Genomic DNA, 144,179 nt, shown 5'->3' on the forward strand with positions numbered 1-144,179 from the left:
CTCCAAAAAGGGTGGGTACTCTGAGCTGATATTTGACCCATAAGCACAAACAACAGTCAGGACCCGTTCCCCGACCCGAAGGCGTAGGGAAGCTACCCGGGGTAAACCCCAACACACAGGCAAAGAGTCTTGGGGCTAACAAAAAGCCAACACCAGCCCTCCGCCTCTCACCCAGAGTAACTCCAGCAAAGGAGAGTGTCCAACCCCTCTCAAGGACTTGGGTTCCAGAGCCAATGCTATGTGTCAAGGTGAGTCCGACTATATCTAGCCGGTACCGCTCAACCTCTGCCACAAGCTCCTGCTCCTTCCCCACCAGCGAAGTGATGTTCCATGTCCCAAAAACCAGTTTCGTTGTCCGAGGATCGGACCGCCAAGGATCCCGCCTCGGTCTGCCACCCGATCCACACTACACCGGACCCTTCATGTTCCTCCTGCGGGTGGTGGGTCCATAGTTGGATGAGCCCATGTATGCGGTTCGGGCTGGGCCCGGCCGGGCCCCATGGGCGAAAGCCTGGCCACCAGGTGCTCGCTCACGGGCCCCAACCCCAGGCCTGGCTCCAGGGTGGGACCCCGGTATCCTTCCGGGCCGGGTACCCCGACTCTTTGATTGTATATCCACGAAAGATCCTCTGAACTGTTCTTTGTCTCACCCTTCACCTAAGACCAATTTGTCATGGGAGACCCTACCAGGGGCACAAAGTGCCCCAGACAACATAGCTCCTAGGACCATTAGGGCACTTAAACTCCTCCACCACGATAAGGTGACGGTTCAATACGTGCATACAGAAACCTATTTTTGTTTAATTCGGTTGCACAATGGGAATAAAGCTTCTATGGTGGATTACATCAATTAATAATACACCTTTGCCTTTAGTACTGTTAAAGCAATGTGTGTGTTTGTGTGGGGGTGTGGGGGTGAGAGAGAGAGAGAGAGAGAGAGAGAGAGAGAGAGAGAGAGAGAGAGAGAGAGAGAGAGAGAGAGAGAGAGAGAGAGAGAGAGAGAGAGAGAGAGAATATAACAACTATGAACAACCTGTGACAGTGTTGCCAACTCAGCGACTGTGTCTCTGTTCCTAACGACTTTTTGACCCCCCTCAACGACTTTTTTTTCCCAAAAAGTGCCTAGCAACAAACCTAGAGACATTTCTCAGGACCCTTTTCTACTTTCTGTAGAACTTTCTTGTAGATATTCCCCACAGATTAGCAACAAAGTGCAGAGGTCACCACTGGCCACTAGGGTGTGCTGCAATCAAGCCTCGAGGAAAAAAGGTGTATTCACAGACGTGCCTGAAGTCACGTACATGTGAGGACCCCTCACTGTACATACTGCTGCTTCTCATTTGGATTACTGCTGCTCAACCATCACACTGCTGTCTATCCATGCTACTGTTCGACTTATATCTGGCTCCTTCATGAAGAAATACACTCCTCGATGTCAAATGGTTTTATTGACAAGGATGAAGGAGCCCTGCGGCGACATACAAAGCTCAGTGAGCGGAAGCTAACGGCAGCGTGAAGCAGCAGCATGGGCTGAAGACCAAAGCTAAGCAATGCGATAAAATGGGTAAATAAATGCAGCGCGGCTTAGCGTGCATACAGACAATGTAACCATTACATTAGCTTAACAAACAGGTGAAGACTTACAGATACAAGTCGAACAGTAGCATGGATAGACAGCAGTAGCATGGATAGCGTTAATTTTCCCCATAGCATCTAAAAGATGTATATATATGTATATATATATGTATATATATTGGATAGACAGCAGTAGCATGGATAGCGTTAATTTTCCCCATAGCATCTACAAGATGTATATATATGTATATATATATATGTATATATATACATATATATACACATATATATATATATATATATATATATATATATATATATACATATATATATAAACATATATACATATATATACACATATATATATATATACATATATATACATCTTTTAGATGCTATGGGGAAAATGAACGCCAATGTGGCGTGATGACGCCATCAATATGTAAATAAACACGTGACGTCATCTGGCGACATCTAGCGGTTGGGGGGGACTTCAGCTGCTTTCAGTCAAAAACAGTTGGCAACTGACCTGTGAGCTGTTTCCCTCTGAGCCTCTCCAGAGTAGAAGGGGGGTCTGTGGTCTCAGAGGGCTGTGGTTGAGACAAAAGATACACTTTATATGAATAACTAGCTATTACACACCAACAGCTCTTCCCCCTTTCTCACAGACCTGTTACACTGAGAGCTTCCCTTGGAGCTGTTCCTGCCTGACTCACGTTGAGCTTCCAGCAGCATTTTCTCCACGTCGCCCTCCTGGACGGACCCGGGGATTTGTTCTTGGCTTCCCCGATGACCAGAACCTTGAGAGCCAGTCCCGTTAAAGTGCAGCTCAACCCACGAACCTTTAAATAAACACACGCCATGCCTGTCAGCCATTAGGGTGTTGAGATAAACAGCTTTGAAGGACAACAATAATCAGACGTCATCACTCACTGTCTTTATCTGAACATTTCATCCCCTAAAGCTCCTATGAAGTGTTTTTTCACATATATCTTGTACAACACTCATTTTTCATAAGCTATTAAACCTTTTAGCATTCACTTTTCTCCACCTTTAGCCAGGGTTACGTTAGCTAGTTTATGCTAGTTTTTTCTCGTGGTTTTTCAGAAACTTTACCTTGTAAACTCTCGTCCAAAGCAATGTCCTTCCGATGCGACATTTCGCTGATTAATATGTTATACGTTTACACTATTATTAGGTCTAACGGAAGCGAAATGCCCGAAAGCAGCAGCTGGAGCTTGGACACAATAACAATGACGTAATATTGTGTTTATCTAAATTTGGATTGGCTCAGAAAGCAATGCACCCAGGCCGAGAGAGTGCGCATGCGCACACCACCGAGCGGTCCATCTGAAACCCTTTAATTATAATATATTTAAGATGAAATATCACATTAATTGAATAGTTAATACTGAAATAATAATTAATATGTGGCGTCTGCTAATTTTATACTGAAGTTAGACTTTGAACTGGTTTTTACTCACTTGTCTGCAGGTGGCAGCAAAAGTTCACCAGTGTCCGATAATTTCTGTACCGGTGGGACCAGACCATCAAAAGAAAAGTCTGAGATAAGAATTAAAAACTTCTATGAACTCATGTTTGTCCATGGAATCTGATGTATAAAAGAAAAAGAAGACAAACTCAAAAAGCACAAAATGCAGTTATAGTATTTTTAGATTTTGTATTTTAAAAGTATTTGAGCTTTTTTTTTTGCAACGCTCTGTGATATTTTCCATTTCATCGTCTCATTACATGTAGTCTCATTTTTCTTCATCTCTGCTCATTTTGTACTTCGTTTCTATTTTTATTTTATTTTTTTTTTACTTTTTTGGATTTATTGTTGAACAAAAGTATGTTCTTATATGGTTCATATTGTTGACAGAACTAATAAATACAGTATACGGCTGCATTCCAATAATAATTATTGATAATATGCCTTTTAAATTTGGACTTGTTACACAATTACAATACTTACAACTAGTCCAACCCATGAAACGTGCATTGCATAGAAATGGATGAATTTTCAAAGGGCTGAAACAGATAGCCTAGTAGTGTATCCCAAAATTGTCAACATTAACATTTTTCTAAAGCAATATAGTCATCATGGCCTTTAATATAACAATATTATTGGGGTGCAGGTGTGGAATGGCACAGCTTAAGCTTTTGTCAATATTGGGCTTTTTTTTTGTCATTTACATTACTTGTATTTTTATGCATTTAATTTGTTTTGAAACCAGTACTTTTGAATTGATACTACAACTTCAACAGAGACCTTTTTAACCCCAAGCAGTTTTGGCTTGTGTCCCCTTGTGTCCGTTGGTAAAAAACCAAAAGTGAAACTTATCTCGTCATGTTGGCTTTTTAACACTTTAACAGCTGAAATGTCTCCTCAGCCTTCATTAATCTACAAGTGTGGTTCATCACTAAATCAAACAAACCTGCTGTGTTCACGATTTAAAACATGCAGGAAACTTGCTGGAAGCAGACTGCAGGGCTAGCATGTCAGCTCTACTTTATTAAGCCCAACAGGGACCAGACCAGCAACTCTGAAGTTGCAAGTGCAATATTCTGGCCAGAAGGGGCGGTGGGGGTGTGAGTGACATTCCATTACCATGTAAAGGGTAATTTTAGCACATACTGGCTCAATAAAATGATTTAAAAACATGAAAAATGTTGATGTGAATACGTTTGCACATGTCTGTCATCATTTCTTTCGTGCATTTGAAAGGTTCTGTTTTGACAGACTGAGCAGACCCTGACTCATGGTGCCCTGATCAGTGTACACATCACTTTTTTCAATACCTAAGGTCCGTGTATCATGTTTTAATCTGATTCCTATGAAACACAAAAGTGGCAAACAGTAGCTGTAATTGGATGCAGTAAAACACTTCATCTTTGCTCATTACTTCTTGCATAGGCGAGTCCAAATTTGAAACTGGCAAATTTAATTATTTTCCTCCCATGGAGATTATTGTGACTGATTATTCTTTCAAAATTTTATTATTTCGACAATACAGGCAAGCTTATTATTGTGGGATGTCTTCTCCTCCCAGGCAGGAAACAACTTATGTGGAAGACGCAGAGCTTTCAAAATTATTCCAAAAAACAAGGACGCAAACAAACAGCAGCACAAAAAAGTGTGACACAGAAAGTTGGCAAAACCATGTAATTCAGCCATGAGAAGCACAAGTCGTTTTCAAAGTTCATATAACTATATAACACAAGACCACTGGTGTGATTTAAAAGTTAGTTTTAATTGAAGATCCATCCATTTTCAGCCACTAATCTGGTGTCGGGTCGCGGGGCAGCAGCCTAAGCACAGAAATCCAGACTTCCCTCTCCCCAGCCACTTGGGATAGCTCCTCCGGGGGAATCCTTAGGCGTTCCCTGGCCAGCCGTGAGACGTAGACCCTCCGGCATGTTCTTTGGCTTCCCTGGGGTCTCCTCCTGGTTGGACATGCCCAGAAAACCTCACCAGGGAGGAGTCCAGGAGGCATCCTGACTAGATGCCTTAGCCACTTCAACTGGCTCCTTTCAATGTGGAGGAGCAGCGAATGTACTCCAAGTCCCTCTCATATGACCAAGCTTCTCACCCTATCTCCAAGGGAGAGCCCATTTCAGAATACACAAAAGAATGTTGTCGCTTGTACCCGCGATCTCATTCTTTCGGTCACTACCCAAAGCTTGTGACCATAAGTGAGGGTAGGAATGTAGATCAAGCAGTAAATTGAGAGATTTGCCTTCTGACTCAGCTCTCTCTTCACCACAACAAATTGGTACAAGGCCCACAGCAGACGCAGCACCAATCCATATTTCCCTCACTCGTAAAAAAGATCCCAAGATACTTAAACTCTTCCACATGAAGCAGGACCTCATCCCTGACCCGGAGAAGGCATTCTACCCTTTTCCGACTCAAGACCACGGTCTCTGATTTAGAGGATCTGATTCTAATCTCAGCTGCTTCAAACTCGGCTGCAAATATTAGGTTTAAGCCATTCTGATGAAGCCAACAGGACCACATCATCTGCAAAAAGCAGAGATCTGATCCTTAGGCCACCAAAACAGATCCCCTAGAAATCCCTAGAAATCCTGTCAAGTTATGAACAGAACTGTTGACAAAGGACAGCCTTGGCAGAGTCCAACTCTCACTGAGAATGAGCACAAGTTGTTGCCAGCAATGCGGACCAAGCTCTGACACCATTCATACAGGGACCTAAAAGCCCATATCAGAAGGGACACAGTTGAACGCTGTCTCTAAATCGGTTGGGTGAACTTCCAAGCACCCTCCAGAACTTTTAAAGACCAAAAGCAAAGAATGATCATAAAATGTTGTGAATCAAATGTTGACATGATTGTTAAAAAGAAATTTTATTTTTACCTGAGAAATTGTACAGATGGGCCTTTGTAACACTGCACCTTGAAATGAACTGGATAAAAGATACAATAAACTAAACAGAATGGGGCCTCATTTATCAAGCTTGCTTACGCACAAAACAGGGTCGGAAAACTGCATAAGCAACTTTCCATGCAAACTTTGGGATTTATGAAAGAAAACTTAGCGGAAATATGTGCACAACTTTAAGTTGACTAAGGACCTTGCTTACCCACATGTTGGACATGGAGAGCACCTGCAGTGCTCCTGCTGAGAAGGATACAATCATGAAATCCTGCAGCATTATCACTTGTACTGCTTCGTTTTCACACAGAACAAGACCCCCCACACGCACACACGCACATACTCAAACACACACACACACACACACACACACACACACACACACACACACACACACACACACACACACACACACACACACACACACACACACACACACAGCCTGAAGCGCAGAATACGGAATGCAGAATATCAGCAGGGGGACAGATTGAGACAGAATGTCATGCGTCTGTGACAGTGTGTGTCCTGTCACTGTGACCCGATTGATGATGCGCCCTGGCTACTTGGACAAGGGAGATCTCTGTTTGGGTGACTGGTTAGCGTGCATGACTTTCACCTGTGAGTCTGGAGATCAAATTCTAATTGGACCATTTTCTTATATTCGCCACAGATCTCTCTGAAGAATTCACAACATTGACGGCTTCAGCAACACTGTGCCACTCCGTGGATTTTCTCTTATTTGTTTTGCAAAAGTACTTCCTTTCATTTCTCCACCTCACCCACAGATTTCAATTTCTGCTTCTGTGAAATTGCACTTCCTTGATCTGCCTTGATTTATGGTCACCATCGTCATTGGCGGAGCGCTGCAACAGTCGGCTTATGTATATGCATGAGGTCCACAAGGCACTTTGCACTATTTATGGCAGTAAGTGGGCGTGGTGAGGGCGGGATGTGACTAAAAAGCAGCTGAGAACCTTTCTAGATAGTTTCTGATTTATGAAGCGGAGATTGCGTGCAGCTGTGCGCACTCCATGTTTGATAGCTCACAAACCTACTTGGCGTATGTATATATTTTTTTAGCTTAAGTATGGTTTTAGTAAGGATTCTACGCAATGTTTGATAAATGAGACCCCTGAACATTAAACACACTCATGATCTTGAAGATAATGGTGTCCATCATTTACTTTAAATTTGACTACTTAGGTTAAAGAAAGTTTACTTTTGGTATTCTAAGTACTGGAAGAAATGAAACTAGATGACAGCTTGGACATTTTATCAGAAAAAGCAGCAGATATGTGTTGGCATCACCCAAAGGACTCGTGTGTAGAGGAAGCTGAGAGCATCAGATATGATCAGTAGTGCAGACAACATAATAAACCTAATGTGGAATTATGATGTCTGAACCAGAGGACGTACCTGAGTTCATCTTTAATGAGAGTCTAATCACAGATGTAGACATCATCAATTTTACTTTTGATAACAGTGGACATAATTAAGGGAAAAAAAGGAAAGTATAGCATTTGAACGCCAAGAGCAATCTAGATCAGGTACATCAAAAGTGTTGCCCTCCAGCAATTTTGTGTGACAAATGTATTTCTAGAATAACAAATTTGTCTCTCCATCAGGATTTTGATGTAGATCAACATTTTTATATTACAGTTTTTACCAATATGTCTATTTTGGACCTTAAATTAAATTAAATTAAATTTAGTTTATTTACATAGCACACACACACAACATGTATACCAAGTAGTGTTTCTATGGCTACTTTGTGATTTCTTAGTAGATATTTTATTTTGTAAGAGAAAAACTTTATCATATTTATCTTAGTGAATCTATTATTAATTCAGCAGGTAAACTAGTAGTAGCACATTCCATGTCAAAATGTTATTTTCAGGAGATGGAGAATGTTAAGTGTGCAGCAGTGTGATGGCCCCCTTCAGGAGGCCATCACAGCTCAGCAGGACACCATTGTAGCTTATTCAAGAGGAGAAAAACACTTAAAGCTGGGCGTACACTGTGCGACTTTTTCACTCGCAGCGTTCAGCTTCAGCTCAAACTGTACGACTTCCTCGCAGGGCAGATCTCACGAGTCATGCCCTCACACTGCACGACCCACTTCTCGCATGCGACCTGACTGCTCACACTGTACGTCTGGTAGCAACACGTCGGCCCTAAAAATATGCTAAAAATAACAGTTTTTACTCAACACGTCAGACTTTTTTTGTCTTGTCTTGCCTGTTGTCTTCGGGAGTACTGCAGGAGGACACACAGGGGTTTATGGGGGTTGGATGAGGAAAACTAAATAAAGAAAGTAAATCTGTGTTTTGTGATCAGTTTAATTTGACAGGAACATGACAAACACGCTTTCTTGACAATCTTTGTGAGTAAAAAAACGTGTAGAAACAAAAACGAACAGCGTGTGTTATTAGGGAAGTAGCGAGCGGCGTTGATGCAGGATTGCGCGCGCATGCGCCGTGAGCGGTTCTGATACTTTTTGGGTTGCAGCTGCTCGCAGCGCCGCTTCAACAGTGCGATACCCTCACGAGGGACGAGCGAAATTTTAAACACGCCAGAAGTCCGTGCGAGCTCACGACTGCTGATCGGCAGCTGGTCACGTGGTGTTAATCGCCTCTCGTAACCCCCTGTACACTACACGACCGCTCGGCGCAAAACTCGCCCCGATGTCATGGATTCTCGCACGACTGGAAAATCGGCTCAAAATAGTGAAAAAGTCGCACAGTGTACGCCCGGCTTAAGCCTAACAAACTTCTCCGTCTGCATCAGGACAGAAGCACGCAACGCCATTATTCGTCCTTGCGAGCCTGCTGGAGAGCCCTCGGCTGGATGGATGGAGTCGAGCACTCTTATCTAAACATTTGTTCGTCGAGACAGAGAACGCAAGCTTGTGATTGGTCAGGACACCTCTGCCATCTACAGCTCTGCTATTGCACCCTCAAAAACATAAATAGAGCTGAAGATATCCAGTGGCAGGCAGACTTGGAGCAGTGAGAAAAATACCTCATGGAAAAACACTAAAATATGAACGTTTTATTCCCCCGTGACTGGAGGAGTAAAAAGATGAGCAAGCATTTTATTCGTGGACGGAATTGTCACATTGCGGTGTTGGAGGACCCAAAATGCAGAAACCCAAGATGACATGAGGCAGAGATGAAGAATAAGAAAAATCCTTTATTTTAAGGAGAACAAAAATAAGTCCAAAGGCTGGAAGCCAAAACCCAAAGTCCAGATAATGATCTGGAGATCCAAAACTACTTGAGACACGAGAAGACCAAGAACATGAGTAATCCAAGACGAGACTTGCCGAATTACAAACAATGGACCGACAAGACACTGAGACAAGACAGGGCTTAAATACACAAGGAGGATGAGAGGGAGATGAGCTGCAGGTGTGTGGGGTGTGGGAGGAGGACCAGGTGAAGGTAATGACTAATCAGGGGAGAAACTAACTTGACCTAAGAATAAAACCTAATACAAAAGAGCAGGAAACATAATTACAATTCAAAGGGAGGGGGGAGGAAAATAATAAACACTGATCGGAAAAAACATACTAAATCATGAAAGGCTGTAACTAAAGGACATGACTTGAGAAACCTAGAGGGCTGGAGATCTAGGGGCAAATGAGGAAAACCAGAAGACACATGAGGAAGACGCAGACATGACACATGAGGGCGCTAGGACACAGAAGGGAATCTAGAGAGGATGGAGAAACACCAGGAGGCACATGAAGGAAGGGGCAGACGCAGACCATGACAGGAATTGACGGGAAACGCGGGTTTCCCATGAAGAGGCGGAGGAGAATGAGGGACAAATTTGTCCATGTTAAAAAAATCTCTTAAATACAAAAAACACAATATCACACTTATCTTGGACTGGATCCATGACAGGATACCACAGAACAGCGCTTTGCCCTCTGTTCTGCATGCAGGGAATTGCTTTGCAAAACTCCCCAGGGGACGGAGAAGTATGAGGGCAAATTATCTCCATCCGTGCGTGCACGTTTTTCCCTCGTGGAGCTGATGATAAATTAGGCTTTAGAGAGAAAATGAAGTTAACAGCTGAAAGAGCAGGAAGAAAGTAGAAGGAAGTAGTAGAGTGCGGAAAGTGGTCAGTGTGTTCTCCAGCTATCTAAGCCTATAGCAGCATAACTAAAGAGATAACTCTGGATAACCCTTTGGATAGAAGCATGTTGAAGGCAGGGCAAAGGAGAGCCGTCTTTGCCGACTGTATTCCTCACTGTACACTCCACCTCCTTCTACTCCCCCGCTTGTCCAGATCTGGGCTAACATCAAATTTTAACCATAGGCCCTATCAAATAAAAATGTTTTAAGCCTATCTTAAAAGTAGACAAGGTGAACTGGGGTTGAACTAGTTAAAGCTGTGCTAAACATAGCAAATAATAATGACGACAACATCAAAAAACAATCTCAGGGGCAACTATACACTTTGTAGAGAAGATGTTCCTTCATTTAATTAGAAACCATAAAATGTGAAATATCATGAAGTATGAAACATCACCTTAATGGATCTTTAAGTAAATTTAATCAGAAGATTGGATCTTTTAATTGCAGGGATTGAGCAACACTTTTCGTCAACTTCAAGAAAAGAGAGTGAGTCAGTTTAAAAAGTTTAAAGATTTATTACTAAACAAATTAAAATTAGACTAACTTTAAACACTAGATGTACGGTGTAACTAAGGTGAAGTAAGACTGAGAATGGTGTATGTGTGAATACGTTCAGAACCAGCAGATCCGGTGAAACGATTAGTTCTAATGGGAGTGAAGATGATGTTTCGCGCTAAGCTTGGTTTGGGAGATTTATAACACACACTGAGACGCCATTCTTTCGGTCTACGTACCCTTGGTGGAAGTCCCCGTGTAGATCAGGAGGTGTAGAGGTTCAGCTTGGACCTTTCTGGAGCCGAAGCCTGTAGCACAGCCGCGGCTGCCGACCAGTCCTGTCTTGAGATACTCCCAGGCCACGACAGTTTTATTGGCATCTAGCAAGACCAAAAAAGGGTCGATGGTTCTGCTTTTATACTGAAAGGAACCATTGCAGCAGGTGGAACAGCAACAGATTTTATCCAGCTTTTCATTAGGTTCTTTTGGCTGAAGAGGAAAGTTACGAATAGACCCCTTTACTGTTTGTAAACAATATGACGTCAGCGAGAATGCGCGCGCAGCTTGGCAACAGAGAATGGCGTTGTTTCAGGCTTTATCAAGCTACGCTGCGGGGTTATCACCGGCAAATCTTGAATGTTATATTATTAAACTCACTTTAACGAATGGCAACAGACTCCCGCATCCCCGTGGCATTACAGAATGGGTGGAAGATGTAGGTGCGTGGCCAGATATCCAGTGGCCCGATATATACGTTTTTAGTGGAGAGGCCCAGTAAGTACACACGTGAGAAGCTACGGGCATACAAATCGTTAGATGCATACAACTATGTTGTCTGTGGCCACGTACAGAAAGTAAAATATCACGACATAGACTCTGAGTTTTGCGTCTTGAAGGCAGAAGTCCTTCCTAGCAAAGACAAGGACACAAGACTGCTATGTACGAGGCTTGGGTCATAGTAAACAAACCAGAGAACTACGTCTTCACAGCCAACTGTACCTGCATGGCAGGGTGAGTATAGCATAGGTTTCTTTTTTTAGCGTGCTCAGAGTACAATCGTGTTAATTTTAGAGAAATACAGTTTACACTAATATGCAGTGGGAAAATACAGATGAATTAGAATGAAATGTTAATTTGAAGCATGAAATAAAGCGTATTAATTTGTTTAATTCTGTCATTTGATGTTCCAGACTTGGGTCATGCTGCAGCCACGCAGCAGCAATTTTATTCAAAGTTGAGCTTTGTGTTAGGATGGGAAAAACAGAAAAGGCTGCAGTTACCCTTTTGATGGCCTGCAGCCACAGACGCCTCCGATTTTGTTGAAATGGATGTGCTCCCTTCGGATTTCTGTAAAGTTTCAGTCCACTGCTTGAAGAGAAGCGATTCTGGCATCCATACACGCAACAACCCGACATTTTTATGTGCTCAGAACTTCAAAACAAAGGGTTTAAAACGCTGTTTTAGTATCGAGTGTGAATGAGGAAGCCTTCACTCTCGTTGCCAGGCTGTGCGCGCAACTTTTGATGACGTAGGTAGTAAAAGGGTCTATTGGCCACTCCGACAACTTCTCCAGAAAGCTTTGAACTGAAGTTTAAGATGACGTGGGCATAGTTTTATAATTTGGATGTTTTGATTTACAGTCGAATCAAAAAAGGACAGATTTACCAAGCACCAACAAAACCACGCCTCCGTCATATCTGGAAGATTCTGATTGGATCAGAAAAAGGAAATGTGTCATGTGACTTAACATTACGTGTGATCAGTCTCTAGTGGACACATTTAAATTTCCATCCATCCATCCATTTTCTGAACCCACTTTGTATATATTATATATATACAATATATATATCTATTTTTTGAATAATATTATATATATATGTAACCGGATTACAGGATACAATAAGATAATTAAAAGAAAAAATAAACAAATGGGCCAATAATTAGGTTCGGGGAGAATTGGAGGTTGTTTAAGAATGACTGGAGTCACGGGTATAGCATGAAACGGTTTATATACTAAATTTTAATAATAATGGGAGATATAACACATAAAGATAACACATAAAAACAGATGAAAACAATCGACAATAGTAAAATGGTCGGTATGAGATTTGATCATATGAGTCACAAGTCAGCCGGCGTCAAGTCAAATCCCCACGCTTGGGGTGAAAGTCAGAGTCCGGTGGTGCGATTTTTTCCTACCGCACCGTTGAGATTGTTCACAGAAGAGAGCAGTCTGCTCTTCAGTTACTTGAGATGTCCTGGTTCGTTCAGTGGTTAAGGCTCGCCATCTCCCTCGTCAGGAAGAAATCCAGTTCTCGTTCCAAGTGAGTGATCATAGGAGTCGGGATCAAACCCAAGGAAAAAAAAAACCCAGCCTGTAAACAACAGGACTGTTAGCGAGTTGGCATCGACCCTTCTCGTCACATCACAGCATAAAGTCTTACAGACTTAAACAAATGCTTCACTCTATTGGCATAGCCAATCATGTTTGGGTTCACAGTTCAACTAACATAACATCAATTTGATTGTCTATTAAAATAATTCTCAGTAGCTCTGGAAATATAATTACATATGACAACAATTGTTCAGCTCAATAGGCTCAGTTAGATTCTATTACTCTACACTATTCAACAAGAAATACATTCATGACAACAAGGATACATTTAGTTGTGTTTCTATACAGCATTGTGACACCTTGTATATCTGTAACACAATAAATAAATAAATAAATAAATAAATAAATAAATAAATAAATAAATAAATAAATAAATAAATAAAATGTTCTATAACAAAATTCAACAAAATATAAATTCTGGTCCTTTGGTCCACCTTTGTAAAATAATTCCTCCCTAATCAGTTAGCTTTTATTTATTTTTATTTATCTATTTTTTTATTATTAAATGTTTGGTTAAGGGACGCATTGCTAATTCTATGGCGTTAGCTATAACGCCCCTGAGGACCTTGTACATCTAGGCCGTACCACCATTAACTGGCGGTTTGAGCCGTTAACTCCTGGGAATCCCATATGCCCTACCGCCGTTAACTGGCGGTTTGAGCCGTTAACTCCTATATGCCCTACCACCGTTAACTGGTAGTTTGAGATGTTAACTCCTGGGATCTAACGTCTAGCAGCCCACTGCTGTCACCTCGGTTGCTGTAATTAGCTTTTTGAATTTAATAATTTACTGAATTTAATCTCATTCACTCACCAACGCGCTCCAACGGTTCCCTCCTACAGAGGATTGGTTCACTCTGTCGTCTCCACACAAATCTATAAGAATGGAATTAATTTGATAAGCTATTTAAGTTTCCTTTTTTTTTTTAAGTTGCATCGTTAGCTTTTTCTCTTCTTTTTTCTTTACTCACCGCGTTGGTTCCAAGTTCCTAGCTCTTATTAGAAGGAGTCAAGTCCGCCTCTCCCTCTATCTATGCGGCACCCAAATCAGGGTTCTTCACGGCCTCGACCGTTGTTTTTTTTCTCTCTCTCTCTCTCTCTAACCGCTCAGTCTTTGCTTTCTGTATCTGCGTGCTGCACAGCCGTTTGTCTCTCCTCTCGCTCAGCTGCGTCGCACGGTTTTATTTCGCGGAGGCGGGACTTATTTCTCTCAGCCAATGAAATTTCAGATTCCCACCTGGACCAATAGTATACAGCTTTCCTCTTCTGTTTCTGTTAGTGATGTTCAAGATTCTTGTTTTAACCGATGTTTAATATTAAACTCGTTATTTTAGTTATTCACCCTTCCAATAATTCATTATGAAATTATCTATTAGTTAATTAGATATCTATTAATTAGTATTGTTAATTTCCTTAATTTATATTTTATATTTTATCTAAATTGAGGATGGATCATATTAGTAAGCCAATTAGTTAATACCTCATTAAGGTTCTAGCTTCTGGGTTACATCCTCCCCCATTAAATATCATGCACGTCCCTGTGCATTGTTTCTACGGGGTACACAACTTCTTGAGTAAGAGAGTCAATAAAAGCTTTATTAAGTCCTTGGAAAAGGGACCTAACTACGGTCACTAGTGGATTGCCCAATTGAGAGTAAGTTAGTCTTTGAGGAGGCTGACTACTTCGTTCAGATCTCCTGACATACATCTCTGGTTGCACAGTATCATGCTCATCCGTTTCGGTTTGATTCTCAACTGAGACAGGACGAAGTGAGCTCTCTGTTTCCGACAGAGCTGATGAGCTATTCTCTAAGACTTTGGTCTTTTCAGATGTATGTGTCTGATCGTGTATGATGGGTTCAAAACTTACATCACGTTGCTGCGACTTTAGGACACCATCCAATTGAGGTAGGTTTGTGTTAGTTTCATCCCCCGTTTCTACGTCAGGTAAGTATACTTCGTTTTTTTTCGTTTTTTCAGGTAAGTATGTTGCTGCTTCTTTCACTCTTTCAGGTAAGAATGTCGCAGTTTCACTCATTCTGTCAGGTAAGAATGTTTCGGTGTTGATGCCTTTGTCAAGTAAGGACAATTCAGCATTTTCATTACCAGCTAAGGTTGGTTCCTTGCGATCCCCTGTGTGTAAGGATAGTGTGTTTTGTTGTTGAATATTATTTACCGGTCCTGAATCTGCTATGAGTTCCCTATTTGGCAAGGTGACCGCTATTTGATAGGATGGTCGGTTTAGCACTTGTGGAAGATCAGAGTAATAAAACTCATCTACCTCTTCGTCAAGTGGCTCATCTGGGTCAGGTTCTAAGGCTGAACTCTGTCTTGTATGAGGTCTGCTAGGTTTCGTAACGCGTTCTGTTTCATTTTCTAATGAAGAGAGAAAACCACAAGGCAGTAAAAGATCTCTGTGGAGTGTTCTGTTGGGTCCTTCTCCGTTCTCTGGTTTTACAGTGTATACTGGCAAGTTTTCCATCTGTTTGAGAACTATATACACTGTTTGCTCCCATTTGTCTGCTAATTTATGCTTTTCTCTTAAGCGAAGATTTCGGACTAAAACACGATCTCCCACACCTAGTGTGGACTCACGAATGTTTCTGTCGAACCGTTCTTTGTTCTTCCTCGCTGTTTTTTGAGAGTTTTTTATGACAATGTCATAACTCTGTTCCAGATGACTCTTCAGTTCTTTAACATACTGAGAATGAGTTATAGAGGGCTTGTTCAAATGCGGTAACCCAAAGGCAATATCTATAGGCAACCGAGGCTGCCTACCGAACATTAGCTCGTAGGGAGAGTATCCCGTCACGTCATTTTTTGTACAATTGTACGAGTGAGTAAGTGGTTTTACAAAATCGCGCCAGTGATGTTTCTCAGTGGCTTGTAAAGTTCCCAACATGCTGAGTAATGTACGATTGTACCGTTCAACGGGGTTGCCACGAGGGTGATAAGGGCTCGTTCTGACTTTACGGATACCAAGTAAAGAACAAAGTTCCTTGATTGTACGTGATTCGAAATCCCGTCCCTGATCACTATGAAGACGCTCAGGAAACCCGTAGTGGACTAAAAAATGTTCCCACAGGTTCTTCGCGACGGTGGTGGCTTTCTGATCTTTGGTTGGGATGGACACTGCATACTTTGTAAAATGGTCTGTAATCACTAAGACATCTTTAGTGTTCTTACTGTCTGGTTCTATGGAGAGAAAATCCATGCAAACTAACTCCATAGGTCTGGTGGTGGTAATACTCACCATTGGAGCAGCTTTGTCAGGGAGGGCCTTCCGACGGATACATCTTTCGCAAGTTTTAACTTTGATTTCGATATCACTAGCCATTCTTGGCCAGTAAAAACGGGACCGAATGAGATCTGTCGTACGTTCAACCCCAAGATGCCCCATATCATCATGTAGGCTTTGCATGACTGTTGAACGTAATGAATCAGGCAAGACTAACTGCAATGATGTCTCTGGTCCTAATTGGCGTCTCCGGTACAGTAAATCATTTTGAAACTCAAACCGTTTCCACTCTCTCAAAAGGTTAAGAACCACCGGGGGTTCTGCAATAGTATCAGTTGGCGGTTTATTGTCAGTCATAAGCAGCTGAATGACTCGGCCAATGGTTGGATCTTTCCTCTGCAAGGAGACAAGGTCAGCATGGTTATACTTGGGCACAGCAAAGAAACTGTCACTATTGTCTTCCAACTGGAATAGGTCTGGAATGGCCGCTGCAGACATGGCAAGTGACTGAACTAAACCACAAGGAGAATCAGTCTCATCCAAGACCATGTGCTTTTGGCATGTTGCCTTCACTGCTTCGGCTTGAAGTTGAAGCTCGACTTCTTTGACAGAGGATAAAAGATGAGATCGGAACTCATCTAGTCGTTGGCATTCCTCAGTGAATTTTGAGTTGTCTTCAGGTTTATCATGCAGCCTCCTAGACAGGCCATCCGCGTCAACGTTCTGTGTACCTGCACGGTATCTGATGTCAAAATTATAGGTGGACAACGCAGCTAGCCAACGATAGCTCGTTGCATCGAGTTTTGCCGTTGTTAAGAGGTAAGTTAACGGATTATTATCAGTAATGACAGTGAATGTGTTCCCATACAAATAGTCATGAAACTTATCTGTTATGGCCCACTTTAAGGCTAGAAACTCCAACTTGTGCGCAGGGTACCTAGTTTCACTAGAGCTTAAACCGCGACTTGCATAAGCGATTACCTGTGTGACACCGTTTTGCACTTGGTATAGCGCTGCACCGAGTCCGGTCGTACTAGCATCTGTGTGTACTAGATATGGGAGTTTTGCGTCAGCGTAGCCAAGAACTGGCGAAGTGGTAAGTTTTTCAATAATAGTTTGAAAGGACTTCTCACAGTCTTGGCTCCAACGATTCCCAAAGGGTTCTTTGGGGTTCAAGTACTTTGATCTACATGGTGGTGTTTTAAAGTTTTTCCGTTTGGGTGGATAACCAGCCGTGAGAGATGTTAGTGGCTTGACAATATTTGAGTAATCTTTAACGAAGCGTCGGTAATAACCGGTAAATCCTAAGAAAGATTGGAGTTCCTTCAAAGTCTGAGGCTTCGGCCATGTTTTGAGTGCTTCCACCTTATCTGGATCGGTTTTTATGCCATCTCGAGATACTATATGTCCAAGATAACGCACAGATGTCTGGAAAAAACGACACTTATCTGGTGATAGCTTGAGTCCGTATTCTCTAAGCCGTTCAAGAACGTGAGAAAGTCTGGTTTCGTGTTCTTCCAAGGAGTTGGAAAAGACGATCAAGTCGTCTAGGAAAACTAACACTTCCTTCAGATTAATGTCCTTCATACACTTTTCCATAACCCGTTGGAAAGTGCTTGGAGCATTTGTTATTCCTTGTGGCATACGGTTAAATTCATAAAACCCAAACGGGCAAACAAAAGCAGTTTTAGGTTTATCCTTTTCACACATCTCTATTTGATAGTAACCTGACTTGAGGTCCATCACAGAAAACCACTGTGATCCAGCGAGAGCAGAAAAGGACTCCTCCAAGTTAGGCAGGGCATATGCGTCGCGAATGGTTTGCAGATTAAGCTTTCTATAGTCTATACATAGACGTACCTCACCATTCTTTTTCCGAACTACCACTATTGGTGAGGCAAATGGAGACTCCGACTCTCTTATTATACCGGTTTCCAAGAGGGCTTCCAAATGTTTTCTCACGGCTTCATAATCATGTGGATGGATCGGCCGAGATTTCTGTTTGAATGGGGTCTCGTCTTTTAAGTTGATGTGATGTCTTATCTGTTGTGTATGACCAAAATCAAGATCGTGGTGCGAAAACACATCGGAGTAAGTGTTAAGTTTGTTGGTGATCCTCCCTTTCCATTCTTCGGACAAGGGCGAAGTACCGAAGTCAAAACTGAGAGGAGGGTTTGAAGGTGAAGTCTGTTGCTGCGAACTACACGCCGCAAGTACATTCTGATCACTTTTGTCAGGTTCTGGATATGGCATAACACGATCGGCTTTAACTAACTCAGCGATCACACAGTTAGTGGGTAATGTGATGTCATGGTTAGTTTCGTTTCTTAGTACAACAGGTACTTTGTATGGACCATGTGAAGGTAAGGAAATGAGGCAACAGTCTACAATTATACCCCCTGGTAGAGAACCATTGGTGGGTTGTTCAATGAGTGCATAAGGCTCATGCTTGTTTTGGCTGGGTTGCATAAACCCTTCTAGTAACAGTTTTTTATTTGCAGGGAGAACTTCTTGGGTTCTCCCTCGAAGCTTCACCACACCAACTCGTCCATCTTTGCTTTGTTTTTTTCTGACTGCTAAGGCTTTTAGCACGTGTTGGTACCCATAAGAGAGTGCCTTGGAATCAGGTAAGTTATTGGCAGACAATTGCTCATACAAAGGATCGAGTGTGTTTGTGCCAATGAGTAGTGGTGTATCAGAGTTTGAGCTTATATCCGGAACCACTAACGCAAGGGTAGGTAACTCAAGTCCAGACTGATCGAGCTCTTTTGGAAATGTGACACTTATCTCTATGTATCCTAAATAAGGAACTGCTTGACCGTTTGCGCCCTCGACTTCTAACAGATTACTGATGGGTTTAATTGAGAGGTCAGGTAAGTGTTCTTGGTAAAAAGAATTGGCAATGGTGGTTACCTGGGACCCTGAATCCAGTAAACAATTACATTCAACACTGTTAACTGAGACTGTAGCTGTGCATCGCCCACCCACTAATCTTTTGGGAAGTTTTGGCACTGAATGAGCATGAACTGGCTTGCAAAAAAGTCTCTCTGTCCTTTCCTTAGAGGGACTTGGTTCTACTTTAGCACCTATCTGTCCCACGATAGGAGCTTCTACCGGTTTAAAGGAGGAGACTGAGCAATTGGCTTTGACATCTCCCACTCGCGCTGCTTCTGTCTAAGAGCAAGTCTTTTAGTTGCAACTAGTGCTGGATTTGGCTCGTTGCTACAGCTAGAAGCTATGTGCCCATCTTCTCCGCACTTAAAACAGTATCCAGGCTTTGGTCTGGGCACCACTGCTGTTATCTGCTGAATCTGTTTGGGCTCATCTGGAATTTTAGTCCCCACACGGGGTTTTGACTCTTTTTGAGTTTTCTTTGCCTTTTTATCTGTGTTGTTAAACTTAAGCTGTGCAATTTGGCTCCTGAGCTCAGCGATTTGTTTGCGTAAGTCATCACAGTTATCATCTATTTCCAGTTCACAAGTGTTTTTACTCTGAGAGCATGTTGTTTGCACATTTGAATACACTCTAGTTCGTTGTGCCCCTAAGTGTTGTTTCATGCGTGCTGCTTTAGTAGCCTGTTTGTCTTCTTCAGTGCGCAGTTTGAGGAGAAGTGCTGTAAAATGAGGCGGGTTGTCTTTCTTTTGTTCGAGTTGCTGGTTTGAAATCAGCGAGCTGTCCCAACAGCCTCTGCAAAACTGCTTGAGCAGCTGCTGGTCGGCGTCACTGGAGGAAATTCCATTCCTCTGAATAACTAGGTTTAACAAGGTGTATAACCTCTGAAAGTAATCGGAAGGTTTTTCACCACTGTCCTGGTTTGTGTTTAAGAAGCGAGCAAAGAGCTCGTCGCCGTCTTCGACAGCTGCGTAAGCTGAATCGAGATGTTCAAGGTACGTTTCCGGGTCGGATTTTGGACTAAGAGCTTTAACGATGCTCGCTGCTGGGGCTGACAGACTCTCCACGATTCTTCGTACAATTTGGGACTTGGTGAGTGAAGGATCATTTATGCATAACACTACACTACTACGCCAAGTATCATAGTCAGTTTCAAAAGAAGGGTGTGGAACTCGCCCTGAGAACGGTTTTAGTCTGTATTGTGAAGTAGGCGGAGGGATAACCTCACTGCTTTTAACAATGTGTTCCACAATAACTCGCTGAACCTCAGGTGTGTTTAAAAGATTTGGTGGAATGCAAGGGTTTTGTTTTCCAGTCTCTGTAGGTGGACAATTGTCCTTTGAGTTGTTCATATAGTTAACTTCTGGTGTTAAAGGCAGGGAATATGTAACTTGGTCACTATGGAGCATTGGCTCTGGTTCAGTGACTGGTTCAGATGCATGGGTATCCCGTCCTAAAGATTCCCCAATTTTTGCCAGTTCCTCCATTAGAAGGTCTTTAAATGATTGATTGCTACGCGCAGCTATGTCCCTGAGCTCTGACAGATAGGCATCAGTGGCAGATGTGCTAGTTTCTAGACTGTACGCGCTGGCTAGGTCTTGAATATGAAAGAAAACATCTGGGTTCCTAGTACAAGGTTTGTCATAGGGTAAACATTGTTTCTTTAATTCCTTAACAGTGGCTTCATGTTGAAACTCCACAATAATCTGATCACAGTTTGGTAACTTAATGCGCCTGTTAACTGGTCCGAATCCTTCCATAAACCCAAAGACTTCGTTATCAAGGTCTGTATCAGTTAACCCACTGATTAAAACAGCATTTGAAACTTTGACCTTTTCTGTTTTCACAACTTCCATTTTAAAACACTCAAAAGTACCAATAATGCCAAAATGGCAAACCACTGTGACCTCCAGGCACTCTTATGATGTCAGTCAATGGTTAGCTAAGGTAACAACTCTACAATTCTCCTGGCTGGCTCGCCAAGTTTTATGTAACCGGATTACAGGATACAATAAGATAATTAAAAGAAAAAATAAACAAATGGGCCAATAATTAGGTTCGGGGAGAATTGGAGGTTGTTTAAGAATGACTGGAGTCACGGGTATAGCATGAAACGGTTTATATACTAAATTTTAATAATAATGGGAGATATAACACATAAAGATAACACATAAAAACAGATGAAAACAATCGACAATAGTAAAATGGTCGGTATGAGATTTGATCATATGAGTCACAAGTCAGCCGGCGTCAAGTCAAATCCCCACGCTTGGGGTGAAAGTCAGAGTCCGGTGGTGCGATTTTTTCCTACCGCACCGTTGAGATTGTTCACAGAAGAGAGCAGTCTGCTCTTCAGTTACTTGAGATGTCCTGGTTCGTTCAGTGGTTAAGGCTCGCCATCTCCCTCGTCAGGAAGAAATCCAGTTCTCGTTCCAAGTGAGTGATCATAGGAGTCGGGATCAAACCCAAGGAAAAAAAAAACCCAGCCTGTAAACAACAGGACTGTTAGCGAGTTGGCATCGACCCTTCTCGTCACATCACAGCATAAAGTCTTACAGACTTAAACAAATGCTTCACTCTATTGGCATAGCCAATCATGTTTGGGTTCACAGTTCAACTAACATAACATCAATTTGATTGTCTATTAAAATAATTCTCAGTAGCTCTGGAAATATAATTACATATGACAACAATTGTTCAGCTCAATAGGCTCAGTTAGATTCTATTACTCTACACTATTCAACAAGAAATACATTCATGACAACAAGGATACATTTAGTTGTGTTTCTATACAGCATTGTGACACCTTGTATATCTGTAACACAATAAATAAATAAATAAATAAATAAATAAAATGTTCTATAACAAAATTCAACAAAATATAAATTCTGGTCCTTTGGTCCACCTTTGTAAAATAATTCCTCCCTAATCAGTTAGCTTTTATTTATTTTTATTTATCTATTTTTTTATTATTAAATGTTTGGTTAAGGGACGCATTGCTAATTCTATGGCGTTAGCTATAACGCCCCTGAGGACCTTGTACATCTAGGCCGTACCACCATTAACTGGCGGTTTGAGCCGTTAACTCCTGGGAATCCCATATGCCCTACCGCCGTTAACTGGCGGTTTGAGCCGTTAACTCCTATATGCCCTACCACCGTTAACTGGTAGTTTGAGATGTTAACTCCTGGGATCTAACGTCTAGCAGCCCACTGCTGTCACCTCGGTTGCTGTAATTAGCTTTTTGAATTTAATAATTTACTGAATTTAATCTCATTCACTCACCAACGCGCTCCAACGGTTCCCTCCTACAGAGGATTGGTTCACTCTGTCGTCTCCACACAAATCTATAAGAATGGAATTAATTTGATAAGCTATTTAAGTTTCCTTTTTTTTTTTAAGTTGCATCGTTAGCTTTTTCTCTTCTTTTTTCTTTACTCACCGCGTTGGTTCCAAGTTCCTAGCTCTTATTAGAAGGAGTCAAGTCCGCCTCTCCCTCTATCTATGCGGCACCCAAATCAGGGTTCTTCACGGCCTCGACCGTTGTTTTTTTTCTCTCTCTCTCTCTCTCTAACCGCTCAGTCTTTGCTTTCTGTATCTGCATGCTGCACAGCCGTTTGTCTCTCCTCTCGCTCAGCTGCGTCGCACGGTTTTATTTCGCGGAGGCGGGACTTATTTCTCTCAGCCAATGAAATTTCAGATTCCCACCTGGACCAATAGTATACAGCTTTCCTCTTCTGTTTCTGTTAGTGATGTTCAAGATTCTTGTTTTAACCGATGTTTAATATTAAACTCGTTATTTTAGTTATTCACCCTTCCAATAATTCATTATGAAATTATCTATTAGTTAATTAGATATCTATTAATTAGTATTGTTAATTTCCTTAATTTATATTTTATATTTTATCTAAATTGAGGATGGATCATATTAGTAAGCCAATTAGTTAATACCTCATTAAGGTTCTAGCTTCTGGGTTACATATATATATATATATATATATATATATATATATATATATATATATATATATATATATATATATATATATATATATATATATATATAATCTTTAAAGTCAATATATAGCACTGAATCACAACAGAAGAATACATCTCAAGGCACTTGAAAACTACAAGAGAAAATTCATTTTAATTCAATCATACATACATTCCTATCAGTTTAATGTTGTTGTTCCATTCTCTTCAGACAAAATAGAAATATTCCTTCCATTTTGTTGTGCCATCTTTCCTTGATGTTTTAAAGGCTGCTGTTTTGTATTCTATGGGGTTTTTATTTTAATAAAATATTAAAAAATAAATTAAAGAATTTTTTAATAAAATCACGTGTTTTTTTTATTTACTCTACAAGACCGGTGACGTCATGACGCAAACGTGGTGACGTCATCACGCAAACCAGACAACGTCATTGTGTCATATGCAAATTAGTACGTGACGGCATCTGGCGACATCTAGCAACTTTGGGGGGAACTTCAGCTACTTTCAGTCAAAAACAGTTGGCAACACTGCATGTGTCACACAGTGGAATGTGTGTTTTTCTGTTGCTTTAAATTCTTTTATTAATTGTTGGAATTTCTTAACAGTTTTGTGTTATTGCATGATTTTGTCGTGTGTTGTTGGTTTTATGGGCCTGTTTAGTTTATATTGTTTTTGCCACTGTTGACATGACAGTCACCTGAAGAGGTGGGCGTGACTGGGAGAGCGCACCAGGTGCGCATAGTTAGCGGGCTGATAAAGGGACGAAGCTGCAGAACTGCAGGAGGAGAGAGGAAAAAGAGACAAAAGAAACCCGAAGGCAGAGGGACTGGACTAATAGGTGGACGTAGCACGGAATCTGTTGGATCGCAGGAGGACCGGTTCATCCCTGACGTGCAGCGACAACGAGTGGGAGCAACGCCTTTGAATGACAGCAGGGCAGAGGTTGGACCTCTGCCTGCATCCGTGAGTAAACGGCTTCCTCTGTTGTATGCTGGGTGACGCGCCGTATGGGCCGATCCTACGAGAAAGAGATTGCACTGCGCCAGTACAGACAAAAGTTCTGCCCCAGTGTTCTGTCCTTGTCAGGGAGGAGCGGCGAGAGCCCCCGGGAGATCACGCCTGAGACGAGTGCTTGCTGAGAGCGGGACCAGAGACTGCTGGAGTCGGACGCTGAAACCGGGACGCCGCCTTTCCCATCCTGTTTGTGACGTTGTGGATCTGGGAGGAGCCCAACTATCTTTTGGGGTCTTTTTGAAGAACGTTTTAAACTGTTTTTATGGACTCAAACGTTTAGTTGTATATTTTAGACGGGCTTTTATTTAGTTAATAAAAGAGGTTGCAGGCAAACTTCTGCTCTCTGGTGTCTCTGTCCCTCTGGTTTTGCACCCTCGCTCCCCACCTGTGTCGTTGTGAACCCCTGTGTGACGCTGGAGCTCTGCCGCTCCGGCGTTGCCTAGGTTACACATGCAGATTAGTTTTGTGTCAGAAACTTCTGGTTTTGCTTTGAGCAGGGCCTTTTCGGTCAGAAGTGGACAATTCATCACGCTACAACTTTGTATAGCACTTGTGTTGCTTACTGTTTACTATGCTTTTGCCTTCCAAAGTGGTGGACCCACGTGATCAGCTGACATGAGTGCAAAGGGTCAATAGCATCCTGAGTGGGGAGCTGGTACCTATACCCAGCAGTCACCGAGCAAGCAGGCAGAGTTCTCCCCGGACTGGTTGCTAGTCCATCGCAGGGCAACACAGAGACACACAGGACAAACAAACATGCACACACACATCTAAGGACTATTTAAACTGACCAATCAACCTGACAGTCATATTTTTGACTATGGGAGCCCACGCATTGTAGGGTTAGCATGTGTATGTATTTTGGGTGCTTTTTAAGCTCAATATACTACACTACATTTGACCAATAAGATGTGAATTTCTATATAAATATGGAAATCCAGTCTGATTGGTCTTTGAATGTTTAACCAGAAGATTTAGAATTCTTAGTTTATTCTGGGATAGTAAGACGCTTTGTATTAATTCAGAGAGAGTCAAGTTTATAAAAAGTAAGAAATTTATTTTCTAAACAATTAAAAACATGACAACTAGGAAACACTTTATGTGATGAATGAATCTAAGTGGATGGAATGTGAGGTGTGATGGTGTGTTAATGTGATGTTGTCAGAACCTTTGTATCTGGAGAAACTGAGTTCTGAGTGGGAGTGAATTTGGTCTGCTATAAACTATAATTCAGGGGTGTCAAACTCAAACTCACAGGGGGCCGAAATGAAACTCTGGGACGGAGTCGAGGGCCAAACTTAATATTTTTTGAAAAAGTGACGGCAAATTTGTACATTTTCTTTATCAACATGTATGCAATTTTGAACCTTTAAATTTGGAAACAAACATTTCTGCATTAACACTGAATGTGGAATAACCAAATTACACACGAGCAAGTCCGTTTTAAATTAAAGGCATCAGTGGTATTCATTACTTGTGGTATATTCAGCATTTTTAAAATCTATTCAGGATTTATGTTTTCTTGTTTATTCATTAATCTTATTTTTTATTCTCCTTTTTTTCTCCTGTAATAAGTGTCATCGCTGCTGTGACATCTAGCTTTCCCCACTGAGGAACAATAAAGGGATTTTCTATTCTATTCATCTATCTGCAGCCTTTCCACTTCCTGTTTACTGCAGGTTAAATCTTTTCTCACGGGCCAACAACAAAATAAAGATATCATTTTATCTTAAATGAAAATGCAACATCTCACCTTTTAACTTTCATGTTTTGGAGCAGAAAAAGAGCATAAAACCAACATATTTAAAGCTCAGTTTGCTCCACTGGTTTACTGTGATGCTCACCTGTTCCAGCCAGATACCTGCATCATGGGGCTGATCTGAGCTGAGGAGGAGACTCCTGTTGTTTTGTTCATCTTCATCATAATAATGACAACATTAGATGACAACAGGTGCTCACATGGGTTTGTGCTGATGAACATGTCTGAGCAGCTTGACCACGTTGTTGTGTGTCAGGGGGGAAACACGACAGCAGCCACAGAGTCGTGCTGGTTTGAGCGTGTCGCTGCTCGCTGGAGTTATATCGGCTCTGTCTGGACGTTAGTTGAAAAACGTTCTCTTTCAGTCGTGAACACATTACTGAGCGGCTAGAATCTCCGTTTCTGGGCTTCAACGTCAGAAAATAGCTGAGCGAACTTGGCGCTGAGTGAGAGGAGCGTAGTTTGTCCGAGACAGCGGAGCTGCAGACACCCAACTACCTCTGACTGCCTCGGCGGCGGCGCTAACAAAACACAAAGGAGGGGGCGCGTCTGCTCCGCGCTGGCGCCGCAAAGCATCATGGGAGTTGTAGTCTTTGCGGTAAAATCGGCCAGCGGGCCAGTTTTAATATATTTTTGATATTTATCTCGCGGGCCACATAAAAATGCTCCGCGGGCCGCATCTGGCCCGCGGGCCTTGACTCTGACATATGTGCTATAATTGATGGTTTATAAAACCACATCAGACGTAATCTGTCAAGCCTACGTACCCTTATTGGAGACTCTCTTTTGGATCCGAGATGTCGAGGAATCCGTGGACCCCACAGTAACCGAAGTCCGTGGAGAAACCACAGTATGATCAGGTCAGTCCAGAGTCGTCTCCAGGTCACGACAAACAGGTGGACTTGTTTTGCATCAATGGATGGACTCTTGGGGAGTCGGAGCTGTGTCAGCTTTGTTCTGAAGGAACCATTTGCAGTATCAGCTGTTGCGTGAAACAGGTTTTGACAGCTTGTCAAAAGATGCGATGGGAGAGGACGCTTCCTCCGATGACCAGTCAGAGTTAGGCTCATCTGAATCACTCAGGAAGTGATTCTGTTTTAATAACGGCCTTATTTTGTTTTACTGACAAATCAGAACTTGCCCTGTAAAGGGGTTTTGCCAACAAACCTCAGATACACACCTCCCTAAGATATGAAGATGCTGATTTTGTGGATAAGAAAATATCTATGTGCAGTGACGTTAAATTTAACTTGCGTCATCAAGATATGGTGTGTCTTGTCCAGTCACGTACGCTGATTAAATATATGGGTCATATATTTCATTTCATCCTCATTAATCTTTCAATGTAATAATAATATTCATTTCAACTTCAGTAATTTAAGCACAGATTAATCAAAACATGTTATTTAACCATATTGTCAATTTCATTGCATGATTTAATTATGAAAGTTCATCCTTCTTGTTCTGTGAAGCAAAGCAGTCTTAAATAAGAGGAAGCTGGAGAGAGACTTTGGTCAAGCAACAGTATCTTTCTTGCAGATTAAAGGCACCGTTAAGACGTATGTCTCCAAATGACCAGATGCTGAAGAGGCCACACTGTAGATGAAAAACTGACCATTTCTGGAGGCTACAGGATGCATAGAGAGAGTGTGCAAACTCCATGCAGAAAGACCCCAGGCTGAGATTTGAGCTTAGGGCATTCTTTCTGCTAGCCTGACCAGCCAGCCCCAGAACTCCCTTCTTCAAATAACCCCACCCCTTATGAATTCTAACCGAGCCAATCAGCGCTGAGCAGAGAATGCCACACCGCGATGCTGAGTTTCTCATAAACATGGTGACTGAAGCGCAGTTTGCTGTGGCACTGTCTTCTGTTCTAAATGGCTTGGACACGTCTTTAAAACAAGTAGAAGCGCTAATAGCCTTTCTTCCAAAGAAAGTTGTTTGCGCCATCACCAGACGCCATTTTTGACTACAGCTAAACAACTACAGCGTTGCGGACGTCACACACAGTAACGCTCAGTTTCTCGTAAACAACAGTTTCGGACCGATGTTTTAGAGTGACCTTCAAGAGACATTGATTGGTCAAAAACAACACCCAAATTCCTTAAGATTGTCTTGACAGCAGAGGATAATGACCAAGTTTTTGACTAATCAGTGGAACCTTGCTTTCAGGGTTAATGATCAGACATTCAGTCTTTTCAGAGTTTAACTGAAAGAAGTTATCTTCCAGCCAGCTGGTGATAGCTGAAAGACACTCTAGTAAAACTCAGAATCCTGAAAGGAGCAGTACAGCTGAATATCATCTGCACATAGGTGATAAGAGACATTATGAAAATAATCAATTATCTGTCCAAGACGGTGTTTGTACAGTAGAAACAATACTCACAGGTGCTCATTTTGTGCTCTCACAAGTGTGGACTCAGACATTTTTGACACATTACCTTGGGCTATGGTTAGCACTAAATGCACAATGAATTGAATTATTACATTGTGATTTTAAGCAAAAATTGTTACTGTTGGTTGGCGCAGTGATAGCTAGGTTCTGTTGTATTTTTGTGTGTTCATTTTCTCTCTCCCTCTCTGCAGGTTTAGAAGTGGATTCTTGTACACCCTTTATTGTTTTGGGGGTTTTTTTTGGTGTGAAAAATTTCCATCCACCCTTTCCTTTCTTCTTCCTCCTTTCTTTTTCATGTCCATCTTCGTGTCCATTAGGATTAAAGACAACCAAAAGCTTTTCTAATAAAGTTTTAATATAAAAAAGAGATAACTTATACGACAACAAAAAAATACATCAATGATTAACTTACAAGTGATGTTTTACTGTTAAACTGTTTAAATGTATTTTGAAAGTGAGCAGAAAGTAGAATACAGATGAGCACAGGAGACAGTGGCATTAACAGAGATTATGTATGAATTAAAACATCCTTCTGCAGCTTCCATCTCTCAATCTCATTTTATTATCTTGTGTCTCTTCAAATCAGAAGAATCAGAATAAGCCCCAGTGTGCATGGTGCACAATAAATGACCCTTTGTTAAAATAAAACCGCAGTATTCATCACTTGCTTATATTTAACCTTGTTACTGATCCTGATGCTTCAGCCAGACTCGCATCTATTCATGTTGCTTGTTTATCTGGAATGTATTCTGATCTGAGTTTTAAAAATGTGGCAAATCGAGTTGTATGTGTGGAAACCTAGTGCACGACTGAGAAAACTGACTACATGAGGAACTGTGTGAAAGATCTGCGAACTCCTGCCAGTTGTGTAATGGTCACATGATCATAAATCGTGGCTCTCTGTGACTTTTATGGAGGCGAATCAATCACTGTCACACCAGACTGTGAAAGTGGACTTGTGTATGTGTACACATGCAGAGATTAGCCAGTTTAACCAAGTCTTTATGGTTTAACCAAACATAATTCACACTAATGTTGAGTGAAGCAAAGATACCAAACATACACGACCTGATTAAATCCATCTGTCACAGTTTTTCTTTTTTTGGTGTACATTAAACTAAAAGTTGCCACGTGCACTCTTTATGCATTTTTATCTCTTCCTCTGTCTCATTAATCTGAAAACTGACATTTTGTGATGAAACCTGCCTGTTGCGTGGTTTAAATTAACTGAAGTGTAATTAATGATGAAGTACTGCTACAGACTCCCACAGAGAACATGCCATTTGGGTTAATATTACAGATTTACAGATTTTTGTGTCAAAAATACTTTAAATTTCACATTGTTGTCATTATATTTCTTAAGAATCTAGAATTTATTCTAAATTTTGCATAAATTGTTAAATCAGACACCTGTCATTTATGCTTCACGATGCTGCAAACATGCAAAAAAAATTTTTTTATTTATCTTGTCAAATTCTTTGTGGGAATTCTTTCAGCCGGTCCTTTTAAACTAACTACAGATGTTAAATGTGTGGTCAGGATGGTTATATTTAAAGCCTGTGAGAAATAGAAAAGGCCACAGGAATTTTGGAATTTTAGAGCAATTCATGGGAACGACTTTACTATTTACATCATTTGAGTGAAGCAAATTTCAAATTAAATAATTTCAGCCTCAGACCCTGACACATTAGTGCATAAATAAACCAGGAAATGCTTTAACAGTGAGAAAAGTGTGCTAAAATGAAGAAGAGAGAAAATGCTGATAAGAGTTTAGAAGCACAAACTGCTGATAAGCTTATGGATGTTAAACTCATGGCGTTATTTGCAGAAGCCCCTCATATTTCCATCACTCTATGACTGTTGTTTGACTCCAGGGGAGGCATGCCCTGATACAAGGGGCTGTAATTCATGATAAACTGTGTTCAGTATTGCAGTGCTGCCCGTCCCTCCCAGGCATCATTCTCTTTTCCTATAATTGCCTTGTTCTTGTGCTTGTTATGAGAAAGTGGGATAGTTAGAGGGAAGTGGGCGACATCCTTTATGAGACTGATGGCTGCCCTGGGATCTTGTGATCATTTGTGTAACTGCACAAAAAATAAACACTTTTTTTTTACAGTTTGAGATTGGAACGGCTCATTTTTAAACTGATACAAAGGATTAGGCTGACAGTTTCTGGCATCAAAGCTTATTACAGCACATAAATTATTCTTCTGCTGCTCATTCTGAGCTAGAGTCATGCCTAATTGGTAAAAATGCACACATCATATCAAGAAGAAGAGACATTTATTTGCAATCAAGATCAAATATGAAAAATTAGGACCCAATATTGTCATTGTCCACTTCCAGTACAACAAAACAGCATCCTGTTACCAAAACACCTTGAGATAAAGTAGCTATTTATGTCACAAAACAAAAGCAGATCAAGGGCTCATCACTGAGTCAGAGAAACGTTAATCAGTGAGATGCGAGTTTTATGTTAGGTAGTTTTATTCAGCTGTTTTTACAGAGGTCAATAAGAAAACTGTTCCAGTGATCATGCAAAATCATTAGAGGTTAGCTCAAGCAATCATGATACAGTGATTATGTTGTAATTGTGACAGTTATTTGCTTCCACCGTGCATCATTTTGGAATCTAATTTCCTTCTCTGAATGACATCAGTACAGATTGTTCAGTTTTCAGTGAGAATGATGTCATGGTATTATTTACAAGCACTGACATTTCAGGAGATTAACGCTGTTGTAACACATTAAACCTTTGTGACAAGTAAATAAGTTCTTCAATTGTAACAGCAGAAATAATACTGACATTTATACAATTTGAAAACAAATACATAATGGTAAACCCATTTAACGTAACAATAGATACATTTTTTAAGTTAGAGCTTCAACATAGATTCCAGTAATTGTTGGGTTACAAACTTGACCAGTTTCATATGTGACACCACTCTGCAGCCCACTGACGAAAAACTGCACTTAATAGTTTTGTGCCATGGATAGGTGTCCTATAGGACCTATTAGCTGTAATGCTAATGGTTAGCATATTCATTTTGCCAATCGTCATTAAAAAGCACAAGATAAAGGAAAATAAGTTTGCTTTTTCTGTTGACGTCATGGCAGAGCTTGGAAGTAAAAGTAAGAGAGCATGGCTTTAGAGGCAAAGCAAAGCGTTAAAACCGGAGTAAACATCAGCACAGCCTACTAGTTTGAGGGAGCTAAAGGAGGCTACAAAATCACAGACTGTAGGTGACCTGGCTTTGTTGCTAGTAGACATGTAAGTAATAATTTTTTTTGTCCTGTGGATCTTTTTACTTCTTAGTTTATTATTTATTATATTTTAGTATTAGTTGGCTCATGTTAGTGTTAGCTTGTTGATAGCGCAATCTACAGCAGGCTGCAGCAGGGTTGTTTACGACAGTTGCAGTTCCATTTTCAACCAGGCGGAGGAGCAGAAACCTGCTCTGTTATTTTAAAGTGGGAGTCGAGGTATGGGTGGAGACTTATTTCATCCACACTTCCTGTTAGGAAAACGCTTCTGAAAGAGGCGCCACCTGGCGGACTGAGAGAGCAGCACTGAGGCAGTGATAGATGGCAACCCCCCCCCCTGCATGCGCTGTCGGAGTTTCTCAATCTAAAAACGAGTTGTTAAAGAGCAAGTCACTTCCAAATCAACTTTTTTTCTGATAAACTATATAAATGCGTGTCTAATCACACTGCAGACACGTGTAGTCAATAGTTTTGCATTTTAGTGCATTTTAGGTCAAATTTAAATGTTATGCTTAAAACTGTCCGTGTTTGAATTTAAATCTGCTATCGCTATTGGCTAAGAGTTACCCTAAAATGTTAGCTGGTACCATATGATGTCACAATGTCGTTGTGAGTCTGTGTGTTTTTTTGTTGGCGGCTCCACCCTCTCGGTCTGCAAGGCAACAGCATTTGTTACATTTTTCAAATAGGAAGTGGAAGTGGAGTAATAGTCTGGTAGGGTGTGACTTGCTCTTTAACGAGCGCGTGCCCACTCACGCATGCAGGCAAGCACACACTCACAGTAGGCTTACCGCTCAGGATAAAAGCAGACACAGATTCTGCAGCATTCTGGAGGATTTTCTGCTAACCGCGATCACGGTGAAAAGGGGAGGAGGGCATTTTTTCAAGGAGGCAATCGGCTCCGAGCACCAGCGTGTCATATCGGCAGGTGGAGTGGCTGAGCAAGGTGGAGGTGCGGCTGCCTCACCTGGAGACCAGTGTAGTGTAGCCTCATAGTAATTTGCTGACAACATCACGTTTTTCACCTTAGCCATCAACCACAGCTGATTCTACATAAATGTAGAGAAGAGTTTTTAACCTGAAGATGGAGACATATTTATTGTTTTGGGCTGAAATATTAAATTTTAAGTAAGTTGCACTAAACTGCCACACTAATGATTACACATGTGTACAGCATCATTAGACACTCATCTATACAGATTATCAGCAAATAAAGTGTTACTTGCACTTTATATGTATTCATATATATATATGCTATTGGCAAATATGATCGGTGCTCAATTCAAATTGGATGAGACTCTAAGGGACGGGAAAGATATTGATTACATTATTTCACAGTACATGATTATTTTATCAGTTGTCAGATTTCTAAGAATCATATATATTTCCTGAAAGTGGGAAAATTCCGGATTCCTGCTTTAAGGTGTGAATGTGTACTTGCTCATTTTCCCTACGACTTTATGCAAAGAACCTTTTTAAACGATTTCCTAAAGTCTCTGTTGAATATGGTGTATATGACGGGGTTCAGTGAGCTGTTGCAGTAGCCGAACCAGAAGAACATTTTGAACAGTGTCTCTGGGATGCAGCAGGCATCACACACAGCCGTGAGCGTGTACGTGAAGAAAAAGGGGAACCAGCAGAGAACAAACACTCCCATGACAACAGCCAGGACAAATGTGAAGCGTCTTTCTCTGTACTGTCTTCCTTTCCACTTGCTCACTGTCACAGATGGTGGCGTCTCCATCTTTGGAGAAGTTTCCACAGGCTTCACCTGAGATGCTTTGGGTGTTCTCGTGGTCTTCTTCTTTCTCAAGGGGCATAAGATGGTTTCGTTCCCTTCGGAGGAGGACGGTTCTTCCTCCACATCAAGCCCGTTGACCTCTTTTACCTCATCCTTTTCTCTTTCTTTATCTTCTTGAGGCTCCAAGCGAAACTCGTCTTCACCTTTGCCCTTCCTTCTTTGCCTTCTACTTGGTAAGGCTCTTGTTCTTTTCTTAGCAATCTGGTAGATTCGGACGTACACCATGATCATGATGACACAGGGTGCAAAGAAAGAGGCAGTGCTGGAGAAAATAATGTACCATTTCTCCTTGTTGATCTTACACACAGGGCTGTCCTTTTTACCTTCATCCTTTTTCATGGTTATAAGTGGAGGGAAAGAAATAATGGCCGCCAGCACCCAAACCAAACAGATCGTGCATCTAATCCTGCGAGGTGTCCGTCTCAGATTGTACTCAATCGCTTTTGTGACGGACCAGTATCTGTCCAGGCTGATGGCACACAGGTGAACGATGGATGAGGTGCAGAAAAGAACGTCCAAAGCCAGGTGGATCTCACACCACACTTTGCCAAAGTACCAGTAGCCCATAAGTTCATTCGCTAAAGAGAACGGCATCACTAAGGTGGAAACCAGGATGTCAGCACACGCCAGAGACACCAGAAACAAGTTCTGGGGTGCTTTCAGGGCTCGGCTCGTGATCACAGCAATTACTACCATGACATTGCCAAACACGGTCAGCATGATGAGCATAACCACCAGGATGGTGAGCATCACAGAGGTCTGCACAGTGAAAGGCTGCTTCCCAAGCAAAGTCTCATTTCTGCTGGTGAGATTGAGACAAACCATCAGGGTGAGATGCCGTGTTGACTATATACTGGCTGTTAAATGAATTCACTCAAGAGAATTAAATCCTTTCATTTTGCTCACAGGAGGATAACCTCAAAGAAATCAGTGACTTCTGTTCCTTCCTGCAGAAAATAGAGTAAATTCATAAAATTGGAAGAAACATGTTAGCAATAACATCCAGGGTTAAATTGTTTCTCACACCTATAGTAAAATGTATTATTTGGAGGGGAAAAAAGGGATAGAAAATCTTCATCCACCTACCTTTAAGTGAAAAAGTGTACATTTAAATGTTTAAGTCCCTGGGAAGACATATTGATTGTATCCAGTTTGCAAGAATAGGCCTGGTTCAGGCAGGTCTTCATCTGCTGTAGCTGGAGTGAAGTGATTCTGTGATGCTCCCTCCACTTCACTGGAAACAAGAATGGGAGGAGTTTATCTGCGGAAAATTTCAAAATAGTCTTTGTGCTTCTTCTAGACACCTGTGAGCAATTGGCTGATTTAGACGTTAATTTCAGTGTTGATTTATAGAAGTAATTCTGTTCACTGTTAGATAACAGAGCATTCTCTGTAAAGTTTTGTGGTTCTGTTTCATAATAAAGTGATCCATCTTCATTTAAAAAACAACTTGAAATAAGAGTTTTATTAGGAGAGGAGATGAAAGTCGCTTGCTGGGTTAGATACTGATCGTGTAAGAGCTCCATTGAGGACTTTATTGATCTAAAATTTAAGTTAGACAAATGTTCCTCTTCCATCATAACAAAGCAGGTCAACGCAAATGACTTGAAACGTTATTTATTCCTAAACAAAAGTGACCATTAATTTTTTTTACAAATACCATGCGTCCTTTTGACAAATTATAGTTGTGCATTGGACAAAAAAAACATGCTTTTAAATAAGATGTTTTTGCTTTTTCATCTTGTAAATGAGCCTGTTTATGCATAATTTATGCCAATTCAGTATCAAGTAGACTGTTTTGATGAATTTCCATCAAACTACTTATTACGCAATATTTAGTTTTGCTCAGTGGCATGAATTTTTAAACAATAAGTACATTTTTATGTGCAATATTTCTATACAATTAGTATGACATTTTATGTTACTGTTTTTTTTTCTTACAGTTGCTAACAAGTATTCATCCATCCAAGTTAAAGGGATACTTTGCAACTTTTCATATTTTAAAATCATTTTCTTGAGCCATTTAGTGCTAAAATGAGCCTTTACAGGGTTAATGAAAGAAGAAAAAATATTCCATTTTCAACTTCAGACTGGCGGGCGCTCTGTTGGGACTTAGAAAATGACTGAGCTGAAGTACCTGGCGCCTCAGTTTGGTTCCATTCCAGCACGTTTCCTGCAATTTTTAGATGTTGAACACAGCTGATTTGTTTGATTTAGTGATGACCCACTCCTGTAGACACTAATGAATGCTGGGGAGACATTTCAGCTGTTAGATTAAGGTGTTAAAAAGACAAACGCACAGCGAGGAGATGGGTTTTGCTTTTGGTTCTACAAACTGATACTAGGGGATGCTAAAAGCAAGCCAAAACTGCCTAGTCTCCCTTTAATACAATGTTCTTATCGCATTGGTGTATTTTGGCCACATCATGAACACATTTGATGTTGTTTTTACACAATATGTAGTCAGTCAACACGTTTCTATAATGATTACATTTTTTTTACATTTACATTGTTTTATTCAAGATTCAATTCAAAGATACTTTATTAATCCCAGAGGGAAATTAGAGTTTCAGTACACAATTCAGAGATCAGACATACATGGGCAAGACACATGACAAGAATTGGTGACTGTGGTCATTTGCAACCCTGAGTCACGCTACCTTAATAGAGATCAGAGGGTTACATGAGGATTGGTTCAGGTGGAGGGGGAAAAAAGGCACTTCAGAGTTACCCTCCATTGGGAGGGCAGCTTTGCTCTGCAAAAAAACACCTCAGACAGAGATATGCAACAGACTTCAGACAACACAACATAATTGTCCACTAGATGAGGTGGTGGGTTTGGGACTATCCACACTTCGGTTCCTGCAGCCACTACAAGCAGCACATGTCACCTCAGTCTGAACAGGGGGAGGAGCATTGAGGGTTGGAGGGTCGCAGTGACCCTGGAACGATTCAGCGGCCTTCCCGCAGTCCTGCCCAGGCTGGGATAGGAGACAGAGTTGAGTTGCCATAGCGACGGCACATTCCACATATCTTCTGAGGGGGGAGTTTTCGTTGGAGCCTTGCAGGCTCAAGGGCACCAGATTACGATTAGAAATTGTTTTGGGGCAAGACAGAGACAATTTCTTCTCTGTCTTACAGTTTGTTGGTAGCCTAGTGAACTAGACCAAATTCTTCCTTTGCAAAGTTTGGTCTAGGCATGCTCCATTGGAACCTCTGCAGCTCCTACCAGGACTCTGGCTGGCAAATCACAGCACTCTAGAGGGGTTTCAAACACATAAAGAGCTGTGATTGGTCCATAATGGTGGGCCAATCATAGTGCTCTATCTGCTTAGTGAACAAATCACAGAGCTTTATCCGCTTTGTGGGCCAATCAGGGCACTCTATATGCCTGGTGGGTGGGATGATGCAACAGAGTGAAACAAGAGTATGTCACATTCATTGTCCAGTGGAATGCGGAGATCATTTGAAAGACAACGGTAGAACCCACCCCACAACCGAGAGCCGTCAATGGAGCGTTGCCAGACTGGCTTGCCAGGCTAGTTTGTTGGTCCTCAACCTCTCAAAATCCCAATAATGGACATTAATCTATCCCAATCCGTGCTGATTGATCCACTCTATCGTTGATGGCATCCATCTTTTGTGCCAATGAATGAATCTCGGCAAAAGTTCCAAGCTTACGATTTATCTCGACAATTATGTGAGTCTGTGAATTCACAGCGTGGTGCAATCCATCTCTGAGGTCCGGGAGCAGGCCAATATTCCTCGGCAGCTCGTTAATTTTCCGGTAAACCAGGAAGCCAAAGCCAATGAGCCGGAAACCTGACACCAACACCACAAATATCCACACGTCTTCAGAGTCCTCCACAGACAGCTGAGATAAACAAATCAAGTTCCATTGTTTCCAGGAGTCCAAGATGTGTCCAACTGGGTCTGTCTCGGCGGGGCATCTGGGTGCCCCTTCTCCCGTTCTCATCTTTGAAAAAAAAATTTCATTTGCATTGAGAGACCAGCTGACGAGATCCATTTTAGTGAATTTCAATTTCCAGGAAAAATGCAGAAGCAGCCATGCACCCAGCCAGCACACAGAGACAGACAAAGGGCCTTGAGGATAAGACATGGAGGAGAGGAGGAAAAAAGCATCTGCACCCTCCGAGAGCCGGAGCCAAGTGCTTACATTAGGTTTTATGGTTTATCGATTTTACAAAGCTTTTTTTTTTTATTCTGATTGTCTGCATTATTATTTTGTGGTGTGAAGCCCTTTGCTGTTCTTTCTGTGAAAGGTGCAATACAAATGAACATACAGACAAGCACAGCCTAAATTATGGATCGTTATTTTCTTATTTACAAACGTTAACATACAATAAAAACAATATTCAAAACCATATACCTACTGTATAAAACCTTTACTTGTACAATAATATAAGCTCAGTAATAATTAACAAACAATTATACAAATAATTGACACGCAGCTGATTTATGTAGGGTAAATTGGGTCAACTAAGGTTGGTACCAAACTGATTTTCAGGTGCCAAGGGAGTACCACCTTACAACAGACAATGTGACCTAACTTCGAAGATCACTGAGATAAGATCATTTTTTGTTTTCTTATGTTTTATTTTTAGGTTTGTTCCCCTTTCATCTGAGCTTTATTGTGGCTTTTTTGTGTTTCCACTCATTTTGTTCACTGTAAGCAATACAGGAGATTTTTTATACAGCAAACATTAAAGATTATGTCTTAGTTTTTGTTCACATATTCTGTCTCTTACATTTTAGTATGTTGTATGACATTTATTTAATTTATTTTTACAATGTATATTTACTGTGAGATCGGACCATGAATCAGAAGCTGAATACAACTGAGAAATGTTCCGTAAGTACAAAAACCTTTGAAACTAATGGATAAATCCCTTGCAGTTAGGTTTTATACCTTCTAAGGACAGCCAGATTTTTCTTTTATTTTACCCTTTAATTATTATCGTAATTTGATTGCATAAGGCAGTGGTTAGAGCTGTTGCCTTGCAGCAAGAAGGTCCTGGGTTCGCTTCCCGGCCTGGGATCTTTCCCAAGTTCCTGGGTGTGCACATTACAGAGGATCTCTCCTGGACGAACAACACCATAGCATTGGCGAGAAAATCACAGCAGCGTCTCTTCTTCCTCAGCAAACTAAGAAGAGCAAGAGCACCAGCCCCCATCATGTACACTTTCTACAGAGGCACCATCGAGAGCATCCTGTCGTGCGGCATCACTGTGTGGTTCGGAGCCTGCAACGTTTCATGCATTAAAACCCTCCAACGTATAGTGAGAGCAGCAGAGAAGGTCATTGGGGTCTCTCTCCCTTCCCTATCAGATATTTACAGTGCCCGCCTCACAAAAAAGGCCCTTCGCATTGCGGCTGATCCCACTCACCCAATGTAAAGCCTCTTCGAGCTGTTGCCGTCAGGGAGGAGACTGCGGAGTCTCAAGGCCAGGACCAACAGACTGAGGGACAGCTTTATCCATCAGGCAGTTAGGAAGCTAAACTCCCTCCCAGCTCTCCCAACTCTCCTCTCTTTTCCCCCACAGTCTCTCTGAACTTGGTTACTGTTTTTATACTAAATGTTTATTTTCTATCTAGCGAGAGTTTGAGAGTAACGTAATTTCATTTCTCTGTATGTCCTGTACATGTGGCAGAAGTGACAATTAAACTGACTTTGACTTCTGCATGGAGTTTGCATGTTCTCCCTGTGCATGCATGGGTTCTCTCCGGGTACTCCCACAGTCCAAAAACATGACTGTTAGGCTGATTGGTCTGTCTAAATTGTCCCTAGTTGTGAGTGTGTGTGTGCATGATTGTTTGTCTTGTGTGTCTCTGTGTTGCCCTGTGATGGACTGGCAACCTGTCCAGGGTGTACCCCGCCTGATTGCCCGTTGACCGCTGGAGATAGGCACCCCCCCCCCCCCACCACCACCACCCCCGCGACCCTGCGTGGACAAGTGGGTTCAGAAGATGGATGGATGGATGGATGGATGATTGCATTCTGACACCATAAGGTTTTGTTCTGTTTTAATTTGAGAGGAGGTGGACATTTTATTGAAGCTTTGTACTTTTGTATTGTTAATAGAATTTTGTTATTGTTCCTATTTTGTTAATAAAGTTTAAAAATGTTCCCAAACCAGTAAATATGTCAGAGCCAGCCGCCAGGGGCGCTGGTGAGTTTTAAAGGACGATCTTGCCACTACCTCGTGCTCTCTCGCGAGAAAGTTTTTATTGGTTGGCTAGTGGCAAGGAAGACGAATACTTGCCTTTAAATAGGAAAAATCAGCGTTTCGGAATACTATCTATATTGAAATCTGAATTATTATTGCTCTATTAGTTCAACTTCGCAAAAAAACCGAGGTAAGATAACAGTCAAATCAAGATTTTGCCATATTCTCTTTGTTGCTCTTAGCACTTAGACGCTAAATTTACGTCGACGAACAGGCCGAGGATCCTGCTAGCTGGTTTAGCGTTCGCTAACACGAATGTTGTGGTTGACGCATTCCACTGTTATTTATTTAAAAGGAAATACTCCTTTTTACGCTTATTAAAAATGTTATGAGTGATTATTTATTGTATATATGCTTTAGATAACGAATATGTTTATGTTGTAGCGGAAAGATGTCGGAGGATCTGTCGAAACAGTTAAGTAGCTACAAAGCCCAGCTGCAGCAAGTAGAAGTTGCCCTGTCAACAGACCAAGGTAACGAGGACCTTCGCAAACTCCAGAAAGACCTGCAGGTTTGTGTCTACTTCAGTTGGATGAAAAATCGGGATATAAAAAGCCATAAACAAGTATCCGATTGTGCAGTAGCTTTACGCTAATTGGATAATAGCTAAGTTATGTAGCCAAAGTTTTTAAATTTAGCGCATAACGAGGATATTTTTCCCCAGAACTCTTTTTTTAAACAAGCTATTTAAGAAAAGAAAATAATACCAATTTGTTTTATGACCATTTTTAATCACAGGACAAGTGGAAAGAGTTTGACCTTTCCTGAAATATTGTCCAGTGACCTATTTTGTTGGTGTTCATAGAAAAAAAAAGACATACTATAATTGAACCTTTCCTAGCATTCTGGAGGAAACATTTGTTCTTTTATCGAAACTAACAATTTTTCATGTGTTCTGTGCAGGAAGTCATCGATCTGACAAAAGATCTCATAACATCTCAGCCCCCCGATGCGTCTTCAAGCACCAGTGGTTCAGACACAGTTCCTGTGAAGAAAACCTGGAAAGTGGGAGACAAGTGTTTAGCTTTGTGGAGTCAGGATGGACAGTGAGTGTCACCATCCTTTTAAAATTTGGTTTACTGGCATATTCTCACTAGTGCATTCAGTGTGCTAGCTTATAGATTTTTTCAGTCGGATGTCATACTTGACTTGCAAATAAAGCAAATTTGTTTTAGTTGCTATGTGTAAAGCATGTGTATTTACAGTCTATGGTGTAAAGATGTCATATTCAATTGTAATTTGTGGATTTCATTTTGATCATGCAATAGTATTTTTCTTTGCGTTTTAGAGCTTGAGTCTTTGGCTCATACTCACCAGCTTACAGACGTGATTTTTTGACAGGGTGTACGAAGCTGAGATTGAGGAGGTAGACCGAGAGAACGGCACTGCTGCTGTCACCTTCAGTGGATATGGAAATGCCGAAGTGATTCCTCTGCACAACCTCAAGGCGGTCGAGGAAAGGAAACTCACTGAAGAGGACATTTTGAAGTCAAAATCCAAGTATGAACAAACCCTCTAACCTTTATTGTTGGATTTTCATTCAAATTGAGATGGCACTGGGAACTACCAGTTACACTTTGCACCAGAATTACATCAACTGCATCTTCTGTGGCAAAACTAGATTCTTCTACATTTTAAAATACTGTTTTTTGTAATAAATATTCTGGCACACATTTGTGTGTTTAAGTATGTTAACTGTTATTTGCCATATTTAAAGGAGCAATGAGTAAGGATTCTACAGTGAAATAATCACGAAACAGTCTGATGTCTCAATTGTGTTGGAGGGAAGGTTACTTTGATACAGATTTCATTCTCAGCCCGCTGGGTTGGTTGTCAGTTGTTCTCCTTCAAAAAAAAGCAAAATGGGGATATAGTTACTGTTTACAATCTGTGAGTCCTTGATGTTGCAGAGTCTGTGCCAGTCTAACGCTGCAATGTCTGCATTGGTAATTTGACACCATTTGTCAAAAAGCTCCTGATTTGTTTAAATAACCGAAGCCAGTAAACAGGAGCGACATACAAGTTCTTTTTTTTTTATCCCAAAGAAGCTACGGCATCAATTTGTTTTACCCAATATCGGGTAGCGATGGGTACCGAATTCAGTACTTTTTAAGGTACCGACCGAATTCCACAGTACCGACTGAGCACCGATTCATGTCAATTTGAAACGGTGCCTCGTTTCGGTACCCGTCCTTCATAAGGAGAGCTTTCCTAGACAGCTGCGCATGCGCAAGAGCGTTATGTCGTCAGTCGCTGCGAGCGAGTTGTAAACAGAGCAGCATGGTAGAAAGAACACACGCTAAAGCTTGGGTCCACTTCACTAATTGTGATGGGTAACTGGGTGATGATGAAACCAGCGACAATAATCTAAGTGAGACATCCTCATCTTAATCTGCTCTGGAAGGTAAATAAAATGTTTAAGATAACGTTAGCTTGATTTGTTAGCTTCACTAATGGTGCGTTTGCTTTCTCCTTGGAACTCCGAATTTCCGACCAGAAGAACATAAACGCGCTCTAAAGTTTGGCTTCACTTTACTAAATGCGACGGGTGATTGGGTGAAGATGAAACCAGTGACAACGATCTTAAGTGTGAGGCATCATCGTTTTAATCTGCTCCAGCAGTTAAATAAACTGTTTAAGATAACGTTAGCTTGATATGTTAGCTTCCATTGCCACCATTGTTATCAGCTAATGGTGCGTTCGCCTTCTCCTTGGAAATTCTAACTTCCCAGTAGGAAAAATCAAATGAAAAAGGACGGCAAAAGGAATGAAGATACACAGTAAATTTTGTTCACAGTAAAGATGTTTGCTTCAGTTTAATTATCGGCTTATAAAACTACAAGGACAATGTTAAAATACAAACAGTTGTATGTTATTTATCAAATATGGTTATATATTGAGAAAAATATATATAATTATAAAAGAGAATTAAAATGTTAAACACTCAAAAGTATCGAAAATTGGTACCGTTAAGTACCGGTATCGATTCGTAGGTACCGGGAATTAGTACCGGATCGATTCAAATGTCAAAGGTACCCATCCCTAATATCGGGTGAAGCACTCTGAAGGCTAAAGCTGAGCTAACAATGCTAATGGTAAATTAGAAACTAACAACTCTAAAAATTCAAGCTGCTTTTTCTGTTACCAACAACTCAATATTACACTGAAATGTGTGTGAAGTCAGTGAGCCAATGGTGGCATTTTACTTCCTTTAATTAGTCATTCAAAACTAGAACAGCAAGCTAACGGCTAGAGCGCAAACAACCACACTTCCTCTAAAGTGGAGATATATTTCCGTAAAAAGTGTAGTAAGCGCTCACTACCATAAAACACCCAAGAGTACCAACATCGGATATAACAATCTACCTATCAAATTTACTGTGTATGAATCGTCTTTGCTTGTCATTAGAATCTTCTGATACTGATCGGGAACTGGTAACAGTCATGAAACTCGCGGAACGGCGGTGAGAAAGTAACTTTTTTAGGAAAATGGGTTGTATTTACCAAATTTGATCACATAGTCATTCTTACATATTGTACCTTCAAGGTAAGATTTTTCTTACCCCGGTTTTCCACTGGCCGTAAAAGCAATCGCGTAATGTAATAGCGGAGTTCCACCCGCGAGCGTCTTCCAACCGGGAGCAATTCTGACGCAAAGCGTTCCACACAGCTAATTCCGGGACGTTGCGTAATCACAGAATTGCAACACCATACGTGATTTCAGACGTCCACACACAATAATAAAGAAGATGATAGACAGCTGCATGCTTGAAAAACTGTATGTCGGTTATTTTCTGTTCTGTTTACGTCAGTTACAGAAGTTCACAGGGAATGACGTACTGCACGTGACATTTATTTAAAAAGATTCCGGATGTTCCACACTGTTTCTGTGTTTGACTTACTGTCTGACCCGATCTTACCTGTGGAGTTTGACGTGTTTGGGAAGCGCAGCGCGTCAAAATGAACTCAAAGTGTAATGATGGCGTGCCCTTACTTCTGGGGCGCGTGTATAACATCACACTTAGCTGTTGGTGGAAAGGAACGCATGGCGCATAGTATGTTTCGTGGCCATTTCACGGCGCTTTCACATGCAGTGGAAAGAAGTGGTTAGGAAGCAGTCACATGTAAGTGAGTGAGGTAGTTCCCAGTGCCATCTCACAGAGTCCTCTTAATTTGAAAGGGTTACGCCATACAAATGCAGGACATTTATCATTTTCATCCAAAGTGTAATCACAGTAAATTGAATTAATCAAATATATTTATTACAGGTAGATTTCTGAGTTAACTGTAGATTCAGACACCCAAATGTGAATGATAAAACACTGGAAAAATTATTTCCTTTGTCACAATATTCCAGACAGTAGTTTTCAGTAGTACTTGTTTACTACGCCCTTTATTCCCCCCCCCCCCCAAAAAAAAATTTCCAAATACATACTTTAAATATTTTAGGACAATTTTTAATAATCGCTAAATTGTAGCTGCTCACATGTTGCATTTTCTGTGATTCGTCTGTGCCGTTTTCTGCAGGAGTTTCACGTGCGACTCAGCTAGTGTAAATTATTAATTTACCTTTCTACTGCTCTCTTGTTTGGGTGATTTTCTAGGAAAGAGCAGATCGCAGAGCAACGAGAGTATAAGAAGAAGAAGGCTCAGAAAAAAGTCCAAAGGATGAAAGAGTTGGAGCAGGAGAGAGAGGAGCAAAAATCAAAGTGGCAACAGTTTAACAACAAAGCATACTCAAAGAACAAGAAAGGACAGGTACCTTGCCTTTCTTTGCCTTGAATGTCTAGCATTATTGTTTCATAACAAGTCATTCCATTTTTTTTAGGTAAAGAGGAGCATCTTTGCCTCTCCAGAGAGTGTAAACGGGAAGGTGGGAGTTGGAACTTGTGGTATTGCAGACAAACCTATGACCCAGTACAACGACACATCCAAATACAACGTCAGACATCTAATGCCCCAGTGACCGAATACACTCTGTACATAATAATCCACTGTATACTAGCTGTCTCAGTGCTCTCCATTGTATTTATACTCGAGTAAAGAAAGTTTAAATGCTCTCAAGTGTTTCAGATATTGTTGTAATTGTCTTGTGTAGTCAATTACAACATCCAAAACTCCTCATGAGGGATTTTTCAAGCACTGGAGTAAAGTCGTCTCCGTTGTAAGAACAAGAGATGGTGGTATAAAAAAGATGTTTGTTTTCTGTTTGCCTCGAGAGTTTACTGGGACAAAACCACCCCCCTTGTGAAGCGTCTAAACCTACATCTGTAGAGTTGGGATTCACATTTGTGACTGGATTTTAAACTCTCAGTAATAGAGAAACATTTAATATTAACGATAGGGCTCATTTGAAATGGATAACTTTGCATTTTAATTTATGTATATATATAAAAATGGTGAAATAAACCTTACCTTGTTTTTTGTTTTTAAAACGTTGCAGTGTTTTGTTTTTTGGAGGATTGTGTTCTGGTCGTTTTGTCCTGTAGGTGGTAGCAAAGACTGTCTGATTTTGAAGGCACCAGCATCACATAGAAAATGAATGTTAACTTGCATCTGTTTAGATCAGATAAACACCACAAACCCAGTTAAAGTTAACACCAACAGTTGTAGAGTAGAAACATACGTTAAAGAAAGAAAAGTGAACGTTTGCGTTTAGAGGTTTATTGAGATTCCAGGAATGGTTAACAGCAGTTGTAACAAAGTATTCACAGGGGACCAGCAGCGTCTTTTGCACTAAAGTCACCTCGTATTGCTGATTAAGCACAAGAACACATTCTGGGTTATGCCTCAGCATATTTCAACCTTTTTTTAAATTGTGCATTTTATGCTCATCCCAAATGCAGGGTGGGAGGGATCGTTAGCAAGGAACTTTGTGCAGGAATCAATCCCCGTGTTAAGACACAATTTGGTGGTGATGTACGTAGGACAGAAAAATGCAGATAAATGTCATATTTGGTTTCATATATTCAGGTCAGCAGTGCAATTTGGTTTGAAATGTATCTTGAATCATCGGAGAGAAGGGTCCAAATTGTATGAATTAAAGCCTTGATTATTTATTTTTTTGCTACATTACAAAAGATTATTAAACACTGATGTATAAACCAAAACCAGTACTTGGTAGAATATACTGTTCATGCTACTGACATCATTATTAGTCAATCCAAAGCACAATACAGTTTGATTTATATTTAAAAAAAAGCTACATTCAAGACACATGCATCATAGTGTTTGAAGTCAATTACAATCTGCTGACTTAGTAGCTGATGTTACTACCAAAGCACAGGTAAGTCCTGTTTCTTTTGGAGTTGACTGATGAAAAAAATTACTAAAGTCAATCACGGACACGATCAAACCAAACATTATTGCTTGAGCTTTGTGCTTGGACAAGTGCAAGATAGCTTATTACTGACTAAACTCATTGAATCTGCACACAGTGTGAAAGCATTCAACCAAAAACTTCTATTAAACTCATATACTGTAGCACAGCGTACTCTTCAGTGGGGATTTTATATCGAGTACGATTGGTAGACATTTAAAAACAAAGTAAATTATTTTTCCCATTCTGGCATTATGATTACCTAACTAAAGTACAATTAAATATATCAAAAATAAATAGAATCATGCAAAATATATTAGTCTAACAAAGGTGGATATTCCACCTTCCTTGATTGGGCAGTCCTGTTGAAGAACGGGGACACCACGTGAATTTGTGGTTGTGGGTCCTAAAGCAGAAGTCTGACATGTCTACTATTTGGAATGCAGGTATCATAGCCCTTGCTGGCTTGTACGTTGACAAGAAGTGCTGTCTGGAAAGATAATCCAATGAAATGGGGCTTTTTTTAACAAGGCATATGGCGCATATGTTCCCAATGGTGAGTTTCAAGCTGGTATTATGTGTGTGAGTGTGTTTTGCTGGTTTCTGAAGATCATCTTGATTAACGTGGAGCAACTGGTTCAGTGTTCAACACTGATGCAGGGATGGGTTCCCTACAGGAACATAATTTACAATTAGTGTGGCTGATTTGACCTGGTAACAGGTAAAGGGATAGTTGACTGGTAAAGTCACCCTTCCAAATGAAACAACTACATTATATTTTGCCAAAGTTCAACGGAAGAAGCCTGTTGGGTTTGGGGGGTATTTAACAGAACGTAAGGCTGGTTCTTGTTCTTGGACAGAAGAGATGTTTGAAAGTGGAGGCTGGTTCTTTTGAAGAAAACTGGTTGGGAGAATGGAGCTGTAGGCTGGTACTTGGAAAGGTGAAAGCCATAAAGGAGTGTAGCTTAAATGGAAATTATTGGCTGGTGTTTTAAGCAGAAAATGGCAGCTTTAGACTGCAAGTGGAGTAGCCCTCGTCACTGACTGAGCTCTGCCGGCTGCTCTGGTCATCCAGGTCGCTGGCACCACTAGTGCTAACACTGTCCATTTCTCCATGGGAGAACTCAGTGCTCTCCACATCAACTTCGATTTCTTCTGCTCAAAAAAAAAAAAGAATACAGACTTAACCTTTGAATGTATGAATAATCTTGAATTTGGAAAAAGGAATGCTAAGTGGGACTGACCTCTATCGGACTCTGAGCGATCGGAGTCCATGCGGGAGCCCAGGCTGTCTGTGCGGATCCGTTCCCATTCTCCATGAGATTGCAGCAAAGCTAACTGCCTCTGCAGGTGCCTCTGCTCTCTCTCTAGACTCTCCAGTTGATGCTGGCTTCTTCGGTCCATGTCTTCAAGTTTCTGAAAGGAAAATGCATTCACAGTAAATCCCAATTTCCCATAAGCACAAGGAAGACCTGGTAAATGTGTGCAGATCTGGCTTTTACCAGACATTTGCATTGGGTTAATACATATAGGCATGGGCAAAACTGTTAGGACGCTTTGGTCAATGAAAGAAAAACCCACAGTGGTCACAGAAATAACTTACCGTAACCAGTGAAAGAAAGGCATTGCTTTTCAACTATGGTACAATGGAATTTTTTTTTTTTTTTTTTTTTTTTTTTTTTTAACGTGTCCTGTCTGGCTGTGAAGCAAGCAGAATTGATGTCTGAATGCTGGTAACAAGCCTTACAGTTTTACTCTCAGGTGGAGCATCAGAGCATCTGCTTTTAATGTCTCAGGTGGAGCATCAAAGAGTCTGCTTTTAATGTCGCACCTGATATTTAAAACTTTATTGTTATTGTTTTTGAATGCTTTGTAATTTCGACCAGACACGGAGACAGAGGTGAAAGAGAAAGGAAAAGAGAAAAGGTGGGGAGAGAGGGGGTTAGGTGGGGGGGGGATTCAACAAAAATAAACAATAATGAACAAGAGTCTGCTTCTAGACCTGCAAAATGAGACGAGAAAAAAGCAAAACATAACAAAAAATGGGACACAACACCAATATAACAAAATCAAGCTATCACTGCGTCAACTTGATGAAGAAATATATAATCAATCATTGTTTAACTAAACAGTCACACGATAATATACCACAGTGCATTGAGTGCCCACCATAGTCTTAAGACATGTGTTGAACGTGCCCAAGCCCATACTTATGAGAGCACCATGTGAGCACCTGTGTGTGTACACGCGCTTGTTTATGTAAGGTTTATCTATAGGAGCGTCCAATAGAGAGTGTGAGGGACCACAGATCTGCCCCCCAAAGACGCGTAGGAGACGGGGGGGAGCTCCAAGTCCCAGAGATCCAGGCGCTGCCCCAGAACACAGGAACCCCAAGGAGCCCGCAACCAGAAAGGCCCCCGCCCCCCTCGAGAGGCACAGAGGATCGCCCCGGGGGGCCACAACCAGCAGCCGGCAGAGCCCCTGGAGATATCAGCGGCAAGTCCTCAGGCCTGCCCGCAGCCTCCCACCCCCTAGCCGGCCGAGTCCGGGACCCAGCGACCCGGGACCCAGGGGCGACCACCCCCGCCGGGGACCCAGCAGAGCCCAGGGACCCAGACCCCCCCAGGCCGCCACCGGGATTGATCAGGCAGATGCCAAAAATCTTAAACTCCCTGACCCGGGAGCCACGAACACTCAGGCAGACCAAGGCATCACACCCACACCAGGTGTGACAGGGGGGAGGGGAGACGAAGATCTATATCATCAAAGGAGGTCCCAGGAGAAGGGAGGAGTCAAAGACCCCACCTGACATATACAGTCATACACAAACACAGTCACACACTCCCTCCCTCATGCTCACACATGCACATACAACCAAAGACTTACAAAAATACACGCCGGACACCCATTCATGCTCCCCATACACACCCTATTCACTCTGGTCCCGGTAATGCTGCACATGGGGTACAACCACCACCGGTTACCAGAGTTTGACCCTTTCTGCTGGGGTGCTGATGAGCAGGCTCCCCCGCCCACCGCCGAGCACAGCAACCCACCACCCCAGACCCCAACCAGACGGCCAGATCTCCCTCCTAGTCTCCAGCCCCAGGCAGCCAAGCAACAACAGAGGTGTGCTAAGACCCCCTGGTCTCCCTCCACCTGCTCCAACATAGTGTTGTGTGTTAATGAGGTGTATTCTATTGCTGTGGTGAGCGGGCAGTGCGGGCATTTTCTGGCCTATGCCAGCTGATGCCACTGCACCACCCTACTTGCACCCACAGCCCTTGGTGTCTAAATGCAGTTTAAAATTCGAAGTGGGCACCGGCACTCGGGAGGAGGCTGAGAACTCCCCCTGCCAAGTGCCGTTGAATGTGCTCACTCCCAAGGCCCTAAGTGTATGTTTGCATGGAATGTCGTCGGTGGAAGTGCATAAGGTGCAAATAAAATTGGGGGGCAGGAAGCCACAGGAATGCGGAAATGGGGTCCATACCCGCACTCCTCGACTTGTCCACCCCCCAAGGTCCTATGTGCATGTTTGTGTGATGATGTGAGGGAGCAGGAGGAGAGAAATAAACGGGGATGGGGAGGAATGGCTGGTAGGGCTTAGCCCTCCAGGGAGCCAGCTCCCCCACTGACCCCAATAGGCACCTCCGTTGTCATACCGCCGCCCAGGGCATGGAGACCCCAGCCCATCCTGCCAGGGCCCAAAGCAGCAGCATCACAGAGCCCCACAGAGCCCGAGGGAGCCGACCCAGCCCCACCCCAGCAGAATATCTATGCCCATCCCTGCATTTGCACAACTTCCAGAATATATAAGACATAAGACATCCAGGTAAGGTTGGGTCCTCCCCCTCCTGGACCTCCCCCTCCCCTGTGATGGGACAACAGAGGAGCCAGGGCCTGCCCTACGCCCCCGAACCCGGGCCAGGTACTTCTGTACAATGGAATTATTAAAAAATAAACTCATGGAGCAGGCCTGGACAAAAATTATGGTACCCCTATAAAAAAACTGACCAAGAGAACATGTTAATGTGTGTCCACTAATTAGCATCGCAGGTGTCTACGATCTTGTAATCAGTCGGTGGGCCTATGAATTGGGATCCAGGTAGTCACTGATTTTGGTGGCATGGTGTGTACCACACTCAACTTGGACTAGAGGACGTGACGGAAAGAGTTGTCTCAGGAGATTAGAAAGAAAATTATAGACAACCATGTTAAAGGTAAAGGCCAAAGACCATTTCCAAGCAGCTAGATGTCCCCGTAACTACAGTTGCACATATTATTCAGAAATGTTAGATCCGTGGGACTGTAGCCAACCTCCCTGGATGTGGCTGCAGAAGGAAACTGATGACAAATCAAAGAGACGAATAATCCGAATGGTAACAAAGGAGCCCAGAACAACTTCTAAAGAGATCCTAGGTGAACTTCAAGCTTCAGGAACATCAGTGTCAGATCACACCATCCATCGTTGTTTGAGCCAAAGTGGACTAGATGGGAGAGGACCAAGTTGGACAATATTGCTTAAAACAAATCATAAAAAGTCAGACCGGAATAAGCCAAACTACATGTTGACAAGCCACAAAGCTTCTGGGAGAATGTCCTATGGTCAGATGAGACAACAAAGGAACTTTTTGCAAAGGCACATCAGCTCTATGTTCACAGATGGAAAATGAAACATATCAAGAAAAGAACAGTATCCCTACTGTGAAACATGGAGGAGGCTCTGTTATGTTCTGGGGCTGCTTTGCTGCATCTAGCACAGGGAGTCTGGAGTCTGTGCAGGGTACAATTAAATCTCAAGACTATCAAGGGATTCTAGAGAGAAATGTGCTGGCCAGTGCCAGAAAGCTTGGTCTCATTGGCAGGTCATGTGTCTTGCAACAGGACAATGACCCAACACACACAGCTAAAAACACCCAAGAAGGGCTGAGGGAAACATAGGACTACTCTAAAGTGACCTTCTATGAGCCCTCTCCTCAGTCCTAATGAGCATCTTTAGGAGGAGCTGAAACATGCCTTTTGGAAAAGGCACCCTTTAAACCTGAGACAACTAGTGCAGTTTGCTCATGAGAAGTGGGCCAAAATACCTGCCAAGAGAGGCAGAACACTCAGTGACAGTTAAAGGAATTGTTTGATTGCAGTGATTGCCTCAAAAGGTTGTGCAACAAACTATTAAGTTAGGGGTACCAACATTTTTGTCCAGGTCTGTTCCACGAGTTTATTAATATTATTTTTTAATAATTCCATTAAAGCATGGTTGAAAACCATGTCTGACTTTAATTAATTACATTTCATAGAATATTTATGGATTATTACTTTTGTCAGATTAAAGTTGTTTCTTTGACCATTGTGGCTTTTTTCATTGACCGAAGGGTACCAACAATTCTGTCCACGTCTGAATGTCAGACCAACACTCCTCAACCTACAGCCCTACCACCTCCACCACCACATCCATTATTTAAGATGATGAATAATATAGGATGTCTTAATATAGCCTAGACCTCATATAATAAAGTCAACCATCAGTGGTTGATAATGAATTCTTAAAGGTTACAACCAAGTGTTGATAGTTTTGAGTAACATCATTGAAGACTTGGTTGCTTTATTCTCCTTAGATCCATTACCCTTGTGTCAGCTGTAGCAACAGATTTAACACAAACAACTTCTGGTTCCAAAAATACAGTACAATAGCATTTCAAGGGCTCATTTCCTGAACTTCAAACACACAAGTCCAAAGTCAACATCTGACATTGTTCTTCACTCATTGCCCCACACAATTACTCCTACAGACTGCTGTCTGGATTGCTTTCACATTAGAGCCCAAACACCTCAGCTGTGTTTCCCAAAACTGATTTGACTTTAATTGCAGCCATCGGGGGAGCTAAGGCGTTGAATGTTGGAAGCTTTTATGTTTTCAGTCATTTGATCTTACTGTGAGGCTCGTGTAGCTCAGACACAGATTCAGACAAGTCTTTTTTTGCATTTGTGGCAAATGTGAGGCGCTTAAGAACAGCGGTCAGTGTTCACAGCAGACTACAAAAAGTCCTGCAGAGGGCAGCCTACAGCATGTAGGAAAGATGAAAGGAAAACTGTAATAACCAGGCATGAACAAAGTGTTCTGACAGGGAAGCCAGAATGCCTTAAGTTATAGCTTCTTTAGGGCTTTGAGACTCTAGAATACCTCCTTACTGTATACAATTGACTCATTGTCAAAGAACTGCTAATGCTAAGCATTCTAGGCTAGGACGTAACTCTAGGCTGGCGTATGTATCAACAAATACAGGAAAACAGGATAAGAGAACTGACCAGTGAAACTAACATCTTTTTTATGCTATGGCTCAGGATTTGTAACACTTTGCAATAAGAGTCCCTTTAATAATGGTACTTAGTGCATTATAAAGCAACTATTAAAATATTAACAACTGCTTAACCATATTATGTAATGCATTACTACACAGAAAACCCCCTGACCCTTTGTCCTAACTTTAAGGACACTTAATAGATAACAATAACTGAAATATTAATAAAGGGACCCTTTGTTTATTAATCCTTAATAATGCACTAAGTAACGTTACTAAAAGGACCCTTTGTTTATTAATCCTTAATAATGCTCTAAGTAATGTTTATAAAAGGACCCTTTGTTTAATAATTAATTAAGTACTGTTAATAAAGGGACCCTTTGTTTATTAATCCATAAAAATGCACTAAGTAACGTTAATAAAGGGACCCTTTGTTTGATAATTCTTAATACTGCACTAACATTAATAAAGGGACAGTCTGTTTATTAATCTTTAATAATTCACTACGTTACATTAATAAAGAGACTATTTGTTTATTAATGTTTAATAATGCAGTAAGTAATGTTAATAAAGAGACCCTTATTATAAAGTGCTAACCTGGGGTTCTATAGGTATTATCAGTGAAAGAAGAAAATATTACAATTTTTTGGTCTTTGATTTATAAAAGTTTAATTTAATCTGCAGGTTTTTCCAGTGAGGTAGTGTTTATCTAAAACAATAATGTCTGAACTCAGTTGGGGAGGTAGTGAACACATAGAGTGTGAATGAGGAGAGAGAGATAAAAATGAAACATATGCAGATGATTGTGATCAAAGTGAGTCTCCAGGGGTTAATTAAATTGTGCATTACTAAGTTTTCAACATGTGATTGAAAAAATGCAACACAACATCAAGGGCTGGTTGCATTAGCAATGCCAATAGAAATGGTGAACTGATGAATGGTTGGTGAGTGGTAGACAAGGGAAATTAGACCATCGACCGACAGTTTTAAACACTCACTGTCCAGCTGTGTTACATATAGTCTCCTACTCTAAAATAGGAGCTAAAAATATTTGATGAAACCTATTACCGGGGTAATACACACGCACGCACGCACGCACACACACACACACACACACACACACGGAATTATCTAGTTCTTATCTTATAGTACAACCAGTCATCAATATTCCATCCATCCATCTGCTCTCTTATTTGGGACCAGGTTGCATGGCAACAGATGAAGCAGAGATCCTCAGACCTCGCTCGCTCCCCAGCCACTGCCTCTAGCTCATCCGGAGGGACTCTGAGGCATTCCCAGGCCAGCTGTGAGATATAATCTCTCCTGAGAATCCCAGATCTGCCACAAGGCCTCCTCTTTTGGCCTTTAGTAAAGAGCCACAAATCAAAAACGACATTATTATTATTTTTTTTACTGGGGGCATTTTCCAGTAATAAAATAAACAATTATTGAATTGAAATAATGTGGTTGTTTTGGTCCCAGGAGCTGCAGGAAAGGCAGGAGACTTGGTCATATCTGTGTACATTCTGCTATGACAAGTCAAAATGCCTGCTATGAAAATAGTTGTTTTAACCATGATAAACGTCTGCATGTCTAACACGTGCATTTTAGCAAATTATTAATTCATGGCTAGTTATGAAACGGTGTAAATACGTACAGAAGGTTAATAACTTTTCCTGCAGCAGCTTCTAAATCTACAAAATACCAAACATCTTAGACGGCTGCACCTTGATGTGTGCTTTGGCCTTGTTGAGCAGTCCCAGTGTGGTGTGCCGATTGCAGTCTGGTCCCAGAGGGATGAGTGACTTCAACCTTTCCAAACACAGGCGAAGATGTGCTCGCCTGTGGAAGGTAGCCAAGATAAGGGTAATTTCTCCTCTGAGGCAGGATAACCCACGTACAGTGCATAAAAAATTAAGCATCTAATTATAACTTTTGAAAGTTAGAAATTAGAATTTTAATAACGCATCTACCCAGTCACCAGTTTTAAAACTACTAAGATTAGCCTGATATTTCTGATCCAGCTAACTGGGTGAACACAGTCGCCGTTTAATGACTTGCACCAAGCTTTAAGGGATAAAATGTAGGTCAAATCGTGATGTCATCTCTGCATTGGCCACTATTTTGAGAATGAATCTTCCCCCATCAAAATTGCTCCTTCTCCCATCCTTTATCTCAGTAAGTCATGGTTGTACATTTAAACTTCCAGTAAATATATCCTGTTTTCTGGATAAAGCAAGTACAGAGGCAGAACAAAGCAGCAAAGTGCTGCTAGGTCCTTTCAGGAAGAAGCCCTTGTTGTCTGGAAACAGACGGTTCTCGTTTGCTGACTAGGGAAAAGTCTGCACGTCCTCTAGGAACTGGGCTGCCACTGAGGCTGTGTTTTATTTGCCTTGCAAAAGGCACACCTCTGTCCTTTATACATTTCCAAGTTTTTGATTAAACAAAGTATTTTAAAGTGCTGTGGAGATAAGTTCATTTTACAGTGCTGTGGTAAAATCTCATGTTGACATCATACGGCTAACACATTTTGCATACATGAGATGTGCAAATGTCGCCAAATGGAGAGGGAGCTTTTGGGTTGTCTGCTCCTCCTAAAAAGCAGATATTAGTCTTTGTCAGCTGACGTATCGGGTGCTGTAGCGCGCTGCATGTTGTGATAGCCAAGTGTATAAACAATGGAAGCATCGGTTGCTTATAAACCTGCATAACCTGATGTTACTCAGTAGACAAGTAGTATTTTTTCTTAAATACTTTTACACTGTTAGTGGATTAATGTTTTTTGATGGCTACTCTTTAATTTTACTTGATTATATATATATATATATATATATATATGTTGAAGTAGTGCTATGCTTACTCGAGAGATATGTTTTCAGCAGTAATGAAACATCTGAGCTCCATTTGTTTCCCTCGAGGTCGTAGGGATCTACATTGTCGATTGTAGACAATTTCTGAAAATACCAATCTCTAGCTTTCTTCACAAGTTCATCCCTGTGAGGGAAGCTTTCGTCCTTATTCTTTTTATCCGTCCTTTTGACTCTTGTGCTGCTTCAACTTCAGCTGCGGCCTCCCCTAGCAATGCGATTCATGCACTCAAAATGGCGTCAGGGCTGTCTGGTTGACAGGCAGGTCGCGTGTCTGACAATAAACCGTCTCAAACATTTTACCATGAATTTAAAAAGTTTTATTCCACTTGTTAGATGTTTAATGCAACTTAGCTGTTTGAGCAATAGCGCCAAATGATCTATAAGATTTCTGCGGTTGAAGAAAACCATTTATTCCCTGGTTTTTTATTTTTTAGAGCAGTGAGAAATGACCTCTTCAGTCTTGCTTCACTCACCTGTTCTTTTCCAGTTCATTATGTGCTGACCTGTTGAAATAACAAATATATAAAAAATATAAAATCTATATTAGTCAGACGACCCTGAAAACATGTCGCATGGATCATTTAACAATTGAGTTTAAACTTGAGGGTTCTTTTCCCCCTCTCTGAATTATCAACCTACCTGTTGTGAAAACTGTCCAGTTTCCTGTTCTTGAATTTACGCTGTTTCTGCTGTTGTGCAATCTGCGTTGTTGGGTATGATGAAGCATAGCCATGCTCGTATTCTGGTCAAGAATAGAAAGAAAGAAAATATCCAGTGTTCATTTTTGAAAAGCTGGATTTACTTGAAAGGACGGGAAACATAGCCTACATATATAGTTTTTTAGAAATTTGTAAAAGTTATGTTCTTTCAATGTTGTGACATAGTATATATTTCTTCAAAATAGCCACCCTTTGCTCTGATTATTTCCTGCACATTCTTGGCATTCTCTTGATGAGCTTCAAGAGGTAGTCGCCTGAAACTGTTTTTCAACAGTCTTGAAGGAACTCCCAGAGGTGTTTAGCACATGTTGGTCCCTTTTTAAATGGTCATGGTCAGGAAAATAAAGAAAACACATTGAATGAGAAGGTGTGTCCAAACTTTTGGCCTGTACTGTGTGTGTGTGTGTGTGTGTGTGTGTGTGTGTGTGTGTGTGTGTGTGTGTGTGTGTGTGTGTGTGTGTGTGTGTGTGTACATAGTGACATAATAATGTATGAGGTAACATCATAGTGTACCGCTTAGCCAATAGCAATGTCAGATTTAAATTAAAATGCAGTGCAGAGTTTTTACCTGATGAGGGCGCAACACTGACAATTTTAGGCAGAATATTTAAATTTGAACTAAGATGCACTAAAGTGTCTACAGCACGATAAGAGCACACATTTTTATAGTTTATGGAGGTAACTTGCTCTTTAAACAACCTTTTAGAAACGATTATCCACTCTTGCAATGCTAATTTTAATGAACAGCTAAAACTATCACTAACAATTTTGCAAAAAAAATACAAACCTCCATAACTAACTGGTGGTACATCACTGATTTACCTCATTCAAAAACTGCCCTTTAGCCTCCTCCTAAAATATTCAAATGTTGGCACACAAAAATAAAAATCTCAACAAGTAATCATTAAGCTCCACGATTTGAGTTTATTTTGATACATAAAGCTGTGGAAATCATCATTATTTTTAATTTTTAATACATAGCCATCATTGTGAGTAACAAGAGATTTTCGTTAGCAATTTATATAAAACGGTATGATTTATGAGTCTTCCAACCTCCGACTTTTCAAACCTACTTCCGCCTATCCTATTTTCCTACCTAAGCCTACACTTCCCATAAGCCTCTCTTCTCAGTAACACGCTACGTCACATGCAGTCCTGCCTCTGATTGGTTACCCGCTGTGACCCTCACGCTGGGAATAGGCTTCCGGACCAATGAAAACCTCAGGATTTGTTCCATGTGGAAACCATGTGAACGACACATACAAGGAAGCCGTGGCTTCCCGAGAAAACAGTAGCAGGACTAAAAATAGGACATTTTCTAATGAAAATTAAATCAGACTCAAGGTCTGTGTGAGCAACGAGGACTGTAAACGCGACTTGTCCTTACGGATGCGATGATTCAAGGGAATAATCTGGAGGTTGGCTTTGACAAACTGAGATGAAACGAGCAGCCTAGATAGTCTCGTAGGCGTCTGTAAACCGAAATTTGCGCAAAAAATGCGTTGCAAAAGTGAAAATTGTGCAAAGGAAGAGTGCGTTTTGTTCGAACGGCAAAAAAATCAGTTTAAATAGTGGATAGGTGCAGGCAAATAATGTCGCCAGTGGATTAAAATTATTTTCTATGTTGAAATATACATTATTTTCCTTGCTTCTTTTTACAAGATCTTATTGTGCATCTATCTGCTGGGTTTATTTGCGCAGCAGCAGCAGGGGAAATAACGCAGGCTGCTGCTGTCGGGCCAGGCAGGGCATCTGTCCGCTGCGCGTCTTTTGTCGCCCTCGCCTCTATTGTTGTCTGCTCGGCGCATTAATCTCCACTCTGTTTACTTACTTCCGTTGCTCTTCTCAACGTTTTCAATGTAACTGGCTGCATCGAGCAGCACTTGCACGTTCCTCATAAAAGTGCCGATTTGGTCCATTGCGGAACATTTGGAGTAGAAAACGTCGCTGAAGGAATAGTCGGACATCTCTCCGAAATCCTGCTGGTCCTCCTCCTTGGACGCGTCAGATTCCGACAGGACCTCTTCGGGTTTCAGCTCGCTGTGCTGTCGCATGTACTTGACCATATTTTTTTGTTTTTTTCGTTTGAACTTATGGCTTTTATTGGAGGCAGGGCTTTTGACAAACGCGCAGCGCTGAATGTGCTCCCCCTTGTCCTGCGTGCGCACTGAGCGGATGACTGAAATGAACTAGGCTGGATGGAATTGCAGTCCTTAGCCTTAGCCACTTGCCCTACTTGGTGGATAATCCCTCCCACTAACGCATGCACGTTGCATTCATTGTCAACTGTTCCATAATAAATCCTCATTATCAATACTGCAGGAGAGGAGCAAATAAAGCAGAGTCTGGTGACATTCAGAAATCCTACCAGCTCTAATTCATCATAAAGACATTCAGTTCCTTCTGACTCAAACGTGATATGAATGCTAGAATTATCTGGCTTCTATTTGCATGCTATAACAAGCAGACACTATCAGACCCAATCATCTGTTCAACCTGGATATCAGCTGGCCTTAGTAATAAATATGTAATCACCTCAGGCTTTTGTGTTGCTGTAGGGCTCCACGTGCACATTCTTGAACAATACATGCTGCACACAGATGTCTGATGTGGCAATTCATTTTATTGCTCACTGCATCTTCTGTTTAATGTTGTGATTAGAGGACATAAATGCACTCTTTACATCGTTTTGAGACAACTTCCCTTTATTTTGCGCCGGTTTCCCTTTTATCTGCTGTCTTTTTATTCAATCTGTCCTAAAACACTAAAATAATCATCCACAGCTCATTCCTCTCAGCGTGTTGCAGCTAAATTGACATGAAAATTTTCTCAATAGCATCAACGACCTCACTGATGTTTAAAGTTATCTGTTGTTTGGCAACATTAACCTTCAGATTAGATCTTCTTCTGGTTTGATGGGTCTGTGTATTTCCCTTTCTTTTTTTTTTTTAAGAGAGAGATATTAAGAAGTCATTTTCACCCAGACTCGGAGAGGGATGGAGGAGAACAGAGGGGAAAGGGACTGCCTTTACAAGGCCAGCCATGCGTGTGGTTCTCAGACAAAAGGTGCAGATGGCTTACCCGCTGCAGATGTGGCCAGGCCTGTAACGGACGCCTGTAAGAGAGAACACCCGCCCATGGTGTCTGTACCAACAAGGTCATCGACACCTTTTATCTGGACACCAAGGTGCACAATCTTACAAATGCATGAGTCGTTTTTAAAAGAAAAACTATCAATATAATCTGTCTTTTAGAGACCTAATCCAAATCTAGTTGTGCTGCTATCATTGTACTAAAAAGACACAGGACAGAGTTCAGTGGGGGAGGAAAACTGACAGCATTTCACTAAGAAAAAGTGTCATCTGCGCTGTAAGGCTGGCGGCGTGCGTGCCGCACACTGATAGCGACAGAGTGGAAAGCTGACCCACTGTAGGATGGTGTAGAATGTGACCCCAACTGCAGTAATCTGAAAAGCCTGAGGATTACACCAGTGGCTCGGCTGTCACAGAGGAGGCCAAGTCACATCTATCTATCTATCTATCTATCTATCTATCTATCTATCTATCTATCTATCTATCTATCTATCTATCTATCTATCTATCTATCTATCTATCTATCTATCTATCTATCTATCTATCTATCTATCTATCTATCTATCTATCTATCTATCTATCTATCTATCTATCTGTCTGTCTGTCTGTCTGTCTGTCTGTCCGTCCGTCCGTCCGTCCGTCCGTCCGTCCGTCCGTCCGTCTGTCTGTTTGTTTTCACTCCACAGTGTGCCTGACCACGTTAGCACATTGTGTAACAGGACAAAAAGATTAAAAGAAAAAATAAAGTATAAATTAGTATCTGAAGCAGATTAGTTTCTGAAAATCGTACATTTTTAGAAACAGGAAAATAATTCAGGAAAGGCCAGAAATGTGACCTGAGAGATGCAACATACTTCCCTTAGTCAGCCGTTTTATGGAGCTTTGAGATAAAACCTCCTTGCTGGTGCTAAAATGTAATTTTATGTTGGTAACACCAGTGTTGGGGATTAATGGAATACCTGTACTGCCGTTACATGTGTGTGTGTGTGTGTGTGTGTGTGTGTGTGTGTGTGTGTGTGTGTGTGTGTGTGTGTGTGTGTGTGTGTGTGTGTTTTCCACATGAAAGATGAAATTTTTGGGCAATGTGTGTCTCTGTGTGTAGAATACAGGGTATATAGTCTGGCCACTGTCCATGGACAGCTCGGGGTGGGGTGGGGTGGGGGGGGGGGATCTACAGTTGTCTTTCAGACTGTCTCTGCATGCTATTGAATAACAACCAATGTGACATACTACTATTGATGTCAGTCAACGAGGGAGTCCATCATACTCTGTCAAAGAAGATGCAAATGAATTATTTTTAAAAAATAAACTTAAGTACCTCTATCTGCTCTTGAGTCAAAGAAAACCTCAGGTCAAAGTATTCCAAAGTTGATGAAGCTGTTTTAAACAAGCCGTCCTTTTATTAGCATCAGTAACATCTCACCCAACAGCAGAGTCCTGTGATTGGCCCACCAAACCAATATACTGCTGCGATTGGATCGCTATGGTTGTCAGTCAACGGGGCAGTCCACCATTACATCATGAAAAACTACATTAAACATTAAATAACATAAAAAATGCATTGTTATTCTAAATAAACACCCTGTTAGCAGCTCCTGCAGAAAGGTTTCACTTTATCACAGAAACGGAAATATAATCTATTGACACTTTGATAAAGTAACAAAATAATTCAATTATTTTATTTTATTTTATTCCCAGTCAGTACATAATGTTTAGCATTAATATGTCCTCTTTTTTCCTGCGGTGGTAGCTACCAATGCATATTGCAACATTTAATAGACTAAATGCTGTTTTTTAAGTCCCATTAGTCATCACAAACTGGTGAAATTACATCTCTGTATTTAATCCATCCCTGTAGGAAGCGGTGAGCTGCAGCGGTGGCTGCACTCGGGAACTATTTAGTGGTTTAACCCCCCAATCCAACCCCTCAAAGCTGAGTGTCAAGCAGGAAGGCATTGGGTCCCATTTTTAAAGTCTTTGGTATGACCTGACTCCCAGTCTCAGGGTGGACACTCTACCACAAGGCCACTGAGAATGCCTAGTTGGGAAAGGAAGTATTCCAAGTATTTAGAATAAAGTACCAGGATTAGGCAAAGTAACGGGATACATGACACCCATCAACAGATAGTACCTTTTAAAGCGGGTATTCAGTATTCTGTAACTAAATACATTTACAAAGTATTCTCCCCAACACTGGGTTAAACTTTACAATCAGGGTCCCTTTATTTATATTAATAAGTGCATTAAGCATTAATAAATGGTTTATTTATTAATGTTACTTGGTGCAATAATAAACAATGGGTCTTTGTATTAACATTACTTTCTGCATCATTAAGCATTAATAAACAGAGTCTCCTTATTAATTTTGCTTAGTAATGCATTACATAATATGGTTAAGCAGCTATTACGTTATTTATTAATGCACTAAGTAACGTTAATAAAGGGACTCTTATTGTAAAGTGTTACCTTTACGTCTGTCAAACTGAGTTTCCATTTTATTCACACATTTTCCAAAAGATTGTAACAAATCTTTTTTTTTTTACAGGCTGCAGGCAACAAACAATCTGAATAAATAATGTATAAAAGTTGCTTTTTTGCTCATTTGTTATAAAGAAACGTTAAGAATAAGAATTTATATGAATTTCAGGTCACAGTGAAATAGCTGAAGCCACAAAGATTTTACTGAATGGGCTGAAAGTGAGAAAAACAGCCAAAGACCAAAGAGAAACATTTTATCTGATACACTTATAATTTCATGTGAAAATTGTATTTTTACGAAGCAAAATATGACGAAACACAGGATGACTCAGGACCGCTGCTGCAATATCTGAAGATGTTCTCGCTCACTGGTGGTCTGATGACTCTGGTTTTGGTTTTAGACACCAGATGCACTTTGCCCTGAGGTCACAACACAGACACACACTAGCAGGGCATGTGTCACCTGCTCTTTGTTCTCTTTACACATTTTATAGGCTTCCCTGTAACCTATAAGCGCCGCGAGGGACTGATCAGATAGCAAGTGTGGATACTTGCAAAGGTCATGCTAAAAAGATGGAAGAAAATGTGTGAAAATCAAATTTTAATATTCTATATTATTAATTTAATCTAGAGTTAAGTATGCTTTAAACAGAAATGTGAATGGCTTCAGCTTTTCCTCGCCAGATGTCCCCTCAGAAGTGTGTTTGTGTTTCAGGGGTCGTATAGGTGCAAGATCCTGTCACTCCCCCAACACGAACACCTGTTGGAGACACCAAATCCCCTCTTTGTCTCCACAGCCCCCCTCTCAGTGCATTACCATGGCAACGCTCATTCATATCATTCGCTGGAGACTGATTATGCAGCTTCACACGGTCAATTATCACCACACAGAGTAAGCCCAATGTTTTTAAGGGGTCGCTGCATTTATAAAAGAGGGAGGAGTGCATTTAGTTATAATAAAAGCTTTATTTCATATAGGTGGTTTTAAAAAGGTTCTCATTTGGACATCCTATGCATCAAAGTGAGATTAATTCAATAGATGCAATCACAAATATACTTCAACTTTTATTACTTCAAGTAGAAGGAAGTTTCAAAGGACTGACATAGAAGCAACATAATGTAAGTCATTATGGGAAAACCATGAGAGATAAACAGCAATGTAAACAACAGGTGGAAATATGTAAAAAAGGAATAAAACTTGTAAACACACAAGGAGCTTATGATACAGAAAGTGTTAAAATATCTATATTAGACTGTACTGCCGTAGTTTTCATTAAAATTTGGTTTAGCATGACAAAAGGACGTCACAAAAACAAACTTATTTACAAAAAGTTTGCTCCCTTTGGGTTCAAACCAATCATTCACATTGTTGACCGGGATGCAAATATCTGGTCCTTTATCAAACTTTAAAAGTGACCCAGATAAAATAAAAAATAACTAAAGCTTTCAGAGACAAAGCGGCTCCAAAACCTCCATCACATTCAACCAACATGGCACTTAGCCATCCCAAAACAATTATGATTAATTTTCTCTCATTAACAAAATTACAAAGACTTTGCTGAACTCTCTCTGTTATTCACAGTCGATTCCTCGTCACAACAACAAAGCAGCAAACAAGGGAACAGCGAGTAAAAACAAACTGTTATTATTAATAATCACAGCATGTTTAGTAGAAGACAATCAATTCATTTATGCAACTATCAAACACTCTATTGTTATACAGGTACTATTAACATATATTATTACAAGTATATCTGTGATTATGTTCAGATACAAATTTTTATTAGGCTAAATGTAGCATAAATTTAAAACCAATTTTATGATTGTTAAATTTAATGTGATAAGAAAAATCTAAATCTAAGTTTACATTCGACAACCTGTGCAATGATGATTAAAATAAACAAGTATGTAAATGTTTTCCATGTGAATTCCTAAGCCCGGTCCCATTAAAAACATGGGTGATGCTGACAGGAATGCAGTCTGCATTCAGGTTTGATCTGATTTCAGCTCCCAATCGTCGATCCTCTGTCCATTTGATCACACTTCCTGAAAGTATACGAAGAGACCTAGCCGGACTTATCTTATTTCACTTCCCTTTAGCACAAACACACTAAACAGGGCGATTCAGGTGTATAGATTCAGACTATAGAGAAAAAAAAAACACTCAAGCTTCTCCATGCTTTCGTACTTTTTTAAACACAGAAACAGTTTTGTTTACCTGTTTGTAGCTACGGTTTCGCCGACAGCTGCCGGCTTCTTCAGGCTGACGCCGGCAGCTGTCGGCGAAACTGTAGCTACAAACAGGTAAACAAAACTGTTTCTGTGTTTAAAAAAGAACGAAAGCATGGATTTACAAAGACACAGCAAGAACACACCTAAGATACTCAAGCTTCTGTTTTTTCCTTCTCTTCCTTCTTTTTCTTGCTCTTTTTCAAGAATGAAGGTGTGCGGAACTTGTTTTTCTTTTTCTTGGGGGACTTGGTTTGGCTCTCAGGGGTCTGAGGCTCCCCCGTCTTCTCCTTTGTCGTCATGGAGATTTCAACAGTTTCAGAGGTGCTCACGCTCAGCTTGGACACCTCGATGCTCAGGTCCTCTTCCGTCTCTGACAAGTGGTCCTTCCCGTTGGGTAGTGTCTCTGCCAACACATAAAATTAAGACAGAGAAGATGCAACATTAGGTAGAATCACTCAGAAAAGGCAGTAATAATCAATCTAAACAGAAAGCAGCAGGATTTGGTGTCTTGTTCATTATTATTTCCTGATGTTTGGACATCTCGCCTCAGAGCAACATGCCTCTACCACTGTCTGTTTGCTTTGCAACGTTGATGTTTTATCTCCACAAATAGCTCAGGCCTGAAGGAGTCCTGCCATAATGTCACGTTGCTAATGCTAATGGTCAGCTTCTACAAGCCAAGGCGTTCTCTGCTCTTTCCTGGATGCTAAATCAGCAACAGCCTCCTGCGGTCTCAAACAAGGTGGGTGAGCCCATGAAGGAAAATTTACAGCATGACATAGATCCTTGTGCCCTTTTCTGACCCCAGTGTTTCCCCATTTATTATCTACCGGGAGCTAATGCAGGAAATAGGGGTAGAAGACTAGAAGACAGCAAATTTGCTCCTTAAAGACTTACGTGTTCATAAGGTCGCCAGCTCTGCATTCGTCTCAGTATGTTTGTAAATTGTCGCGCTGTGACTGACATCTGTAAATAAGTGGATGTCTAAGACTATTGGCTAATGCTGAGCGGTGCTCAACTTAAAAAGCATCAGAGCTATGGGAGGGACAGCAATAGCTCAGGAGGTAGAGCGGACTGTCCAGGATTAGAAAGGTAGCAGGTTCAATCCCGGCTCTGACCAGACAATGCTGCTGTTGTGTCCTTGAGCAGCCCACCCTGCCTGCTGGTGGTTGTCGGAGGGATCGGTGGCACCAGTGTTTGGCAGGCTCCGCCTCTGTCAGTGCGCCCCTTTGGCTACACTGTAGTTCATCCTCATCAGCGTGTGAATGACTGATTGTGTTGTGAAGTGCCTTGGGGGGATGTAGAACCCTAAGAAGGCGCTATACAAATACAGGCCATTTACCATGTTGCCTACATTATTTCAAAGAACATGTTATGACAATCGCTTTTACTGATTTCTAAAAGAATCATAGATAATTCCTAAGGGAGAAACTCCAGATTACCAGTTGATTTATTTCGTAAGCATAGATGCGCTCACGCGCACTCATATTGACAGACGTTTTAAATTCATACTTCTCCATTGATGTCAGAGTTGTGAAGCTATTCTCCATCAGGACTGTAGGGGGCGTGGAACTCTACTGGTGGGTCTGCCTACCATTCAGTGACGTCTCTGGTTGACGGGGTTATTCACTTCAGCTTGTAAGCGCTAATATCTTCAAGGAGGTGTGAATCTAAATTCAAATTTTTGATTCTAGTGGTGATATTGTAATTTGAGACTTTTCCTAATTTGTTAAATAAAGTTATGAAAAAATGTTTGTAAACACCAAGTCAGGCTGTACTGCAGAGACACATTTCTGGGGCATTGACAAAAAAGTGGATTCTGATCTCAAGGAACAACAAATTTTGTTTACAAAGAACGCAACGGGAGCAAAGAAGGCAGCGGCATCAATAAACTGTCCATCCACCGACGGCAACATGTTTGTTGGGCCAACCAATCAAAGACACGCGTTCTTCGTTGCGTTCGATGAAAAGTAAAAAAACTGGGCTCTACTCCGTCTGTCCTTGCCTGTCGGGGAGCGATTGCGCTGCGTGTCTCTGCACCTCAGCAGACAGAGAATTATAAACTAGGCTTTACCATCTTTAGCTGGTGTCATTATGGGAGAGAGCGAGAGGGATATGGTAGAGCCGTCAAACGTTGTCATCTCATCGGCATCTGTAGCATCATCATCATCATCCGCTGTAAAGTCAAAAAGAATAGTCGATTTACAGCACCCATGCTGTTGGCAACACAAATACAAACCAGAAATAAGACAATGGGCTGATCTGACTAGTTTCATCCATCCGTTTTAGCCGACATGACTGACGCTTCAATGAGAATAATAAAGGTGTTAGCCTGATGCACGGTCACACAGATGTTTCTCTCCTGTGCACACGTTTCATCCTTAAAAACCGTCATAACCCAGACATGATGGGTTTGACAAGACTGAAGTCTTTGCAGCTCATCTCTCACCATCCCGTGAGCTGACTTCACAGCACAGAGAGAAAGAGAAACAAGGAACTGACAGCTGTGTCCCAGTGGCATTTGCATTTTCTGGAATCTAACAACATTTTCTCGAGGCAGGAATTAAAAGCTCCAGATGGAATAAAAAACTGCTTTAACGATGAGGGAACGGCTCAGTTGTTGCGTTTGTACCTTCTTGGCCTTGCCGTTTTCTCTCCACCAAGCTCTTGTACTCTTGCAGGACCTTCTCTGTGAGCTCATTGAAGGGGTTGGGGGGAAGTGAGCGGGCTTTGTCCTCATCTTCATAGATGAAAGCCTAAGTGTTATAATAACCAGATAATACATTTGATTTAGCTTTTCAGGTCAACATCTAGATGATAAAATGGTAAAAATAAAGTTTTTATAATAAATTACTTACTGGTCCTGGTATGGTATCCACGACAATGCCGGCCAGTAACTGTGACTTTGGTCCTGCAGTCATCTGATCTCCTCTGTGCTGTTCTTTGATCTGTACACACACAAGTTAAAAAAAATCGTGATAGATTGAATTAATTTTTTTTGTTTTTACAATTATTTGAATCTATTTTTTTAAAAAGGAAGTCTGGGCCTCTCTGCTTAGACTGCTGCCCTCGTGACCCGACCCCGGATAAGTGGACAATAACGGATGGATTTTTCAAAAACCAAATATAGCTATTATCTTTAATTTTCTTCTACTATTATGGACATTTGTTTGATTTTAGTATTTTATTTTTAAGGTTTTAGGACTTGTGTGAATTGCTAATGTTTCCTCAGTTCCTTAATATTACATATAATACTACACTCAATCTATTTTTTATTAATTATGTCTGCTCTTACTGTACATTGTTCATTTTCTATGCTACATTTTTACTTCATCCATCCATCCGTTTACTTCTGCATATCTGGAGTCAGATCGCAGCAGCTTAAATCAAGAGGCCCAGACCGCCTTTAGGTCTCTCCTCGATTGGACGTGCCCGGAAAACCTCACCAGGGAGGCGTCCAGGAGGGCATCCTAACCAGATGCCTGAGCCACCTCAACTGGCTCCTCTCGATCTGGAGGAGCAGCGGGTCTACTCTGGGCCCCTCCCGGATGACCGAACATCTCACCCTATCTTTAAGAGAGAGCCCAGACACCCTGCGGAGAAAACTCATTTCGGCCGCTTGTATCGGCGATCTCGTTTTTTCGGCCACTACCCAAAGCTCAAGAGCATAGGTGAGGGTAGGACTGTAGATTGACTAGTAAATCGAGAGCTTTGCCTTCTGACTCAGCTCTCTTCACCACGACAGACCGGTACAACGCCCGCATCACTGCAGATGCAGCACCAATCCGCCTATCGATCTCACGCTCCAGTTCTCCCTGACCCGGAGAAGGCGTTTTCTGAATCAATGTTTTACCAAATTCTCTCATAAAAAAGCACTAAAAAAATGTTTGACACACTGTTCAGATCACATCTGTGTTGAAAGTGACACAAAATGTTTAGAAAAAGAAACAAGTGGGCAACTACAATTAGTAGATTTCAATAAAACAAAATTTCTGAGCTGTGTGAGTAAACTGAATATTTGGACCAAAGCATTTTAAAGGTTTAGTTGTGATTCCATATCTTTTAAGAAATGATAGATGATGATTGAAGAAAGTTATAAAATGTGAGATAACTGACCCGGTTTCTCTTACTCAGAACCTCAGAAGGATTGGTGTTCAGCGGGACAAACTGGTTTGGGTCCTCAATTTTTATTGGGGTGCCCATGCTGTTGCCCGGTTGTGAGGACTTCATCCACTGAGAAGACAAGAAGATATAAACAGATTTAAAAACCTCATTTTGAAAAATGCTGTTACAAACGCTGCCACAAGAGGGCAGACAAACACAAAGAACAGGCAGCTTGAAAACTAAAGTCTGCCTCAGAACCCAAAGCAGATGGGATTAGATGATGACACTTTTTGTAACAATGGGACATAAAAATAATAAAAAAAAAAAAGCAACGCACTGTGATTTTGGTCCTGGGGCTGACTTCCCCGCTGGGAGAGCGTTCGGGTACATTGACCTTCAAGTAGCTGTTGGGTGAGGTGAGCCACCGAGTCCTTTCCCTCTGCTGTTTCGGCACCATAAACTTTAAGGGGCTGTGCAGACCCGAATCACTGTCCTCCACCGGCAGAGCAGACACCGTGGCAGGGATCTCCACATCGTTCTTAGAACGAGGTTTCTCACGGACAATTGGGTTCCGATAAGCGTGGCCTGTTCTGTATCCCTGCCAGATCACATGGGAAGTTCAGCAAAATGACAAAAGACAAGATGTGCACAGAACCGGGAGTAGAGCTAATATTTTACCACCACACAAACAGAAAACATGGCTGAATCAAGTGAACTCCTCAACCACAAACCTCATTCACTTCTTTAGGAAAAACAAACAAACCAAAATGAATGTCGGTGAATTTTGATTTGAGGAAAAGCCAAATCCAACGTGAGGTGGAGCAGAGCTCCTCCAACAACCGTGTGTGTGGCCTGTGCTGCTGCCCACAGAAAGCCATTCCTGTCTGAAGGCTATGATTGAGAGGACAGCTGAGTAATGATTGCACAGAGTTAACGCAGCTGCAGTCTGCTACAGCCACAGCTGTTAGCAAGAAGCCCCCTCAAACAGACAGCGTGACATCTTCTCTGTCCGCAGAACACGCCAGAGCCTTGTCATTATCAGTGGAGATAGACTGGCAGACAGCCTGTTAGCTGCAAGGAGCAGGTCGTTTAACGCACACACACACACACACACACACACACACACACACACACACACACACACACACACACACACAAACACGAGATATAGAATGAGGCATAATGCAAACAGCATAAAACAGCCACATTTGATTAAATAAATTACATTTCAGATTAGATTAACGAACAAAAATCCACTTTCATTGTGTTCTCTAATCAGCCACTTCCTGAAGGAAGGAAACACAACGCCTGATGGGTAAAAAGTCACAGGTCAGGGTTCACCCACCAGGTTGTCCAGCATCCTCATGAGAGACTCGAACTCGGCCTCGCCTACTTTCCACTTGACCTCGTTGTCCACCACCACCCCGGTAGCGGCCACTCCTTGGGTCAGCGGTTTGAACTTCTCCCTGTCCAGGAGCACAAGTCCGTTCACGTCGCTCGAACACCTCAGGACATTCACCTAAACGACAACACAACAAGTCTAAAAGCTGTGTTTAGATTGTGCTGCAAGCTACATTATTGTTGTTGACTGAAAACATTATATATATATATATATATATATATATATATATATATATATATATATATATATATATATGTATATATGTATATGTAGAACAAACTTCTTTGTGAAATCTGGTGTTTACTTGTGGAAAAATAACTCAAATGCAGTCCAAGAGCAGCCGTTTGTGCACATATTTAACTTGGATTTGCTGAAATCTGCTCGCTGTGCATCCGTCTCTGGCACGGTTTTGTCTTGAGCCCGACTCTTACATTTAAACAAGTTTTGAAAGTGAAATATGAAAAAGAACCTATTTATGCACACCGCACTCTGCTGACTCAGACGGTGTCAAGGGTGAGTAAAGGCCACAGTCGAGTTCACAAACAGCTATGACTCGCGTGATGCTTCTATGCCTCGTTAGCACGCCACTGAATTTCAGGAATGAAAACAAACTCTCTACCTGGATTTCACAGGCTTGCTGGGAGTGGTACACATAGTGAAAAGCTTCTTCTACAGTTTCTCCTAAAGCCAGAAGCCCGTGGTTCCTCAGGATCATCACCTAAAAACACAGAAAAAAGGAAAATACTGAATAAATAATTAGGGCTGGGTAAAAAAATCGATTTAATCGATTTTGGATCGATTTCATATACATTTTGTGAAATCGATTCATTAGGCCTAAGATCGATTTTTACCCTTCAACCAGAGTGGCCCGCTGGCTCATTTTGCTGCAAAGACTACAAATCTCATGGTGCTTTACGGCATCAACGCGTCAGCCGAAGCGCCCTTCCTTTCTGTTCGTGGTCATTAGCATCCTTGCTAGTATCGGCGTCTGCAGCGTTACCCTCCTCAGTCTGGGACAAACTGAAAACACGCATTTTACTCAGCGCCAAGTTCACTCAGTGCTTTGTCAACTTTGAGGCTCAGAAATGGAGATTCCAACAGCTCAGTAACCTGTTCGCGGGCCACGGCAGACATAGAGTGCACCAATGACCAGACGGATTTAACGCCAGTGAAGTAAACAGTCAGAGTTCCTGGCTGCTGCTGTTTCTATCCGTCCTCCCCGACACAGACCCAGCTCAAGCTGCTCAGATGCTCTCCATGTTCAGCAGCACAAACCAGTGAGAGCAACTGTTGTCTGATGAAAATGAACAAAAACAACAGAGGAGTCCCACTGATGAACTCCTCCCTCACCTCAGAGATACAGAGAGAGATGCATGTATCTGGCTTGAACAGGTGAGCATGAGAGTGGAGCAAACTGAGCTTGAATTATTGTGTTTTTATGCAGTTTTTCTGCTCCAAAGCATGAAGGTTAATAGTTGAGATATTGCATTTTTATTTAGGAGAATTACTTTTTTTCGTTTTTTTGTTGCTGGCCTGTTAAAAAGTATTGAACCAACTTTTAAACAGGAACTGGAAAGGCTACAGATAGAAGAATAGAATAGAAATAGAAGAAAAAATCCCTTTGTCGTCCCTCAGTGGGGAAAGTTTGCTGTCACAGCAGCAATTACATTCATTACAGGAGCAAAAAAGGTGAGTAAATTTTAATAATAAAGAGTAAACAACAAAAACACATAAAATAGAAATACTTAAAATTCAAAAGATTAAAATAAATTCTTTTTGAATATATATACACATCTTAAGGAATAAGATTTCAAAAATGAGACATAACAAGTAACCAATACCACTGATGTGTGTTTTTTTTTTCAAATTAACTTGTCCATGTGTAAACTGTTTATTCCAGATTTAGTGTTCACGCAAAAATAAGTTTTTTTTTCCAAAGGAAAGGGTTCAACAATACATATTTATAAAGGATTATGTGCACATTTGCCATAACTTTCAATAATACTGAGTTTGGCCTGCGACTTTGTCCCAGTTTTTCATTTCGGCCCAGTGTGAATTTGAGTTGGACACCCCTGACTTATCGTTAAGAAGCTTGTCTAAATGATAGAAACGTTGTTTTCTACCTCAGCATTTTAATTATTTAAGACCAGACTGAATTCAACTGAATCGAATTGAATCGAATCAAATTGGATCGTGATTAATCGATTCAGAGCCTCAAGAATTGAAATCGAATCGATCTAGCAAATTGGCCACAATACCCAGCACTATAAATAATGGAGGTTAAATAGTTTTCAGCACATTCAGACATGGTACTTTTAACATTTCCTGCCGATGAAGTCAGCATCTATAAAACAAAAACGAGTGGAGGTCTGACGATACATCATGGCTGCTTTTCAATATCAATAAGAAATGGAAAAACATTGATTTGAAGTGGAGACTAGAGGGTAACTGAAGACGTCTGGAAGAAAACTAGCCACTTTCTGGCTTTTGAAATAAAAAACTCTCAAACATTCATGCATGGCTTCAGAAAAGAATCCTCCTAAGTTTTCAGCCACACATTTGCAACAGGTACAGCCAAGACCTATTGAACTACAAATGCAATAAAACATGCATCAGCTATTCTGTTGCCATATCAATTCTGTCTTTCATCAATAAATGTTTCAACACTTTATTCTTTTGCAGCAGGATGAATTAGGATGATAAAAAAATCCTTAATCCGTGTCTGTCTGCAGAGGGAATACCTGCCAGGTCAACCCTGGAAATAAAGTTGTATTTTCAGACAGTCCTATGTATTTGTGGGATTTGGCCTGAAGCAAACACGGTGCAGATTCATGACTCATCACTTCAACCTGCTCGTCTGCAGTCTGAGGCTGCTTCTTTTCATCTAATTTTTTAGTTTTGCTTAGAGTTTAGACTCTATTATTATGATTCCTTCTGGAACATTTTTCATATAAGATATTGTTTTAGTGGACTGCTTGTTTGTTTCCTCTCATTTATTGTGAGCTTGTGTGAATCTAAAAACTCAAGCACCCTTTGACGCATGTGTTGAATCCTCTTCTCGAAAGACTATCAGAAACTTTTCCATGTTTTTCAGATGACAGCTCCACCGGGGCCAAGCTTCCTGTCAATCAGTCAGGTGCAGAAGTGTGAAAACTGCCAGAGTTCTTTTATCTGCAGAAGAATTAGCAAATCTAGCTCAAGCAGGTGCTTGTTTGTGATTAATATTCCTCCTCCTGAACAATTCTCTATAGCTGATCATGAGTTTAGCTTCCAGCTCCAGAAATTGAGATTTCAATTTTCACATCAAACACCCCTTAACTCGACAGGCCACTTAGGGCAAAATCAAGAGCTAGAAGATACACTCTCTGTCTGCGGTGAAATCTTGCCGTCCAACTTGAACGAACCTCACTCTTGTGAGCTTTAGGCTAACAGTGTGGTGACAGTGATAGTCTCCGCTAAGTTGTCCCTCCTACGTCACAACATCGATGCTAGATTTTTATTGAAGCTGCCTTTTTGCACAGCTAAAGACAAATGACAACATCTGAGAATTACTCAAACACTGAAAAGTGTGCTCAACTTTTATTTTTTCACCAAAGAGAAAGATGTTTATGATTTTAAAACAACTTAAAAGATGGACTTTAAAGAGCAGGTGCACTGAAAATAAATTTTTTTAACTTAATTTTATTTAAAATGATTGGTCACTCTGACGTTAACGTGCAGGCTAAACGTAAAAATAGACTTTCCAACATTAGCTTTCGGAAAAACTCTCAGCTCAGAAAATCCTAGCATTCATGGACTCATCCATTATGGCTCATGCTGAGGAAGGTGCCACGAAATAGGAAAGAACCACTCAGCTAGTAGAAGCTAACAGTTAGCATTAGCATTTCTGCACACAGCAGAACTTCTCCAGGCTTGTGTTATTTGTGGAGATAAAACATCAATATTGCAGAGCTAACTGAGTCAGTGGTAGAGTCATGTTGCTCTTAGCCAATCAGAGGGGAGATGTCCAAACATCAGAAAATCCTGCCGCCTGAAGCTCCTTTCTAATTTAGCTGACACCTATGTCCTCAAACTGGCGCACCGGAGCTTTTTTCCCCAGAAAATGACTTACAAGGCATTATTCCTACTACAGACATCTGCAAATGTATCAAAAATATGCGTAAAATTGAGCTTTAAAGGTTTTTATAACTGATCTAGCAACTAAATCTGCACACCTGCTCCTTCATAAACATGATTTATTCCAGTCAAACTGAAATGAAATGATAAAGCATCACAGGTGATCAAATCAGGCTGTTTCATTGGCTGTAAAGCAATATCGTGATGTCTCTTTTGGTTGCCCAGCAACCAGGTGATGTGAGGATCTAAGCAAGTTTGCATCAAGTCACAAATACTTCAAAAATGAGAAATGTTGTTCTAACAGGACAGAGTAGAACCAGCTGTTTAAAAAAACCACAGAATGATTTATTAATAAAACCTACAGCTGATATTCAGAGGGAAACCTTTACAGATTTTTGAAGCAATGAGACATTTTCTTGATGAAAGGTGCATCATTTAACTTGTAAATTTTAGCATGTATGACTGTGGATTTCGCTTGTAAATGAAAAAGAACACAAATCTAATTAGAATTATGTGTGTTTGACATCAGTTACTATCCCACGTGAAAGGCTTTTAATAGAGTGCTTCAGCTTGACGGTACCTTGGCAGTTGGGCCCAAAGCTTTCTGAAACTCCACCTTCTCCTCTTTATTATCCAGGCTGCCATGGTAACCGAAGGAGCTCACGTCTCCCAGAAGCAAAGCCTCCTGGGAAATGGGCAGGATTCCACACTTCATCGAGGACACCTGTTAGCGTGGGATAAAAACAACCGAGACTGTGATGCGCCAGCGTCTCATCAGAGGCGTAGTTTTTAGCTTCCGGGCACGTTTAAAAGCAAGGCTGTGCGGCGATGCTCGTGTTGTGTTTTCATAGCCAAGCTTCAAAAGAGAAGTGGTAAAAATACACTACAGAGTGTCTGCAATGATCGGGCACGCCTTTCATGCGACCATCATCCTCTGCTGCAGAGTAAAACAGTGGCTTCTGAGCAGGTTTAGGAGGAGGCTACTTACAGCAGCTGTAGCGGATGTGTGTATGTGGATGATACATCTCACATCGGGCCGCATTGAGTAAATGGCAGCGTGTGGAGCAAATCCAAAATGGTCGATGCTCAGTTCAGTAGAACCCTGGTCCACAACCTCACCAATGATGTTCACTTTCACCTACATGTGGCAGAAAAAAATAAACAAGCCAAAGTTAGTAAAATGAGACTAGTTTTAGCACTAATTTGCAAGATTTAAACAACTATTTTGGTCTTTTTGGCATTCAATCAGTTGTAAATAGCTTTCTGAATAGCCTCAGTTTGGAGAAATAGAGTTTATTTAAAACAAATGGGGGAGTAGAGGGAAGTGGAATACAGTCAGTAAAGAATATTCTCCCTGGCCCTGCCTCCCACATGCCTCCATATGAAAGGCTGCCTTGGTTATCCTGAATTATCTCTGTAGTTATGCTGCCAGGGGGAGTCTAAGTTGGCTCCCCTTTCGGTTGGCTCCCCGGAAGAATGAAAAAAATGGATGCAAGTCAATGGGGCTAGAAGAGCGATCTTCTAATCCACTTTGCCTCACACCCTGAATTGAACATGTTGTACTTAACTGTAAATGAAAAGTAATGATGTGTGTTTTGACCACGCCTGTCACATACTTTGAGATTTATCAGCTTGTAAAAGTTCGTAATTAGCATGACTACAAACCAGACGTCGGCACGCCAGATATATGTCACCACAGAACCTCCTCTCCCCTAGCGTAGCTGCTACTTACCACGTGGCCAGATTTATGGTGGTTCTTTCATCCTGAATGAAGGATTTGAAGTTTGCTGAACTTACAGCCATTTTTCCTCTGCTTTCCTCCCTGTCTGGTTCGATGATGTCACATTGGTGATGTGCATCATTTTGGTAATGGACTTATTTTCACACAAAACCTAAAATAACACTCCCCCCGTTCAGAAATGAGTACTTTCTTGTTATCAAAATGCGTATTTAAAATTCACAGATACCATATATGAAATCCATGGAACATAACAAGCAGAATTAGAAAATAGCGTTTTTAGCCCCGTTGACTTGCTTTCATTTTTTTGTACTTCCAGGGACTCATGAGCCAGAAGTAGATGGGTGTGACTTAGGCTCCTAAGGCTTAGACTGGAGGACATGCTGACTACTTTTCCATATTTCTTCTACCACTACTCTCCTAATATATTATTTCCTGTAGTTTCAGCTGTTATCTTTACGGTGATACCGTTTAGGAAGTGGCCACTGGCTGGCGCACTAATGCCAAACACTAAACATTCCCACTGTTCTGATATTAGCTTTTTACTGTCTCCAACATAAAAAGTACTTCTGTTTTTTGTGTTCTACTCTTTTCAAAACCCCAGCTGTTCATGGAAGATGGCCGCTCACTCTGAGCCGGGTTCTGCTGGAGGTTTCTTGCTGTTAAAAGGGAGTTTTCCTTTCCATTGTTGCTACATGCTTGCTTAGTATGGGGGATTGCTGTAAAGTCACTTAAAAAGTCACATTTTTTTATTTTTAGTTCTTATAATCAGTCAAAATATTTATAGCTATTGGTAGGTTGGTACTACAAGAAAACAGCATCAGCCATCAAAACCAGAACTGTTCACTCTCTATGTACTATGCAGGTCAAATTCAGTAGGGATTTCTTATATTACAAAAATGATAGTAATATAAAAAAATTATAAAAGATAATGTTTTGATTTGCTGCTTTAAAACATTTGGAGATTGGAGCTGTTTAAAGATGACAGCAAGACATTTTGGTCTTGGCTATAGTTGGTCTAGTCATTAGCATATCAATCCTAAAGGATGTAAACTTTAAAATGTGGCAATTCAGGGAGCTATCTACAGTGGGTAAAAGTATTTAGTACAACTTCATACAGAAATATACATCAAAATGGTTAAAATGTCCCTTTTTGGTGTTTTAGACTAAATAATTCCTGCAAATGACGCACAAAAGTTAACATCCGTGTGTGTGTGTGTGTGTGTGTGTGTGTGTGTGTGTGTGTGTGCCTTGATCTGAAGCCTCATGCTCAGCTCACAAAATAAACAGGAAGTCCAATAGCAACATTAACCCCGGGGCTGCAGGGCTTTCCATGCTGTCAGCTGTTGGTCTAACAGCTGACCTCTCCTGCCAATTAGGTTGTTATATAATGATTTTAACAAACATACCATCATGTTTTAGCTTTATGGAGTGTGATATATTTTTATTTTCTTCGACTTTTACCAACTTGTTGCCAAGAGAATCTTCAAAGGGTAGCTACAGCGGGGCAAAAAAGTATTTAGTCAGCCACTGATTGTGCAAGTTCTCCCACTTAAAATGATGACAGAGGTCAGTAATTTACATCATAGGTACACTTCAACTGTGAGAGACAGTATGTGAAAAAAATCCATGAATTCACGTGGCAGGATTTTTAAAGAATTTATTTGTAAATCAGGGTGGAAAATAAGTATTTGATCACTTCAAACAAGGAAAATCTCTGGCTCTCACAGACCTGTAACGTATTCTTTAAGAAGCTTTTCTGTCCTCCACTCGTTACCTGTATTAATGGCACCTGTTTGAACTCATTATCTGTATAAAAGACACCTGTCCACAGCCTCAAACAGTCAGACTCCAAACTCCACTATGGCCAAGACCAAAGAGCTTTGAAGGACACCAGGAAAAGAATTGTAGACCTGCACCAGACTGGGAAGAGTGAATCTACAACAGGCAAGCAGCTTGGTGTGAAAAAATCAACTGTGGGAGCAATTGTCAGAAAATGGAAGACATACAAGACCACTGATAATCTCCCTCGATCTGGGGCTCCATGCAAGATCTCATCCCGTGAGGTCAAAATTATCATGAGAACGGTGAGCCATAATCCCAGAACCACACGGGGGGACCTGGTGAATGACCTGCAGAGAGCTGGGACCACAGTAACAAAAGGTCACCATCAGTAACACACTACAACGGCAGGGAATCAAATCCTGCAGTGCCAGACATGTTCCGCTGCTGAAGCCAGTGCATGTCCAGGCCCGTCTGAAGTTTGCCAGAGAGCACATGGATGATACAGCAGAGGATTGGGAGAATGTCATGTGGTCAGATGAAACCAAAGTAGAACTTTTTGGTATAAACTCAACTCGTCGTGTTTGGAGGAAGAAGAATACTGAGTTGCATCCCAAGAACACCATACCTACTGTGAAGCATGGGGGTGGGAACATCATGCTTTGGGGCTGTTTTTCTGCTAAGGGGACAGGACGACTGATCCGTGTTAAGGACAGAATGAATGGGGCCATGTATCGTGAGATTCTGAGCCAAAACCTCCTTCCATCAGTGAGAGCTTTGAAGATGAAACGTGGCTGGGTCTTCCAGCACGACAATGATCCCAAACACACCAAACAACAAAGGAGTGGCTCCGTAAGAAGCATTTGAAAGTCCTGGAGTGGCCTAGCCAGTCTCCAGACCTCAACCCCATAGAAAATCTGTGGAGGGAGTTGAAAGTCCGTGTTGCTCGGCGACAGCCCCAAAACATCACTGCTCTCGAGAAGATCTGCATGGAGGAATGGGCCAAAATACCAGCTACTGTGTGTGCAAACCTGGTAAAGACCTATAGTAATCGTTTGATCTCTGTTATTGCCAACAAAGGTTATGTTAAAAAGTATTTAGTTGAATTTTTGTTATTGACCAAATACTTATTTTCCACTCTGATTTACAAATAAATTCTTTAAAAATCCTGTCATGTGAATTCATGGATTTTTTTTCACATTCTGTCTCTCACAGTTGAAGTGTACCTATGATGAAAACTACTGACCTCTGTCATCATTTTAAGTGGGAGAACTTGCACAATCGGTGGCTGACTAAATACTTTTTTGCCCCACTGTATGTTGGCTGTAGGCAGCTTTGGACACCTGTGGAAATGTTTTAGCCATGAATCAAGAGAAGATGCATCTCAGTTGACCCGCTGTTACAAAGTGCTAATGAGCAATGACAAATCTATTCCACATACAGGTTTAAGGGGTCATGGTTATCAGGAGGAAGGCCTACAGACACCCACTGGTGTCAACGTTCTTGTCACGTATGTCCCACTGGAAACTCACACCAGTAGAAAAGATGGTTATGAAACTACATGTAGGTCCAACAGTTCAGTGTGGAAAAAATATTTTAGATTAATAAATACATGTTTTAAAAGGTTTTTATGTTTTGTCTCTTTAATTTCATTTGGAAATAAAATAAAATGATACTATTGAATTATACCATTCCACAAATATTTAAAAACATGTATTATTCCTGGGTTGGTATTAAATGTTGAATATTTCAGAGGAAAATATGTGCTTAAGATCACATTTGTCAACGTTTCTGGAAAATCTCTTGAATGGTTTAATAAATGTGTTTCTCACAAGTAGATAAGAACTAATTTGAGTAACCCTCCATCCACAGTGCAGACGACCGAAAAATAATTATAAGAGTTTTGAGATTTTTCAGATAACAGAAATATCGGAGTGGAACGGCAATAGTGATCTCCCAGAATGTCACTCATACAGACACAAAAATATCTAGCTTAAAATGTAATTTTATGATCCTGGAACTAATTTAGAGGACATGTTTAGTAAAGCTTACACAACACAGCTTTTGTTCTTACCAAGTTTGCTGCTGTCACCTCAGCAAACGACAGGCCTCGTGGACTGATCAGAACATGGTCCTGCTCTTTGCTCACGCGCACCTGAGACAGAGATGATATTAGCATAGCCTTAAAATCAGAAAGGATTTCCATCCTATAAATAAAAGGAACATATTATGATATTTTTTCTTAAGTTATAAATGTTTTATGGTTGTGTAACCCAGAAGCTAGAACCTTAATGAGGTATTAACTAATTGGCTTACTAATATGATCCATCCTCAATTTAGATAAAATATAAAATATAAATTAAGGAAATTAACAATACTAATTAATAGATATCTAATTAACTAATAGATAATTTCATAATGAATTATTGGAAGGGTGAATAACTAAAATAACGAGTTTAATATTAAACATCGGTTAAAACAAGAATCTTGAACATCACTAACAGAAACAGAAGAGGAAAGCTGTATACTATTGGTCCAGGTGGGAATCTTAAATTTCATTGGCTGAGAGAAATAAGTCCCGCCTCCGCGAAATAAAACCGTGCGACGCAGCTGAGCGAGAGGAGAGACAAACGGCTGTGCAGCACGCAGATACAGAAAGCAAAGACTGAGCGGTTAGAGAGAGAGAGAGAGAGAGAAAAAAACAACGGTCGAGGCCGTGAAGAACCCTGATTTGGGTGCCGCATAGATAGAGGGAGAGGCGGACTTGACTCCTTCTAATAAGAGCTAGGAACTTGGAACCAACGCGGTGAGTAAAGAAAAAAGAAGAGAAAAAGCTAACGATGCAACTTAAAAAAAAAAGGAAACTTAAATAGCTTATCAAATTAATTCCATTCTTATAGATTTGTGTGGAGACGACAGAGTGAACCAATCCTCTGTAGGAGGGAACCGTTGGAGCGCGTTGGTGAGTGAATGAGATTAAATTCAGTAAATTATTAAATTCAAAAAGCTAATTACAGCAACCGAGGTGACAGCAGTGGGCTGCTAGACGTTAGATCCCAGGAGTTAACATCTCAAACTACCAGTTAACGGTAGTAGGGCATATAGGAGTTAACGGCTCAAACCGCCAGTTAACGGCGGTAGGGCATATGGGATTCCCAGGAGTTAACGGCTCAAACCGCCAGTTAATGGTGGTACGGCCTAGATGTACAAGGTCCTCAGGGGCGTTATAGCTAACGCCATAGAATTAGCAATGCGTCCCTTAACCAAACATTTAATAATAAAAAAAATAGATAAATAAAAATAAATAAAAGCTAACTGATTAGGGAGGAATTATTTTACAAAGGTGGACCAAAGGACCAGAATTTATATTTTGTTGAATTTTGTTATAGAACATTTTATTTATTTATTTATTTATTTATTTATTTATTTATTTATTTATTGTGTTACAGATATACAAGGTGTCACAATGCTGTATAGAAACACAACTAAATGTATCCTTGTTGTCATGAATGTATTTCTTGTTGAATAGTGTAGAGTAATAGAATCTAACTGAGCCTATTGAGCTGAACAATTGTTGTCATATGTAATTATATTTCCAGAGCTACTGAGAATTATTTTAATAGACAATCAAATTGATGTTATGTTAGTTGAACTGTGAACCCAAACATGATTGGCTATGCCAATAGAGTGAAGCATTTGTTTAAGTCTGTAAGACTTTATGCTGTGATGTGACGAGAAGGGTCGATGCCAACTCGCTAACAGTCCTGTTGTTTACAGGCTGGGTTTTTTTTTTTTCCTTGGGTTTGATCCCGACTCCTATGATCACTCACTTGGAACGAGAACTGGATTTCTTCCTGACGAGGGAGATGGCGAGCCTTAACCACTGAACGAACCAGGACATCTCAAGTAACTGAAGAGCAGACTGCTCTCTTCTGTGAACAATCTCAACGGTGCGGTAGGAAAAAATCGCACCACCGGACTCTGACTTTCACCCCAAGCGTGGGGATTTGACTTGACGCCGGCTGACTTGTGACTCATATGATCAAATCTCATACCGAGCATTTTACTATTGTCGATTGTTTTCATCTGTTTTTGTGTGTTATCTTTATGTGTTATATTTCCCATTATTATTAAAATTTAGTATATAAACCGTTTCATGCTATACCCGTGACTCCAGTCATTCTTAAACAACCTCCAATTCTCCCCGAACCTAATTATTGGCCCATTTGTTTATTTTTTCTTTTAATTATCTTATTGTATCCTGTAATCCGGTTACATAAAACTTGGCGAGCCAGCCAGGAGAATTGTAGAGTTGTTACCTTAGCTAACCATTGACTGACATCATAAGAGTGCCTGGAGGTCACAGTGGTTTGCCATTTTGGCATTATTGGTACTTTTGAGTGTTTTAAAATGGAAGTTGTAAAAACAGAAAAGGTCAAGGTTTCAAATGCTGTTTTAATCAGTGGGTTAACTGATACAGACCTTGATAACGAAGTCTTTGGGTTTATGGAAGGATTCGGACCAGTTAACAGGCGCATTAAGTTACCAAACTGTGATCAGATTATTGTGGAGTTTCAACATGAAGCCACTGTTAAGGAATTAACGAAACAATGTTTACCCTATGACAAACCTTGTACTAGGAACCCAGATGTTTTCTTTCATATTCAAGACCTAGCCAGCGCGTACAGTCTAGAAACTAGCACATCTGCCACTGATGCCTATCTGTCAGAGCTCAGGGACATAGCTGCGCGTAGCAATCAATCATTTAAAGACCTTCTAATGGAGGAACTGGCAAAAATTGGGGAATCTTTAGGAAGGGATACCCATACATCTGAACCAGTCACTGAACCAGAGCCAATGCTCCATAGTGACCAAGTTACATATTCCCTGCCTTTAACACCAGAAGTTAACTATATGAACAACTCAAAGGACAATTGTCCACCTACAGAGACTGGAAAACAAAACCCTTGCATTCCACCAAATCTTTTAAACACACCTGAGGTTCAGCGAGTTATTGTGGAACACATTGTTAAAAGCAGTGAGGTTATCCCTCCGCCTACTTCACAATACAGACTAAAACCGTTCTCAGGGCGAGTTCCACACCCTTCTTTTGAAACTGACTATGATACTTGGCGTAGTAGTGTAGTGTTATGCATAAATGATCCTTCACTCACCAAGTCCCAAATTGTACGAAGAATCGTGGAGAGTCTGTCAGCCCCAGCAGCGAGCATCGTTAAAGCTCTTAGTCCAAAATCCGACCCGGAAACGTACCTTGAACATCTCGATTCAGCTTACGCAGCTGTCGAAGACGGCGACGAGCTCTTTGCTCGCTTCTTAAACACAAACCAGGACAGTGGTGAAAAACCTTCCGATTACTTTCAGAGGTTATACACCTTGTTAAACCTAGTTATTCAGAGGAATGGAATTTCCTCCAGTGACGCCGACCAGCAGCTGCTCAAGCAGTTTTGCAGAGGCTGTTGGGACAGCTCGCTGATTTCAAACCTGCAACTCGAACAAAAGAAAGACAACCCGCCTCATTTTACAGCACTTCTCCTCAAACTGCGCACTGAAGAAGACAAACAGGCTACTAAAGCAGCACGCATGAAACAACACTTAGGGGCACAACGAACTAGAGTGTATTCAAATGTGCAAACAACATGCTCTCAGAGTAAAAACACTTGTGAACTGGAAAAAGATGATAACTGTGATGACTTACGCAAACAAATCGCTGAGCTCAGGAGCCAAATTGCACAGCTTAAGGTTAACAACACAGATAAAAAGGCAAAGAAAACTCAAAAAGAGTCAAAACCCCGTGTGGGGACTAAAATTCCAGATGAGCCCAAACAGATTCAGCAGATAACAGCAGTGGTGCCCAGACCAAAGCCTGGATACTGTTTTAAGTGCGGAGAAGATGGGCACATAGCTTCTAGCTGTAGCAACGAGCCAAATCCAGCACTAGTTGCAACTAAAAGACTTGCTCTTAGACAGAAGCAGCGCGAGTGGGAGATGTCAAAGCCAATTGCTCAGTCTCCTCCTTTAAACCGGTAGAAGCTCCTATCGTGGGACAGATAGGTGCTAAAGTAGAACCAAGTCCCTCTAAGGAAAGGACAGAGAGACTTTTTTGCAAGCCAGTTCATGCTCATTCAGTGCCAAAACTTCCCAAAAGATTAGTGGGTGGGCGATGCACAGCTACAGTCTCAGTTAACAGTGTTGAATGTAATTGTTTACTGGATTCAGGGTCCCAGGTAACCACCATTGCCAATTCTTTTTACCAAGAACACTTACCTGACCTCTCAATTAAACCCATCAGTAATCTGTTAGAAGTCGAGGGCGCAAACGGTCAAGCAGTTCCTTATTTAGGATACATAGAGATAAGTGTCACATTTCCAAAAGAGCTCGATCAGTCTGGACTTGAGTTACCTACCCTTGCGTTAGTGGTTCCGGATATAAGCTCAAACTCTGATACACCACTACTCATTGGCACAAACACACTCGATCCTTTGTATGAGCAATTGTCTGCCAATAACTTACCTGATTCCAAGGCACTCTCTTATGGGTACCAACACGTGCTAAAAGCCTTAGCAGTCAGAAAAAAACAAAGCAAAGATGGACGAGTTGGTGTGGTGAAGCTTCGAGGGAGAACCCAAGAAGTTCTCCCTGCAAATAAAAAACTGTTACTAGAAGGGTTTATGCAACCCAGCCAAAACAAGCATGAGCCTTATGCACTCATTGAACAACCCACCAATGGTTCTCTACCAGGGGGTATAATTGTAGACTGTTGCCTCATTTCCTTACCTTCACATGGTCCATACAAAGTACCTGTTGTACTAAGAAACGAAACTAACCATGACATCACATTACCCACTAACTGTGTGATCGCTGAGTTAGTTAAAGCCGATCGTGTTATGCCATATCCAGAACCTGACAAAAGTGATCAGAAAGTACTTGCGGCGTGTAGTTCGCAGCAACAGACTTCACCTTCAAACCCTCCTCTCAGTTTTGACTTCGGTACTTCGCCCTTGTCCGAAGAATGGAAAGGGAGGATCACCAACAAACTTAACACTTACTCCGATGTGTTTTCGCACCACGATCTTGATTTTGGTCATACACAACAGATAAGACATCACATCAACTTAAAAGACGAGACCCCATTCAAACAGAAATCTCGGCCGATCCATCCACATGATTATGAAGCCGTGAGAAAACATTTGGAAGCCCTCTTGGAAACCGGTATAATAAGAGAGTCGGAGTCTCCATTTGCCTCACCAATAGTGGTAGTTCGGAAAAAGAATGGTGAGGTACGTCTATGTATAGACTATAGAAAGCTTAATCTGCAAACCATTCGCGACGCATATGCCCTGCCTAACTTGGAGGAGTCCTTTTCTGCTCTCGCTGGATCACAGTGGTTTTCTGTGATGGACCTCAAGTCAGGTTACTATCAAATAGAGATGTGTGAAAAGGATAAACCTAAAACTGCTTTTGTTTGCCCGTTTGGGTTTTATGAATTTAACCGTATGCCACAAGGAATAACAAATGCTCCAAGCACTTTCCAACGGGTTATGGAAAAGTGTATGAAGGACATTAATCTGAAGGAAGTGTTAGTTTTCCTAGACGACTTGATTGTCTTTTCCAACTCCTTGGAAGAACACGAAACCAGACTTTCTCACGTTCTTGAACGGCTTAGAGAATACGGACTCAAGCTATCACCAGATAAGTGTCGTTTTTTCCAGACATCTGTGCGTTATCTTGGACATATAGTATCTCGAGATGGCATAAAAACCGATCCAGATAAGGTGGAAGCACTCAAAACATGGCCGAAGCCTCAGACTTTGAAGGAACTCCAATCTTTCTTAGGATTTACCGGTTATTACCGACGCTTCGTTAAAGATTACTCAAATATTGTCAAGCCACTAACATCTCTCACGGCTGGTTATCCACCCAAACGGAAAAACTTTAAAACACCACCATGTAGATCAAAGTACTTGAACCCCAAAGAACCCTTTGGGAATCGTTGGAGCCAAGACTGTGAGAAGTCCTTTCAAACTATTATTGAAAAACTTACCACTTCGCCAGTTCTTGGCTACGCTGACGCAAAACTCCCATATCTAGTACACACAGATGCTAGTACGACCGGACTCGGTGCAGCGCTATACCAAGTGCAAAACGGTGTCACACAGGTAATCGCTTATGCAAGTCGCGGTTTAAGCTCTAGTGAAACTAGGTACCCTGCACACAAGTTGGAGTTTCTAGCCTTAAAGTGGGCCATAACAGATAAGTTTCATGACTATTTGTATGGGAACACATTCACTGTCATTACTGATAATAATCCGTTAACTTACCTCTTAACAACGGCAAAACTCGATGCAACGAGCTATCGTTGGCTAGCTGCGTTGTCCACCTATAATTTTGACATCAGATACCATGCAGGTACACAGAACGTTGACGCGGATGGCCTGTCTAGGAGGCTGCATGATAAACCTGAAGACAACTCAAAATTCACTGAGGAATGCCAACGACTAGATGAGTTCCGATCTCATCTTTTATCCTCTGTCAAAGAAGTCGAGCTTCAACTTCAAGCCGAAGCAGTGAAGGCAACATGCCAAAAGCACATGGTCTTGGATGAGACTGATTCTCCTTGTGGTTTAGTTCAGTCACTTGCCATGTCTGCAGCGGCCATTCCAGACCTATTCCAGTTGGAAGACAATAGTGACAGTTTCTTTGCTGTGCCCAAGTATAACCATGCTGACCTTGTCTCCTTGCAGAGGAAAGATCCAACCATTGGCCGAGTCATTCAGCTGCTTATGACTGACAATAAACCGCCAACTGATACTATTGCAGAACCCCCGGTGGTTCTTAACCTTTTGAGAGAGTGGAAACGGTTTGAGTTTCAAAATGATTTACTGTACCGGAGACGCCAATTAGGACCAGAGACATCATTGCAGTTAGTCTTGCCTGATTCATTACGTTCAACAGTCATGCAAAGCCTACATGATGATATGGGGCATCTTGGGGTTGAACGTACGACAGATCTCATTCGGTCCCGTTTTTACTGGCCAAGAATGGCTAGTGATATCGAAATCAAAGTTAAAACTTGCGAAAGATGTATCCGTCGGAAGGCCCTCCCTGACAAAGCTGCTCCAATGGTGAGTATTACCACCACCAGACCTATGGAGTTAGTTTGCATGGATTTTCTCTCCATAGAACCAGACAGTAAGAACACTAAAGATGTCTTAGTGATTACAGACCATTTTACAAAGTATGCAGTGTCCATCCCAACCAAAGATCAGAAAGCCACCACCGTCGCGAAGAACCTGTGGGAACATTTTTTAGTCCACTACGGGTTTCCTGAGCATCTTCATAGTGATCAGGGACGGGATTTCGAATCACGTACAATCAAGGAACTTTGTTCTTTACTTGGTATCCGTAAAGTCAGAACGAGCCCTTATCACCCTCGTGGCAACCCCGTTGAACGGTACAATCGTACATTACTCAGCATGTTGGGAACTTTACAAGCCACTGAGAAACATCACTGGCGCGATTTTGTAAAACCACTTACTCACTCGTACAATTGTACAAAAAATGACGTGACGGGATACTCTCCCTACGAGCTAATGTTCGGTAGGCAGCCTCGGTTGCCTATAGATATTGCCTTTGGGTTACCGCATTTGAACAAGCCCTCTATAACTCATTCTCAGTATGTTAAAGAACTGAAGAGTCATCTGGAACAGAGTTATGACATTGTCATAAAAAACTCTCAAAAAACAGCGAGGAAGAACAAAGAACGGTTCGACAGAAACATTCGTGAGTCCACACTAGGTGTGGGAGATCGTGTTTTAGTCCGAAATCTTCGCTTAAGAGAAAAGCATAAATTAGCAGACAAATGGGAGCAAACAGTGTATATAGTTCTCAAACAGATGGAAAACTTGCCAGTATACACTGTAAAACCAGAGAACGGAGAAGGACCCAACAGAACACTCCACAGAGATCTTTTACTGCCTTGTGGTTTTCTCTCTTCATTAGAAAATGAAACAGAACGCGTTACGAAACCTAGCAGACCTCATACAAGACAGAGTTCAGCCTTAGAACCTGACCCAGATGAGCCACTTGACGAAGAGGTAGATGAGTTTTATTACTCTGATCTTCCACAAGTGCTAAACCGACCATCCTATCAAATAGCGGTCACCTTGCCAAATAGGGAACTCATAGCAGATTCAGGACCGGTAAATAATATTCAACAACAAAACACACTATCCTTACACACAGGGGATCGCAAGGAACCAACCTTAGCTGGTAATGAAAATGCTGAATTGTCCTTACTTGACAAAGGCATCAACACCGAAACATTCTTACCTGACAGAATGAGTGAAACTGCGACATTCTTACCTGAAAGAGTGAAAGAAGCAGCAACATACTTACCTGAAAAAACGAAAAAAAACGAAGTATACTTACCTGACGTAGAAACGGGGGATGAAACTAACACAAACCTACCTCAATTGGATGGTGTCCTAAAGTCGCAGCAACGTGATGTAAGTTTTGAACCCATCATACACGATCAGACACATACATCTGAAAAGACCAAAGTCTTAGAGAATAGCTCATCAGCTCTGTCGGAAACAGAGAGCTCACTTCGTCCTGTCTCAGTTGAGAATCAAACCGAAACGGATGAGCATGATACTGTGCAACCAGAGATGTATGTCAGGAGATCTGAACGAAGTAGTCAGCCTCCTCAAAGACTAACTTACTCTCAATTGGGCAATCCACTAGTGACCGTAGTTAGGTCCCTTTTCCAAGGACTTAATAAAGCTTTTATTGACTCTCTTACTCAAGAAGTTGTGTACCCCGTAGAAACAATGCACAGGGACGTGCATGATATTTAATGGGGGAGGATGTAACCCAGAAGCTAGAACCTTAATGAGGTATTAACTAATTGGCTTACTAATATGATCCATCCTCAATTTAGATAAAATATAAAATATAAATTAAGGAAATTAACAATACTAATTAATAGATATCTAATTAACTAATAGATAATTTCATAATGAATTATTGGAAGGGTGAATAACTAAAATAACGAGTTTAATATTAAACATCGGTTAAAACAAGAATCTTGAACATCACTAACAGAAACAGAAGAGGAAAGCTGTATACTATTGGTCCAGGTGGGAATCTTAAATTTCATTGGCTGAGAGAAATAAGTCCCGCCTCCGCGAAATAAAACCGTGCGACGCAGCTGAGCGAGAGGAGAGACAAACGGCTGTGCAGCACGCAGATACAGAAAGCAAAGACTGAGCGGTTAGAGAGAGAGAGAGAGAGAGAAAAAAACAACGGTCGAGGCCGTGAAGAACCCTGATTTGGGTGCCGCATAGATAGAGGGAGAGGCGGACTTGACTCCTTCTAATAAGAGCTAGGAACTTGGAACCAACGCGGTGAGTAAAGAAAAAAGAAGAGAAAAAGCTAACGATGCAACTTAAAAAAAAAAGGAAACTTAAATAGCTTATCAAATTAATTCCATTCTTATAGATTTGTGTGGAGACGACAGAGTGAACCAATCCTCTGTAGGAGGGAACCGTTGGAGCGCGTTGGTGAGTGAATGAGATTAAATTCAGTAAATTATTAAATTCAAAAAGCTAATTACAGCAACCGAGGTGACAGCAGTGGGCTGCTAGACGTTAGATCCCAGGAGTTAACATCTCAAACTACCAGTTAACGGTAGTAGGGCATATAGGAGTTAACGGCTCAAACCGCCAGTTAACGGCGGTAGGGCATATGGGATTCCCAGGAGTTAACGGCTCAAACCGCCAGTTAATGGTGGTACGGCCTAGATGTACAAGGTCCTCAGGGGCGTTATAGCTAACGCCATAGAATTAGCAATGCGTCCCTTAACCAAACATTTAATAATAAAAAAAATAGATAAATAAAAATAAATAAAAGCTAACTGATTAGGGAGGAATTATTTTACAAAGGTGGACCAAAGGACCAGAATTTATATTTTGTTGAATTTTGTTATAGAACATTTTATTTATTTATTTATTTATTTATTTATTTATTTATTTATTTATTGTGTTACAGATATACAAGGTGTCACAATGCTGTATAGAAACACAACTAAATGTATCCTTGTTGTCATGAATGTATTTCTTGTTGAATAGTGTAGAGTAATAGAATCTAACTGAGCCTATTGAGCTGAACAATTGTTGTCATATGTAATTATATTTCCAGAGCTACTGAGAATTATTTTAATAGACAATCAAATTGATGTTATGTTAGTTGAACTGTGAACCCAAACATGATTGGCTATGCCAATAGAGTGAAGCATTTGTTTAAGTCTGTAAGACTTTATGCTGTGATGTGACGAGAAGGGTCGATGCCAACTCGCTAACAGTCCTGTTGTTTACAGGCTGGGTTTTTTTTTTTTCCTTGGGTTTGATCCCGACTCCTATGATCACTCACTTGGAACGAGAACTGGATTTCTTCCTGACGAGGGAGATGGCGAGCCTTAACCACTGAACGAACCAGGACATCTCAAGTAACTGAAGAGCAGACTGCTCTCTTCTGTGAACAATCTCAACGGTGCGGTAGGAAAAAATCGCACCACCGGACTCTGACTTTCACCCCAAGCGTGGGGATTTGACTTGACGCCGGCTGACTTGTGACTCATATGATCAAATCTCATACCGAGCATTTTACTATTGTCGATTGTTTTCATCTGTTTTTGTGTGTTATCTTTATGTGTTATATTTCCCATTATTATTAAAATTTAGTATATAAACCGTTTCATGCTATACCCGTGACTCCAGTCATTCTTAAACAACCTCCAATTCTCCCCGAACCTAATTATTGGCCCATTTGTTTATTTTTTCTTTTAATTATCTTATTGTATCCTGTAATCCGGTTACAGTTGATATACAACATGGTCATTATGTTCTTTGCACTAAATCCCGCCCACATGAAGCAATTTCTGTGGTTTTCTTGATAATTTCAGTACCTTCCAGAATGAGTCATTTCAGGGCTCTCTCACTTTAAGCAAACATGCTGTTGCTGGCCACGCCCACCCCCTGCCACTCAGGTTGCTGTTGATCCTTTGCACCGACGTCAAAAGCATGAGCGACATGAGTAGGGCTGCAACAACGAATCGATAAATTCGATGAAAATCGATTACTAAAAGCGTTGGCAACGAATTGCGTCATCGTTTCGTTGTGTTGCGCAAAGCTTCCAAAAGCCCCCCCCACCCCCCCACCCCCACCCCCCCCACCCCCCGCCACTGTTGCGCACAGACCGGAAGCAAGTCAGATCAGCGCGAGGGAGAGCCGGCAAGTGTTCGGAAGAGGAACATGGCTGAAGCAGCGAGACCCAAAAAAGTAAAAACTTCTACAGTTTGGGAGCATTTGGCACTTCAGTGCATCTTAGTTCTAATTTAAATATTCTGCCTAAAACTGGCAGTGTTGTGCCGTTGTCAGGTAAAAACTCTGCACTGTATTTTAATTTAAATCTGCCACCGCTATTGGCTAAGAAGTATGCTATGATGTAAACTGGTACATTATGATGTCACAATGCTGTCGTGAGCCTGAGTGTGTGTGCATTTGTTAGCGGCTCCGCCCTCTCGGTCTGCCAGGCAACAGCATGTTTTGCATTTTTCAAACATGAAGTGGGAGTGGAGTTAGACTCTGGTAGGGGTTGACTTGCTCTTTAAGCTGTTTAACTTGGACCAAGTATTTTAGGTCACAGATAGGTGTAGCTTAGGGTCTCTGTCTATACACCTTATAAGACAATTTAGGTGATGGCATGTTATTTTTCTGCTATTGAACTGTTTTCTAATAATGTTGTGTTTAATAAAGTGAAGGAAGGAGAGAAATAACGTTTCCCTAGCAGTTTTTAACAATGTCCCCATGTAATCCGATTAATCGAATAATCGTGTCGAGACCCCATCCGATTCATCGATTATCCAAATAATCGTTTGTTGCAGCCCTAGACATGAGTACTAAATAAAGGGAAAAGTAGAGCCTGAAATTGTTTTTTATTAATGTTTTTAGCGGCATTTAGCATTCCTTGAACTAGTTAAAGCCCAGTGCAGTTATCAGAAGAAGTAGCACAACTAGATGGGGCTCACAGAGAGCGGTATTTACAAAAGTAAGTGTTAACTAGCTTACGAACATTAGCTTAGGTTCTCTCTGCGATTGTTCATCAATGTAAACAAGTTCCTGACAAAATTCACCCCGCTGGCTGTTTATAACATATGACACAATTTATAACATTGTGTTATAAACAGCCAGCTTTTGTTGCTGGTGGTGTCACCAGGTTCAGCTGCTGCTCTCACACCGGGACGAGATAAGATGTCTCTTAACGGTGACGCTTGTACTAAATAAATAACTTAATTTTAACTAGGGATGTCCCGATACATTTTTTTCACTTCCGATATGATAACGATATTGCAGCCTTCAGTATTGACTGATACCGATATCAATCTAATACGATATCAGCACAAATTAGATACTTTTACCCATTTCGTAGTGCCAATCGCGCAGCAAGCTGTTACTATTTTACTGTGAAATCTACTAAACAAAAGTGATGAAAGGCTACAAACTGGCTTGTTTTGACTAGCTTCACTGGAGTTTCAATGTGTGTAAATGGTCTTTTTGCCATCCACCATGACAAAGGGGGTGGTCCCATGAGTGGCGTGACATCACGTGCAAAAGGGTCAATAAGCTGAAAATATCTGGGAGGCGCTTGAAGAAAAGCTGCTGTTCCTCCAGCAATAGCTCTCTCTTGCACATTAAAGGTTTTTCATCTAATTTCCTCGTTTGTGATGTCATAACTGGGGTCTTTTTTGAAACGAGGCACTTAATCCCTAAAGCCAAACCGATGTATGGTTGGTGTTTATGGTTGGAGTGTTTATAGAGGAAGAAGAGACCTACATGGCGACAAGAAAAGGATCCAAAAGGCGAGTTTTTGATAATATGTCCCTTTTAAATGTTTCAGAAAAACTGAAAGACCTTCCTTTTCACGCTCTCATAGAACCAGGAAACATGAAGCTCACATAGAGAAACCTTGGGCTGCATAAATAAACAGGCATGCAGCCGAGCGTGACCATGACGCTGGACTCACCGTGATGTAGGAGCTTGTAAAACGAGCCCAACTAAACAGATCAACAAGCCTGTAGAGGCTGGCCAGCTTGGAGCGAATCTGCTTCTCCCCTTTGGCAAAGGCGGGAGACTCGATGCCATACAAGTCATTGACTGGAGTCACCATCCCCAAACCTGCAATAAGACCCGTCATCAAAACACAGATCCAGAACGTCACATGGTATGGTATAGAAATAAGCATCTAGGGAACTTGAGTCTGCACAGCTGAGGAATAAAAAAAAACTCAGAGTTCTCAACATGAACCGAGGGGTATTTTTGGACGTTAATACCATATAAGGGCGTATAATGATACAGAACCTGATCTTTTACAGCCACGCTGGCTTTTTAAAGACCAGTTTGGATAAACAACCTCAAGGCCACTTCCTTTGTCACATGTTCCAAACATTTACTTTATCTGTGAGCGAACAGGTCACGCTAACGTAATTACCATTGCAAACTGCCATAATTCTGTACTGGGGAGTCATGAGGATTTGCACCAACAACGGAGAACGCTGTCAACAACTTTCTGCCCTTTCTACAATTTTAGGGTTGTTGAGAGTCACAAGAGTCCGGGAATTCAGCCTCCAACAATGAGGATAATCAGCTTGCATGATGCTTACAGCCTAAGGGAGACACACTTAAGGGACAAAGACGGATACTTAAGCACACACTAGCACTCACTGATGGGAGATGTCAATGGGCCAGCCCCGCCCACTGTGCTGGCCATGACTAGGTCAGCGATCTGTCTCAGAGCCAGGAGGCCTGATGGGTTGTTGCCCTTTGTCAATTGGTCCTGGATCAGACCTTCCAACTCGTCTTTAAACACCTGTAAACAAAGAGAAGATGGCGTTATAAATCTCCATTACCATAGAAACTGATACAACCCAGACCTCGTTCCAACACCACCCATGGACGTGTCCGGGGGCACAGCTTGCTTTCAGACTCGCTTTATTACAACTGAACTCAAATCACTGGAGACTAAATGAAAAGCTCAGTGTGTGTCGGTGAAAAGGGGAAGGGGGCTTCACTAAAAACCAGAGAATGACAGAAAGAGAGCGAATGGTTGCATTCACACCAACTATATTTTTTTGCATCTTGTGGCGTTTCTAACAGTGCCTTTTCCCCTGTAAGCTGCAGCTAAAACCCAGGCATTCTGCTTCATCTTGTTCACGGTTTCTATGGTGACGAGTATCACTTGTTGGCTCTGTTATGCAATCACAGAGGAGTGTGGGCTCGTCTTTATTTCCATGCACTTCATTGGCATGTGTGTATTACACCTCCTAATGCTGCAAACTGTGCTGCTTTGTGAGGGGGCCCCACATTCTCGTGAATTTAGACTCGGCTCATCTGTTGAGTCAAAATCGAACAATGTTCAGTTTGTTTGTTTTTTATTCTGGGGGATATGATAGATGTTCATGCAAGTGGGTCCCCGATCATGTGAATGGTTGCCATTTTAAAGCACTTAAAAGTGCATAATTTAAATGAAAAGTAGCCTCGTTAACATGTGTTTAGGTAGATTTTTAAGCATGCAAAAGCACAACTGAGTGCATTAAACCTGGAATGCATCAAGTGGAACCCCTTAGTGATTGTTAAAACTATGCAAATTTAATATTTGATAAAGAAAATAATATCCAAATCAGGAAACCATCACAGAGACTGGGGAAAGCACTGCATGGCCTTTACAGCTCTCAAACACACTCAAAGTTTCTATGTAGGAGTCCACTTACTGGACTCTGCAGGATCTGGGTGACACGTTTCTTCTGCTCCATCATGTTGAAGTCCTGCCTGAGGTCTGGCGACAGGGTCCTACTCCTGTCGCTGTCATCCCCGCGGTCAAGGTAGCGCTCCTTGGAGTCGTTGCTGGACAGGGGCAGGGTCAGAGACCCCGCTATCTGCCTCACATCCACCAAACTCATGCCTGTGGCGGCAGCGGCCTCCTACTCAGCTCTGAAACAAGAAGATAGGGCATGACAACTTCTGGGCTCACATTCAGGCTGTCAAGGCAACAGATATGCTTTTAGCTGAAAAAAAAGTCTACTGTTTGTGGTGAGTCACGTAATTACAGAGGTAAAGACAAAAGAGAGGCAAGCATTGTTGCACAGATTGATGCTGCTTTGCAAAGAAAAATGATGAATCAGTCATGGTTGATTAAATTCCCTCCTGAAATGCATTAGAATAACGCAGCTTTAAAGGAGCAGAGGCAAAATACTCTTTCAAGTAAATGAGGCACCAACATCCAGGAGGGGGTGCGTAAAGCACGATCCACGGTAAACAAAGGTAGGCCTCTACATGAGCTCGTCAGAAACCTGGATGTGGGGGTGGGGGAGATAAGGGGGGGAGTGGGTGGGGGGTGCGCGCCTGGATATAAAGTTGTTTTACTGCAGAAAACTAAACCAACATCCTCACTCTTGCAACCAGACAGCTTCCCGATCTCTAAACCCGCTCTGAGGCATCAGATTACAACTTCTAAACCAGCAAAAAAGAAAGTGTCGCTGCAGAGGATGCAGGAAAAAGAAAGTTGAAATGAAATAAAAGAAGAAGCGAAACTCTTAAGTGGAATAAAATGTAAAGCTTACCTTTTGGAAAGTACTTCCAATGATGGCGCGGTGTTGACAGAGATGTGGTTAAAAGCAGAAGCGCACGGATGTTATTCCCAAGTCGGGCACATTGTTTTAAAGAGGGAAAAGGTTTGAGCTGCTACAGTATCCAGACGGAGCGGACTGAGCGGAGCAGAGAGGCTGCATGGAGGGAGGATGTGGGTGTGTTTGTGTGGGAAAAAGGAAAAGTGGCCATGTGACTTCACTTATCCACCCACCAGGCCTTGCAGCGGGACAAAAGAGCGCCCAGGATTAAGCTTTTACAACCAATGCTGCAGCTTTCCTGTAATGTTCCAGCTGGAATCTGCAAGACTCTGTCCACCTAAAATGTTACAGAGAAGCAAAGTTGGGAAAATGCTGCTATTAAGCATTTTCTCTAGATGTGTGATCCGTGTTCTTTATGATAAACAGTTTGTTTATAGTTTAGGATGAAAACAATGAACTGATGTTTCCACAGTTGCACATAATTTACTATTTATGTTTATTTCCACATCCACGAATGCATCCAATTTAGGCACGTGCTAACAAAGTTGTGCAAAGGTGGTGTAAAGACAAAGACCCGGGTTAGTGTTATTATTGACTCTGACCTGAGCTTCTCTGGACATATTAAGGCTATAACGAAATCAGCGTTTTATCACCTTCATCAATTATCAAGAGTCAGAGGTTCCATGTCCAGACCAGACTTAGAGAAACTTATTCATGCTTTTATTTCTAGTCGGCTGGACTATTGCAATGGTCTCCTAACTGGTATTTCCAAAAAAGCTTTGAAGCAACTGCAGCTTGTTCAGAATGCTGCTGCTAGAGTCTTAACAAGAACCAAGAGAACGGAGCACATCACTCCTGTTCTTAGATCTCTACACTGGTTACCAGTAAACTACAGAATAGATTTCAAAGTGTTCCTACTAGTTTATAAATCAATCAATGGCATGGGACCAAAATACATGTCAGATCTCATTCCTGTATGTACACCCAAGAGGGCTCTGAGATCCCTTGGTAACAATCAGCTGGTAGAACCACGGGTCAGAACCAAACAAGGTGAAGATGCATTTAGTTACTATGCTGCTCACATATGGAATCAGCTTCCCCATGACCTCAGATGTGCCCCAATCCTAGAGTTGTTTAAAACAAAACTTAAAACCCTAATGTCCTCATCAGCCTTTAAATGAATTGTTCCTTATCATGCGTCGTCTCCACTGTACTCTGCATTGTAACTTTGTCTTCTTCTTTAGCTCTAAACTGTAATTCCATTAGTGTGTATTTTAATTTGTGTTTTTATGTTGTTTTCATATCATGTCCTGATAATTGTAATGCACATTGAATTGCCTCTGTGTTTGAAATGTGCTCTATAAATAAAGCAGCCTTGCCTATTTAATTCCATCTTCTATTGAGCTAAACTTTATCGTTTGTAGTGTTTTTGTTGTTTTTTTATTCTGTTTCCTTGTGTTTTTAGTCCAGTTTTGGACAAAATTTCAGGCTTATTTGTCTGATTTGCATAAATCAATTTTAGACTAGTTCTGGACAAACTTACACAGAGTTAAGACTGAGCTTTATAGTTGCTTTACAATTATTCAGAATTGTGGATATTGAAAGTTGCATTATCAATGTAGTTTGGTTACCATTCTGTCATTAAACAGCTCCTAAATGAAAACAAAAACAAAACAAAACAAAAAAAAACTATACTGACCCCTGACAAATAACTTATAGCTCACATTTATTTCAACAAATCTGCTGTGGTAGTAATAATGCATGCCCCGTGAGTCATTTTGCATGATAACGCTCTGATGCTCTTGTTTCTGGAATTAGAGTTAGTCAGAGGAGAGGGGAGCAGAAAAAACTAGAATTTATAGTTTTACTCTTTATTAATCACGATAGTCACACATATTGCCTCTGATTGAATAACAGCAATACAACTCTTCCACTGTTGATGTTTTATCTCTACAAATAAATCAAGCCTGCCATGTTGTGGAGTTACTATTGCTAACGGTTAGCTTCTACTGTCTAGCCCAGATGCACTTTCCTCTCTCCTGGCTGCAAAAATCGTCTTTCCCGGTCCGCGAGGGTGGGATGAGTCTATGAATGCTAATTTACAGTGTGACATAGACCTGTGACTTTTTCTGACTTGAGTCCTTGTCTATTTTCTTAAGGTGGGTAATGCAGGAAATAGGGGTAGAAGACTATTTTCTTGTTCAGCCGGCATGCGAAAGAGTGACCAATCGTATTTAAAAAATAACAAGTAAAAACCTTTCCGGGCAACCATCCATCCTTATCCGGGGTTGGGATGTGGGGGCAGCAGCCTAAGCAAAGAGGCCCAGACTTCCCTCTCCCTGGCCACTTAGGGCAGCTCCTCCAGGGGAATCCCAAGGTGTTCCCTGGCCAGCCAAGAAACATAATCCCTACCAGCGTGTCCTCAGTCTTCCTTTGGGTCTCCTGCCGGTTGGACGTGTCCAGATAACCTCACCAGGGGAGGCGTCCAGGAGGCATCCTGACCAGATGCCCGAGTCACCTCAACTGGCTCCTCTCGATGTGGAGGAGCATCGGATCTACACCGAGCCCCTCCTGGATGACCAAGCTTCTCATCCCATCTCATCACTGGAGAACCCAGACACCCTGCAGAGAAAACTAATTTCAGCCGTTTGTATCCGGAATCTCATTGTTTCGGTCACTACCCAAAACTCGTGACCATTGGTGAGGGTAGGAACATAGATCGACTGGTAAATTAAGAGCTTTGCCTTCCGAAGGACAGGTAAAATGCCTGCATTACTGCAGACGCAGCACCCATCTGCCCATCGATCCCCTGCTCCATCCTTTTCTTCATTCATGATCAAGATTCAGAGATACTTAAACTCCTCCACTTGGGGCAGGACCTGCTCCCTGACCTGGATAAGGCATTCCAGCCTTTTCCAACTCATGACCATGGTCTCAGATTTGGAGGAGCTGATTCTCATCAACTAACACTCGACTGCGATCCTCCTCAGTGAAAAGCCATGATGAAAACCACATTCCTCCTCCTGAATCCGATGTTTGACTGTCTGGCAGACCCTCTTCTCCAGAACCCCTGAATAGGCCTTACCAGGGAGAATCAGGAGTGTAATCCCCTGTAGTTGGAACAGTCCTCCTTTTTATAAAGAGGAACTATGACCCCGGTCTGCCAATCCAGTGGAACTGCCCCCAATTTCCACGTAATATTGCAGAGCGGTGTCAACCAACACAGCCCTAAAGCATCCAGAGCCCTAACAAACTCCAGGTGGATCTCATCCACCCCTGGGGCCTCGTCACCAAGGAGCTTTTTGACCACCTCAGTTACATCAGCACCAGAGATCAGAGAGCCCAACCCAGACTTTCGCACTGAAAGACGTGCCAGTGGGATTAAGGAGGTCTTCAAAGTACTCTGCCCACTGATCCACAACATCCTGAGTCAAAGTTAGCAACACCATCCCCGCTATAAACAGTTTAACCGTCTGGAGGCAGGCGTTGCAGATTTGCAACGTTAAAACCTACCTACCTGGTTACTCCACATACGTATTTCATGAGCATTTTTTAACTCAGAAGTACCCCTGAAGGACTTAGTTGTTCGTCCTGTTATCAAAACTTATTTTGAGCCTGAGAGGGTTAATAGTCCACCACGTTCCCCTTATGAGATGCTGGATGATGGAGCAGAAATTTCTCAAAGCCGTATGGAAGACTTTCTCCATGTCCTCACTAAACATGCCCAGGTTTTTGCCTTTGTGACCTGTCCGCTTGGACTGCTGGTAGCCATTGTAGGGCTTTGTAAATTGAGTGCTTTAAGAGCTCAACAGATATATTATCTCCACTTATGACCAATAAGCTGTGATACTCTATCTAAATATAGAATATCACCCTGCCTGGTCTTTATTGTGCTTTAATAAAAATATTCTAGGATTCTTTATTTATTAGGGGATTGTAAACACTTCGTTTTGATTCAGAAAAGAGTCAGGTTTGTAAAAGTAAGAATTTATTTTACCAACAATTAAAACATGACAAATTAACTAAGCGTTTACTGTGATGGATGGAACTAGATGTGATGTGTGAACCTATGTGTGAATGCAATGTTATCAGAACTTCCGTATCTCGGAGAGCTGAGTTCTGGATATAAAAGAATCTGGTTTGCATTAAGCTATAAGTTGATTATTATCAAAGCACATCAGACGCTATCTGTGTGTCCACATTACCCATTTTCAGAGACCCTCTTGGTGGATCCGAAGGTCAGAGAGGTCGGACGACCGCTGGCACCGGAGGGCTGTAGAATACCGTGGCACCGACCCTTCAGTCCAGAGATGTCTCGGGTCACGACAGACGGATGGAACCGCGCGTCTGAGACTCTTAAGGAGTCTAATCAATATCAGCTTGTTCTGCAGGAACCGTTTGCTTTATCAGCTTTGCAGGTGCAAAAAGATTTTGATGACGTGTCAAAATCTTTGGTGGGTTAAAGAGGAGTGCTTCAGGTGGCCGGTCTGAAGCTTCTCCAGAACTGAGGGAAAACCCCAGTAATCTGGTTTTAATGTTCTCATGTTATGATTGTGTAGCCAACCAGAGGTTGACAAGTTTGAGGGATATTACCAAGAATCTCAGAAACACACGCCCTCTTTGACACCGTAGGCTCTGAACTGGGGTAAAGGCTATTTATGTGTCATGGACTTAACTTTACTTTACTTTGTTCTTGTGTGAGTGCAAATGTTATGACCTGGTCAAGTAAACATGCTGAAACCTATATCATTGAGCACAGATTAATGAAACATTTCATTATTTTATAATTATTATAAGTAGCAAAAAACAAATGTTCATTTAATGATTATTTAACTTTATTAGTTGTGGAAGTTCATCGTTAATTTAAAAATCTTCTTTCTTCTGAAGCAACGAGACTTAGATAAGAAGGTGCTTTGTGAGGGACCTTGAGGAGAGAATGTTGTTATGATTTCTCCATCTCTGTCAGAGCTGCAGGCTCTGAGTTCCAGCTGGAGGGATGAAGGCAGGCTGATTTAAAGGGAACACATGCAGTCTCGTGTCTCCTTTTTGACCAGATGTTGAATAGTCAAACAGTACCTAAAAACTGACCATTGCTGGACATTACACCATCAACTGCCTCTGGAGTGCTACAAGCCCAAAGGACCAGATAGGACTCCTTCAGCTTGACAGCATTCCTAACTTGCCAGTGTCCACCAGCAGGTTTGAGGATCGCTACCATGACAGGCACCGACCATCCTGCGGCCACAGCTCAGGTCAATGGAGTCACGGAACATGATCCACTCGAATTCAATGTCCCCCGCCTCCCCCAGGATGTATTCAATGTTCTGTCGGAGGTGGGAATTGAAGGTCCTTCTGACGGGAAATCTCTCCAGACGTTCTCAGTGAGCTCACTTTTTAAATAACTAATGCCTTTCAGTTGTAAGGACTGGACTGGACCAATCTTTGTAAGACCTCTAGAAAGCATAGAACTTGATTAGGACATTTTATTTAGAGGTTGGGGGGGGGGGGGGGGGGGGGCTATGCAGCTTTTTGGAAGAAAAACTATAGGTTTAGAGGAAATTTTAACCTCTACAAATATGTGCATCAAACCTAGTCTCAGTGCTATTAAGCTTCTAGTACGCTCTAAAAGGTAAGAGAATCTTCAGTGTTAGCTTTGCTTTTTATTTTGTTTGGGACAGCAGTAGCTCAGGAGGTAGTGTGAGTTGACCAGTACTCAGAAGGTTGCAGGTTCGATCCCGGCTCTGGCCAGAGAATGCTGCTGTTGTGTCCTTGGGCTTGTCAGAGGAATCGGTGGGGCCATCATATGGCAGGCCTCGCCTCTGTCAGTGTGCCCCAGGGCAGCTGTGGTTACAATGTAGCTCACCCCCAGCAGCGTGTGAATGAGTGAATGATTGATTTAGTTATGGAGCACCTTAGGGAGCTGTAGAACCCTAAGAAGGCGCTATATAAATACATTTACAGTTTTGTTGATAATGTCATTCTGGTGATAAAATACTTATAATAATACATTTTAATGAGAATTGAACTTCGCTAGAACTTTTCTTTAAGCAATTTGCTATCTTCAGAGATGAAAAATCTCATAAAAGCAAATCAAAATTAATCAAAGATTCCATCTCTTCCATTTTCTCCGCATCCTAGTCTGCAGAAAAAATGTTGCGGTGAGTTAAAACGCAGTCAGTGTTAAAAGAGTGCAACTCTAGAATCTCCCGCAGAGTTATGACTCCTTTGATGACACACACACACACACACACACACACACACACACACACACACACACACACACACACACACACACACACACACACACACACACACACACACACACACACACACACACACACACACACACACACACACACACACACACACACACACACACACACACACACAGAGGATTGAATGTCTAACTGACTTACTAACAATCTCAAGCAACAGAGTGGAGTCTGGGAGGCGGAGCAGATAAGTGGACCGATTCGTTGATGTAATGAAAAGCAGAACTTTCCCACTCTGGAGCAATGTGACCCTTCAAGCCCCCCTCAAAATAACCTGCCCCCTGTTTTTCTGGCAGAACTCCCAGCGAAACCACATGCTGTCTTAGATGCCTGTGCACAACAGCCTCCCATCTTCCAGCCCCCACATTCTTTCTGACTACTTGAACTTTTCAGAGGAGGGAGTGCATGTGGTGCAGACCAAATGTCAGTTCACATAAGCCGACACTTTGTTCACTCAGATGACTGCTGAGACTAATGATGTCCGTACATAAAGGCACACCTTCGTCTTGTCACTTGCCATTCGGCGTTCAGAGGCACAGATGTTCCCAGAAGGAATCAGAATGGTTCATGGAAGCAAGGAAAGGGCAATACACCTAAAAAGCAGCACTGTGTGCAAGAGAAACCACTCTAAAGTAGTGGACTATTAATTCTGAAATAGCTATCTCTGATTGGTTTATTGCTTTAAATTGAATATAAAGTATGAAGTGGGTGTTAAAAGTCAAAAACAAAAAGTGAAAGCTGCTTTTTTTTCTGATCAATGAACCAGAAACTGCAAAACAAAATTAACTGTTATTGTGGGTTCAGAGAAAAGCTGAAGCTGTCAGCTTGTCATGTTAGAGGAGGACTGCGAACATCAGAGAAAGAGTGACATCACTGAACTTTAGCTTAACGTGTCTGACAGCCAGATAACGGTGCACAGAAAAGTGGGATGCCTGACCTTTTGACCTGCAGGTTGTGTATTTTCAGTCTTATCTCTGCTGATAGTGGGTTTAGGGAGGTTCCTCTTGAATTTGATATCTTTGAACAGGAAACGAGAGAAGTAACACAGAACACAAGCTACTTTCTTTTTAACTCAACATAAAAGGGGATTGCCAGTAAAGTGGGATGCACTATTTTAAGAGAAAGAGAGAATACTTGTATTTTTTTTTAAAGTGAAGAGTTTTATTTACATACAAACACTAATAATTTGTATAGATGTTTTCATCCAAGTGTGCAGGAATATTTTAGTATGTTTTTAGGTTTTATGCTTTTCTGACCAGACAGATGTGCTAACTGCTATAGTGTTAAGAGTAAAAGCAGCTAATAAACTCTTCCTACACTATTACATAACAATAAATAGTTATTTACATATAATTAAATGGTTACGTGGTGTGTAAAACTGATATAGAGCTTGCTAGAGAAGTGCCGCTGATCATAAAACATCTGTAAAAATTAAAGGGAGACTTTCTGAATTTAAATAAAAAAAATTTAATGAAGTTTTTTTGCACAAAGTCCCTCTCACATTAAGCAATTTCAGCAGTTTTATCCATGAAAATTTCAGTACCTTCCAGAATGAGTCATTTCAGGGCTGTGTCACTTTAAAGGGACTATCATGCAGAATTCACTTGGAGCTGTTAGCCAACTTTTAATGTTACTTCCACATACCTCAAAACAGTTTTTGGCTTCACACATGCCTTTTCCTGTTGCAGTTGCTTCATTTCTTAAACTCTGCTAAAGTTGAAGTTATAGTCCCATTAGTTGCCACACACACATACCCGCATTTGACCTATCCCATGGGGCGTGGTGAGCTGCAGCTGCGAATGCCTTCAAGAAGTATTTGGTGGTTTAACCCCCCAATCGAACCCCTTAATGCTGAGTGTCAAGCAGGGAGGCATTGGGTCCCATTTTTTAAGTATTTGGTATGACCCGATCAGGACACTCTACCATTAGACCATTGAGAAACACAGCTAAGCTAAATCCTGGATGAAGCAATGTTACGTCATTGGACTCCGCTCCTCTCCATCCAAGTAGAGTTTCGAGTCTGGATTGCTCTGACCGTTAGCTACCTTGAAAGACTGGGTGTTCATAGGTAACGGTAAGAGTAATCTCCACACATAATGTACTTCAGATAATGCCAAGAACCCCAAAATGCATTTTAGTCTGCAAGAGGAACAGGATCTCTGTGCAGTCTTCCCAAATAAAAGTTTAATCAGCAGACATAGTTGGATTTTATTACCAGGAGCTCTCAAAAACCATGCTAGAATATGACTTTGATTTTCAAGAAAGCTTGTTAAACCTCTGCCAGTACTGTAGTATGACCAAAATGTTAACCACTAGCTGACTGGTTATTAAGTTTGGTGGGAGAGTGTCAGGACGGACTGGGACAATAATTAGTCCCGGCCACTTTTACTCTATCTGAGGTTTTGTGTGTGTGTGTCAATGGCTTAGTCCTCTGATGGAGAATTCTCCAGGAGAGGCGGGGGGTACTCTGCAATCGCTGAGTGGGACATGTTGGTGTGAAACTGCGCTCTCTGGGTTTGCGCACATTTTGGAATTCAAATGGCTTCAGGCGGAGTTTCATCAAATCCAAGCGTTTTATTTCCGGTTTTAGGGAATGGCTCACGACAACAACCTAATCATAAAAATAACCATATTTCATTAAAATGCCATCTCAGCATAGTGCCAACGGTGATATTTGACCATATGTTGTGCCTATCGTTGATCTAGAAAGTGTAAGACAGCATGATACAGGCCCTCTAAGAAAATAAGCTCGTGCTGCTATGTGAGAGGGGCTTGGAGGAGCAGAAGCTCTCCTTTGCATGTGTGTGTGTGTGTGTGTGTGTGTGTGTGTGGGTGGGGGTGGGGGGGGGTTATATGCCAACTTCTCAGTTTGTGACATCACAAACAAGCACTTTTTGAAACCACTTGTTTTAAGCACATAATTCACCAAACTTTGGCAAAAAAACAGATAGATGGATTTTTCAAGTGTGGAGTATATAAAGAGGCAATGCAGACCCACATGGCAGCACAAAAGGTAGCAAATGTTGAGTTTTAACACAATATTTACCCTTTAAATTTGTAATTGATGACAATTTTAAATTTCCTATTAATAGTTATGAAACTGTTGAGGCTTAAATTGTTTCACACTTTATAACAGCCTTTTCAGTTAGAGCTGATCTCTGTTGCTTCAAACTGAAGCTGTGCAAAGACCTACCTACCACAGGTAAGACCTTGTTTGTTCATAAACTGTCCTCACAAACCCTCTAAATGACTGAAGGTCGTTACAATAAAGCAAAGTAAAACAACAAAATAAAATGTCTGTTCCCCCTTTTCTATCTACTGAGTAATTATTGTAGCGGCTGTTTCTTTAAGGCGCATCAGAAATTATTCAAAGGTGTTGCTTTCTTACGTAGCACCTGTGTAAGAAAAACACCTGCCTGAATTAATTATGTTAGTTAGTGAATACATAATTTATTGTGAACTAACACTAAGATAGTTGCAGATGTGTTTTTAAAGTTATGTTCAAGATCAAAAGATGGAAAGTGCTCAAAATTATAGCTTAAATTGTTTATCATAAGTAATTTTATAGCTTATAAGGGTTTCAGGTCTGGACATGCACGGTTTCCATAGTGACCCTTGCTAATGCTCCCATGTGGCAAAACTAGTAGGAGTGTGAATAGCAGTGATGTGTGTGTGTGTGTGTGTGGGGGGGGGGGGAGGGGGGGGGGAGGAGTTTATGGACATTAAAGAGCAAGTCACCCCTTACAAGAAGCGTACTCCACTCCCACGTCATGTTTGAAGAATGCAACAAATGCTGTTGCCTAACAGACCGAGAGGGTGGAGCCACTAACAAATACACACACTCACGACATTGTGACATCATAATGTACCAGTTTACATCATAGCATACCTCTTAGCCAATAGCGGTGGCAGATTTAAATTCAAATGCAGTGCAGACTTTTTACCTGACAACGGCACAACACTGACAGTTTCAGGCAGAAAATTTAAATTTTAACTAAAATGCACTAAAGTGCAAAACTATTGACTACACGTGTCTGTAGCACGATTAGACACACATTTATATAGTTTATCAGAAAAAAAAGTTGATTTGGGGGTGACTTGCTCTTTAAAGAGAGAAAAAAAAGACCTCCGTTCACAAAGTACATCAGTGAGATTTTACAGTGATTATCCAGCCTCTTCTGTTGCTTCTTTTCTCTGTAATTAGAGCAACAAGTAAACAGGGTGGTGGGCTTCCTCATGAACCCAAACCAATGTGTCCACATATTCCAGGAGGCTGAAATTACAAATAGAATAAGAGGACAGACAGTTTTGCAAAGGTTGTTTTTAAACCTGCAGGTTTCCTCTTTTCAGATTCCTGTTTCTGTCAGGAAAAAATAAATAAATAAAAATAAAACAGCCTTAATACTCTCCTCCCTGAGGGTGGGCTACATAACGCAGGCTGGTTTTAAGTTTTTGACAGCAAAGTCATCTGGCTAGCTTCATTTGAGTTTCGACAGCCACATGATGGTTTACACCTAAAAAGCAGCTGGTTTCAGGGTTTAATGTTTATTTAGCTTAATCAGATTTCAAACAAATTATTCACTCTCAGTCAAATATGACAAATGTTGCAAAGTAAACACGCAAAAGGGGTCACAAAGGGGTCAAACTCCATTTAGAAGATGTGCTGATGCCTTTTTTCTCACCAAACAATGCTTTTGTCTAGCATCACACAGCTCCGAGCAGCAGCTACTCCCTCTCAGCTGGCTGGAAGGAAACGATGGAGCAGGCTTTGAGCCTAAAATAATTTACATTGTTACAGTTGGATCGGTGCCTCGCAGAGTTTGGGCGGAGAACTGCTTCGACTTACACATGCTCGTCATCACACACACACAAACACAAACACGCACACACACACACAGCCTGCAGCTGTTCAAAAGAGGCGGACTTGTTTACGAAAGTGGAGGAGCTGGCTGAAGTCCCCTCTGTGGTGCTTTTTGGATGGCGTCCGATGGTTAGTGTGTGGTTGGCTTTAACTCAGGCCAGGGTGGTGGTCTGGCTAGCATGTCTCATGTGTGCTGTCACATTTCAAGAACTATAACACTAAAGGGTTTTTTTTGGTTGTGTGATACATTTATTTTGGCTGAAATTTAAAAATAAAATACCACATTAACCAGCTGATAGCACCTTAATCTAACCTAAAAAACATAAAACGCAGATCGCGTAAAGACCGTCGCGGGAGCAGTTGACTGACTGGGTGAAAAAGGCTGGGGTCATGACCTGCCCATTTGATTATATGGCAGTCTATAACTCACATCACCAGACGTTCATATTGAGAAAGCTCAAAGTCCCTCAGCTCCACATCTAAAGTCAACAAATGCTCGTTCAGAGTAATGTTTCTAGAGAGCCACCTTAATTGAAAGCAGCTGTTTGAAGCCTCTGCAGCTGGAGTTAGACGGCACGGCTGCTTCACAAGTGGTCAAACACATTTCACAGCACAAAACTCAGTCACTGATGCAAGTTGTGAGGTTTTGCCAAGTATCTTAACAAATAAAGCGTCTTGTTGAAAGAAACTGCAGTCTCGCCCGCAACAAGGAGTCACTTTTCTGTAATCAGTGCTTTGAAGTCACCCTCAGACATTTCACAAATACCTCTTTTATCACAAAACTGAGCAACTCACAGAAGGAAAGAGTAAATTAAACTTACAGTGATTCTGCAGGAGAACGTGTCTCGTTTTACTTCCAACTCCCACGGTGCTGGATAGCTGTTTACATTATCACTCTGAGAAGGGTCATTTGGTTTCCCAGGAAAACTGCTGCTCTGCCTCAAATCCCCAGAACTTCCCCGTGACGACGGCTGCCTGCTCTCAGAGGAAGAAACCTGACAGGGGAGGTTGTGAAGGAGACCAGGTTTTCATTTGGGAATGGAATGAGTGAAATGGGAGAGACCAGCTTCCACCCACACCACACAAACAAACCCATGGTGGCTAATTTCTCTCACGTAGATGTGGTTGACTTTAATTCCATTTAAAGGGTTTTATTCAGCATGAATGGTGACTGCAAATTTCTCCTCTCAGGCAGATTTTTCCTCTGCATACAGAGCGTGTCTCATGTTCTAAAATTTGCTCTCGAGGAGGGCATTGCACACATCGAACTCTTGCCTGCCTGCTTTCACCTCCTCCCACATACCCTCTTTACAGCGAACGAGTAGGATGAGATGCTCTCCTTCTTTGCTGCACCACCTGAACACAGCTGGCATCTGAAGAGTTCACGCTTTTGCCATGTAGAAGGTAGAAATACAAGGTAATTATACGCTGAAGACACTGGCGTACACGGTAGCAGCAAAAGCACGGTGATGGAACATCACAGAAACGGGGGATGTGGGAGACAAGAAGCTGAGAAAATCTGTGATCTGAGAGTCAGAATGCCGACTTCAAGTGCAGATCTCAGCTAGAAAAACCGAGCTCCACTATTTCATCTATAATATCTGTGCTCCGTGTAAACATAGATGTAATCTGCTCAGATATTTTGGAAGTGAAACCAACAGACTTGGTCTCAGCTGATGAGTTAAATTTAGACGTTTCTCTAGTTTCCCATCTACCACACTCCTGTTGTTGTTGTTGTCTGTGAGCAGGCTGATAAAACATTCATTTCCTGAGCTTTCTGCAATCTCTGTGACCACACCCACAGGACGACCTCAGTCAAAGAACACACCCAGGAGGGGGTCAAAAGTCACCGCCCGATGAAGGTCTTAAAATAAACATACAGTGAAACGGAGGAACTTCCATGGTGGTTTTTCAGGGGTTTTTTATGCATAAAGAGGCAAAAAGTTTCTGTAATGATGCTGCATTGTAAAACTTGATGAGCAATAACCTAACACTACACTGCCATCTAGTGAGGACTCGGCACACAGGGAGGGTGATGATGCCTGCTTTTTCCTCATATATAAGCTGTTTTGGTGATGAAAAAAACAAACAAATAAATAAAAACAGTGAAATAAGTTTGTGGCAGCTGTGAACTGTGAGGTCTGCACACTTCAATTGTTCTAGGGAAAAGTGTGAACGTCAGAGGCTCGTGACATTTTGTTTGAAATGAAACTAAAAGGATTAAACTTGACATTTCAGATGATTAAAACAACAAAAAATCCTTCATGTGGTCAAAACCTTTGAGGAGGTTTTAATGATTAAAACTCAGATTTAACCTTCAAGCTTTTTAATTGTTTTAAAGAAGTTAAGCTTTCTTCAAGTATTAGACATAAAGGAATCAATCATTTTAATATTTTATGACAATAAAGAAAAAAACCTAAATAAAAACAAACATTGTATCCATGCAGCCTGCAGGTAGCAGCATTTATTAGAGCAAACAGAGACATTTTCTCATCTTTTAATTTCTGTGACTGATTATGCACCATGACAGCGTGAATCTATTGCTACAACGGCCTGTCATCTATAAAGTAATTGTGCTCTTATCAACATAAATTCAACATGGCATTGTTTCTACTACAATGTGACTCTTTGTTTAAATAACTATCACTTCCAATATTTTAATTTGTATCAATGACACGATACAGCACAAGAATCACCAGCATGCCAACTTGTTTTTCTCTTCCACAGCTCCAAATATCAGATTCATGAGTTCTTCGGAGAAAACAAGACTTCTGCATGAGCAGGATCACAGGAAAGTGGTGACATGATCACAAAAATTGGCTCCAGCAGGACTTTGCAGAGTGTAACAGAGAACATGTTGACACAAGGGATAAAAAAAACAGAACATATATAACTTGTGTTGAACAATCTGCATTAATGACCTTGTACAGGTTGAATAAAAAAGGCATTTATTAAGATGCATTAGTGGTTGTTTGTTGTGTCGTCTGTTTTATGACTATCAAAATGCAAAGTGAAGTAAATCATTCGTAGTACTGGCTGAGTGGTCGTCGAACCTGATGTATGAAGGGTGTGCAGCAGGTGAGCATCTGACAGAGGCGGGGAAAGTCGGGGACAAATGAGCTGCATCGTTTCCCACTGCAGACGCCAGTTCTGCTTCCTTCTCTTGAGCTGTTTTCAGACGGGCAGCAACACGGTCAGGCACCACCAGTGTTTGGCTCGGCTGCAGTTTCTTATCACAGAAACCAAGAGTTGTAAATAAGTCAAAGTTTTTTCCTTCCTCTCGGAAATGCATGCACGGGGGTCGTGGTTTTCAAGAATCTCAGCAGCTCCTGTTTTGTTCATATCACCAACTGCTATTAGAGTAAATAAACGGTACTGTATGATAGAAATGCTAAGCAGACACCCCTTATTGATTTGTTAGAAGGCTCTCAAGCCCCTGCTGCTTCGGCTTGTCTTGCAAAGCGATGAGGCAAAGGAGGAACGGCTCAGATCTGGAGACAAAGCTCCTGCTAGAGTTCACTTTATATTAAAGGAAGTTTGGGATGCTGTCAGACCTAATTCCCAAGTATGCAAAGAAGCTATCTAAGACACAAGGCAATTAAATGTTGTGGTGGCTGGGATGAAGCTGTCTGGGTTGTGCAGCCTCCCTAACTACAGATGTATTCTGAGCTTTCTTGTAGAATCCGCTGGCCTAAATATCAACGTTTTTCTTCAAAAGAAGAAAGTGTAGTTAAGAAGAAAGCTTTTATTTCATTTGCAGCTGCAAGCTGCCTTGTTGTTTTGAATCCTTTCTTTCTACTGTTGCTGAGTGCTTGATTGAACATAAGTGTTCACTTTCTTTATGAAGTTATGTTTTTTTTTGCTCTGAACTAAAATGAATGTAGGTTTTAGTCTGAAAAACAAAAACAACAACGAAAAAAACAAAACAAAGGAATACAATCATATTTAATTTGTGCTTAACAAAAATTGAAAGATTTAAAAAAGGTCACATCAAAAAGGTCTCTGGAGGAGGAGCCATTGGTCCTGCAAGGTTGGCATGGGGCCCCAAGCAAAAAGTGCTGTTGTCCAGCGAAGACTGGCAAGCATGCAGCCATCTCTCCGTTCAAGCAGAGAGGTGTTGGTGACTCGATTCCCCGATGGTGGATGTCTGAGAACATTGATTGCATGTAAAATGGACAAACCCACTATCACACATTGTCACTGAAGAGGCAAACTGAAGCCCGTTGAGGGGGTTCCCATCACCACCATCTTGGCCACGTCACATGTCTTGTCAATCCCTTGAAATGCAAAAGTGCAGCGGAGAGGGTGAAGGCAGATGATTGACACACAAACTCTGAGCTGTTGTAGCTGCAAGCTAACTAAGCTAAAAGAAGCTAATGGCAGTTGGTGGGAGCTTAAAGCCAGAACACTGCAGTTGAGCAGCTCTGCTACCCTCTGTCTTCCAGGCCGTAGCACTTTTAACGCGAGGCTGAAGCCTTCCCTGGAACAAGCTGGAGGGTGCTAGGGCAAGCACCTGTATTAACAGCTCATCTGCTGCCTGTCAGTTAAATTGACATTACCTTAATTATTCATTATTTCAAGTCTAAATACATCTAAACATGTTTATTTCTGCTGTGAAGTTGGCATTTTTAACATGAGAGTCAATGGGAACTTGCTCCTTTCTGGAGCCAGCCCCTAGTGGATGAGGGGGTAATTGTAATTTTTCTCACTTAGCTTCATTTTTGGCAGGTGGCGTTTTCCCTTGGTACAGACGAGGAAACGTGTGGTAGAGCAGTCAGGAAGGAGGAGGAAGACCTTGGTAGGGAGTGTGGGACGGCCAACATTACTGCTGCTCAAAGTTTGTCTGCCCTATGAAGCCCCCTTGTGGGTACCTGAGGTCATTGCCGATTGACACGAGGCACTTCTGGGAGGAGCAGTGGTCCTCTGCATCAAAATGAGCTATTTTAGGTACCATGGGCCATACCTAGAACTTCCCAGAGAAGTTACTTTTCCTGTCTGGCCTGGGAATGACATTCCCCAGGAAAACAGGATGTATGGGTTTCCCTGTCTCACCTGATAACTCTGCAACCTGACCTTGAATTAGCAGAAGAAAATGGATGGATGGACTAAAGCAGTGGACCCCCATATTTTTAACTTGATTACCCCCCAACTCCTACCCATGTACACGGTAAAGTGATCAATTACAAACGTTATACAGACATACAGAGCTATCACTCATTCAGAGTTTTGGTTATATTATTGGGTGTGTTATTGGGATTTTATAATGTAATTTTACAAATACAATCTGTGTGACTGTACAACCCCAGCAAAAAAAAAAAAAAAAATGTAGGGGATTCCTAAAATCTTGTGCCCCACCACCACACACCTTGGGGGGTCGCGGACTCTAGGTTGGGAACCACCGGACTGAAGGATCTGTGGCATCTTTTCCATCTATTCCCACCCCTTACAGTCAAAGGAAATGCAAAAATGACAAACATAAAACAATCATGGCTGAAACAACTCTTTCAGAAGCATAGCTTAAAGGTTTTGTAGGTTTCTATGAATTTATTAAAAAGTTATGGCACAATTTCTAAGAAAAACATACTGGGAAGGAATGCTGTCAATGGCTCAAGTGCCTTTCTTGTTGCAGAGCAACAGTAAAGACAAAAGTAGACTATGAATAAGGAGGCAGTTGTTGCTCTCTAGATTGAGCTGGCATCCAATCTACGCACCTCTCAAAAGGTCAGCGGTTTGATCGGCTGATCCGTATGTCAGCGTATCCTTGAGACTGACGCAGAGCCTTAAATTACCTCTGACAAGTCCATCAGTGTGTCAGTGTGTGTTGCAGGAATGCTCGTATGAACGCATGGATGAATGTGGCCTGTACAATTTCTTTGAGTGGCCTATTTATTTAAATGTGGCCCGTTCCTTGAACAGTTGGGTCCCAGTCATGCCAAACAGTTCCAATGGAATCAGACAGATTAATTCAGGACGACGTGGGATATTTTTCTTAGATCAAAATGCGTTCTGGCTTACCCCATCACTGAACTCTGCAAAAAGCTCTTCATTTCATCACTCACGTCACATCAGGACTGCCCTCAAACTACACTTATTTAATAGAGGAGGGGGGTGTAGCTGTGTGTTCATGCCACAGTTACACAAACACAGTCCACGCTGTGCCACAAATTGCTTTAGCCAGAAAGAGCCACGGTATCTCCTGAGGTGACTTGAATTCTTAATTAACCCAAGAGTAAAGGCACAGATAGATATCTGAGGCAGCATCTCAGGGAGTGCTGCACTACCTCAAAGTCACTGTAATGCAATCGCTGCTGTTAAGAATCAGGAAGCAGAGGTTAAAAAAAAGGAAGGCTAACTTCATTACAAGCATTAAAAGTGTGTCCTCCATTGCAATAATCATTTTCTTGTCCTGATGGTGTCCAGAACTTGCAAAGCCCCAAGCTCACAGCTCTGCCAAGTCCTGCCCCCTGAAGACATCTGTCCTAATGCCCATTTACAGGTTAATTTGATTCCGTAACCTTGCAAACATACCCTCTGGATTTAGATTCAACTTTCCATCTGCCTTGAGTTCATAGTTATTGATTAAAAACAATATTTGTCTAATGGTGGAAGCCCCGGACCTGGTTCACCTCCAAAACATAATCAATTGTTCTCTGGCCCCGGGCCTGTTCTTCAAGCAACGATCTTGTCAATCTGAAATCTGGTAGAAAATGGGCTTTAACAGCGAGAGAGAAAGATATAAATATGTTATAAAAGAACTTTCATGAGATCCTTTTTGATTTTTTTAGGTCAGTGCTTTTACGGCTAGTTGTTTCCAGTAAAATAACAAGGGCACACATCACTAAAAAGTTACTTCTAATGATGATGTGGATGATCAGACTTTTTGGAGCTTTGATATATTTTAAACAAAGCCATACTTAGGCATGTTGTAGTCTTTCTCCCTAGAGATGGTGTCATTTTCTACCTTTTTCTTTGGTCTGCAGAGAGCTAAATTATTTTTCTGATCCTCCTGAGTATTTTCAAAGGAACAAAGGTATTTGTGATAGGGCATTTTACTACCAGGAGCAAACAAGAACTTGAAGTCACAAATCAGAGATAAAAAGCTGATTTTGAGAGCCCAACTAGATAGCAGAATTTCGATTAGCAATTTTTAAATCCTTTATATCCCAATGAGTCCAATAAACACATTTAATCTATTGTTGGTTTGGTGGTGCTGCTTAGACACACACCTAAAATCACCATATTCGGGTGATGCTGGGGTGTGCGCCCCAAAATCATGACAAACCACTCTTTTCATGGCCGAGCCTCTCGTTTTGATGTATAATTTATTGGGGTGCACGCTCCCGTTCAAGTTGCATTAATGTCCGCGAAAGACTAAAAATAAAGAGAGCAAATCCTCTGGTGCATAAACATTAAGGCAATGAATGTAGAAAAGTCTCAGAATTCTAGAAAAATCCTGAAGGAATTCTTAAACAGGACCTGCCACCTGACACAAGATAGTGTTCATGCATTTATAAAAATGCCTCTTTACAGGGCCTGCCATCTAATGAGTCAATTAATTGTGCACATATTTAATTGATAATTATGCACATTTCATGCAAATGTAGAGTGGAACACACTCAAAATATAAAACAAAAAACGGTGACGTTGGGTTGCACAACTGAAAATCGTGACATTTGGATGACTTTTGGGTTATCACACATGTAGCATAATGGTTGTTGGCTCTTTTATGAAAGATAAACCATTCTACATAATAATCTGGAATATTAATTTTTAACAAATTAATAACCAAATGTTATAGAGATAAGAAGACTCAATATGAGGCCAGAACAGTCTCAATAAGAATTAAGTCACACAACGTTTTCCACAAATGCACACGTTCATTCGGAAATCCACATTCTGTGTTTCACAAATATAATTCGGAGGAACACAAATGCACACGCTCATTCGGAAATTCACACTCTTTGACTCATAAATATAATGTGAAAAAATAAGTCACGCAACATTTTCCACAAATGCGCACGCTAATTCTGAAGTTCACACTCTGTGGTTCACAAATATAATTTGTAAGAACACTTGTAATATAAACTCAGATCATGCGAATTGCTGAATGTGCATTTACGAACAGCTTCTCATTTGTGAACCTTTCTGCGTTTGTGAGTGAAATCTGTGTGGTGCATTCACGGACAGCTTCTCATTTGTGAACCTTCCTGCATTCGTGAGAGAAATCGGTGTGCTGAATTTTGAGACTCTCCTAACGTCGCAGGTATACAAACGTCCCCATTGGCTAATGAACCTGTCAATCAAAGATATGCTTCTGCCAGGGCTGTTCGCTTTCAGCCAATCATATGGCTCCTTATGTCACAGAACAGATCTGCTGTGCGCATGCGCATTGCAGTTCACACGGCAGAGCAGGATGGACCGGTCACGATCTGTGAGTAATAGTTTTATCTTATTCCCTCGTTGTAATTTATGCAATGTTATAGAATTATGAGTAGAAGCGTTCTTCATGATCAAGTAAAATGTTTTATGTTAAATTCAGTCCAGACGTTACGTGAAGTCTGGTCCATTCTTCATCTAGTTTAACATCAAGCTAAACTCAAGTGAACATTTGTTTAGTTAGCGTATCTAGGTACCATTTTTTAGGCCACGGTTGTCAAACTCAAGGCCTTGGTCTATTTTTATTTGCCCCGCGAAATCAAATATCAAATATATAATATTAAACTGGCCCGCCGGGCGATTTTGCTAATAAGACTACTAATCCCACAGTGCTTTGCGGCGTTAGCGCGCGAGACGAAGCAAGCCCTCTTTTATGTTTACATCATTAGCATCCATGCTAGTCGAATCAGCGTGTGCAGCGTTACCCTCAGTCTTAAACAACTGAAGATACTCCTCTAAGCACCCAGTTTACTCAGCGAGTTTCCGACTTTGAACGCCTAGAAAGAAGGTATCTGGCTGGAACAGGTGACCATCAGAGTGGAGCGAACTGAGCTTGAAATATTTGTCATGCACTTTTTCTGCTCCAAAGCATGAACGTTAATAACTGAGATATTTTCATAGAAGATAATTGCTATTTTTGGTTTTCACAGATCTTAACTTATTTAATTATCTAACATGTTATTGTATGGCTGTTGTACCTTTCATTTGGTAATTGATTGTTTTGACCCCTATAAAAATGTGTCATATGAGAGTGTTTGTGCTTGAATTACATAGATCATGTACCTGAAGGTAGCTGACAACAACCGGGCAGACACCCACCTTGCCTTCTTCAGTGAAGCTGTGAATGAGCATGGCTTTCCTCTGAGGTATTCATGTTATTCCCAACTTTACCCTCTGTTACCCTGTTACAAATCTGCTTTTGCCTAAAGTGTGTTATTGACCAAAGATAACATGCCATTTGAGGTCATATAGTAAAATCTATGGGGGGGGAGGGGGGGGGGTGAACATTTCCCTCTTTCAAAAAATATTTCCCCAGCAGAGGGTTAATAATGCCACATTGTTTACTCACTTAGTAGCAAGGTACATAAGGAAATTTCTGTGAGACTCAAATTGATGTAGATTGTTATAGATGTGCATTAAAAATGTTTGAAGCAAGATTCTAATGTTTTTTTTTTCATGGTGAGAGGAGATCATGGCGGAGAAAATGTAGGTGTTGCATAATTAATGTTCTCAGTTCGTGGAACTGACACCAACAGCTTCATTGCAGGAAAAAGTGTACACAATCAACGGTGAGTTTAACCTAATTTGGAAGCTTTGTGTCTGTGCGCGCGTGCCTGTGCCTGTTGACCTGCCCAGGGTGCACCCTTCGTCTCACACTGTGACTGCTAGAGATAGGCACCAGTCCTCCTGCGACCATTCAAAAGATAACTCAAGTTGAAAACGGATGTATGGACATGTAAATGTGTGTGTATATTATAATTTTCTTTTATTTAATCCCCCTCCAAATCCAGGATCGAGCGCCTGTGGCGTGATGTCTTCATGAGTGTTACTGGTCTATATTACAACATCCTGCACTCTCTGGAAGACCAAGACTTGCTCGACATCAGTAACATCCTTCACATGTTTTGTTGCCACTATATTTTCTTGTCTCGCATCCAGGCCAGCCTGGATGTCTTTAGAGATGCGTGGGACAACCATCCAATCAGGACAGAGGAAAACATGACACCAAATCAGCTGTGGCATCTGGGCCAGGCTCTGAATCCTGTTTCTGATCCAGGGGCAAATGTATGTTCTGTTAAAATGACTGATCACATGTCAAGTTGATCCTTAACTAAAAATCAAATGTTCAACACTTTGATAATCTACCTCTGCTCTATGCTTCTTGGATTCAAGACAAAATGGCTGTTGAAATTACAGTTCTGTTTGTGTGCACCTCTACTGAAATGGACACTCAACTATAATGTCATGACATTACAAAGTCATGACACATCTGCAAGTTCAAAATGCAAGGCATTAGACCTTCCAGATGTGATATTCTCACTGCTGTTTTAACATAAAAGTAGCCCATTAATTAAAAAAATAATAATTTATGAAATAATGGAGATGCTAGGTTCTGCCTGAAATCATTGATGTTAAGTAATTGTTAAAAGGTCATGATAGGGCTTTATTAAATGTGTTTTCTTGAGATTCATTATGCACAATGCTCATACACACTTTCCTTTTCCAGGGTATACCGGTACCAGAGATTGAATGGGAGGAGAATGGATACATGACTGAACCTCATCCTGGGATCAATGTCCCTGTACTGGACAGTCCTCTTACAGATCATGAAATTTTGGAACTGCAGGACAACATTAATCCGTTGAAACATTCAGACTCTTTTGGGAGTGGACACATATCTTCACACTGTTCAGTATGTTGAGAACTTACTTGAGGCTAGATGATTACATGTGTGAAGAAGGAAGGAGAGAGAAGGTAGGGAGTTAGGAAGAAAGAAAATAAAGAGACAGGAAGGAAGGAAGTTAAAAAGTGAAGGAGTGGTCCATTTTAAGGTTAATGTACTGTATATTGTTATTCAAGGGATTTGCCGTTGTAAATATGAAATGCTAAAGGATAGACCCCAAAATAGATTTCTAAATTCATTTATAGTTGTGTATTTCCTTAAAGTCTTTGTCAGCCTGATTTATTTTAGACCAGGAATGTATTTGAAAAGGCTGCTGTTCACTTCATCTATGCTACAATTCTTCAAAATGTAAATGTGCTATCATTGCTAGAGTTGGTTTAGTAACATGCATCTTCCTGTGTATCCAGCTCTAATAAAAACATTTAAAGGTGAAGCACCTACTTATCAGGAGATCCATTTATTTTTACATGTTATTGTTTGAATTTTGTCTCGTTTCATAATTTTTGCTCAACATTTAAGGGGAACTGTGTTACCCTGCGATCATCTTCATTACACTTGAAAACTTGTACTATACCTCCGTCCATCTACTTATTAAATGGAATAACATGACAAGATTCTATCTACTGGTTTTTTGATCAAGGGATGATTAGGTGTTGTGAGAAGATTCTCTATGCTTCTGAGTCTGTGTTAAGTTGCAACTGGACACACATACCCACACACAGTTTGTTCATTTGTTCTTAGAATGAGAATAATGTCTTTTACAATTAAAAAGTTTTTTTTCTTGATGTCACTGAAGGCTGTGTTAGAAATATATGCAGCTCATTAAAAGGAAAAGTAACTGATGTAACCAAAAGCCTGAACACAGGAGAATAGAGACACCTGCCAAGATAAAGAGCTGGAGCTTTTGCTCCTTTTCAGAGTCACTCCCATGGAATAGGCCTGATGATTTACTAGCTTCTCTTACCTTCTCTGCAGACAATGTTTAATATGAGCTTCAAGAGGTCTCTGCCCCTAACGGGTTTGCTTTCACTTAGTAAAAATGCATAATTTTTCTGAATAAGATTATTAAGAGGCCACCCATATGGTGGAGCGTTGGTAATGTAATGTAACCGGTTAGATTTGTGTCCGACTTGCTCTGACGTCATGCATACGTAGGCAACGATAACCACTTGAGATCAAGGCGGCCGCAGATTTTGGAGCAAGGCGCTGCAGTTGTTCTCCCTTGGCTGCAAAACCTTGGGCATGATGGGAAACGCCTGGCTCTCACCTGATCTAAGATCTGATTGGTTCATATTTTGATCCAAACATCCGGTGGTAGAACATGAAATGTTAGTTGGTCACATGTATTCTGTAAATCATGTAACGTTAATGATGACAACTATATAGGCCATAAAGAGAAATGTGGTTTGTGTTCTTTTGTCATGTTTCCTATGAGCACACTGAAGCTACAGCTGCTAACCTTTACTTATTATTACAGTCATGTTTTCATATTCGATATTTGATATCCACAAGCACATGATGATGTGTTTCAGCTGCTAACAGGCACCAGAATTAAAATTGAAAATTAAACAAGTATGAACGCTAACGCGATATCTTCATCCATCGTCACCCCCGAGCTACACATGCAGGAAATTGTGTCCGACTTATGCGCACAGCAGATCTGTTCTGTAACATAAGGAGCCATTGGCTGAAAGCGAACAGCCCTGGCAGAAGCATATATTTGATTGACAGGTTCATTAGCCAATGGTGACGTTTGTTGACCTGCGACGTTAGGAGAGTCTCAAAATTCAGCACACCGATTTCTCTCACGAATGCAGGAAGGTTCACAAATGAGAAGCTGTCCGTGAATGCACCACACAGATTTCACTCACAAACGCAGAAAGGTTCACAAATGAGAAGCTGTTCGTAAATGCACGTTCAGCAATTCGTATGATCTGAGTTTATATTACAAGTGTTCTTACAAATTATATTTGTGAACCACAGAGTGTGAACTTCAGAATTAGCGTGTGCATTTGTGGAAAATGTTGCGTGACTTATTTTTTCACATTATATTTATGAGTCAAAGTGTGAATTTCCGAATGAGCGTGTGCATTTGTGTTCCTCCGAATTATATTTGTGAAACACAGAATGTGGATTTCCGAATGAACGTGTGCATTTGTGGAAAACGTTGTGTGACTTAATTCTTATTGAGACTGTTCTGGCCTCATAACTCAAAGGTTGTTTTCATCGATAAACTGACGATCATATCCGTTTGTCTGTGTTTCAGTTCAATGAAAAGGCAAGTTTAAATTTTAAGAGATTTATTTCTTCAATTTAAACTAATGATTTGAAATGACAATCATAGGAAAAATAATCAACATTGGCAACCTTGTTGGACAATCTTTAACAGTTGATATTTTAAGCTTGCTCAAATAGACCTTGTGTTGGATGTGCTAAAATTTGAGGATGATGGAATTATGAATGCGTGCATGCAGGTGTCTGAAATTGCTTCAGGGAGAGAGAAGGTGAATCTGAGTGAAAAATGATGTTTTGCAATTAAACTTTAGTTCTTATTAGAAAAACAGCATCAGAACGCTATCTATCGTGTTCTGCCTCACCGTACTTAGGACCCCCTTTTAGATCCGGACCTCGGAGGATGTGTTATCCAGATGACACCTTGGCTGACAGAGAAGACAAAGGTGTACGACGGTCCAGTCCAGAGTTGACCCTGGTACACGTTGCTGAAGCATTTCGGCAGATGCGCTTTCTCATGTTTAAATTAACTCAGAAATCAAAAGACTCTGGGACGAGTCTGCATTAGCTGGTTGCATATCAGTTATTCTGTCTGGCTTGACAGAAATAGCGTGGAGGGAGAAAAGGAGCCGGCAGGGCTCCTTTCCCCGTGGCGTTGGTTCCGCACTTCCGCTCTCTTCCGTTCTCACTCTCGTTCTGACTAACTTACCGAAACCACTTCTCTTCCCAAAGCAAACTTGTTGTGCGTCAGAGCAAATGTGTTTTGAGTTACTGTGGATACAGACCTGTGTGAGCAGGTGTGAAGGTCATCGTTAAACATCTTCAAAAACATTATTTAATTAAGTATACTGATTCAATAGTTCATTATGATTACCCAAAGCATAATAATCATTCATTTGATTAAAATACATTTATAATGAGCAAAGTGATCAAATGATTATTTAACATTAATAAACAAAGAAAGCTTAAGACTCTGTTTTATTATGACTAGACTGAGTGAAGTCCTTCTTCTGGAGATGCAGGTGTTCTCGATGTTGTGGAGTCCTTCAGACTTGCTGGCGGCTTAGGTCTTAATCTGTGGGTGAAGGTGCTGCGTGACCCACCTTTGACCCAGACGGGCAAATCCGACCTTTGGCACAGAAACCCATACTTCCTCACGTTACACACAGAAAACATGATATCTGGGTGATGCTGGGTTGGAAACCCCCCAAAATGATTACATTTGAGTGATGTTCAGGTGAACAACCCAAAATCATGACATTTGCATGACTTTGGGGTGTGCACCCCAAAATCATGATAGTTGGGTGACTGTGGGGTGAGGACCCAAAAATTATGATATCTGAGAGACGTTGGGGTGAACAATCGAAGACCATGACATTTGGGTGGCTTTCGGGTAAAACCCTCCCCAAAGATCATGATAGTTGGGTGACTGTGGGGTGAACAACCCAAACTCATATTTGTGTGATTTTAGGGTAGACACTCCAAAACCATGATATTTGGGTGTTGGTTGGGTGAGCACCTCAGACTCATGATCCATCCATCCATCCATCCATCCATCCATCCATCCATCCATTTTCATCCGCTTATCTAGAGTCGGGTCGCGGGGGCAGTAGCCTAAGGCGAGAGGCCCAGACTTCCCTCTCCCCAGCCACTTGGGCCAGCTCCTCTGGGGGAATCCCAAGGCGTTCCCTGGCCAGATGAGAGACATAGTCCCTCCACAGTGTCCTGGGTCTACCTTTAGGTCTCCTCCCAGTTTGACATGCCCGGTCATGATATTGGGGTAAAATCACGACACACCACTCTTCCCACGGCCAAGCCGGTCATTTTGATGTATCATTTGTGGGGATGCACACTCCTAATCAAGAGATCATTTTCTTCCAAGAGTAATTGGCTGCACACGCATGTCAGAGTCTTAATTGGCTAGGCAGAATGAAATGTAAATGAGAAAAGCTTTTATTAAACCCTGATTGAAGTTATGAACCTATTGTCTTTACTATATTTAAGATAGTTACAATCAAGGTGGAGCCTAAATTAGTTCAATCCCTCCTCCTTTATCCGGGCTTGGGACCGGCAGAAATGACCCACAAGGGTCCATCTGGCGGAGTTAGTTGTTTTTTTTTTTGTTTTTTTTTTCAGTTTAGTTCAGTTAAAATTAATTTGGTTTGATTGTCACTCTATATATCAATTTTCTTCCACTTATCCGGAGTCAGATTGCGGGGGTAGCAGCCTGAGTGTAGGCCCAGACTTCCCTCTCCCCAGCCACTTGGGCCAGTGCTCCGGGAGAATCCCAAGGTGTCTCCTAGCCAGCCGAGAGACATAGTCTCTCCACCGTGTCCTGGATCTACCTTAAGGTCTCCTCCCAATTTGACATGCTCAGAAATCCTGACCAAAGAGACGCTTGAGCCACCTCAACTGGCTCCTCTCAACACATTCTCACACCCGAAGCGGCTAAAAATGACGAAGGGTGACCAAGAATTTGTTTCCGACGCATCAGGAGGCAACACACAGTGTCAGAGCGTCTCTTTCCGACGTCCGCAGTAAAACTGACATTTCACCGACATTTAACCTGTAACCTCTAGGGATTTTACCTTCTCCTCACCCCCATCCTAACCTAAACCCACTTGCGCATGCAAAACTTTGTTTCTAGTTGTATCGTTCCTCTCCAACGCGGTTAACGGGGAATTTAGAAAACAAACTGGGTTAAGGTTAAGATGAAGGTGAGAGAAGGTTAAATTGCTAGAGGTTAAATGTCGCTAAAATGTCTGTTTTACCACGGGCGTCGGAAAGCAACGCTCTGCCACAGCGCGTTGAGAGGCGACACGTTGGGGCTCCCAACGCATCAGAAACAAACGCTTGGTCACCCTTCATCGTTTTTAGTCACTCGGGTGTGAGAATGTGTGACTCCTCTTTATGTGGAGGAGCAGCGCGTCTACTCCGAGCCCCTCCTGAATGACGGAGCTCCTCACCCTATCTGTAAGGGAGAGCCCAGACACCCTGTGGAGAAAACTCATTTTGGCCGCTGGTATCCGCAATCTCATTCTTTCGGTCACCACCCAAAGCACGTGACCGTAGGTGAGAGTAGGAACGTAGATCGACCAGTAAATCAAGAGCTTTGCCTTCTGGCTCAACTCTCTCTTCAGCACAACAGACCGGTACAACGCCAGCATCACTGCAGACGCAGCACTAATGCCCCTATCAATCTCGCGTTCCAGCTTTCCCTCACTTAAGAACAAGACCCCGAGATGCTTAAACTCCTCCACTTGGGAGATGTAATGTCAACTGAATTATTTTTTCATCTGAAGGCACTTTAGCAAACAATCCAATTGAATCAAATTATTAAACTGTGCCTTGAGCTTATTTAGTTCATTATTCCAATTAGTCAACAGTTTTCTATCTAAGGAAACCCAGCTGATTGCATCAAGTCACTGACTTGTTGAGCCAGTGACTTTACAGCAATCCCCATCCTGAGCAAGCATATAGCGACAGTGAAGAGAAAAACTCCCCTTTAACAGGAAGAAACCTCCAGCAGAACCTGGCTCAGGACAAGCGGCCATCCGCCGTGACCGACTGGGGGTTTGAGAAGACAGAGCAGACAGAAAAGTATGAACAGACTATCTAGAGTCAGACTAGTTCCTGTGTTAAAGAAATTAAAAAGTTAGTAGCGAGAGAGGGAAAACCTTTAGTAGTCTGCAGTTTTGTTTTATGTACGTATTTTTCTGTGATAGATTAGAATAGAAAGCTTCATTTGTGGAGACAACGTTAATAAAAGGAATCCTTCAAAACACAGATCCTTTAAGTTTAAAATCTAGAAATCAGTAATCAGTTTGGGGATTAATGTTTTACTGGACGCTATCTGGGGCAGCTATCTCCTTTAGCCCTAAACTAAAGGATGTTAGTATAAAACTAAAATACAATAACCTGTTAAAGACGAATGCTCTATTTATTTTTCTTAAACTAAAAACCAAAATCTTTGTTGTCTAAAACATGTTTGAGTTTTTGTCGACTAAAACTGACTAAAACTAAAAAGTATTGTCGTCCAAAAGATTACGACTAAAACTAAGATGCCTGCTAAAAAAGGCCCCTGTGAGCCAACCATCAAATGATTAATAGTCTATAGTAACACTTATGGATCTTGTATATAATAAAAGATTAGAAATATTCTTTAGAGCTAAGAATAACGGTCTCCACTCGTGTATTCAGGTTTTGGGAGAATAAAAATACTAAAGAGAGACAAGTATCTTTCAGAGATGAAGCAAGAACCAATGTTAACTAGTTATAGAACGGTCTCAGTGACGGATCCTTGTTGTATTTCATAAAGTGACTGAAAGATAACAGATTTAAGAGCTATGAAGTAACAAAATGAGCATAGGAATAAATGAACACTAATCATTTATACTAAATTATGTTATTTGCTGTTACTCTTTTGTGTTTTCTCTAAATTTAGATGATCTGTAATGTGAACAGTGTTAAATAGGAACAACAATTATTAAGCCTTGGCTTCAGTCTATTCCTTTTTCTTTGGTTACTGCAACACGTTCTCACACCCAAAGTGTCGAAAAATGTTGCTGAAATGATGTTGGGTGACCAGGCGACAGTTTCCGACGCGCTGTGCCAGAGCGACGGTTTCCGTTCGATAACCCAGCGTCGTTTCTCAACGCTTCGAGTGTGAGGATGTGTTGATTACAGGATTGTAGATTCGTTTGTTGGTGAGTTGAATCATTTTACGTTTTAAATGGTTGATTGTTACTGAAAAATGTTAACTTACTCTGCTCAAATTGTACAGGGAGCCAGATGATTAGGACTAGGGAGTTGGGTTTAGTTAAAGACACGTGGTGGTGGGTTTACAGGACATAGACGCAAGGGAAACGGTCAGAAGGACTCTTCTGCATGATTGGGACCAGCATGATTCGTTCATTTTTATTCTCCTTTCTCTCTAATTTGACCTCTTTCATTGGAAGCTCCTCATAGTCCATCATGCTTGACATACCTTCCTCCTCATCTTCAGCCTTGCATTTAAGTGTCTCACCAGGTATCCTGCTCTTCCAAAATTCGTCTTTCAGAGTTTTAATTTTACCTTTAACCTTTCTGATTACGGTCAAAAACGCCTGAAGATCGGATGGATCTTTCTTTTGTGACTCAAGCAAGTCAAAGAGATCTTGTAATTTGCGCTCCCTGTCCTTAGACTCTTTTACTTTCTTCATTAATGTGGCGTGTCTCTTCCCGTAATATTTTGGTTTACTGGTAGAAACTTGTGCTTCCCCTGGCTGAAGCTTTGGTCTCTTGTTTGGAGCAGAATTGCTTTCCAAATCACGTTCAGCTTTTCTTTTCTTTGGAGCCTCTGTTGGCATCTGGTCCTTAGCTACGTTGAGCCGGTCCTGTAGGTTGGTCTCATTTGTGTTTGACTTGAACCGTTTTTTGGGAATTTCCAGCTTTGTGTTGAGAGAACTTTCTCCCAGAATCTGAGAGGCAAGTTCAGACGGATCCTTATCTACCCTCTTACGTTTTCTAGGTTCAGATCTTCCAACATTAAATCTGTCTTTCCCCATGTTGTCTTCTACAGTTTTAAGACTCTGCTGGTCTTTCCAGGCTACCGTGGTGTCTGTGGATGGGGGTGAGATGGTTTGAGGTCTCTCAAAAACATCACGTCCCACGGGAGAGTTTGCCCCACGAACACATACCTTTTTGGGGTATTTATAGTATTTATATTCCACTCTGCTCATTGTGAATAAATGGTCACTGGTTATTGAAATATTTCAATAAAACAAGATAACCGCGCTAGGTGAACGACAGTCAGAAAGAGGTCTCTATGCCAGCTGGCAGCTCAGAGTGAATGACTGTAAGCAGCCCGTGTGATGATAAAGCACCTATAGGTTCTATATGATGTCATGGAATTTTACTGAGGCTGTGATGCTCATGCTCATCTTCTTCTTCTCTGCTCATCTTCTTCTTCTGTGCTCATCTTCTTCTCCCATGCTCATCTTCTTCTTCCATGCTCATCTTCTTCTCCCATGCTCATCTTCTTCTCCCATGCTCATCTTCTTCTTCTCTGTACATCTTCTTCTTCCATGCTCATCTTCTTCTTCTGTGCTCATCTTCTTCTCCCATGCTCATCTTCTTCTTCTGTGCTAATCTTCTTCTCCCATGCTCATCTTCTTCTTCTCTTCTCATCTTCTTCTTCTCTGCTCATCTTCTTCTTCCATGCTCATCTTCTTCTTCCATGCTCATCTTCTTCTTCCATGCTCATCTTCTTCTTCCATGCTCATCTTCTTATCCCATGCTCATCTTCTTCTTCCATGCTCATCTTCTTCTCCCATGCTCATCTTCTTCTCCCATGCTCATCTTCTTCTTCTCTGTACATCTTCTTCTCCCATGCTCATCTTCTTCTTCTCTGCTCATCTTCTTCTTCCATGCTCATCTTCTTCTCCCATGCTCATCTTCTTCTTCCATGCTCATCTTCTTCTCCCATGCTCATCTTCTTCTCCCATGCTCATCTTCTTCTCCCATGCTCATCTTCTTCTCCCATGCTCATCTTCTTCTTCCATGCTCATCTTCTTCTTCCATGCTCATCTTCTTCTCCCATGCTCATCTTCTTCTTCCATGCTCATCTTCTTCTTCCTGTATGGAAACAAATACAACAACAAGAGAACTAGAGCTTTAATGCTAAAAGTCATTTCCACAGTAATGATCATCAAAGTGGTGCAGATAGCCATTTCTTCCTGTTTTGGGAGTTTTCTTTGACAAATGAATGTATAAGTCACACATGAACTCTGAGATACCGTTTCATACCAACATCACTTTTTAGGGCTAAAGGAGACTGAACACAATCTCAGCTGCCCCAGATTATGCCCAGCAAAACAATAATCTTTTTTATAATAATCTCTATACTGTATAATAAATGTATTGATACAGATCAAAGCATTATTCAGCAGATTTCACAAAAGAAAAGCATCATTTTTCCTCACCACATTGAACATTTAGGGAGCATACAGAGCATTCAACATAGCATTTAAATAAAAAACTACATTTGTTATTTATTAATTATTATTTATGAGTTTTCAGAACTTCAACTTGGTTTCTTTAATCATACAATGCTGGCAGCTGTTCAAATGCAATATTGCTTAAATGCTACAATGTTTTCCTGTGCTGTGAGTGAGGAATGTGACTCGTTTAAAGGAAATAGCAGAAAAATAACAGACTGACTTTAAAACAGTTGTCTTAAACATTTTTCAAGTAAAACATCTTAAAAATGTTTATTTTTAAATGTATATGTCCAAAAACAACAACAACAAAAATCACATTTTCAGAAAGCACGTGGATAAGAAACGTGTTAATATTACAAATATATTTACCAGAACGATGGCAGGGCCCACCCAATAAAATGGCTTCCTCAAAAAATTATATGAAAATTTATTTTATTTTGGAGAGGTGTCCATTTAGGCCATCATTTACTCAGAGGTTTCACTCAAAATTTTTGTCCATTATTCTGACTGTCAGGGTTAAAAAACTTGTAATTATCAACTTTTTCCCAATTATTTTCATTGTTTGAAATACTAATTAATAAACATGAATTACTCTTACATTTTCATTTAATTTCATTGTCATTATTATTTAGAGCGACCTGGTAAACAGTGCGACTTACCGATTCCACTTAAAGTAGGAATCTTTAACCTGTGGCTCTCGGCTTTCTTCTGCTCTGCGTGAACCTGAACTGGTCACCTACTTGTGCGTAATCACAAGTGTCAAGGGGGAATGCTGAAAAGGCTGTAATCACGAGGTTTTTGACTTTTGCCTCAGACTCACGGCTGTTCTGGCTGCTCCAGTAATAACTACAGTAAGGTGTGGTGACTTGGTGGCAAAGAACTGACTGCTCTGGAGCAACTTTAAACATCTTATTCCAAAATAGAAGCTCATATTTTAATTTTGACTTTGAATGAAAAGTGTTTTTAAAGAAAGACTTTGCAACTTTTTCATATTTTAAAATCATTTTCTTGAGCCAGTATGTGCTTTAATGACCCTTTACAGGGTTAATGATAGGCCACTAAGCCCCTCTTGCGCTGTGGCCAGAATATTTCACTTGCAGCTTCCGACTGATGGGCCGCTTTGTTGGGACTTAGAAAATAAATTGAGTTGACTCACCTGGTGCCGCAGTCTGGTTCCAGCACGCTTCCTGCATGTTTTGGATCATGAACACATCAGATTTGTTTAATTCACTGATGAATCACTCCTGTAGACACTAAGGAAGGCTGAGGAGAAATTTCATCTGTTAGATTAACGTGTTAAGAAGGTGAACTCACAGCGAGGCTTTGCTTTCTGTTCTACAAACGAACACTAAGGGGTGCTAAAGGCAAGCCCAGACTAGATGGTTCCCCTTTAAATCTCTTAATTATGCTTTAATCATGGAGGAGGCAGCGCTCATCTTTGCGTTCAGTTTGATGGCGCAGCGTCGGAGTCAGCGCAACATGCACACTGCCTGAATCAGTTAGTGTGTGTGGCATCCATGAGAGCGAAGGCTGTTTCTGTCACTGTGTCCCATCACTGGCATTACTTCTGCCAAATTTTAAAATCATTCACTCCCACATGCACTCTTGTGCACCCGTGGGCCGTGGTTTGGCTGGAGTTTGCTAAAGGGGTTTACAGATGTAGAATGGTCCAGTCTAGAGAAACCACAGCAGTAGCAAAAGAACTAACTCTGCTGGTCGATCTCGCTTCATTTAAGCCTCGGTCATTCACAAACCAGGTTTAGCAATGTTGGAAACATGCTAAACCTGTGATAGAGCCATGTTAAAAACATGTTGTAATAATAAATTGTTTATTATTTCATATTGCAAGCTTTTTCCTGTTGGATTATTTGTGACCTGGTCACTTCGACTTCAGGTTTCTATCAGACATTTAAAAAATGTCTTGGTCAGAGACAGCCACAAGCATGATTCATGCTGCTGTCATTAACTTTTTATGTTTATCTTGCATAGAAAGGTAATGCGACTCGGGTTGCGAATGACCACAGTCACCAATTCTTGTCCTCAGAATTGTGTGTACTGAAACTCTAATTTCCCGCTGGGATTGATAAAGTATCTTTGAAATGACAGCTGGTGCAAACATTCTGTTTTTGCACTATACAAATGCAAAACACACACACACACACACACAGACAAAAACAAGAGGTAGAAAACAACATTAGTAAAATTATCTTGTGGCTTTTCTCCCTGAAAAATCCTGGCTTTTGGGTTATCACACAGAAAACATGATATCTGGGTGATGCTGGGTTGGAAAAAGCCCAAAATGATTACATTTGAGTGATGTTCAGGTGAACAACCCAAAATCATGACATTTGCATGTCTTTGGGGTGTGCACCCCAAAATCATGATAGTTGGGTGACTGTGGGGTGAGGACCCAAAAATTATGATATCTGAGAGACGTTGGGGTGAACAATCGAAGACCATGACATTTGGGTGGCTTTCGGGTAATAACCCTCCCCAAAGATCATGATAGTTGGGTGACTGTGGGGTGAACAACCCAAACTCATATTTGTGTGATTTTAGGGTAGACACTCCAAAACCATGATATTTGGGTGTTGGTTGGGTGAGCACCTCAGACTCATGATCCATCCATCCATCCATCCATCCATCCATCCATCCATCCATTTTCATCCGCTTATCTAGAGTCGGGTCGCGGGGGCAGTAGCCTAAGGCGAGAGGCCCAGACTTCCCTCTCCCCATCCACTTGGGCCAGCTCCTCTGGGGGAATCCCAAGGCGTTCCCTGGCCAGATGAGAGACATAGTCCCTCCACAGTGTCCTGGGTCTACCTTTAGGTCTCCTCCCAGTTGGACGTGCCCCGTCATGATATTGGGGTAAAATCACGACACACCACTCTTCCCACGGCCGAGCCGGTCATTTTGATGTATCATTTGTGGGGATGCACACTCCTAATCAAGAGATCATTTTCTTCCAAGAGTAATTGGCTGCACACGCATGTCAGAGTCTTAATTGGCTAGGCAGATTGAAATGTAAATGAGAAAAGCTTTTATTAAACCCTGATTGAAGTTATGAACCTATTGTCTTTACTATATTTAAGATAGTTACAATCAAGGTGGAGCCTAAATTAGTTCAATCCCTCCTCCTTTATCCGGGCTTGGGACCGGCAGAAATGACCCACAAGGGTCCATCTGGCGGAGTTAGTTTTTTTTTTTTTTTTTTTTTTCAGTTTAGTTCAATTAAAATTAATTTGGTTTTATTGTCACTCTATATATCAATTTTCTTCCACTTATCTGGAGTCAGATTGCGGGGGTAGCAGCCTGAGTGTAGGCCCAGACTTCCCTCTCCCCAGCCACTTGGGCCAGTGCTCCGGGAGAATCCCAAGGTGTTTCCTAGCCAGCCGAGAGACATAGTCTCTCCACCGTGTCCTGGGTCTACCTTAAGGTCTCCTCCCAATTTGACATGCTCAGAAATCCTGACCAAAGAGACGCTTGAGCCACCTCAACTGGCTCCTCTCAACACATTCTCACACTCGAAGAAGCTAAAAATGACGAAGGGTGACCAAGAATTTGTTTCCGACACGTCAGGAGGCAACACGCAGTGTCAGAGCGTCTCTTTCCGACGTCCGCAGTAAAACTGACATTTCACCGACATTTAACCTGTAACCTCTAGCGATTTTACCTTCTCCTCACCCCCATCCTAACCTAAACCCACTTGCGCATGCAAAACTTTGTTTCTAGTTGTATCGTTCCTCTCCAACGCGGTTAACGGGGAATTTAGAAAACAAACTGGGTTAAGGTTAAGATGAAGGTGAGAGAAGGTTAAATTGCTAGAGGTTAAATGTCGCTAAAATGTCCGTTTTACCACGGGCGTCGGAAAGCAACGCTCTGCCACAGCGCGTTGAGAGGCGACATGTTGGGGCTCCCAACGCATCAGAAACAAACACTTGGTCACCCTTCATCGTTTTTAGTCACTCGGGTGTGAGAATGTGTGGCTCTTCTTTATGTGGAGGAGCAGCGCGTCTACTCCGAGCCCCTCCTGAATGACGGAGCTCCTCACCCTATCTGTAAGGGAGAGCCCAGACACCCTGTGGAGAAAACTCATTTTGGCCGCTGGTATCCGCGATCTCATTCTTTCGGTCACCACCCAAAGCACATGACCGTAGGTGAGAGTAGGAACGTAGATCGACCAGTAAATCAAGAGCTTTGCCTTCTGGCTCAACTCTCTCTTCAGCACAACAGACCGGTACAACGCCAGCATCACTGCAGACGCAGCACTAATGCCCCTATCAATCTCGCGTTCCAGCTTTCCCTCACTTAAGAACAAGACCCCGAGATGCTTAAACTCCTCCACTTGGGAGATGTAATGTCAACTGAATTATTTTTTCATCTGAAGGCACTTTAGCAAACAATCCAATTGACTTGAATTATTAAACTGTGCCTTGAGCTTATTTAGTTCATTATTCCAATTAGTCAACAGTTTTCTATCTAAGGAAACCCAGCTGATTGCATCAAGTCACTGACTTGTTGAGCCAATGACTTTACAGCAATCCCCATCCTGAGCAAGCATATAGCGACAGTGAAGAGAAAAACTCCCCTTTAACAGGAAGAAACCTCCAGCAGAACCTGGCTCAGGACAAGCGGCCATCCGCCGTGACCGACTGGGGGTTCGAGAAGACAGAGCAGACAGAAAAGTATGAACAGACTATCTAGAGTCGGACTAGTTCCTGTGTTAAAGAAATTAAAAAGTTAGTAGCGAGAGAGGGAAAACCTTTAGTAGTCTGCAGTTTTGTTTTATGTACGTATTTTTCTGTGGTAGTTTTGGTAGATTAGAATAGAAAACTTCATTTGTGGAGACAACGTTAATAAAAGGTATCCTTCAAAACACAGATCCTTTAAGTTTAAAATCTAGAAATCAGTAATCAGTTTGGGGATTAATGTTTTACTGGACGCTATCTGGGGCAGCTATCTCCTTTAGCCCTAAACTAAAGGATGTTAGTATAAAACTAAAATACAATAACCTGTTAAAGACGAATGCGCTATTTATTTTTCTTAAACTAAAAACCAAAATCTTTGTTGTCTAAAACATGTTTGAGTTTTCGTCGACTAAAACTGACTAAAACTAAAAAGTATTTTTGTCCAAAAGATTACGACTAAAACTAAGATGCCTGCTAAAAAAGGCACCTGTGAGCCAACCATCAAATGATTAATAGTCTATAGTAACACTTATGGATCTTGTATAAAATAAAAGATTAGAAATATTCTTTAGAGCTAAGAATAACGGTCTCCACTCGTGTATTCAGGTTTTGGGAGAATAAAAATACTAAAGAGAGACAAGTATCTTTCAGAGATGAAGCAAGAACCAATGTTAACTAGTTATAGAACGGTCTCAGTGACGGATCCTTGTTGTATTTCATAAAGTGACTGAAAGATAACAGATTTAAGAGCTATGAAGTAACAAAATGAACATAGGAATAAATGAACACTAATCATTTATACTAAATTATGTTATTTGCTGTTACTCTTTTGTGTTTTCTCTAAATTTAGATGATCTGTAACGTGAACAGTGTTAAATAGGAACAACAATTATTAAGCCTTGGCTTCAGTCTATTCCTTTTTCTTTGGTTACTGCAACACGTTCTCACAACCAAAGTGTCGAAAAATGTTGCTGAATTGATGTTGGGTGACCAGGCGACAGTTTCCGACGCGCTGTGCCAGAGCGACGGTTTCCGTTCGATAACCCAGCGTCGTTTCTCAACGCTTCGAGTGTGAGGATGTGTTGATTACAGGATTGTAGATTCGTTTGTTGGTGAGTTGAATCGTTTTACGTTTTAAATGGTTGATTGTTACTGAAAAATGTTAACTTACTCTGCTCAAATTGTACAGGGAGCCAGATGATTAGGACTAGGGAGTTGGGTTTAGTTAAAGACACGTGGTGGTGGGTTTACAGGACATAGACGCAAGGGAAACGGTCAGAAGGACTCTTCTGCATGATTGGGACCAGCATGATTCGTTCATTTTTATTCTCCTTTCTCTCTAATTTGACCTCTTTCATTGGAAGCTCCTCATAGTCCATCATGCTTGACATACCTTCCTCCTCATCTTCAGCCTTGCATTTAAGTGTCTCACCAGGTATCCTGCTCTTCCAAAATTCGTCTTTCAGAGTTTTAATTTTACCTTTAACCTTTCTGATTACGGTCAAAAACGCCTGAAGATCGGATGGATCTTTCTTTTGTGACTCAAGCAAGTCAAAGAGATCTTGTAATTTGCCCTCCCTGTCCTTAGACTCTTTTACTTTCTTCATTAATGTGGCGTGTCTCTTCCCGTAATATTTTGGTTTACTGGTAGAAACTTGTGCTTCCACTGGCTGAAGCTTTGGTCTCTTGTTTGGAGCAGAATTGCTTTCCAAATCACGTTCAGCTTTTCTTTTCTTTGGAGCCTCTGTTGGCATCTGGTCCTTAGCTACGTTGAGCCAGTCCTGTAGGTTGGTCTCATTTGTGTCTGACTTGAACCGTTTTTTGGGAATTTCCAGCTTTGTGTTGAGAGAACTTTCTCCCAGAATCTGAGAGGCAAGTTCAGACGGATCCTTATCTACCCTCTTACGTTTTCTAGGTTCAGATCTTCCAACATTAAATCTGTCTTTCCCCATGTTGTCTTCTACAGTTTTAAGACTCTGCTGGTCTTTCCAGGCTACCGTGGTGTCTGTGGATGGGGGTGAGATGGTTTGAGGTCTCTCAAAAACATCACGTCCCACGGGAGAGTTTTCCCTACGAACACATACCTTTTTGGGGTATTTATAGTATTTATATTCCACTCTGCTCATTGTGAATAAATGGTCACTGGTTATTGAAATATTTCAATAAAACAAGATAACCGCGCTAGGTGAACGACAGTCAGAAAGAGGTCTCTATGCCAGCTGGCAGCTCAGAGTGAATGACTGTAAGCAGCCCGTGTGATGATAAAGCACCTATAGGTTCTATATGATGTCATGGAATTTTACTGAGGCTGTGATGCTCATGCTCATCTTCTTCTTCTCTGCTCATCTTCTTCTTCTGTGCTCATCTTCTTCTCCCATGCTCATCTTCTTCTTCTCTGCTCATCTTCTTCTTCTCTGCTCATCTTCCTCTTCCATGCTCATCTTCTTCTTCCATGCTCATCTTCTTCTTCCATGCTCATCTTCTTCTTCCATGCTCATCTTCTTCTTCCATGCTCATCTTCTTCTCCCATGCTCATCTTCTTCTCCCATGCTCATCTTCTTCTTCTCTGCTCATCTTCTTCTCCCATGCTCATCTTCTTCTTCTCTGCTCATCTTCTTCTTCCATGCTCATCTTCTTCTCCCATGCTCATCTTCTTCTTCCATGCTCATCTTCTTCTTCCATGCTCATCTTCTTCTTCCATGCTCATCTTCTTCTTCCATGCTCATCTTATTCTCCCATGCTCATCGTCTTCTTCCATGCTCATCTTCTTCTTCCTGTATGGAAACAAATACAACAACAAGAGAACTAGAGCTTTAATGCTAAAAGTCATTTCCACAGTAATGATCATCAAAGTGGTGCAGATAGCCATTTCTTCCTGTTTTGGGAGTTTTCTTTGACAAATGAATGTATAAGTCACACATGAACTCTGAGATACCGTTTCATACCAACATCACTTTTTAGGGCTAAAGGAGACTGAACACAATCTCAGCTCCCCCAGATTATGCCCAGCAAAACAATAATCTTTTTTATAATAATCTCTATACTGTATAATAAATGTATTGATACAGATCAAAGCATTATTCAGCAGATTTCACAAAAGAAAAGCATCATTTTTCCTCACCACATTGAACATTTAGGGAGCATACAGAGCATTCAACATAGCATTTAAATAAAAAACAACATTTGTTATTTATTAATTATTATTTATGAGTTTTCAGAACTTCAACTTGGTTTCTTTAATCATACAATGCTGGCAGCTGTTTAAATGCAATATTGCTTAAATGCTACAATTTTTTCCTGTGCTGTGAGTGAGGAATGTGACTCGTTTAAAGGAAATAGCAGAAAAATAACAGACTGACTTTAAAACAGTTGTCTTAAACATTTTTCAAGTAAAACATCTTAAAAATGTTTATTTTTAAATGTATATGTCCAAAAACAACAACAACAAAAATCACATTTTCAGAAAGCACGTGGATAAGAAACGTGTTAATATTACAAATATATTTACCAGAACGATGGCAGGGCCCACCCAATAAAATGGCTTCCTCAAACAATTATATGTAAATTTATTTTATTTTGGAGAGGTGTCCATTTAGGCCATCATTTACTCAGAGGTTTCGCTCAAAATTTTTGTCCATTATTCTGACTGTCAGGGTTAAAAAACTTGTAATTATCAACTTTTTCCCAATTATTTTCATTGTTTGAAATACTAATTAATAAACATGAATTACTCTTACATTTTCATGTAATTTCATTGTCATTATTATTTAGAGCGACCTGGTAAACAGTGCGACTTACCGATTCCACTTAAAGTAGGAATCTTTAACCTGTGGCTCTCGGCTTTCTTCTGCTCTGCGTGAACCTGAACTGGTCACCTACTTGTGCGTAATCACAAGTGTCAAGGGGGAATGCTGAAAAGGCTGTAATCACGAGGTTTTGGACTTTTGCCTCAGACTCACGGCTGTTCTGGCTGCTCCAGTAATAACTACAGTAAGGTGTGGTGACTTGGTGGCAAAGAACTGACTGCTCTGGAGCAACTTTAAACATCTTATTCCAAAATAGAAGCTCATATTTTAATTTTGACTTTGAATGAAAAGTGTTTTTAAAGAAAGACTTTGCAACTTTTTCATATTTTAAAATCATTTTCTTGAGCCAGTATGTGCTTTAATGACCCTTCACAGGGTTAATGATAGGCCACTAAGCCCCTCTTGCGCTGTGGCCAGAATATTTCACTTGCAGCTTCCGACTGATGGGCCGCTTTGTTGGGACTTAGAAAATAAATTGAGTTGACTCACCTGGTGCCGCAGTCTGGTTCCAGCACGCTTCCTGCATGTTTTGGATCATGAACACATCAGATTTGTTTAATTCACTGATGAATCACTCCTGTAGACACTAAGGAAGGCTGAGGAGAAATTTCATCTGTTAGATTAACGTGTTAAGAAGGTGAACTCACAGCGAGGCTTTGCTTTCTGTTCTACAAACGAACACTAAGGGGTGCTAAAGGCAAGCCCGGACTAGATGGTTCCCCTTTAAATCTCTTAATTATGCTTTAATCATGGAGGAGGCAGCGCTCATCTTTGCGTTCAGTTTGATGGCGCAGCGTCGGAGTCAGCGCAACATGCACACTGCCTGAATCAGTTAGTGTGTGTGGCATCCATGAGAGCGAAGGCTGTTTCTGTCACTGTGTCCCATCACTGGCATTACTTCTGCCAAATTTTAAAATCATTCACTCCCACATGCACTCTTGTGCACCCGTGGGCCGTGGTTTGGCTGGAGTTTGCTAAAGGGGTTTACAGATGTAGAATGGTCCAGTCTAGAGAAACCACAGCAGTAGCAAAAGAACTAACTCTGCTGGTCGATCTCGCTTCATTTAAGCCTCGGTCATTCACAAACCAGGTTTAGCAATGTTGGAAACATGCTAAACCTGTGATAGAGCCATGTTAAAAACATGTTGTAATAATAAATTGTTTATTATTTCATATTGCAAGCTTTTTCCTGTTGGATTATTTGTGACCTGGTCACTTCGACTTCAGGTTTCTATCAGACATTTAAAAAATGTCTTGGTCAGAGACAGCCACAAGCATGATTCATGCTGCTGTCATTAACTTTTTATGTTTATCTTGCATAGAAAGGTAATGCGACTCGGGTTGCGAATGACCACAGTCACCAATTCTTGTCCTCAGAATTGTGTGTACTGAAACTCTAATTTCCCGCTGGGATTGATAAAGTATCTTTGAAATGACAGCTGGTGCAAACATTCTGTTTTTGCACTATACAAATGCAAAACACACACACACACACACACACACACACACACACACACACACACACACACACACACACACACACACACACACACACACACACACACACACACACAGACAGACAAAAACAAGAGGTAGAAAACAACATTAGTAAAATTATCTTGTGGCTTTTCTCCCTGAAAAATCCTGGCTTTTGGGTTATCACACAGAAAACATGATATCTGGGTGATGCTGGGTTGGAAAAAGCCCAAAATGATTACATTTGAGTGATGTTCAGGTGAACAACCCAAAATCATGACATTTGCATGTCTTTGGGGTGTGCACCCCAAAATCATGATAGTTGGGTGACTGTGGGGTGAGGACCCAAAAATTATGATATCTGAGAGACGTTGGGGTGAACAATCGAAGACCATGACATTTGGGTGGCTTTCGGGTAATAACCCTCCCCAAAGATCATGATAGTTGGGTGACTGTGGGGTGAACAACCCAAACTCATATTTGTGTGATTTTAGGGTAGACACTCAAAAACCATGATATTTGGGTGTTGGTTGGGTGAGCACCTCAGACTCATGATCCATCCATCCATCCATCGATCCATCCATCCATTTTCATCCGCTTATCTAGAGTCGGGTCGCGGGGGCAGTAGCCTAAGGCGAGAGGCCCAGACTTCCCTCTCCCCAGCCACTTGGGCCAGCTCCTCTGGGGGAATCCCAAGGCGTTCCCTGGCCAGATGAGAGACATAGTCCCTCCACAGTGTCCTGGGTCTACCTTTAGGTCTCCTCCCAGTTGGACATGCCCGGTCATGATATTGGGGTAAAATCACGACACACCACTCTTCCCACGGCCGAGCCGGTCATTTTGATGTATCATTTGTGGGGATGCACACTCCTAATCAAGAGATCATTTTCTTCCAAGAGTAATTGGCTGCACACGCATGTCAGAGTCTTAATTGGCTAGGCAGATTGAAATGTAAATGAGAAAAGCTTTTATTAAACCCTGATTGAAGTTATGAACCTATTGTCTTTACTATATTTAAGATAGTTACAATCAAGGTGGAGCCTAAATTAGTTCAACCCCTCCTCCTTTATCCGGGCTTGGGACCGGCAGAAATGACCCACAAGGGTCCATCTGGCGGAGTTAGTTTTTTTTTTTTTTTTTTTTTTTCAGTTTAGTTCAATTAAAATTAATTTGGTTTGATTGTCACTCTATATATCAATTTTCTTCCACTTATCTGGAGTCAGATTGTGGGGGTAGCAGCCTGAGTGTAGGCCCAGACTTCCCTCTCCCCAGCCACTTGGGCCAGTGCTCCGGGAGAATCCCAAGGTGTTTCCTAGCCAGCCGAGAGACATAGTCTCTCCACCGTGTCCTGGGTCTACCTTAAGGTCTCCTCCCAATTTGACATGCTCGGAAATCCTGACCAAAGAGACGCTTGAGCCACCTCAACTGGCTCCTCTCAACACATTCTCACACCCGAAGTGGCTAAAAATGACGAAGGGTGACCAAGAATTTGTTTCCAACGCATCAGGAGGCAACACGCAGTGTCAGAGCGTCTCTTTCCGACGTCCGCAGTAAAACTGACATTTCACAGACATTTAACCTGTAACCTCTAACAATTTTACCTTCTCCTCACCCCCATCCTAACCTAAACCCACTTGCGCATGCAAAACTTTGTTTCTAGTTGTATCGTTCCTCTCCAACACGGTTAACGGGGAATTTAGAAAACAAACTGGGTTAAGGTTAAGATGAAGGTGAGGGAAGGTTAAATTGCTAGAGGTTAAATGTCGCTAAAATGTCTGTTTTACCACGGGCGTCGGAAAGCAACGCTCTGCCACAGCGCGTTGAGAGGCGACATGTTGGGGCTCCCAACGCATCAGAAACAAACACTTGGTCACCCTTCATCGTTTTTAGTCACTCGGGTGTGAGAATGTGTGACTCCTCTTTATGTGGAGGAGCAGCGCGTCTACTCCGAGCCCCTCCTGAATGACGGAGCTCCTCACCCTATCTGTAAGGGAGAGCCCAGACACCCTGTGGAGAAAACTCATTTTGGCCGCTGGTATCCGCGATCTCATTCTTTCGGTCACCACCCAAAGCACGTGACCGTAGGTGAGAGTAGGAACGTAGATCGACCAGTAAATCAAGAGCTTTGCCTTCTGGCTCAACTCTCTCTTCAGCACAACAGACCGGTACAACGCCAGCATCACTGCAGACGCAGCACTAATGCCCCTATCAATCTCGCGTTCCAGCTTTCCCTCACTTAAGAACAAGACCCCGAGATGCTTAAACTCCTCCACTTGGGAGATGTAATGTCAACTGAATTATTTTTTCATCTGAAGGCACTTTAGCAAACAATCCAATTGACTTGAATTATTAAACTGTGCCTTGAGCTTATTTAGTTCATTATTCCAATTAGTCAAAAGTTTTCTATCTAAGGAAACCCAGCTGATTGCATCAAGTCACTGACTTGTTGAGCCAATGACTTTACAGCAATCCCCATCCTGAGCAAGCATATAGCGACAGTGAAGAGAAAAACTCCCCTTTAACAGGAAGAAACCTCCAGCAGAACCTGGCTCAGGACAAGCGGCCATCCGCCGTGACCGACTGGGGGTTCGAGAAGACAGAGCAGACAGAAAAGTATGAACAGACTATCTAGAGTTGGACTAGTTCCTGTGTTAAAGAAATTAAAAAGTTAGTAGCGAGAGAGGGAAAACCTTTAGTAGTCTGCAGTTTTGTTTTATGTACGTATTTTTCTGTGGTAGTTTTGGTAGATTAGAATAGAAAGCTTCATTTGTGGAGACAACGTTAATAAAAGGAATCCTTCAAAACACAGATCCTTTAAGTTTAAAATCTAGAAATCAGTAATCAGTTTGGGGATTAATGTTTTACTGGACGCTATCTGGGGCAGCTATCTCCTTTAGCCCTAAACTAAAGGATGTTAGTATAAAACTAAAATACAATAACCTGTTAAAGACGAATGCTCTATTTATTTTTCTTAAACTAAAAACCAAAATCTTTGTTGTCTAAAACATGTTTGAGTTTTCGTCGACTAAAACTGACTAAAACTAAAAAGTATTTTTGTCCAAAAGATTACGACTAAAACTAAGATGCCTGCTAAAAAAGGCCCCTGTGAGCCAACCATCAAATGATTAATAGTCTATAGTAACACTTATGGATCTTGTATAAAATAAAAGATTAGAAATATTCTTTAGAGCTAAGAATAACGGTCTCCACTCGTGTATTCAGGTTTTGGGAGAATAAAAATACTAAAGAGAGAAAGTATCTTTCAGAGATGAAGCAAGAACCAATGTTAACTAGTTATAGAACGGTCTCAGTGACGGATCCTTGTTGTATTTCATAAAGTGACTGAAAGATAACAGATTTAAGAGCTATGAAGTAACAAAATGAACATAGGAATAAATGAACACTAATCATTTATACTAAATTATGTTATTTGCTGTTACTCTTTTGTATTTTCTCTAAATTTAGATGATCTGTAATGTGAACAGTGTTAAATAGGAACAACAATTATTAAGCCTTGGCTTCAGTCTATTCCTTTTTCTTTGGTTACTGCAACACGTTCTCACACCCAAAGTGTCGAAAAATGTTGCTGAAATGATGTTGGGTGACCAGGCGACAGTTTCCGACGCGCTGTGCCAGAGCGATGGTTTCCGTTCGATAACCCAGCGTCGTTTCTCAACGCTTCGAGTGTGAGGATGTGTTGATTACAGGATTGTAGATTCGTTTGTTGGTGAGTTGAATCATTTTACGTTTTAAATGGTTGATTGTTACTGAAAAATGTTAACTTACTCTGCTCAAATTGTACTGGGAGCCAGATGATTAGGACTAGGGAGTTGGGTTTAGTTAAAGACACGTGGTGGTGGGTTTACAGGACATAGACGCAAGGGAAACGGTCAGAAGGACTCTTCTGCATGATTGGGACCAGCATGATTCGTTCATTTTTATTCTCCTTTCTCTCTAATTTGACCTCTTTCATTGGAAGCTCCTCATAGTCCATCATGCTTGACAAACCTTCCTCCTCATCTTCAGCCTTGCATTTAAGTGTCTCACCAGGTATCCTGCTCTTCCAAAATTCGTCTTTCAGAGTTTTAATTTTACCTTTAACCTTTCTGATTACGGTCAAAAACGCCTGAAGATCGGATGGATCTTTCTTTTGTGACTCAAGCAAGTCAAAGAGATCTTGTAATTTGCGCTCCCTGTCCTTAGACTCTTTTACTTTCTTCATTAATGTGGCGTGTCTCTTCCCGTAATATTTTGGTTTACTGGTAGAAACTTGTGCTTCCACTGGCTGAAGCTTTGGTCTCTTGATTGGAGCAGAATTGCTTTCCAAATCACGTTCAGCTTTTCTTTTCTTTGGAGCCTCTGTTGGCATCTGGTCCTTAGCTACGTTGAGCCGGTCCTGTAGGTTGGTCTCATTTGTGTCTGACTTGAACCGTTTTTTGGGAATTTCCAGCTTTGTGTTGAGAGAACTTTCTCCCAGAATCTGAGAGGCAAGTTCAGACGGATCCTTATCTACCCTCTTACGTTTTCTAGGTTCAGATCTTCCAACATTAAATCTGTCTTTCCCCATGTTGTCTTCTACAGTTTTAAGACTCTGCTGGTCTTTCCAGGCTACCGTGGTGTCTGTGGATGGGGGTGAGATGGTTTGAGGTCTCTCAAAAACATCACGTCCCACGGGAGAGTTTTCCCTACGAACACATACCTTTTTGGGGTATTTATAGTATTTATATTCCACTCTGCTCATTTTGAATAAATGGTCACTGGTTATTGAAATATTTCAATAAAACAAGATAACCGCGCTAGGTGAACGACAGTCAGAAAGAGGTCTCTATGCCAGCTGGCAGCTCAGAGTGAATGACTGTAAGCAGCCCGTGTGATGATAAAGCACCTATAGGTTCTATATGATGTCATGGAATTTTACTGAGGCTGTGATGCTCATGCTCATCTTCTTCTTCTCTGCTCATCTTCTTCTTCTGTGCTCATCTTCTTCTCCCATGCTCATCTTCTTCTCCCATGCTCATCTTCTTCTTCTGTGCTCATCTTCTTCTCCCATGCTCATCTTCTTCTTCCATGCTCATCTTCTTCTCCCATGCTCATCTTCTTCTTCTGTGCTCATCTTCTTCTCCCATGCTCATCTTCTTCTTCTCTGCTCATCTTCTTCTTCTCTGCTCATCTTCTTCTTCCATGCTCATCTTCTTCTCCCATGCTCATCTTCTTCTTCCATGCTCATCTTCTTCTTCCATGCTCATCTTCTTCTCCCATGCTCATCTTCTTCTTCTGTGCTAATCTTCTTCTCCCATGCTCATCTTCTTCTTCTCTGCTCATCTTCTTCTTCTATGCTCATCTTCTTCTTCCATGCTCATCTTCTTCTTCCATGCTCATCTTCTTCTCCCATGCTCATCGTCTTCTTCCATGCTCATCTTCTTCTTCCTGTATGGAAACAAATACAACAACAACAAGAGAACTAGAGCTTTAATGCTAAAAGTCATTTCCACAGTAATGATCATCAAAGTGGTGCAGATAGCCATTTCTTCCTGTTTTGGGAGTTTTCTTTGACAAATGAATGTATAAGTCACACATGAACTCTGAGATACCGTTTCATACCAACATCACTTTTTAGGGCTAAAGGAGACTGAACACAATCTCAGCTGCCCCAGATTATGCCCAGCAAAACAATAATCTTTTTTATAATAATCTCTATACTGTATAATAAATGTATTGATACAGATCAAAGCATTATTCAGCAGATTTCACAAAAGAAAAGCATCATTTTTCCTCACCACATTGAACATTTAGGGAGCATACAGAGCATTCAACATAGCATTTAAATAAAAAACAACATTTGTTATTTATTAATTATTATTTATGAGTTTTCAGAACTTCAACTTGGTTTCTTTAATCATACAATGCTGGCAGCTGTTTAAATGCAATATTGCTTAAATGCTACAATGTTTTCCTGTGCTGTGAGTGAGGAATGTGACTCGTTTAAAGGAAATAGCAGAAAAATAACAGACTGACTTTAAAACAGTTGTCTTAAACATTTTTCAAGTAAAACATCTTAAAAATGTTTATTTTTAAATGTATATGTCCAAAAACAACAACAACAAAAATCACATTTTCAGAAAGCACGTGGATAAGAAACGTGTTAATATTACAAATATATTTACCAGAACGATGGCAGGGCCCACCCAATAAAATGGCTTCCTCAAAAAATTATATGAAAATTTATTTTATTTTGGAGAGGTGTCCATTTAGGCCATCATTTACTCAGAGGTTTCGCTCAAATGTTTTGTCCATTATTCTGACTGTCAGGGTTAAAAAACTTGTAATTATCAACTTTTTCCCAATTATTTTCATTGTTTGAAATACTAATTAATAAACATGAATTACTCTTACATTTTCATTTAATTTCATTGTCATTATTATTTAGAGCGACCTGGTAAACAGTGCGACTTACCGATTCCACTTAAAGTAGGAATCTTTAACCTGTGGCTCTCGGCTTTCTTCTGCTCTGCGTGAACCTGAACTGGTCACCTACTTGTGCGTAATCACAAGTGTCAAGGGGGGAATGCTGAAAAGGCTGTAATCACGAGGTTTTGGACTTTTGCCTCAGACTCACGGCTGTTCTGGCTGCTCCAGTAATAACTACAGTAAGGTGTGGTGACTTGGTGGCGAAGAACAGACTGCTCTGGAGCAACTTTAAACATCTTATTCCAAAATAGAAGCTCATATTTTAATTTTGACTTTGAATGAAAAGTGTTTTTAAAGAAAGTCTTTGCAACTTTTTCATATTTTAAAATCATTTTCTTGAGCCAGTATGTGCTTTAATGACCCTTTACAGGGTTAATGATAGGCCACTAAGCCCCTCTTGCGCTGTGGCCAGAATATTTCACTTGCAGCTTCCGACTGATGGGCCGCTTTGTTGGGACTTAGAAAATAAATTGAGTTGACTCACCTGGTGCCGCAGTCTGGTTCCAGCACGCTTCCTGCATGTTTTGGATCATGAACACATCAGATTTGTTTAATTCACTGATGAATCACTCCTGTAGACACTAAGGAAGGCTGAGGAGAAATTTCATCTGTTAGATTAACGTGTTAAGAAGGTGAACTCACAGCGAGGCTTTGCTTTCTGTTCTACAAACGAACACTAAGGGGTGCTAAAGGCAAGCCCAAACTAGATGGTTCCCCTTTAAATCTCTTAATTATGCTTTAATCATGGAGGAGGCAGCGCTCATCTTTGTGTTCAGTTTGATGGCGCAGCGTCGGAGTCAGCGCAACATGCACACTGCCTGAATCAGTTAGTATGTGTGGCATCCATGAGAGCGAAGGCTGTTTCTGTCACTGTGTCCCATCACTGGCATTACTTCTGCCAAATTTTAAAATCATTCACTCCCACATGCACTCTTGTGCACCCGTGGGCCGTGGTTTGGCTGGAGTTTGCTAAAGGGGTTTACAGATGTAGAATGGTCCAGTCTAGAGAAACCACAGCAGTAGCAAAAGAACTAACTCTGCTGGTCGATCTCACTTCATTTAAGCCTCGGCCATTCACAAACCAGGTTTAGCAATGTTGGAAACATGCTAAACCTGTGATAGAGCCATGTTAAAAACATGTTGTAATAATAAATTGTTTATTATTTCATATTGCAAGCTTTTTCCTGTTGGATTATTTGTGACCTGGTCACTTCGACTTCAGGTTTCTATCAGACATTTAAAAAATGTCTTGGTCAGAGACAGCCACAAGCATGATTCATGCTGCTGTCATTAACTTTTTATGTTTATCTTGCATAGAAAGGTAATGCGACTCGGGTTGCGAATGACCACAGTCACCAATTCTTGTCCTCAGAATTGTGTGTACTGAAACTCTAATTTCCCGCTGGGATTGATAAAGTATCTTTGAAATGACAGCTGGTGCAAACATTCTGTTTTTGCACTATACAAATGCAAAACACACACACACACACACACAGACAAAAACAAGAGGTAGAAAACAACATTAGTAAAATTATCTTGTGGCTTTTCTCCCTGAAAAATCCTGGCTTTTGGGTTATCACACAGAAAACATGATATCTGGGTGATGCTGGGTTGGAAAAAGCCCAAAATGATTACATTTGAGTGATGTTCAGGTGAACAACCCAAAATCATGACATTTGCATGTCTTTGGGGTGTGCACCCCAAAATCATGATAGTTGGGTGACTGTGGGGTGAGGACCCAAAAATTATGATATCTGAGAGACGTTGGGGTGAACAATCGAAGACCATGACATTTGGGTGGCTTTCGGGTAATAACCCTCCCCAAAGATCATGATAGTTGGGTGACTGTGGGGTGAACAACCCAAACTCATATTTGTGTGATTTTAGGGTAGACACTCCAAAACCATGATATTTGGGTGTTGGTTGGGTGAGCACCTCAGACTCATGATCCATCCATCCATCCATCCATCCATCCATCCATCCATCCATCCATCCATTTTCATCCGCTTATCTAGAGTCGGGTCGCGGGGGCAGTAGCCTAAGGCGAGAGGCCCAGATTTCCCTCTCCCCAGCCACTTGGGCCAGCTCCT

The 144,179-nt window shown here is 41.3% G+C and overlaps 5 protein-coding genes across 7 annotated transcripts in view; 1 reads left to right on the forward strand and 4 right to left on the reverse strand.

The window, feature by feature from the left end:
* bnip4 (BCL2 interacting protein 4) overlaps positions 1-2,886 on the reverse strand; it is a 9,802-nt gene extending 6,916 nt beyond the window's left edge. Inside the window, exons 1-3 of the mRNA XM_015944875.3 lie at positions 2,692-2,886; positions 2,246-2,417; positions 2,105-2,165 (exon numbers count right to left, since the gene is read on the reverse strand). Of these exons, the coding sequence (XP_015800361.3) occupies positions 2,105-2,165; positions 2,246-2,417; positions 2,692-2,734 (276 nt within the window). The 5' untranslated portion in view covers positions 2,735-2,886. The remainder of the gene's footprint in view (positions 1-2,104; positions 2,166-2,245; positions 2,418-2,691) is intronic.
* Positions 2,887-28,351: 25,465 nt separating this feature from the next.
* LOC107395486 (alpha-2A adrenergic receptor) lies at positions 28,352-34,589 on the reverse strand. Its single transcript, XM_015974881.3, has 2 exons — positions 34,452-34,589; positions 28,352-34,312 (listed from the first exon to the last, which is right to left on the reverse strand). Exon 2 carries the CDS (start codon positions 34,188-34,190, stop codon positions 33,015-33,017), a length of 1,176 nt encoding a protein of 391 aa, XP_015830367.3. The 5' UTR covers positions 34,191-34,312; positions 34,452-34,589; the 3' UTR covers positions 28,352-33,014.
* Positions 34,590-39,582: 4,993 nt separating this feature from the next.
* smndc1 (survival motor neuron domain containing 1) lies at positions 39,583-45,049 on the forward strand. The gene is made up of 6 exons (XM_015974880.3): positions 39,583-39,744; positions 39,999-40,125; positions 40,518-40,660; positions 40,956-41,114; positions 44,219-44,372; positions 44,443-45,049. Exons 2-6 carry the CDS (start codon positions 40,006-40,008, stop codon positions 44,578-44,580), a joined length of 714 nt encoding a protein of 237 aa, XP_015830366.1. The 5' UTR covers positions 39,583-39,744; positions 39,999-40,005; the 3' UTR covers positions 44,581-45,049.
* Positions 45,050-45,262: 213 nt separating this feature from the next.
* On the reverse strand, positions 45,263-57,992 carry LOC107395484 (max-interacting protein 1). Its single transcript, XM_015974879.3, has 6 exons — positions 57,653-57,992; positions 55,742-55,844; positions 55,576-55,605; positions 53,960-54,074; positions 47,178-47,349; positions 45,263-47,088 (listed from the first exon to the last, which is right to left on the reverse strand). The coding sequence occupies exons 1-6, from the start codon at positions 57,885-57,887 to the stop codon at positions 46,925-46,927; spliced, it is 819 nt and encodes a 272-aa protein (XP_015830365.3). The 5' UTR covers positions 57,888-57,992; the 3' UTR covers positions 45,263-46,924.
* A 4,345-nt stretch (positions 57,993-62,337) lies between these two features.
* add3b (adducin 3 (gamma) b) lies at positions 62,338-107,114 on the reverse strand. 3 transcript variants are annotated; one of them, XM_070542548.1, is made up of 16 exons: positions 106,421-107,114; positions 94,461-97,088; positions 93,612-93,831; positions 92,566-92,710; positions 91,868-92,019; positions 78,840-78,920; positions 74,234-74,383; positions 73,826-73,969; positions 69,749-69,847; positions 69,073-69,246; positions 68,065-68,325; positions 67,740-67,856; positions 66,482-66,571; positions 66,256-66,379; positions 65,698-65,799; positions 62,338-64,026 (listed from the first exon to the last, which is right to left on the reverse strand). In XM_070542548.1, exons 3-16 carry the CDS (start codon positions 93,798-93,800, stop codon positions 63,776-63,778), a joined length of 2,079 nt encoding a protein of 692 aa, XP_070398649.1. In that variant the 5' UTR covers positions 93,801-93,831; positions 94,461-97,088; positions 106,421-107,114; the 3' UTR covers positions 62,338-63,775. The 3 variants fall into 3 exon arrangements, with proteins under 3 accessions (XP_070398649.1, XP_054590930.1, XP_054590931.1); XM_054734955.2 differs by lacking the exon at positions 94,461-97,088; XM_054734956.2 differs by lacking the exon at positions 78,840-78,920.
* Between the last annotated feature and the right edge of the window lie 37,065 nt (positions 107,115-144,179).

This window comes from Nothobranchius furzeri, chromosome 12 (assembly GCF_043380555.1).
Source record: "Nothobranchius furzeri strain GRZ-AD chromosome 12, NfurGRZ-RIMD1, whole genome shotgun sequence".
NCBI lineage: Eukaryota > Metazoa > Chordata > Actinopteri > Cyprinodontiformes > Nothobranchiidae > Nothobranchius > Nothobranchius furzeri.

Excerpts from the sequence above, each read along its gene's own strand:
- LOC107395486 (XM_015974881.3), bottom strand. The coding sequence starts at position 34,190 with ATGGTTTGTCTCAATCTCACCAGCAGAAATGAGACTTTGCTTGGGAAG.
- smndc1 (XM_015974880.3), top strand. The coding sequence starts at position 40,006 with ATGTCGGAGGATCTGTCGAAACAGTTAAGTAGCTACAAAGCCCAGCTG. Across the intron at positions 41,115-44,218 it reads ATTTTGAAGTCAAAATCCAA|GAAAGAGCAGATCGCAGAGC; the intron begins GTATGAACAAAC and ends GTGATTTTCTAG. Across the intron at positions 44,373-44,442 it reads CAAAGAACAAGAAAGGACAG|GTAAAGAGGAGCATCTTTGC; the intron begins GTACCTTGCCTT and ends CATTTTTTTTAG.
- LOC107395484 (XM_015974879.3), bottom strand. The coding sequence starts at position 57,887 with ATGGTCAAGTACATGCGACAGCACAGCGAGCTGAAACCCGAAGAGGTC. Across the intron at positions 55,606-55,741 it reads CTGGACAGTTTTCACAACAG|GTCAGCACATAATGAACTGG; the intron begins GTAGGTTGATAA and ends TTATTTCAACAG. Across the intron at positions 47,350-53,959 it reads AGGCCAAAGCACACATCAAG|AAACTTGAAGACATGGACCG; the intron begins GTGCAGCCGTCT and ends TTTTCCTTTCAG.
- add3b (XM_054734955.2), bottom strand. The coding sequence starts at position 93,800 with ATGAGTTTGGTGGATGTGAGGCAGATAGCGGGGTCTCTGACCCTGCCC. Across the intron at positions 68,326-69,072 it reads TGAGGATGCTGGACAACCTG|GGATACAGAACAGGCCACGC; the intron begins GTGGGTGAACCC and ends GTGATCTGGCAG. Across the intron at positions 67,857-68,064 it reads GCCCCAGGACCAAAATCACA|TGGATGAAGTCCTCACAACC; the intron begins GTGCGTTGCTTT and ends TTGTCTTCTCAG.